This window comes from Procambarus clarkii, chromosome 1, assembly GCF_040958095.1.
Source record: "Procambarus clarkii isolate CNS0578487 chromosome 1, FALCON_Pclarkii_2.0, whole genome shotgun sequence".
Lineage (NCBI taxonomy): Eukaryota > Metazoa > Arthropoda > Malacostraca > Decapoda > Cambaridae > Procambarus > Procambarus clarkii.
The window spans coordinates 34,955,395-35,099,573 of record NC_091150.1 but is presented as its reverse complement, the minus strand read 5'-3'; the positions used below and the strand labels follow the sequence as shown (position 1 = coordinate 35,099,573).

Below are 144,179 nucleotides of genomic sequence, written 5' to 3'. Positions count from 1 at the left end.
GACAAAATTAATTACAATTTTGCCTAATCTGAGGATTTCAATTAAGCCTTATTAAAATGAGGATAATGCTGGTATTCACTGTCACGCAGGACAGAGGGTCATACACAACACAATAGGTCTAAACTGTAGGCTGAAGCACATATATATCATGGTTACAATCAATGTTTTAATGTATGGATACGTGAAAACAACTTTCTATTGTGCACTGCCACACAAGGGCAGGGATGGGTTCATAAGTGATGCAGCTTAGAAGTAATATAAATAAAATTGTTCTTCATTCTTTAAAATGGACAAACAAATTTTGGATAAAGGATGTCGTCCAGAACACATGAGTTAATAAAATAGTTACACAGTTGGTGGTACAAGAGGCCAGGAGGTCTAAAGTCTTTTACGGTTTCACATTCAACAATATAGTGTTCTAGTGAATGCATTAAAGGTTTATCACAGAGTTTACAATCTGAGTATTCTGGTAGTGGCTCAGCTTCTTCCTTATCTGAGGCACTTCCTTAGTGCCTCAGCTTCTTGATTTTGTGAGAGACTAGACCATTGAGCTAGGAGCATGTCAGCATATTCTGCAGGAGTATGATGAAGCTGAACTGTGGCTGAAGGGTTGGAAATGTTTTTTAATTTGTTTCACATTTCCGATAATGTTGTAGTTCTATTGATACCTTGTAGGAATTGTTCCCCATATGTGTCCTTAACGTGACCCTTAAGCTCGCGAAAATCTCTGTTGGCATTGAGGAATGCTAGCAAATTGTCAGGTGTTTTGTCTCGTTTATAACAGTCGGCAGCTGAAGCACTTTAGCTCTGCAATAATAATAGATCCTCTGTCCATGAGGAAGAACGAGTGTTCTTTTTTTTCCTTGATTTAACCCAGGTATCATAATAACTGGTAATGATACTGACAAGATCATTGTAAAAATGATACACTGATACAGGCCGAGAATAATTTTGTTGACACAGTTTACATTTGGTCAGGTCTACATCAGCAGATAATGAGAATTCCCAGAGATACTTGTAACAGAGTCTACTAACCCGAGCAGTAGTAACATTTAGAAATCTGCTGATTTTATTGGATGATATAGACGTGTGACTCCTCTTGCATGATAGTATGATGATAGATGGAATTACTGGTGTCAATTTCACTTTCCCTCAGATCTACATGATTTTGTTGAACTCCTTGGTGTACTATTGCTCTCAGCTTATTGACACTCCAAGGTTATACTCAATTTCTCTTTTAAAGGCAGATGGCTTGAAAAATTGCAGAACGAAGCCTTGAGGATAGTCCATGGGTTCCCTCGTACCACAAAGATACTTAACATGAGAAAGGAACTTAATATTCCGAGCGGTGTTGATCGTGATACTGAAATTAACTGTTAAAATGGTATAAAAATGCTTAGGCTAGATCACCCTTGATGGGTTTATGGTACGTGCATCGTGATCCTAATTTTCCTCAGAATACGACCCGCCAAATTCTTTAATTAACAACCAGGTAACCATTCACTGCACCCCTGGGTGATTGGCGACAAGTAAATCCTCCCTGGCTAGGATACGAACCTAGGCCAAAGCGGTCACGAAACGCCAGGAGATTTTATTCACCTAGTAGTGCTTGCGGGGGTTGAGCTTTGGCTCCTTGGTCCCGCCTCTCAACTGTCAATCAACTGGTGTACAGATTCCTGAGCCTACTGGGCTCTATCATATCTATATTTGAAACTGTGTATGGAGTCACATCAGCACTACTGCACATCAGCACTACTGCACATCAACACTACTGCACATTAGCACTACTGCACATTAACACTACTGCACATTAGCACTACTGCACATTAGCACTACTGCACATTAGCACTACTGCACATTAACACTACTGCACATCAACACTACTGCACATTAGCACTACTGCACATTAGCACTACTGCACATTAGCACTACTGCACATTAGCACTACTGCACATTAGCACTACTGCACATTAGCACTACTGCACATTAGCACTACTGCACATTAGCACTACTGCACATTAGCACTACTGCACATTAGCACTACTGCACATCAGCACTACTGCACATCAGCACTACTGCACATCAACACTACTACACATCAGCACTACTGCACATTAGCACTACTGCACATTAACACTACTGCACATCAACACTACTACACATCAGCACTACTGCACATTAGCACTACTGCACATTAACACTACTGCACATCAACACTACTGCACATCAGCACTACTGCACATCAGCACTACTGCACATCAGCAGTACTACATCACATACACAATGATTACACAAGCCTAAACTCACACTTTATCTTTTTTATATTGTACTCCATATACCTGAACAGTACTATTTATAATCCATGTACACATTACAGCACCCTCTACTCATTACACTGCCTTACAGTCAGTGTACCCACAGTATTCATTACATGACAGCTCACATTCGGAAACATGCTAACTCAGGGATTCCTCTCTTGATTGCCTTTGATCAAAACATTTGGCTATTTCAGTGATGCATACTGTATCTGAAACCATGCAGTCCCTAGATTAGGCTGTATCTATCATGCATACAATGCCAGGTCTGTAGTTTAAGGCTTTTTAGGTGCCCCCTCAATACAGTACTTCAAATGTGTAACTAATAATTGTAGCTTGGAATACAGTATTCTCCGTACATTGTTGAGGTCAGTAGTTTTCACCTTGAAATGTAGCTGTTAATGCAGTATATATAATCTATGACAGTAGATGATTTCTGTTAGGAGGTTAGTGATTCCTGGGGAGCAGCAGATTTAGAGGTTAATTGTGTTGCATTAATGCACTGAGTACTGTATATAGTACTGTACAGTACACTATATAGAAATCTTGGGATGACCTCTCTTACATTGAACATGAATTAAAATTACATAGATGTCTTTATATTCTGAAATCCAACTATAATTTATTTGTATTTTTGTATTAATACAAAATACTCTTTCACTCATTTTTTTCTTTCTATATTTTAACAGGTGGGGGATTGTTTGTTCTGGGTGGTGGCAGGCTTGGCGCTCTGGTGTTGCCTCATCTCCATTACCGGGGACTTGGCTCTTCCTGGTGGCAACTTCTTCAGCCTCCTTGTGCTTTATGTGACAGCAATGTTGGCTGGCAAGTTTACCGGCTTTATGGGCTTGCCACCTTTACTCGGTAGCCTTGTGGTGGGCATATTGTTTAGCAGTGTACCAGGGCTAAATGCTGTCGGACGTAATATTGATGTCTATTGGTCGGCAGCATTGAGGTAAGATTTTTATTTGACTAATATGTGAAACATTAAATATGTTACAATATAAACATTATATAAATAATATTCATCTGACACATTTATAGCATTAGTTATGTTTCTTAAAAATGGTGTGTATTTTTTCCCCATTCTAAATGTGCAGTGTTAGTGTTATATTTCCAGATAGGGCAATGTTGTACATTACAGGAATACTCTACTATTCATTAAATTAGTGTGTATGTGTTTTGAGTGGGTAAGGTAACGGCGAAGAGTCGCAACCGGACATAATACATGATGATGTCCGGTTGCGGACATCATCAACCCCCTACAACCTGGGGTTTTAGGGGGAAGCTGCGCGGACGAGCGACGTGATGGCATGGTGTGATGTTTGCCTGTTGCCTGTTTGCTTGTTTCCTTGGTAATTGAGGGAGTTCTACCTCTCTGTTTAGCTTTCGTTTGCATTTTTCTTACCATGTGGGGTCTGTTTTGTTATGCCTACCTTTCTGGGTGCCTGACCCCAGTCATTGGCAGATAAGGTAAACCCCACAACCACAGGGTTTTTTTCCAGGGTCATTGCTCCCTGTGCCTCTCTGAAGGGGGCCAGGTTCTGGCTCATGGTCCCCAGTTGGCAGAACTCCATTGACTAAAGCCCTGGTCTAATGTATCACATATTAGTCTGATAACTCCAGGGAGCCTCCAGGCTTATCCAGAAAATGGCATTTCATTACATTCAACACTGGTTTTTTAGATCCAGATATATAATCAACCTAACTTTCTTATTCCTGTAAAATTTCTGTGGCTCTATCATAAAATCTAAGTAGATTTTGAACATAGGATCTTCGTGTTTGAAAGCTATAATATAGGGTATCTGTCTGTTCTATCATTTCTCTCCAGGTAGTCTACTCATTAAGTTTTAAAATTTTGTTATAATGTTTTGACTAAAATGCTTGTCAGTGATATGGGTCTGTAATTTAAAGGGTCTTCTTATCTACCATATTTGTAGATTTGGGACTATGTTTGCCTTTATCCTTTTGTCTGCTAAGATGTCTGAAATATTAATAGATGCGGAATGACTAGCTCAGGTGTACATTCTTTCAGAACCTAAGGTGAAACTTCATCTGGGCCAACTGCTTTGTTTCTTCCTAGCTCCTTGAGTATCTTTTCTTCCTCAAATTGAGACACCTTCATATACTTCATGGTGTTCTGAAGTTGACACTGTGTGGTTCTCTGAGAACCTCATTTCCTTTGGTCCCATTCACTATCTTGCTGTAACTTGGTCTCTTCTTCCTGCTCTGGCCTCACATATTGTTACTGCCTTGATGCATTTCCTCTCTGCCTTTCACAGTGTCCTTGTGCTTTTCCTCCCTGATACTTATAAATGTCCTGTCATCTTTACTCATGTGCTGGTCAATTTACTCCCAGCTGTATCTTCTTCCAGCCTCTCAGCCTTTGTTTATATGTCAGTACAGTGCAGTACACCATATACTTCACCAAATGGTTTCTTCTTTTTATGCCAGTCTCTTGGTTGCTTCTATTTCCTACATTTTTGTTCCATCTTCCTTGGACATGCCTGGGTGGCCTGGGAAACCAGTGAGGGATTACAAGTGTTTCTGCTGGCACTTGTAGAGGTGGGGTCTACCATTGGTAGCGGGAGGGATTGTAGCCGTTTGCTCAGCCATGTTGTTAGCAGAGTGGGAATTAATGTTATTTTATTCAAATTCTCACCTGGAGAGGAGAGGGAAAGCAGGAGGGTTATTGTATCTGATGTTCATTCTTTTGTATAATGTTGAGTTGATGCTTAGTTGGTGGCTCAAGATAAGATGGCTTACTCTCCTGCTTCCGTAACAACATGACCAGACTATTCTAAAAGTTACTGGTCATGGTGTGTGAAGAAGATATTAGAGCCTGGTGGACAGAATATGTGTGTGTGTGTGTGTGTATTCACTTAGTTGTATTCACCTAGTTGTGCTTGCAGGGGTTGAGCTCTGCTCTTTCGGCCCGCCTCTCAACTGTCAATCAACTGTTTCTAATTACTGCTACTTTTTTTTTTTCTCTCCCACACCACACACACACACACGCACACACGTGCACACACACACACACCAGGAAGCAGCCCGTGACAACTGACTAACTCCCAGGTACCTATTTACTGCTAGGTAACAGGGGCATAGGGTTAAAGAAACTGCCCATTGTTTCTCGCCGGCACCTGGGATCGAACCCGAGACCACAGGATTACATGTCCAGTGTACTGTCCGCTTGGCCACCGGCCCCATGTGTGTAATTACCTAAATGTAGTTACAGGATGAGAGCTACGCTCGTGGTGTCCCGTCTTCCCAGCACTCTTTGTCACATGCGAAAGTGAATTTTCTTATATTTCTTCAGCATCTGTGTTTAGCTAGTTTAAATCTATGATATCTTGTTCTTGAAGTTCTAAGTCTCAGGAAATCATCCCTTTCGATTTTATCAATTCCTATTACTATTTTGTATGTAGTGATCCAATCACCTCTTTTTCTTCTGTCTTCTAGTTTTGGCATATTTAATGCCTCTAACCTCTCCTCGTAGCTCTTGCCCTTCAGTTCTGGGAGCCACTTAGTAGCATGTCTTTGTACCTTTTCCAGTTTGTTGATGTGCTTCTTAAGATATGGGCACCACACAACCGTTGCATATTCTAGCTTTGGCCTAGAATGGTGACGTTCGGGCACAAGGGTTTTGGAGGTTGAACAGGGTCCTAGCTGCCCATTACCTCGTTAATGTTCCTGGCCCTAGTCGGGCGTGTGTCACTTGGGTCGCAGGTCACAGCCAGCCAATCGAATTGACTGATGCCATGGTATATCATCCCGATAAGCTCCGGGGAGCCTCCGGGACTCACCCAGAAAATGGTGTTTCATTACTTTCAACGTTGCTTTTTTCATATTATAAAATATATCTTTCAAAACCGTTTTACTTAGTTGCAGAAAGTTTCATTCATCTAAGAATTTCAACTTAAGTATTAAAATGTCATTATCTTTTTGCAGGAACTTTGCCCTTATTGTTATTTTAATACGTGCTGGATTAGGACTAGATCCTGTTGCCTTAAAGAAACTAAGCTGTACTGTGCTGCGATTGGCTTTCCTTCCTTGTTTAGTAGAAGCAACATCTACGGGCATTGCATCCAAGTTCTTACTCGGTCTTCCATGGAGTTGGAGTATTATGCTTGGGTAAGTTGGTAAGTTTTAGCATTTACACATTTCAATGTTCATACAGTGTTTAGTATTTCTAATGAATTTTAGCTTCCTATTTCTGCAGTGCAGGATGAGGATTTAAAGGACATTTTCGAGAAAAATAAATGTCTGGACACACTTCACGATTTTTTATAATTTTTCTTGATACCTATATCTTAAAACTACTTGATGTGTTTTTCCATTGATAGATGTTATTAGTTACTTTTTTAAATATAATTTGTCGGTGAAGCATCTCTATACTTAATCAAAACATTATTTTTTTATATTTACTTTGTCTATTGCCATTATGATTTCTCAATTGTAATTGATGACTGGCCTGGTTGGATTCACTTGAATGTGATTTTGTACAGCAAACCCTTGCTGTTCACAGGGATATCCCAGTGAAGTAAGTGAATTATCAGGGGAAAGTGCCAAACTATTACGACTATATAGCACTATATATAACACGGATAAGGATTTGGGATGGGACGGGGAAAAGGAATGGTGCCCAACCACTTGGGCTGGACAGTAGAGCGACAGTCTCGCTTCATGCAGGTCGGCATGAAGCGAGACCCCGACTCTCCCAATCTTTAATCCCCGACTGTCAAAGTGGTTGGGCACCATTCCTTTCCCCCGTCCCATCCCAAATCTTTATCCTGATCCATCCCAAGTTCTATATAATCATAATGGCTTGGCTCTTTTCCCTGATAAATGCCTCCCCTTCACTGGGATATGTTTGTAAAATGCCCACCAATAAGCCCACCTTAGGCTCGGCTACAAGTACCTCTAGGAGTTTGTAACATCTGCTGATGTAGATTTGACTAAATGTAAACTTTGTCAAGAGAACTATTCACATACTTTGCGTCATTATACAATGGATTGTGGAAAAATTGCGGTATTCAAGAAATAACATCATCAATGGTGTCCAAGAAATGTGTAAGTACTTTATTCATAATAATGTACTGCCAGGAATCTTAGCGAAGTATTCAAAATTTGCATACTATAGGTAATGCATGCATGACTGTAAAGTTGCCACCCAGTTGGGTGGGTGTAGAGCAAGACTAGTAACTGTGTGAATCACCATATAGGTTAAAGCCTTGTATAGAGACAGTTGTGAGCCTCTTGTTGAATCACAAGATTATTGATTTATATATGTATTTGTGAACCTGGATATATATATATATATATATATATATATATATATAATATATATATATAAAACATATATATATATATATATAAAACATATATATATCATTTATCTAGTTTTTATCTTTCGGTTCCATCAAAAGTCGTTTCTTTTATTTCTGTACTTGACATAATTTTCCCTGTTGTAGCTCCTATTCTTTTCAGTGGGTCTGTACAAACCCAAGGTCTTAAGAGCATTTGTATGTAGCTGTAGTACCAGAGCCTTAAGCACCATAGAGTTAATTAGCACCACACAGGAAGGGCATTTCATTTCATTATGTCTTGAAATAATTAACCAATTTGTCTTATTATTATACCAATAATATCTGTATTCCAGGTTTATTGTTTCAGCAGTTTCACCAGCAGTGGTGGTTCCGAGCTTATTAAAGTTAAGTGATCGAGGTTATGGGGTGGAGCAAGGAATCCCAACTTTGATCATTGCAGCCGCTAGCATTGATGATGTTTTGGCAATTACTGGCTTCAGTGTCATGTTAGGACTGACATTTGCTGAGGGTTAGTTTGAATTATTTTGCACAATGTTATAATACTTTTCAATTTACAAAGCAATTGTTTGAAATAAATTTGTACTGTTGATGACCAGACCACACACTAGAAGTTGAAGAGACGACGACGTTTCGGTCCGTCCTGGACCATTCTCAAGTCGATTGTGAGACCATTCACAATCGACTTGAGAATGGTCCAGGACGGACCGAAACGTCGTCGTCTCTTCAATTTCTAGTGTGTGGTCTGGTCATCATACTTCAGCCACGTTATTGTGACTCATCGCCTGCAAATTTGTACTGTATTTTGTTAAAAAATGGCTGGATCATTATTACATACTGTACTCAAAAATAAACAAATATCTATTTTAGGCTGTACATATTAGGCTGTTACATGTTGGCCAGAATTGCCACAACCTGTTCATTTATTTGTCCTTTCCACAAAGTTTTCTGGTGTATGCTTAATTGCATCATGAGTATTTTGTGCATATAAGAAATGAACTGTGTTTGCACATAAATAAATTTGTGTATATGGTATGTGAATTAACGAGCTACTATTTGTGTGCCAGTTACATGCCTGAATATAAAAAGAAATAAAACATTTATTAGCCATGAGAGTAATATGCTAAAATCTGGTAGATTACATTCGTTACTTTAATATATTTACTATTTCATTGCAGGTTCATTAGTTTGGACAATACTTAAAGGTCCAGTTGAGATACTTGCTGGTATTGTATATGGTATTGTCTTTGGGTTATTATGTTGGATCGTGCCTTCCAGTGACAAGAAGAGTCGAGCATTTTACAAGTTCATCATCGTTTTTATTCTTGGCTCTTTGGGCATGTTTGGGAGTCAAAAGGTAAGGCTTGTGTATGTTTTACTCTTTGTATATTAATATATATTACAAATTATCTATGAAATGCTGTGTACAATGGAGTTCTGATTGAACACTTCTTTTCCCTGCACAGATTGTCTTCAGTCTCGGATCGTGTTGTGTTGACTTTTCTTTCTTGGCTCATTCAGGACAGGCATCTTATGCCGAATACTGTCGCCTCGTATCGTGTGGTGCTGGTGGAGCTGCTCCAGCTTAGGTTCGGGGTCACTTCGGCTCTGTTTCGCAAGCTTTCTCGTGCCTTTTTCCACCTCTGGCCTGCTCATGCACCGCCTGAGCCGTCCTGGTCTTTAGACCAGTTGCTCTCCTTTCTTTCTTCCACTCAGTTTGTGGTGGCCCGTTCAGTCCAAGGCTGTTTTCAGAAACCTTTGTTCTTGTTGGCTTTGGCTTCTGGGGGTCCGGTCAGAGAGCTTCATGCTCTCCTCCGAAGTAGAGACTTTTGTTCTTTTAGTCTAGGTGGATGTTTTATTTGTTTGCAGCCGTCTTCTTCTTTTCTGACGAAGAACGAGACGGCAGGCTTCCGGAGGGGTCTGTGGGTCATTGATGCTTGATTTGTCAGGCCGGGGGTGTATCATGTTTTGTGTCCAGTTACGGCTTTACACCTTTACCTGTGCACCTCGGCTTCTGTGTCCGGGGACGCACTTTGGGTTGACCCGATTTCTCTTGTTCCCTGTTCCAGGGCTCGGGTTTCTCAGATCGCCCGCAAGGTTATCAAGTCTAGCCAGCCTGCAGTCTACCCTCGCACCCATGATGTTCGTAGGTTCGCAGCTATGGCTGCTTTGTTTGTCAATATGTCTTGGGTGGGTATTCGGGCATGAGGGTTTTGGAGATCGAACAGGGCCCTGGTTGCCCAGTATCTTTTCAGTGTACTGGGCCCTCAGAGGTCTTGTGTCGTCTTGGGCCGGCGGTTGCAGCCAGTTGTCTCATCTTCGGTATGAATTGTGTGGTGCAGCCGCCTCCCGGGTAAGTGCCTTTATTATTTCTGTTTGGGTAGTTAGCTTCAGGGAGCCGAGAAGGCTTCCCCCCACAGAAAACCAGCGTTGAATGTAATGAAACGCCATTTTCTGGGTGAGCCCCAGAGGCTCCCTGACACCCTTCCTTCCTCCCTCCCTCCGGTCGGTGGTTTTGTTTTCGTTAGCTCTGTCTCTAAACTAAGGGGAAACCCCGGGGCTCCCCCCCCTCCCCCCTCCTGGGGTATGGGGAACTGCGCGGACAAGCGGCATGCCGGGTTGATGATGTTTGCTTATTAACCTTGTTTCTTTTGGGGGAGTTCTGGCCCTCTGTTCGGTCTTGGGCTTGCAATTTTCTACCAGGTGGGGTTAGTTTTGGGATGCCTATCTTTCTGGGTGCCTAACCTAAGAGGATGGGAAGCATGGAATACTCTCAAAAACAGTGGGGTTTTCTTGGGCCATTGCTTCCTGCACCTCTCTGAGGGGGGACCAGGTTCTGGCTCATGGTCCCCAGTAGGCAGAACTCCAATTGACAAGCCCCAGACTAATAAAGCTAATGTCAGTCCAGTAGCTCCAGGGAGCCTCTGGGGCTTACCCAGAAAACGGCATTTCATTATATTCAATGCTGTTTTTTTCTGTGCAGTTATCTATAAGGCTTCAGTAGCAAGATTAATATTGCAGAACACGTGAAAAATCAGTATGCACAAAAATATTCATGTCCCTTATGTGAATCACATACTGTATTACATTCTTAGAACAATAAAACATACTGTACTATTTTTTTCTGTTATCACACACAATACACATAACTACATATTTATGCACCGTATTTGACATCACTTAGAATGTATAATACTTGTAAACTGACCAAAAAACACTTTATTATTTTGAACTGAGTAAAATGTTTCAAGTGCTCCCAAGTTCTTATTGTATGATATTTAAAGGAATTTGATGGCACCCATGGTACAGATACTTGCCTGATTGCAATACCAAATCCTTTCAGTACTTACAAAAGATATTCCTGTGGGAGTATCAATATGAACATGCTCAGATTATCCACACTTCCCCAATGAGTTTTTCACCCATGCTTCCTTCCACCACTTCATCCTCCAGTGTGTTCTTCACCCAGGGGCTCAGGAAGTAGAACTACTCCCGAAACCCTCTCCAGGTATACCCATGCTAAGTTCCACTACTTCCTCCTACAGTGTGTTCTTCACCTATACTACCTTTCACTACTTCCGCTTCCCCTTGTGTTCTTCAATACTACCTTCCACTACAACTGCAAAGTAATCTTTTTTTTTCCCTTGAGAATGCTTAATTTTTACGGATAGCTTGTGTGTTTTTTCAGGTGGGATTGGGGAGTTCTGGACCAATAGCAGTACTAGCATTTGCCTTCATTGCTGGGTTAGGTTGGCGCAGACCTGGCAACGAGGTAAGCTTATACAGTATATACTGTATTATACTTATATATACTGGTACTGTATATACTGTATTTTGTAATTTAACCTTTTATATCCTGTGTGTTAATTCTGGTATACAGCATGGCTATTCATTCTATTCATCTCATTTAAAAACACTCATATGATGCTCATAACATGTCAGTAATACACATCATCGCTGAAATTATCAGTTGTTACGGCTGCTTCCTTGGGGGGGGGGGGAAAGGGGTGTGAAAAAAAAATAGTTAGTTAGTAACATTTGATTGATTGACAGTTGAAAGGCGGGCCAAAAGAGCAGAGCTCAACCCCCACAAGCACAACTAGGTAAATACTGCCATGATGCATTGTTTATTAATACTGTCTAGCACCATTCAAGACAGTACTTCTTAAATTACATTATAGTCCTTAATTTCAATAAGTGTTTTGCCATTCATAATATCTTGTTACTCTTTCAGTGAATTCCCAACATATAATATAAATTAATGAGATTTTTTACTTTGTCTCACATGCTATACAGGACCCTAAAGTGAGTGACTACTACCGTAATGTGTGGCAGATTTTCCAGCCGATGCTCTTTGCTTTGATTGGAACTGAGATTGATGTAAGATATTGTATTGTTCAAATTATATGAATTTTACAAATACAATTGTTTGCATGTACAGTATGGTATATCTTTATAATTAATCATTACCTTATATGTATTAATGTATTTTATTGCAAATATTTTATGGTATTTACCTAAGTAGCATACTGGCTTGGCCTCTCAACCAGTCTGCTTGTCTGCAAGCCACAGATCTGGTTCTTTTCCAACTTACTGGGTTCAGGTTTCTGATAGAACTGGGGAAAGCTCTAGACTTGGTTGGGCCTGGTTCGGGATTCCTGGTTGGCTTCTTTTTCCCCACCACTTGCTACTCTGCTCCTCCAGCAGTACCGTCTCCAACTGGTTTTGGACTGGCCCCAGATTACTTGGCAGTTGGTTGAGCAGTTGTGCAGGAGCCTGAACTTTGCATGTGTGGTTTTCACCCTGGGCAGAGTTTGACTCCAAATATTGTTCTGGTTCCTCTGGCTCCACCTGTTCCTCCGCTGCCAAGACCATTAGGTTTGCGCTTCGTTTGCCCTCCACTGGCTTTTGCTTTGCCAGTTTCCTCTTTAGGTTTTTCAGGGTTCAGTTCTATGGTGCCTTCCTCCCTATTACTTAATTGTTCATCAGACCTCCTAGAGTACTTGGGTGGGTTGGGTCCTCTTCATCGGGCACACAGTACAGTACAGTGTGTAAGTTTCCTGCTGTATGGCAAGCCCTTCAGAGGGTTTGTCTTCCTCCGGTCTCCATTCTCTGGCTCCATTCCAACTGCTCCTTTGTAATCATTGTCTGAATTGTTGGGGCTGCTTCAGTTCTTTATCCTTTGAAGCTGGACTTTGTGAGTAGCTCGGCTTCTGGATTCTCAGGGTTTGGTGTGTCCAACATTCTTGTGAATGGGCTCTTATTTCTGTCCCATTTCCACAGAGGGGACCATTAACAACTCATCCTTTCAGTACTTCTCCAAAACGTTTGGTCATTCTGTGGTGAACCATGTTGTGTCAGCTTGGAGCCAGCCACTTCTATCTTACATGGCTGCATTCCCCAATCGCAAGGCTTTTGTAATGGATGTCTTTCAGCTGAACTTGGCAAGATAGGTGTTCCTTTACCTCTTCTCTCTGTTTCAGCTGCTGCTCCAGATGGCTGGTTCTGACTTGGTTTCGAGCTGTTTTAGCCTGTTGTCTGCACCCGGACATTTTTCCACAGCTCTGCCTCCTCTCACTGATCAGTCCATAAACATTCCTTGCTGGTTCGACATTCTCTGTTAATTGCATCTGTAGTTTTTGATCTGGGTCCCTTGCAATTTGTATTGTGCAAAGGTGGCCAAGTTGATGGTTTTCCACTGGCATCCTTGTCACAGCAATAGTATGAAGTTTTTTCTCTCCTCCTATTTCTACTTAGCTTGTTTTTTCCAAACTGGTCCTGGTGGTTTTGACATCAAAACCTTTGATTGACATCTTATGACTAACACTATAGTCTCTTTTTGCCTGACCCTGATATACCTGCTATTGTTGGCATTCAGCATCAGTATTTCTCTGGTGCTCTAGTTGTTCTCTAGTTGTTTCATGCATTCTTCCACCTCTGGCTTGCTTATTCTCTTCCTGAGCTATTTTGGTCTCTGGATCAGATTCTAGTCTTCCTTTCATCTCGTTTCTTGGTTCCTCTTTTGGTCAGTTGTCCATTTTTCAATGCTTTGTTTTGTTGGCTTACACTTCCAGTTATAGAGTTGTAGAACATCATGCTTTCCTCCAAAAGCCTTAGTTTTGTTTCTTTGGCCCTGGCAGGCAGGTTCTTTATTTGCAGCCTTCTATTTTTCTAACGATGAATCAGGTGGTTGACTTCTGATGTGGATTCTTTAGATATTGATTCATGATTTGTTTCACCGAGATGCATCACTTGTACTCCATTGTAGCTGTTCGTCGCTCCCTACTCACCACCCAGACTGCTTTGGGAGGTGCATTGTTTATTGATTCTGTTTCCCTTTTCCTTGTTTGAAAGTTTCTGTCTCGGGCTATTTTGAGGTTATCTTGAGATGATTTCGGGGCCTAGCATCCCCGCGGCCTGTTCCTCGACCAGGCCTCCATTTTTGTTACACACCCCCCAGGAAGCAGCCCGTAGCAGCTGTCTAATTCCCCAGGTAATTCCTAAATATTTACTGCTAGGTAACAGGAGCATCAGAGTGAAAGAAACATTTTGCCCATTTGTCTCTGCCTCCGTCGGGGATCGAACCCGGAACTTCAGAACTCCATATCCAAAGTGCTGTCCACTCAGCTGTCAGGCCCTTACACAACTGGTGTGAATTTCACTTTGAATTTCATATCCACAGTGTCAGTAAATTTAGCCAGCCTGTGGTTTGCCCTCTGGTCCATGATCTTCAGATGTTTGTGCCACTGACCGCAGTATTTTCTAATATGTCTTGTGTCAGTATCCAGATTTGGATGTTTTGGAGGTCTAACAGGGTTCTGGCAGCTTTTTACCTGGTCAGTGTTCCTGGTCTCTGTCAGGCCTGTATTGCTTTTGGTCAGGTTTGCTTTCCTGGGTTCACTTTATCGAGAGTTTAGGCCTCGTCCTCCTTCTCCCATATAGGTCTCAGTTTCCTTCTTCTATGTGGTTACTTAGCTATGGGAAGCCGCTGTTCAGCTCCTCCAGAAAACCAGCATTGAATGTAATGTCTCTTTCTGGTTGGGTCTCAGTGGCTCCCTGGTTCCTCTCTTCCTCTTCAAGGTACATAATTATCTAGTTTTCAGCTGCTGACCGAGAAGTTGTTGAGAGCTGGCAGCTCCCTGGGTGCTGCCACTTGGCAGTAGTCAGCTGTAACTAAGGGGTTTTAAATTGACCACTGAGTGGATCATTTGTGGAGTTATTTCTTGTTTCTCCATGAATCATGCAGTTGTCTGTTTTGCTTTGCTTACTTTCTGGATGTTTCCATGGTGAGGGTGACCATAACAGTTCCTTGCTCCCTGCACCTTTTTGAGTGGATCAGGTTCTGGCTTTGGTCTCCAGTAGGCTATTAAGGACTAATTTTAGTCATCTTATGACTAAACACTAATTTTTCTAATGTATATGGTGTGAACTTATTATTAAATGACTCCATTGATTATTAAGTAAGGTGTAGATAAAACAATATGAATATTGCCTGCTTCTAACCTTGCTGATATGGTGGAAATGGATGGATTATATTATTTTGTTTATAATTGCTGGATTTTTAATGTAAACAAGTGTTTTCTCAAAGATTTCAGCAATAGATCCTGATACTATTGGCTGGGGGCTGCTGACATTGTTCATATGCCTCACCTTAAGAGTAGCAACATCATTTGTTGTGGTGATGGGAGCTGCCTTTACCATTTGGGAGCGTTTGTTCATTGCGATTGCATGGCTTCCAAAAGCTACTGTTCAGGTAAGCATATTTATAAGAATATAAAAATATAAGACCTAAATGCAGATTTACTTCCAGAGCTCTTGAGCTCTTGTTGATGTTACAATATGTTGATGATCTTCAAATATTTTGTTCACGTGGGAATTTCAATTAACATTCCAAAAATATGCCACAAATGTTGCCGGGTGCTTCGGTGCATGTGGGTCTTAAGACGTCCCATGAAGTCAGCTATTGATCAATATAGCAGTTTCCCTGCATTTTCCTTTAAATTTTTCTGGGACCACATTTTCTCTTTTGGGTCATAATAAAATAAAATATTATTATTGTTTACATTTACATTGAGTATTTGTGCTGCCTATTTAAAGATATATTAATCAGGCCTCTTTGTTTTCAGGCTGCCATTGGCTCTCAAGCTCTAGATTATGTGCGACTGCATGATGGTGAAGATGTTGATATTATACGAGGGGAACAGGTAAATATATAACTTATACATAGTGTACACACACACACACACACACACACACACACACACACACACACTAACTATATATACTGTATATAACTGAAAAACTCTTCCTTGTGAAGAATTCGAATCTTAGATAGCCTGGCGCTCCAAACACACTAGCATATCCAGTACTATGACCAATACACCATGACTGACTACAAAAGTCATTGGAGACTGTTTACCCAACAACCCAACAGCACTCGTCATGGAAAGAGATCACAGATAAGTTTCATCAGATCAATTCACTATTGAGTGAATTACATATGGCTTGTGGTTTATGCAAGTTTATCATACATTTGAGGCTCGCGTTTTCCTCACCACCATCTAAACCCTGCCAAGACTTCGAAACCCTCAGACATTTGGGAGCCGGCAACTGTAAATTTGGTAGAGTTAGCAAGTGTAGCAGCAGCCTAAAACTCGCATGCAACGCTGAAGTTCCCTGCACCCGAAAATCAATTGCAGTAGACTGGGTAAATTTGGAGTACAAGCGAGGAACACCACTCACAGGACTCCTGATCAAAGGTGTTATTGACCCAACAGGCAGCATGATGGAGGCAAAAACAGTGAGTATCACTCTGTAACTAGGGGACAGAGCAACCTTCAGACTCGCACGAAGCGAGATGGGACTCGGAGGATGTATCCACTGGACCAGTGAGCCCCAGTAGGGTTTTCCAGGGCTCTTAGGTTGACTGCTAAGGAAAGCCCAGGCATGGTATTACTAACAGGTTATCCCAGAACTACTAAACAAACAAAAGCTAAACCCCTGCGACGTGAAAACAAGAGAAACAAAAGAAAGGAAAAGAAAACCCCCGCAAAAGTACAACGTCTGCAGGAAGAACAGAACCTGCCATTTATGTGTATTATAGGACAGTTGCACAGTACCTTGTGCCCCTGCCAGCGACGATACCACCTCCTACCCATGGACAAACAATGGCAAGAAAGCCCCAGCTGAACCCAAGGGTGGGCAATCACCGAGCAACAAAAGAACTCTGCAGAGGTAGTTCCCGAACAGTTTGTGTAAGGTAACCCCAAACCACAAGGTCAGTACTTACAGGGCACCTAGGGAAGGTGACCCTGGGTGCATGCAGCCTCAGTACTGCCTGGCTCGCACACTACCACACTGCAACACAACACAACACAACACCACAAGGCACAGCACTGCACAAGGATCGGAGCCCGAGTTAAACGACTGCCACTTAACATATCAGTCTCAGAACTGAGGGTGGATAGCTGGCATGGGATCTGGGGCTTCCCCTTCCCCCTCCAGGGGAGGGTGGAGCTGTGTAGACAGGTGGCGCGGCGGTGGGTGTAATGTCATGCTTGTTTGCTTGTTTTCAGATTGGGGAGTTCTGCTTAGCAGTTCGGTTTTAGGTAATACTGTTTCAACAGTTGGGGTCTGTTTTGCGACACCTACCTTTCTGGCGCCTAACTCGGTAGATAGCAGACATAGAATGCTTCCAACCACATGGGGGTTTCTATAGGCCATTGCTCCTCGTGCCTCTCTGAAGGGGCAAGGTTCTGCCTCATGGTCCCTTGTAGGCTTAGAAATCCATTTGAATTGACTGATGCCATGGTCTGATACATACATGTCAGCCCGGTATAGCTCCGGGGAGCCTCTGGGCTGACATGTTTCACCCAGAAAATGGCGTTTCATTACATTGAACACTGATTTTTGAACAAAGTATTGTATGTTAAAGATTATTAATGTTTTATAAATACAGAAGAAGCACTTTTAAGCTTATATAGATTACAATAGGTGCACAAGGAGCAATACTCGGTAATCCTTCTAACTACCCTATATTTTCCAGATTGTAACCATAGCTGTGATGGTGATACTGGTGACTGCTCCCATAGGAGCTATAGCGATCAGACTCACCGGCCCAAAGTTCCTTGCGAAAAAGTTGCCAACTAGAACCTTAAACGATCCAGAAACTACTGTGTAGGGTAATTTTTATTTTTGTAAAGCTAATTTTCATAGTTTGACATTTTCTACTCAAACACTGTTGGTGCCAAGAGGTTACAGTGAGAATTACATTTCTCTTTGGTGGGGTATTCCTACTCTGTATTGAATATCTATATACATACAGCACCAGCAAAATGTGTTCATAGTACAGTAATTTTATATTGATATTGCTTCACAAAATTTATACAAGGAATAAGATCTTTGAGGTTACTGTACTGAATATTTTTTAATAACGTTTCTTCTTGTGAAATTTTTTCTTTTTTTTAATATGACACATTGGCTTAAAGCAATAGAAGAAGAGAAAAGATGGTTGTCCTGTGATAAGTTGTGCTTATATCATGACAGGAGTTGTTTGTCCCTTAACAAGAGACACTTGTCCCTTGACGAGAGACACTTGTCCCTTAACGAGAGACACTTGTCCCATGACGAGAGACACTTGTCCCTTGACGAGAGACACATGTCCCTTGACGAGAGACACTTGTCCCTTGACGAGAGACACTTGTCCCATGACCAGAGACACTTGTCCCTTGACGAGAGACACTTGTCCCTTGACGAGAGACACTTGTCCCTTGGCGAGAGACACTTGTCCCATGACGAGAGACACTTGTCCCATGACGAGAGACACTTGTCCCATGACGAGAGACACTTGTCCCTTGACGAGAGACACTTGTCCCTTGACGAGAGACACTTGTCCCATGACGAGAGACACTTGTCCCTTGACAAGAGACACTTGTCCCTTGACGAGAGACACTTGTCCCTTGACGAGAGACACTTGTTCCTTGACGAGAGACACTTGTCCCATGACTAGATGTGCCTGTAACAAAAGATGATACAGTAAAGAATTTTAACAATGTTTTTATAAATGTTGTAGACTCTAAGAGAAGTAATGAAATAATTGCTTCCATTAAGACATTATGACAAATGGCAGCTCTTGTGGTGGTGTTGTGTATACATGAAAGTTTTCTGTGGTCTGCCATTATCCTGATAAATATGGTACAGTTATTCAGATTTATCCAGGAGTGATCCAGTTATAATGGCATTAATCTCTGCCATAGTGTGTGAATGTTAAGTTGCATTAATGTCTTTTCAAATCTCATTCTGGTCCTCAGAAAGACCACTTCAGTAATTCACACAATGTGTTTTATAGAAACCTACTTTATTGACTAAATGACAAGCTGGAAATATACTGTAGTTACATTCCCAGACATGACAAAATTGTACAGGAAAATAATGAGGAAGTGTGCGAGTGGATGTGTTATTTTCTCATTATTACTTAAATGTAGTTACAGGATGAGAGCTACTCTCTCAGTGTCCTGTCTTCCCTATAATCTTCATCAAATGACATTTTAAAGAATCTACAGATTTTGGCATGTACCAACTTCATTTAAATTATTTCAATCTTCTACAACCATTCATGTATGAGTGGATGTGTGCTTGAGTGTTGATGTTTGCGAGTATGAGTGAGTGGATGTGCAAGTGGGGTGGGGTTGGTCGGGGTATTTACTTAAATTTACCTGAGTCACCATCTCTAGTGGGGGACAGGAAGCCAGTTTCTAGTCAAAGGTTCCCCTCAATATTTTGGGGGATTTTTTACAGCTGAATTTTTGAACTGGAAATGCCTTGGCATTTCTGGTTTTGGCTGGTTGGTGATTCTATTTATTTTTCTATTTTCTAACAACGCATTTTCTGTTTTCTGTCCTACATTGTGGCTTATTGGGCTTAAAGTTATAACTCTTGCATTAGTAGTATTGTCGGGTATGTCTGAGAGTCACAATCAGGAATTCCAGGCTTGAATCCCGGGTGGGATGTTTGTGTGCGTTTCCTGTCATCTATCACGTAATGCTCTGTTCATTTACCTTTACTTTCACCATAACCTTTTTTCATGATGCAATTTTCCCATAACTCCATGATTGCTCAAATGAAAGAATTTAGTAGCTGATCACTTCCATAGTATCCAATATTATATTCACATTCTGTAGCATATGTTTCATGCAATTATTGCCTGGTTCATATATGGAGGTGTGGGAATTATCAAATAAAACTGAGGGGACAATACTTATAAGTAACAATTTGCTTTTGGCTTGAAGAATATGCCACCAGTATAGATACCTATTGTTGGAGACAAAGCCTGTTAGGCGTATTGAGGTCCCCTTAAGGCTACTGATCCTACTCTGAATTTGACTCCAAACAGTTGTTTAACTCCCAGGGACAATGTGAACAGAGCCATCAGGTATAACAAAACTTGCCCAAACATCTAGCCATGACTAGGAATTGAATCCAGGATAACTCGGCAATATTCTTTTGCCAAATGTATTATACAGTATCTACTGTTTTGAATGCAAGTTGAATGTGTGCATATTAATTTTTTCATATATTTAATTTCATTCACCTGTGCACTAGGAGGCTCGAACACCCAGCCTCCCGCTCCTGTTGTCAGCACTGAAACATTAATCAGAAAATAAGTGCCTATTTTTATTAACAGATGTGCGAGTTGCTGCCGAACATGGCACAGGGATAGTATGTTGACATGAGACATTCATCTTCCTAAAACTTGATTACAATAATACAGTAAATATTGACTTTGTGAATCCACAACAACTAGTGAATGGCAAGAGCAGTGAGCTAGGGCCCATGATTGTTAACTGTTCAGTTGTATATAGTAAACAGTATACGGATTAGGGCTCTGTATGTATATCATTACTAACATTATACAATTAGTAGTACGGTTAAATTATTGTTGAATTCAAATTTTAAAATAGCTAGCAAGCGGTAAAAATTATTAGCATTATATGTAATGCTAATACATAACAAAAAACAATTTGTTAATATAATAATAAAGAGAATATTAGATGATATAATATTAGAAGAAATAATATTAGATGAGAATTCAATGCAAGGTATCATTAAAATTAGTTAATTCTAATGCTATGAACTATAGTACAGTAATATGTATCTAAAACAAATAATTAGGATAATCTATTTAAATAATAAAATAGAAAATTTAGCTTGATTAGTGAATCAAAGGTACAAGTAATTATCATATTGTAAAACTATATACCATATAGTATTCTAAGATATAAATATTCATATTTTAAACGTTTTATTATTATTTTTTTCTCACAAAATCATAATTATGCATCACAAGCATGACAAATTTTATTGTTTCACACTCTAATATTTCTTAATTCTCATTATATTACCTATTAATCTTTTTGAAGTATATTGCAGCAATATCAGTTAATGCAGGGTCTTTTGATATACAGTACTGTATCATTATATTATCCTTTACAGGTCTTTTATGTTATTTTGTGTGGTTCATAAATGTTTCATAACGTTGCCTACATTGTGTGAACGTCCGTTGGTGTTTATTAAGATGAGCCTCGTCCATGACAGGATCCTGCTGATAGGAGATGCATTAAGCTATTGTCATAGTTACAAACTTTCTTCAGCATTTGCCTCAAGTATATCGGGATGAATTTGATCTTGCCAGTCTCTTAGATGAGGATAGTTAAATTATATTTGCGTTCTGAGCCTAACTACAGTACCTGTACATTGCTTTTTCTCCTCCGTCAATGTTGCTCGTTCAGCAGACACATGTAGGTAAACAGGTGCTCTGTTAGCACACACATAGGTGAGCAGGTGCTCCATCAATGTTGCTCTTTTGATTTGTTGATTTAGAGGCGACGACGATCGTGGGTTTGGATGCGCCCTCTGTCAGCAGACACATGTAGGTAAACAGGTGCTCTGTCAGCACACACATAGGTGAACATCTGCTCCATCAATGTTGCTCTGTCAGCAGACACACACCAGAGGTGAGCAGTTGTTGTACTGAGCCTCTGAAGATTCTTGTTCTGCACAGTGATCATTAGCAACCACTTTCGGCTCTCTTCTTGTGTTCCTGTATAGTGTCATCACTGCTTCTTTAATAACATGTGTAAAACATTAGGTTGTGCTTGCAGCTCAGGAATCCACCACAGTATTTTATTTTTAGCATAGTTAATATTATTATCTAATGCTTTGTACTTAACTACTAACTAAAGACTGGAGATGTGTTTCATGCTAACAGTATTGAAGAAGCAGTTAAACAGCAGCAGAATACTTTTTCATTATTTTTTGGACTTAGAATATTGCATTTTAATCTACTCCACATTCTCTATGTAATTTATTTATAACATAATTTCACATTCGCAGTCAACATTTATCATATAAAGTTCCATAGACACTTTCAGTCAAATTACTAGTTAAAATATTTCACCTCAAGACAATAACACTTTGCTAACCATTAAAGGATATATTCCTTAAAGATTTGCTATTATTTGAAACAAATACTATTAATTTTTGTTCTTAATTTCAAAGTTAAGAATAACATTTTTATAATTATTTCTTAGTAGACATGTAGCAGTTAATTTATCTGTACTTATTTCACAATTATGAGGTATTTTGCACAATTATAATATTTACAGCTAACAAGTTATTGAAAGTGTTGAGATGGAACTCTTGATCATCTTAATTTAGTGTAACACATTAATATATCCTGTATTGTGATAAAAACCCACAGATCTGAAAAACATGGAAATGAAACTAAATATTTTAATCTCCATACTGAGACTCGTCAGCAGAAGAGGGTTTGGAAACCAGAATATTCAAATGTTTTGTTTTCAATGTTTTTCAAATATGTGGGTTTTTATAGTATTGACTTTTGTGGTATACTTTTGTTCTCATATTAATATATTGAATATATGTTACTTACAAAGCTTCCTGTTTTTATTATGTAAAAGCTGTGTAACTTTTATGAGGAAATATCCTCTCAAAAGTGCAATAGTACTTAGTGTGTGTTATAGAGGTGATCTATCTCTACTGTGTCGAGTGCCCCTCTTAGTTCAGTAGTCGTGTTCATATGTTCATATGTTCTCTAATAAAGGCCATCCAGTACTGTACTCAGAACCTTCAACTCTTCTCCACACAAAATGTAGTAAAGTGTATTGTTTCACTCGCTTGCCAAAATGTTTGTAATAATATATTTAGAATTATTTATAAAGTTTTATTACATGCTGGAACTCAAGGGTGTCTGCAGGTGTAATGGACTAATAATTTATTATATAAAACTGTATGTAAGCTTATAATATTGGGTGTAACAATAAAATATTTACATGCTTTGATGGCTAATTCCTATTATTTAAATTTTGTTATTGTTGAAAACTATTGGCACTTCAGGTGTATTGTATTTTTTTACTATATCATAATTATGGTACTGTCTGCCTTGAACTTATCATAGATATGTAAATTTAATTAGCTGTCATCAAGCTCGGCATGCAAATATCGGTGGAGTAACATTGATACCTTATTGTATCAAATTTACTCCGTTCTCATTTTGGTGCGTATACATTCTTATAGAATATAATATGCTTGTATAGCTGGTACATAGCCCACACTGGTGTGACACTCTTCACCAACTAACACAAGCATAGCCCATTAACCTGTAACAAATAGAGTGTTAACATCTTGACTTCACAGAAACTATTTCAGCAAATTTCCATGTGGTGCACATTTTATATTTATCTACCAAGGCTTTGCAAATCCTACCCAAAAATCTAACCCCCCTTACCATAGGTAACAAGTTGCAAGCTTTGTTCCTTTTTTCTACTTGTTTATCTTAATTTATTTGGTCTCTTAGATCGGTCTTAAGAGTTTGATTGATTAATATTTTCTACCAGCAGTGATGGGAGAGTTTACACAGCTCTAAATAAGAACATCCTTGGTTATACTGGAAGTAAATCATTCTTACACTTGTAGGCCAGATGCTTACTGGGAATTTTTTTTTATAAATAGAGCTAGAGAAAATGAACTACTATCCATCATCTGTAACTGCCCTGTCAAGAATAGGAAGCCTATGGCTCTTGAAAGTTCTTCCTATTTTGGTCATCAGTTTTTCACATAGATTTGAGAGTTAATCTTAATTCTTGCTTCAATGATTTTAGCATGTATAAATTGTTCTGTAAATGTATTGCTCTGGGATAAGGAGGATTTCCTATTTTTTACTCTGGCTGTGCAAGCTTAATTTGTGGCTTCTCGTATGTGAAAAAGTGGTCATGTTTCATCACACTATTATGTTGAATGTCTCATGAAAGCAGCCTTGAAATGCCTTGTCTGAAGAGAGATCAGTCTTAGTATTCAAGATGGCTTTCTTCACTTTTCGTTTTTCCAGTGGTACTAATGCATGTACATGCATGAACGAATTAGTCAAAGCCAAATGTATGGATGTGAGAAGCTTGTAATGGCATTAGCATTAAAACCGAAGAGTTTGAACAGTAGCAATAAAGAGTTTGAGGAATATGAGCAGTGTTAGCAGGATGGCTAGAATAATGAAATGTAAATAATAAGTTAGTGTGAAAGTTTGTGTCTAATTAGGTGAAGATGTGTGTGTGTGTGTGTGTGTGCTATGATGGTAGGTTGAAAAGATGGTAGATAAGAGTGGCAAAGAATGTACATTCAAGTAAATTTGGAAGTTTGAGCAGTAGAGGCAGCCAAGAAGATGGGGACTGAGAGAAGGCATCACTAACATATAAAAAAAAAATCACAGGAAGTTGTAATATACAGAATTTAATAGTTAGGATTTAATGAATGATTTTTACCGTTTGTATATCACAGATGACATGAAATACTTTACATCTAGTAAAATGAAATGACAGCACAAATTTTTGTTTTATTGTTTTGCTTGTATGGTGAAAATGGTTTCTCTGTTGTTAGTAATAAACATGGAAATTATTATGAAAGAATTGGTTCTCTAATAACTGAATGATTTCCCTTTTATTATGATTTTTTGCATGCATTTTCCAATCACATTTTTCCATCCTTTCCAGCATGTGCCTGCCCAGTGAAAGTTGAAATGTTGTTGTTGACAAGACAGCATGATTATTAGCTTTCCAGTAATGATGACCCACTTAATGCAGTATTGGTAGTTTGCGTGTCTGGGATGTGCTATTACAGTGCATCATTGTGTTCGTGCAATTTGGAAAGTTTACAACATTATCTACACTAAAATAAAATCACTTGTCGAAGATACAGGAGAGTTGAATTATTTTGGGGGGATTTTGTAATATGTGATTTATTTAATGTATGGTTTTTGCTTAGATTGGTTCAGTTTGGAGTTTTATTAAAAACCTATCTTTTTCCTAGCCACTTTTTCTTTTGAAAATGGTCTATTAAAGCCTTATAACAGTCAGTCAGGTAACATAATGTACATCCAGTCCCAACATTTAGAGATAGCATCCATTTCCCTACTGGTATAATGTATGGTATATGTATGGTATTTCCCTACTGGTATAATAAGTATTCGTGTCAGTAAGCTATCTTTTGTATCCTTAACTTCAACTGTTACAGAGAATGCATATTTACTTAAATTTAATGCTATAAATGACAATTATTCATTAAATAATGCATATAATTTTGCTCATGTCAGACATGAGATTTATTTCTTAAAATTGTGTAAAAGTTTCAAATGATATCAAATGAGTTTGGCTGTTTTTTTAAGATTATCTTTGATTATTAGTTAATTTTAAGCAAACTGATTTACCCGAGATTTTGGATAGATCCAACACTGGTTCCTACACTCATTATCTATAGAAGTATAAGTCATACAATATTTATTCATAACATATAAAAGACAAAAATAACAGTAATGTTTTGTCCTGTGCATATATTTGTCAAAAGATACAGTGACCATATTAAGTAACCTAAGTATTCCAGGAATATGTATAAGGCAAGACTTATTTTACACGAGTCTCATGTTGTACAGTCTGGTTCATTCTTGACTCACAATTGGGAATTCTGGGTTCGAATCCCAGGCAGGACAGAAATAGTTGGGCATGTTTCCTATCACCTAATGCATCTGCTCACTTAGCAGTAAATAGGTACCCAGCTCAGCTTGTTGTGAGGTTGCATCCTGGTAAGGGTCGGTAGTTCAACCTTGCAGGGTGACCTTGATATCAGCATAACATACACACACAAATCACAGTAGCATGATATATCAAATGAACAAATCCACAAGGGCCATGATGAGAATTCGAACTTATATCCAGGATGATCCCAGACGCACCTTAGTCGATTGTGCCACGACATGGAAAAGAATTGCAACCGGGAGTGCTATTGCTCTCACATGGATCCTGCAGCCAGTTTGGACACAAACCCCGGTTTGTGTCTTGGAGAGGCTGCGGGATCCGTGTGAGAGCAGTAGCACTCCCGGTTGCAATTCTTTTCGATGTCGTGGCACAATCGACTAAGGTGCGTCTGGGATCATCCTGGACGTAACTTTGAACTCTCATCACGGTCCTTGTGGATTTGTTCAGCCTAACATGTATATATACATTGACTACCTTTCCCCCGACACAATGAATTCAATTATATTAGCAAAGGCATTACCCATACCTGTCTGTCTCACATAGTCCTTATCATATAGAATAAAAAAGCATGTAACTTGTAACTTATGAGAAAGGGCAGAGTTCACTTAGTTTTAAATTTACAGGTTGCTGGTACATGGTGCTATTAAGGGCACCCAATTTAAAGCACTTACTTTTTCTAATAAGACCAGTGTGTGACTCAAAATGCCAGCACCTCAGTTACCTCTCTGGTTCAGTGAGTGTGCCGTTACCATCTTTTGTAAATGACATTACATGGATTACATATTAATTTCTGCCTCACCACAAAGTAAGATTTAACAGACTTGATCCATATGCATTATTTATTATTGTGTTCTGTGGTAGATGTTGCAAATGCATATGTAAATCAGTCACCAACTTGTTACTATGAGTATGAATTGTAATATTTGAGATGTGCTTAAGTAAATATATTTACTATGATCTCCATATGTGATAATTGTTTAGAAACTGTGTGGTAATTGTATATGAATACTCTCAACATGCATATATGACAATGGTCTTTATATTTATTTATAGTACCATACTCTACTTTATTAAAGTTATTAAGATATATTTACTGTGATCCCTAAAACAAGATCTAACACCATAGACCCCTGAGCTATGATTTTTTTGTCTATATCTGTATAGTACTTATTATCTTATAACAGTTGTTTTTAATATTCTAATTTTTTATGTTTAATATAAATTTTCATATATGGGAGTATTGAACATGCAAAGAAAATATAAAAGAAATCAGTTTGCTCTTAGAGCAACAAACTACTGCCTGTGGTTCTGGTATGAAATTTCCTAGACAAAGATCAGGATAGAAAAGTAGATTCTCAATATTTGTTTTGCCAATATTTGATGTTTTGTAATAAAGTTTACTGTTCTATTATGCAATGATGTTTACATTAAGGATGCCTAAGGTAAAGTTGCATATCCTCGATTTGCAAATACAGCTGGGTGTCCAACACAAAGAGAACCCCAGTTGTGCAGACCTGGGGTGTCCAGCACAAAGAGAACCTCAGTTGTGCAGACCTGACAACAGTCACAAACACCCAGGTGGAGTCACCCTGCAGACATGGAGTGATGGTAAACAGGTCATGTGGGACTACACATGTGCGTTCACATTGGCTGATACCTATCTACCTCACAGTACAGCTGAGCGAGGCGGGATGGCCACCTGAGAGACCCAGAAAACTAATAAGTACAGGGATCTAGAACGTTGTTACAGGGTCATGCCAATAGGCTCTTGAGACCCTGGGGGTAAATGTACACTTAAGTTCCTAAAGGAAGTGGGCAAGGAACTCATTAGGCAAACTAGAGACTCAAAAGCAGCCAGTTTCCTGTTTCAGTGCCTAGGTGTTGTGATCCAGAGAGGAAATGCTTGCTGTAATTTGGGCATGCACCCCACCTCCAAAGAGATGGATGGCAGGATCCTGCACATCCTGCAATGCAGGATGTGCAGAATACCCCCATTGAAAAGCACAGGTGTAATAGGTACACTGAGAGAGAATTCTTATCAACATCAGAGGCCCGATACTTTTCAACACGCTTCCACTACACATTATGGGCAACTGGCCGACCCTTCAGTGTTCAAGAGAACTCGATAAACACCTCCAAAGGGTACCTGATCAACCAGGCTGTAGGTCATATGTCAGGCTGCGAGCCGAGTCCATCAGCCTGGTTGACCAGTCTAGTAACAGGAGGCCTGATCGAGGACCAGGCCACAGAGACACTAAGCCCCAGAATCATTGCAAGGTAACCGCAAGGAGCTCACCCCCAGCCCTGCCTTGGTGCCTTTTTGATAATTACTTGCTTACCGCCAGCATCTGGCCTACAACCTCTGTGACATAACCGATATGTACTTTTAAATTATTATATAGATTATTCTGGTCTACAGCTAAAATGCTTCTGAAACAAATGCTGTATTGTATTTGTTACTTTTGACTAATTCTGGGCCACTGAGAATGGAAGTTATGTTTAAAGCTGTTGATTAGCTCTAGTCTTAATCCAAGACTAATCTTTTAAATCATTTTGCTGCAGAATGGTAGTGTTTTGCCATCAATTCCATTGGGTTATGCAACCCACTTGAAGGAAACTTATGACAACATGAAGCAGCTTTTGAGGTCCATAAATGATAACTAACATCAGTTGTAGCTCTGTGACGACTTGAAGGTTGCTTTTGTGATGACTGTAGGGGTGGATACACAGAGTACTGTCTTATTTCTTTTATTTTTGAGTGGGATAGTCTTGCGAGAGATTCCCACTATGTCATGAGAGACTGGCCACTCCGTCGAACTACTGCCCCTTCCCATGATGCAACCCCACAGCTGTTACCTAATTCCCGGTTATTTATTCATTACTAGGTGGACGTTATTAGTTAAAGGAGCATCTCAAATCATTTCTGTCCCATCTGGGAATTGAATTCGAAACCCTGATTGTGAGTTGGGAATGAAGCCAACGATTCTGAGAACCTTAGTGGAACAAAGAACTACACCTTATTGTCCAAACTGGTTGTCCCGCTTAGAGGTATGCACCTCCTTGAAAACTGTCTTGACTTTCAGGTTGATGGGAAATCTTTCTTTCCCAATGTCTCATCCTATACTTTTGACGTCAGTCGTCCTATCTTCTGTTTCTTTCGTGTATATATATACAGTATTGGCATCTTGAATGCCAATACTGTGTATATATGTCGAGGAATGTCGAGGGCATTCTGACTGCTCTGTGCCACAGCCGGTTCTAAAGGGTTCCAAGTTTGGTGCCTTTTGATAATTACTGACCGTCGAATCCAAAGTTCTAATACATATGTAGGTTATAAGAAAAGCAGCCGGTCTCATAAACAAAGGCCAGTCTTATCCATGCACCTGCCAAACTTCTTGTTTATGAATGAAAAACTGTTTACTCACGACTCACAATTGATGACGTCCGGAACAAGTAGCTGACGAGTTTGTTCGAACCACAACGCCGTAAGTGCTTCACCCACATACTACAAATACAAATAATCGCCAACAGAACCTAAACACATAACCTAACCTAACCAATGCAAAAATATGCACAGTATGCTTATATATAACAATATTAATTTTGAGAAAATTCCTATTTTGAATGAACAGCATGTTAAAATTGATGAATGCGTCTATGGGGTCGACCGACGGATGGAATGGACTTGGTCTGAGGACGATTTAAAGAAAACAATTGACTCATGTACGGGTTTATATTTATTCAATGCCCAAAATTTGACCTGAGAAGTTCAGTAAGGTGTTTTATTTGGTTTCTGGTGACAATGACATGCAAAATGAAAGGGTAATGAAGGTAAATGATAAGTGGAAATTATGATAACATTGGGACCAAGATTAACACAGGAGGAAGTACTCAATCAGCGCAGTTATTTATCACAATGTTGTATATGAAGCTCCTGTTTTGGAATCTTATTAAGAAGAAATCATTTTATTGTTAGTTAATTACTACACATACAAACTTTTAGTGTAAGCTTTATTGGTGACTCATCTGTGAGAAAGAGCATGAGACAGCTGTCATATGTGAAGGTGGATGACTGCCAACTGTATGTCAAGGTGTAACAGAGTATGAGACACCTATCATGGATGAAGGTGGATGACGTGAAGACTAAAGTGTTGAGAAGAATGCACACATCCCTTGTTCCATTCCCCTTGATTATATAGTTTGTGGATTTACATCCTAATATATCTTTTCTCGTTATTGTATCCAAGTCCTTGTCACTTTAAAGCCCCCTGATTATTTTTCTGTATTTATTTTTTTTAGGGAGAAAGAAGCGGCAATCGATTAATGACTGAGCACTATATAGGTTCACTATATACCACTAAATTTCATTATCCGTAGTTTTTCCATTTCTTGTACGCGGTTCTAACAAGTTTGTCGGCAGGGTTTAGGTTTCCGGAATATTTATCTAGAGCGAGGTTAATTAGCATTGGCAGGAGCGGCTTATTCTTTACCTTCTCATGTGACCATTGCAAGACTTCATTGATGAGCTCACCCAAGGAGGCGTTAGTAACTCTGGTTTCCTGCTCCGAAGCTGCTATAACGTTTGAATTAACACCAGGCGTCAATACAGAACCATTGTGGATGTGGAAATAGTCAGTGCCGGGTGGAGATGTCATGATTGTCTTATAGGTGTATCCAGAGAAAAGTGGCTGCATCTTGGAGTCTTCTGGTGATGGAGTGTAATACGAATATGAGCTGATATCTGGGTCGTCGGATTCTTGGTAAGGTCCGACTTGTCTCTTCTTCCTGAGGCCATCGTTGACATCAAATTCATTGCCCAGGAGGATTGGGATGGTGGACAACATGGTGGCCGCGAAGGCAAACGCCAGCATCTCGTTCTGCAAGTTACCATCTGAGTCGAGAAGGTTGGAAATGTAGTTCATTCTTCGTTTCCTATTAAGGTGTTGACTGGCAGGATCATGGAGCTCAGGAAGCACAGCAGCTGGAGAAGGGACTCCTGCACCCAGGCTCACAGGGCCCGGTGCAGCTATGCTGTCCAGGGACATTTTGCACTCTCGTCTCTACCTGAAACTGTAGACTATGGTTAATGATGCGTGTTTAGGAAGTTGCGTGATGCAAGTAATGAACACGCACAAACAAGCAAACACACACGACGTGCCTAACACATCATTTAGAACAGCTGAATTTCGACTTCAAATAGTAATTGAAATGGATTCAGGAAAAGAAAATACTGGAAGGAGGCAAGGGTCACAGTGCAAGGGTCATAGTGGAAATAGATCGATATATAGTAGGAAAGAAATTACGAGTAGAATATCATAAGGTTCATAAATAGAGCTCATAATTCTCTTCCTAATATATGCTAACCATCAAACAGAAATTGTGCTATTGATATTATACAACAACAAAAACTGCGATTACAATCAGAATAGAGGAGAACTGTTGTATATTGAGAATGATCTAGACATCCCAGAGGTGGTTTGAAAAATGGTTACTAGATTTTAACCCAGACAAATGCAAAGTTATTTAGATAGGAATAGGAGTGAAGATATCCCAGAAGCAGTATAGAATGAAAAGGAAGCTACTTAATTTTGCGTTATAAAAAAAAAGACCTTGGAATAGACCTAACTTCAATCCAAACTTCAGAGTTGCAAATAACGTTGGCTCAACCCCCGCAAGCACAGCTAGGTGAGTACAGTATGAGGTTTACGGGTAGCGCTGGGTCGTGCCGTTATAACGCGGGGGTTGGCGGCTGTCAACGGTGCACCTGTGCTAGTGGAAGACAGACACAGGTAGCGGGACTGGGGGAAGAGGAGGGAAGTGGGGTTACACGATTTTGACCGAGTGTCAACCCTTGGACGAGGGCTTTCGTCATTTGACATATAGGGATAAGGGTCATAATATTTCATTACGCTGCTGATCTGTTGGTGTCCCACACGGTCAACAGATGGCTCGCCCACAGGAAAACCAAATTCCATTCTTGATAGGAATACAGTCGTAATGTAGTAAGGAAAAACTGATGTGTTTATTATAAAGAATTGTGATTTATTTGAATGAGGCTGACTAGGATAGGGTCGTCCGGATGTGGGCACCTGTCCTCTCGTATAACACATCGTATTTTGACGAGAAAAAAATCCCAACGTCAATGGAAAATGTATTAAAATCATAGCGGCTCGCAAAATTGACGCGATGTCCCGTTTTCTATTCCTGGGCCCGCGGGGTATGTTAGATTCGGCCAATTTAATACATCAGTTTAGTGACGTTGTGAACTCTGGAGAGGACGGACTGATTATCGCTCCCTCACCACCTTTGCCTCACTCCCTCATCACAAGTACAATCACTCGACTGCAATAATCAAGTAATGTGAAACCTTTATATACATTTCTATTATTATGAATTATAATTATTTCACCAACATAGTGTTAAATTAAAAAATAAACGTGTTTATATATCTTGATTTAGAAAATGAGTTATCTGCAGTTACCGTATATAAATATTGAAAACTAAGAAAAAATATAAAGTGTGTGTAGTGCTTAGCGAGGCCACTGGTGCTGACGGCTGATTTACCTGACTAGTCAGCTAATTATATACACTGAAAGGTGTACGCTAGTTCTCTGCGTGCACACACACACACTTGAGAGTTTACACTAATTCTAGATCTAAAGCATACCTGTTGGTTGGTCAGTAAGCCAGTGTCATGGACTTAATAATTAACCTTCGTGCCCTTGGCAGGCCTTAATAAGCCCATCACCAACTACAGCTCTTTACAACCCTGTCAAGAAACGGTAGGAACACACATTCACCACTTTTGTGAGTATTTACATTTTAACCCCTTTTTAATGATATTATCTATATATTATGTTATATTATTACCATCTTGGCAATTTTTATATTATTTGAATAATAATAGTAATTTTGTCGGGAGGACTGACAGCCTGTATATATATATATATATATATATATATTTATATGTGAGGCTGACATCGGGGTCCTCCCCCCCCCCCCTCCTCCAGGAAAAACTACTGAGCAGAATTTTTTGTTTTGTTTTGTTTTTAGTTTTGAGGGCTCGGGGGAAGGGGGCAAATCCCTCTTCATCTCTCAAAGCCCAAAATATGGCAAGTGATTTTTTTGTCTCCATATTATCTACTATAACTACATTTTTTTTTCATTTTCAATTTTTCGGGGTGTGAAGGCGGGAGAATGTGCTGTTGGTAACTCGCCACATCAACAATTTGGCTACCAATTTCTGTAATTACTTCCCCACATTTATTGTATGGTTTTTATAGCTTTGCAAGATTGTTTTTTAATTTACTACTTTAAATTTTGGGGAGTTATGGGGAGGAGGAGGAATTGCCCCCTTTTTTTTTTATCTCCGCGTGTAAACTTTGGTAACTAGAATTCTGAACGAAATTTTCCTGTATATGACAATATATATATCATGTAGTACCGGTTGTGCAGTCGGGTTCGTTCTCGACTCGCAATTTAGAATTTTGGGTTCGAATCCTGGGCGCTTTTTTTTCAGGGATATTCCTGCGCGGGCCCTAAGCCTCTGGCTGGCCCACTAAGTGTTGCTTGTTTCTGTTTTACTTGGGCGGAGTATGAGTATTTATGACTCGTATGGTCGCTTCAGTAAGATTATGCCCCATGTGTTTAACAACTTCTTCTGCTCTGTTGAATCTAAGTTGAAATCTTAATGGATTTGTAACTGTGCACTATGTTAGATAATGTTCCAGTGGTTTGTCGGGCACTGATCAACCAGGCTGTGATTCATACGTCAGACTGCAAGTAGCCGCGTCCAACAGCCTGGTCGGCCTGACCATCCAGGAGGCCTGGTCGAGAACCGGGCCGTGGGGACATTGAGCCCCCGAAATCATATCAAGGTAACCTCAAGAGATATAAATAGTTGGGCGCATTTCCTATCACCTAATGCGTCTGTTCACCTAGCAGCAACTAGGTACCCCAAGAGTTAGGCCGCTTGTTGTGGGGTTGCATGCATTAATTCGACCTTGGGGGGTGGGCGGTGTAAAAATATATTTATAGGTGCTCATCACCTATATATATATTTTTTCGCGCATTTGCTATTTTTTCTATACATTTTTAACGACATATATATTTTTTTATTCCCAAAGAATTACGCATAGCATAGTGACGGACCGGGGATAGTTGTGTTCTTTAAGCGTTATTTTTGGCCGTTTTTACACTTTAAAATTATTCTTTATTGGTAAGAGTAGAATGAAGACTTAAGAGTTAATTGCATACGATTGCTCATTTGTTTTCATGAAAGTTAGATTTGTTATAAAGCTTTCGTGTACATTTCTGTATACATATATGTGTGAGAAAGCCTGCAGGATGTTTATTGAGACAAGAAAAAATACATCTCAAAGGGATAGAGTAGCTTAGGCTATTTCTAAGCTACTCTATCCCTTTGAGATGTATTTTTTCTTGTCTCAATAAACATCCTGCAGGCTTTCTCACACATGCCTGCAGGAACGCGTAAGCCATTGATCACTAACAACTCTAAATAACCCGTCCAGGATTCGAACTCATGACGTCCAGGATCACCCCCAAACGTGCACAGTACCATAAACATTTCCATAGTTCTCGTTTATATCAAGATGCTGAAAATGCCACATAGAAGTAATAGCACAAGACGAGTCGCAGAGGAAGTGTCCAGGCAGTTCACTTGCTCGGGGCCATGTTGATGGTCCCACTTCACTAAGTGATACAGGGGTCAAAGCATATTGATTATCAAGTTAATTACCCTAACTGCAAATTGCTTTAATCACACGCGCGAGTGAGTGCTGTTTAACCTGCATGTTACTGGACATATTTCAAATAATAACAATTCATAATAACAATTCATTGTCGGGGTACAGGCAACCAGTATATATAATATATATATACACGTTAGGCTTATGTCCAGTCTCTCTTCAAGGTCGAATTACTGACCCCTCCCTAGGATGCAGCCCAATAACAAGCCAAGTCCTGGGTACATGCTTACCGTTAGGCGATAGGAAACGCACCCAACCATTCCTGTCCCGACCGGGATTCGAACCCAAAATTATTGACTGGGAGTCGAGATCGAACCCAACTGTACAAGTTGGGTTCGATACTGTAGGGACCCTACAAGTATAGTGTCTGGACATATATGGAGTCATGTTGTCAGGGTGCCCTTGACATCGAAAAGCTTTCGTAGGACCTCGTAAAGGATGTTAGAATTTCTAGGTCTCACTAAGCCAGCGACCTTATCCTGGTCGCAACCCACAACATTTGCCTAACTCCCAGGTATCTATTTATTGCTAGGTGAACAGAGGCATCGGATGAAAGGAAGGGAAGGGAACTATCAGGGGGGAAAGCGCCAAGTCATTACGACTATATAGCACTTGGAAGGGGTCAGGATAAGGATTTGGGATGGGAAGGGGGGAAGGAATGGTGCCCAACCACTTGGACGGTCGAGGATTGAACGCCGACCTGCATGAAGCGAGACCGTCGCTCTACCGTCCAGCCCAAGTGAAAGAAAACGATGCCTAAACTTTTATGTTCTTTTCTGGAATCGAACTCGACTTTGGTGAATACTGTGCCACAGGACCCCAATTCACATCTCCGCCGGAACAACGGAAATATATATATATATTCGTAAAATCATAATGATTTTTTGACTGAGAAAATTAACAAAACACAACACGTAAATGTTGTTTTTTTTTTGTTTTTTTTGAGATATATACAAGAGTTGTTACATTCTTGTACAGCCACTAGCACGCGTAGCGTTTCGGGCAGGTCCCTGGAATACGATCCCCTGCCGCGAAGAATCGTTTTTTCATCCAAGTACACATTTTACTGTTGCGTTAAACAGAGGCTACAGTTAAGGAATTGCGCCCAGTAAATCCTCCCCGGCCAGGATACGAACCCATGACATAGCGCTCGCGGAACGCCAGGCGAGTGTCTTACCACTACACCACGGAGACTGATAAAAGAGACTAATGTTGTTTATGAAAAAAATTATACAGCAAAAGTTCCGTTGACAGATGTTGACCAGACCACACACTAGAAGGTGAAGGGACGACGACGTTTCGGTCCGTCCTGGACCATTCTCAAGTCGATTGTGCGGAGTCGATACTCCGTTGTCAGATATTCAAACAGCAATAGGCCTTGACCGCGAGGAGCGCCAGCCCCGCCTGCTGGTCTCCCTAAACGAATGTTACTGAGGGCGAGAGAGAACGTGATGATTACTAATAGCGAGAAGACAACACGGTGTCTGGTGTGCCCCCAACTACAGGGTACTGTAATAGGGTTTGACCCTACTGTTGGGTACTATAATACGTCTTGATCCAGCTACTAGGTACTATAATGAAACTTGTCCCAACTGCTGGGTATTGTAATAGGGCTTCATCCAGCTGCTGCATACTATAATAGGACTTGATCCAACTTCTGGATATAATAATAGGGCTCGACCCAGCTGCTTGGTACTATAATGTGGCCAACCCTCCTTTGAGATGCATTTTGATTTAGATTAATTATATTGCAATTTAAATTGATCAAAAAAGGAATTTAATCTGACCACAAATGCAAGTTTAAGTAAATGTAATTAGATAATATGTAAAAACTATAGTGTCTATATTTAGTAGGCGTATCAGTAATATTAATAACAATGTTGTTTCACTCAAATTACTATGTAATAATTATCGAGCAGCTGTACAGTTCTGTGGAAGGAGAGCACTGCACAATAAGTATAGTGTCTTTCGAACGATAATGCGTGAGCAACGCACGAAACCAAGTGGGATAAGTGAGCCCAAACGAAACTGCAACTGTGGTAAGTTACCTGAGCTTGTCTGGTAACGGCACACACGTGAGCAAGGCGTCGTGGACCGCCCGGTCATTCACTCCTCGTGGGAACCCCATGTCCTGTTCAGAGCCCTCAGCATGGCAAGGGTATTCGAATTTTCGTTAGCAGGTTTGGAACTTTTCCTTCCCGTGGTTTCTTTTGAGCCTATCCTACTAAGTATTTTTTTTCCTGGATATCACCTAATTCCTATCACCTGATCAGTTCCTGGTGTGTTACGAGGGAAGATAACGGTTATGGCGGTCAACCATTCGACCCTATCAAGGGGTAAGGATCCGGTCGAAATAGCTGGCGAGGCGGCTAAAGCTGCATTTAACAAACCCGTAAGCAACATTATAGTTCAAATCATTTATGACAAACCATCTGCGAGTAAGGATATTAGATAAACATACGCGTAACTTTTGTCTAAACTTTATAGGCCTAGCCATAGCAATAAAGGAAGACAAATTATGCAGGTATCACTACATTGATTTATAATTTGTCGGTACCTTTTTACCAATAATAGTAATGTTTTGCAGTTTACTGTTAAAGCAACCATTTAATACCGTATTTCCATATGTGCTCAAGACACGGCTCAAGCCTTTCCATTAAAACTTTATTCAACTTGTTATATCGTTAATAATATACAATACAAATTTAATATTTGTCATATGCAAACCTTACTTACAAATTATGTTTTATACATCATTAGGTTTCATTATTCATCAAACATCAAATCAATGATTAGTTCTTAACCCACGAGATTATTGAGCCAGTTATAGTTGTACCAAAGTTATTGTATGAACAACTATAATTCCCCAACGAAATAGTATCGTTAACTATACTTAGACGAAGTTTAATGTACTGTATCATCAACTAACTGTAACTGCCACGAGGCTACAAACCCGACTACAATATATTTGACCTCTTAATACTTAACTAAAAAAATCCAATCACTTGTCATATCAGTTTAATGTCAATCGGTAACAAATCCAGTTTAGAAAAGCGTGTATTATTTTCTTATAAAAGATAAAACACTGCACATTGCGAACGAGATTGGAACATTTACCTCAGTCAGAGATGTAAGGCAGAGGATGCACCTTACGTGTACCTCACTCAGCAACCTCAGTAGCACTGACGGAGACCTGGGAGAAACCAAGAAATATCTTCCGTTCAACTCCAGAGGTATCCCCCAAGTACCAGTTCGTTAATATAAGATATATTATTATTCTAAATTCTTATTTACAACTACAGTATAAACCATTTGCTTTAGCTGGCACATCATCGACAAAGTACATACATATTTATTGAATATAAAACACAACATACATGGAGATAGAGGATCACAAACTGTCTAAATAAAGGCCTGGCATCGTGTTCTGGAAGTGACCGAGCAGCGGTACTTGTAACCTCCCACAGAGTTGCTCACTGCATAAAGTGCACTAAGACGTCATGGTTTGGTGGGGAATTGAGATTATTCTGACCTATATGATAAACCGTCATCTTCGTTACCTGAAACAAAAGGCCACCAGTGTAACATGGCAGCTTCGCTATTTATAATATTATTATATTTCATGAATTTCTTCTTGAAATGGATGTTGAGGTTAGTGGCAGCTGGGCCTTTACATGAGCTGGGACCATTGACCTCTGGTCACACTGGCATTCGTTTGTGTAAACAAAAGTATGGTAAAGACGTGTCTCTTTCTCAATTCATTAGTTATGACTGTGGGTACCATCTCTAGTGCAATTGTAGGGATCTTCGGAGAAGGGAATACAGAGGAGTCAGAGAAAAACCCGCTGTTTGACTCTAAATACATAAGTCAATATTGACTTATTAAATATGTGCATAGGTGACATACTTAACATAATAGATACCCTTAAAAAGATTCATAGAAAACACCGACCTTACCTAACCTTGTTAGTATCTTAAGATAAGCATCTTATAGCTTCGTAATTACAATTATTACCTAACCTATAATAGGTATAGGTTAAGTAATAATTGTAATTACGAAGCAATAAGATGCATATCTTAAGATACTAACAAGGTTAGGTAAGGTCGGTGTTTTCTATGAATCTTTTTAAGGGTATCTATTATGTTAAGTATATCACCTATGCACGTAGTTAATAAGTCAATATTGACTTTACGAATTTGCGAGAACGGGTTGCAATACATACGACTATTCGCTTCTCCTACCACCTCTTTTTTTATTATTTATGTTATACACTTTATTATACAAGTATACGCAGTTATATAGCTTATTAATTACAAAATGTAAACATTAAGAAGAAGAAAAGGGAAGTTTATCTCCTTGAGGCTGTAGATTTCTTCGAACGTACGACAGGAACCGAGGATGCAGTAGGCATTTCACCTATGGATCGCCACATTGAGGCGCTGGTAAATGAAACTCGAAGCTCTAGGGGTCTCTTAAGTATTTCGATGAACCTAGAACAGATCCTCGAGGAAGATCTTTGCACTCTTTCTCCATGGACCAAGGGGTCTCGGATCCTATAGGAACAAAATTGTACTGGTGGTCAGTTTCCCTGTACTTGTTTGATTTGTCTCTGGGTGTGGTAGCGGCTCCTGCTTGACCAACAGGAAGGGTAATGTATGTGGATACAGAAGTATAGTCCCACGCCATTCCTCATTGAGATTAGTGTGATTCCATCCAGTCAATCAACAAAAGCAATAAAATTACGAGACATTGGAAGACGAGGCTATCTGTTGGACACTGGGCAGAGGCAAGGCTCTTCTTAATAATGTCGTTGGTTTCGTCATGCCTTGTGTGCCATCCCTTTGATGTTCTACTATGCAGGCCATGCATTCCGTATTCATCTGCATCTACCTCACTACAAATACACTTATATCCAGCATGGATTGGGGCACCATGGCAGAGGGCAATTGCAATGCGGTTCAAGATATAACCCTGTTACAGACATAGGGACTGCCAAAAGGAAAGGGAAGCAGGCACGGCTGTGAGGTGAGTATGGCCATTCGGTATTGTTGTGTTTAGTAAAGCAGTAGCTTTTTGTCCACTAAGGGGCCGTCCTAATTGGATTGATGTTGACATTTGGTATGGTTGGTCCGAGTACCGAGGCTGCCAAGGTATCCTATTTTGTGATGCATTCTACTTAGTAAGGGTCATGTATCCCCACAGTCACCTAAATTGTATGGTAGAATTTTCTTGACTTGGTCTTCTGATGGCTAGAAGGAAGAATTAAGGCTGTAACATCATCTTGGGTGGCAGTGCGGATACCAAGGCAGCAGAGTCTGACTGGAACAGTGGCTTGTTTTTATTAATAGTCATTGAGGGAAAGGTTGACAATTTTTTCTAATATGGTCTTCAGAAGGATGAAGCTTTCAGAAGGTCTTCGCTCTTCAAGCTTTGAGCTGTTTCAAGATGGGGCGCGCCTCAAAAAGTAGGTTAGCTTTCGAAAAAAATTATATATATGAACTCATTTTATCTCTTACTTCATTGGGTTTGGTTAGGGTGCTTTGGATTTGGTTAGGTTAGGTTTGTTTGATATAAGTTTGTTTATAGCGTAGCGATGATGCAGGGAGTTATATACTTTCCTTAGGTCATATACCCTGCTCCCGGGGGGTACCTTATGCTTAAAGACATTCAATCATTTTGGACTTGTTGGTGAAAATAAAAGGATAAAAACACTTTTATTTGTATGGCTTTTGAATATTTTGAAGCAGCATTGCTTTGTAGCATGGCCGTTGTTTATTCGCAGTTATACGTCAGAGATGGGTTATACCCTTCTCTGACAAGCGTCAAATTTTAGGCTGTTTGTCTAACCATAAGAGTACCAACCCAGTCAACCCTCCTAACTAATCAGGTTCAATAAAGCGTCAATAATACGGTGCTATTAAATTCACATGAGCACTATAGAATCTTGTGTAAGGAATAATTCAGAATCTTGTATATCTCATTTGTCAGACCAATACTGGAGTGTGAGGCTCCAGCGTGGAGTCCTCATCTAGTAAAACACAAAAGGAAGTTAGAAAAGGTTAAGAGGTATGCCACCAGGCTAGTCCCCAAGCTGAGAGATATGAGCTACGAGGAAAGACTACTGGAACTAAACCTCACGACACTGGAAGACAGAAGAGTTAGGGGAGACATGATCACCACCTATAACATTCTCAGAGGAATTGACAGGGTAGATAAATATAAACTAATTAGCACGGGTGGTACGCGAATAAGGGGACATAGGTGCATACTTAGTACCCAAATGATCAGCAGAGATATTACAAAGAACTTTTCAGTGTCAGATTATTTAATAAATGGAATGCATTAGGCAGTGATGTGGTGGAGGCTGACTCCATACACAGTTTCAAAAGTAGATATGATAGAGCCCAATAGACTCAGGAACCTGTACACCAGTTGATTGACAATTGAGAGGTGGGACCAAGGAGCTGAAGCTCAACCCCCCACCACAGGCATAACTAGGCTAGTACTGGAATTTTGACGCTGTGATCGACGTTAAGATTTTTGACGTTATGCTTGAAGGAAAGCTGTAGCCAGAAGAAATGAACACACAGCCAAAGGAACCAGTTAACAATAATTTCCATATCCAAAGATGTACTCAACTAGTTGTACTCACCTAGTTGTGCTTGCGGGGGGTTGAGGTCTGGCTTTTTGGTCCCGCCTCTCTTCTGTCAATCACTGGCGAAAAATGTGAGTCACCAGTGATGCAACCCAAGTGGTAGTGACATCAATTGTAAGTGACAATATACTTAACATCGCATTTAAGCGTGCAGTGTATGTGTGAAATCTTTCTTAATACTTATGCCAACCCACAGAAATATACTGCATAGTACCGAAAGGTTTATACACTGAGAAGTGTACTTATCTTTTCGGTGTATATATACATAGTTTACTGTAGTCCTGGAGTATGTTACTAAGCTTTAGTAAGCAGTTATGGTGGCCGGAGGTTGATAGGCATTAAGCTCAACACCAAAAGCCAACACACACACGAAATAAACAGAAAGTTAAGACGTTTCATTATATTTCATGTGTATGATAGGCTGTTCGTCCGCTGCACGTTACTGTGACATATTCTCTGTATATGTCACAGTATACGTATATGTACATGTGTATATATGTATAAGAGTATATACATACTCTTAAATACGGTGCGGAAAGCCAGATGAAGTCTATTGTTGCTGCCATCGTCTGGACTCTTTATATCTCAGTCCCACACATTCCTAGAGACAGAAAGTGAAATTATAAAATTTGAAGTGAGGATAAAATTTGCATGTGAATTTTAAATAAATACTATTTTATTCGACCCATCCTCCTGCTAAGATGGTAGGTTTTGTAACTTTGTGCACTGTAGTACAAAGATTGACGTACTAAGTAATTAGGTAGCATTTATTAGATAGCATTGTGAGCCCATATCTCACAATGAGCTCTATTTGGTGTTATTCACATTATAGCCCGAAAAAATTAAGCTAAAAAACCAACTTAAATATTCCTAGGCTTAGTATTCCTAGGCTCTTCTCAGATATCGTGTATTAGGCTCAGGAAGGTTAGGTTAGTTTAGTTTATCTTTGCACCATAAATAGAAAATCTTTTCCGGTTTGTCCAAATTCAGTATTATCGATTTATATTTTCTAATTGTGTTGTACGTCGGTATATGGACTATGGTCCTCATCGTTACTACAAGTAATACTAAAACAGGAAGATTGGTTGTTTTATTACTGTGTGGATATAGGTCATAGAGAACAGACTTTCGTTGGTTTTAATACCATATATAAAACTACTTTTTATATTTCATCTATGTATAACGATAAATGTAGATAACAATGTCACTATTGTGCTGTAGGCTACGCGAGCCGCTTGTATAACAGTTATATTTGGAGTTGTTGTTGTGTTGTGTTGGAGGCATTGATGTGTAAATACAGAATCACATAACTGGTGATGTTACAAGAGAGGACTGGAAATAACAGTCATCACAGAAATTAATTTACGGATGGTGAGCCGTGCAGGTTGACCTTGAGCTGTAGCAGTTCAGCTGGTGGGTTGAGACCACCACTGGTATCATTCTTCTTTTCTTTTCCTTCTTCTCTTTTTCATTCTCTCTTTCTCCTCCTCCTGCTCCAGTTGTGTTGCTAGGACATCAACAAGAGAGGTTATCAGTACTACTGATGTACGGAGCCTCATCTGGTTATTATGTACAGTTACACGGATGCCAGGTGAACGTCCTCAGGCCCAGCTCTGGTGGCAGATGTGAGACTAACACATTACACCGAGTGTCTGTGTGTATTTCCTATTTGTACCTGCAGAATCGAGCTATGAGCTCTTGGACCCCGCCTTTCTAACCAATTTACTTTCCCTCTATTATGTTTACAACATATGCATCTCTCTAACACACACACACATCATCATCCCAAGGAAGCAGCTGTCTAACTCCTAGGTACCTATTTACTGCTAGGTGAACAGAGGCATCAGGGGTGAAAGAAACCCTGCCCATTTTTTCCTGCCTCGACCGGCAATCGAACCCGAGCCCTTAGGACTACGACCATTTACTGCTGTCCACTCAGCCGCGAGGCCCCACACACGTATGTAATTACCTTGTTGTGTTTGCGGGGATTGAGCTTCAGCTCTTTGGTCCTGCCTCTCAACCGTCAATCTACTGGTGCATAGATTCCTGAGCTTCTCGAGCTCTATCATATCTACATTTGAATACACACTCGCAAGTGTATGTGTATGTGTGTGTATATATGTGTACCAGGTGTACTCATCTAGTTCTGCTTACGGGGGGGGGGGGGGGAGGAGGAGGGGGGAAATGAACTTCGACTCTTTGGTCTTGCCTCTCAACTCTCAATCTACTGCATTGTGTACAAATTCCTGAGCTTACTGGGCTCTTTCATATCTGCATTTGAAACTGTGTATGGAATCAGCATCCACCACGTCACTGCCTAATGCATTCCATTTATTAACTACTCTGACACTGAAGAAATTCTTTCCAATGTCTCTGTGGCTCATTCTCATAAGGGGGGACACAGCTTCCACCTGTATCCTCTTGTGCGTGTACCACTCGTGCTAAATAGTCTGTAATTATGATCTATTCTGTTAATTCCTCTGCAATATTTTGAAAGTGGTTATCATATCGAGCTTTAGCCCTCGGACTCAGATTTTCCAGACTCAGAATATCTAATGCAATGACTACCTATATTCTTCAGTTCTCTAGTCATACTTTGTTTTGAAATTATGACTGGAGTTCGTATCCACAACTGTTTAGTTCATTCCATTTCTCTGCCATATTTAAAACAGAATCCAACACCTCTATGGCTGTTTTTCAAGCTGCCATCCATGTCCTCTTGAATCTTTTGGTGTTCATTGTGAACATTTCCTCCTTTTCCACTCTGTCAATACTCTTTATTTTGTGTGTGCTTGTTGGGGTGGGGTGGGGGTGTGTGGGGGGGGTCGTGTGAGTGTATAGCGGTGCTGGGAAGGCGGAAATGTTGTCTGTTTGGCTGATAGAACCTGGAGAGTTGGTATGTTTGTTACACACATTTTCTCTCTTCCTCTTTCTCATTCTCTCTAATTCTCTCTCAAAAGAACGTCGCTTTTGGCCGTTTGCCCGTATGGCCGAATATGGACGTAATTTGAAAATGAAAAAAAAAATGAAAATAAATTTTGGAATTTTTTTTTAAACAACAGTAAGTTAAGGGTCCTGTGATAGGTTAGGTGGGCAGGAAATTCTCATAAAGTTTCAAAACGGTATGAAAAACGTTAATGGAAAGTTGACTCCTCTAAGCTTGCCGAGTAAGCCGGACGACTCAAAAAGAAAACGGAACAGTACGTCACTTTTGTGAATCGATTTCATTTCAAATTACGTCCTAATTTGGCCATAGTGCGCATACGAGCGAAAAATGACGTTATTTTTAAGAGGACGGGTTGCTCTGGCACCCCCCAGTCTCTCTCTCTCTCTCTCTCTCTCTCTCTCTCTCTCTCTCTCTCTCTCTCTCTCTCTCTCTCTCTCTCTCTCTCTCTCTCTCTCTCTCTCTCTCTCTCTCTCATTGTGTAGTTGTATATAGTGAGTTATGACAAGGATGGGTTGGAGTGGATGATAACTGGAGGGTGAAGGATGAGCGGGTGGATGACGAGGCTTCCTCCACCCTCACCCAGCCCAGACTTCCTGCACCTGCAAGTCGCTCCTCCAGCCGAGCAGTGACCATACACCTGCTATTTTCCTATTTCGGTTTGTAGTTTATATATAAGAAGATTAGAATGAAGGTAACTGCAAAAGGGCTATTGGCCCATACATGGCAGCTCCTATTCATAAATGCTGGTAAGTGGGTAAATACTGGTCCGGTAACAGGGTTGTTGATTTGTGGAACCAATTACCGCATAACATAATAGAAGTAGGATCATTTGATTGTTTCAAGCGCAGGTTAGACATATATATGAATGGGATTGGATGGGTATAAATAGGAGCCGAGTCGTATGGACCAATAGGCCTTCTGCAGGTACCTTCATTCTTATGTACCAGTCCCCAAGCTTCAACACGAGCCACACCCTGTGTGTACCACTACCCAAGCTTCAACACGAGCCACACCCTGTGTGTACCACTACCCAAGCTTCAACACGAGCCACACCCTGTGTGTTCCAGTCCCCAAGCTTCAACACGAGCCACACCCTGTGTGTACCACTACCCAAGCTTCAACATGAGCCACACCCTGTGTGTACCACTACCCAAGCTTCAACACGAGCCACACCCTGTGTGTACCAGTCCCCAAGCTTCAACATGAGCCACACCCTGTGTGTACCAGTCCCCAAGCTTCAACACGAGCCACACCCTGTGTGTACCAGTCCCCAAGCTTCAACATGAGCCACACCCTGTGTGTACCACTACCCAAGCTTCAACATGAGCCACACCCTGCGTACACCACCACCTAAACTTGGAGAGGATTGATGTATTGTGGGAATGAGGAACATTTTCAAGTGTACCTCCTTCAGAGGCGTTGAACCTGCCTGAGTATCTTGTCTGTGAACTGGTATCTCTGGCCACAGGAGGAGGGACCTAACATTAACGGAAAGGTCCATATATAGACAGTGTCAGGGGGGGTTTAGTTATGGGTAAAGGGGCTGCTGTGGGGACTAAATTGTAAAGAATCAATACAGTGTGGTCCTTGTGTCCAGTGTGGAGGGGGCAGATGTGCCCTGCTGTAGACTATTACTTGTAATTAACCTGTGGGACTAACCACAAGTAATCCCCCACAGGTCAAATAGTGGGGGGTACTTTCCCTGGGGGCCGGGCCTTGACCCACCTCGCCTGGAGGGCGTGCTATATCGGATGGTTGGAAGTAACCGGGCCCGCCCTGGAGCACACCATGGTACCAGGTTTACTTGGAGTAAACCTCAACACGTATCACAGTATCTCCCCCTCCACTCGTAACACATACGTTACTTACCTTTACTGTTCCAGGTCTCGCTTTATTCTCTCACTCCAGCGGCCTCCTGCCCTGCTAACCTGCACTCCGGCAATTAAACTAACGCAAGTCCATCCACGTTGGTCATCTGTGAAGCGGGAGTTTGCGGAATGTTCCGGCGTCCCTGTGTACTCGCTCCTGAGGGTGCTCTGTCTGTGCGTGTACTCACCTATTTGTACTCACCTATTTGTGTCTGCAGGATCGAGCATTAACTCTTGGATCCCGCCTTTCGAGCATCGGATGTTTACAGCAATGACTCCGGTCCTATTTCTATATCATACCAAGTTTTAAAATTATGAATAGTATTTGCTTCCACAACCTATTCCTTAAGTGCATTCCATTTTCCACTACTCTCACGCTAAAAGAAAACTTCCGAACTTTTCTGTGACTCATCTGAGTTTCCAGCATCCACCCATGTCCTCTCGTTCAGTTACTATTCCGTGTGAACATTTCGTCTATGTCCACTCTGTCAATCCCCCTGAGTATTCTATACGTTCCTATCATGTCCCCACTCTCCCTTCTTCTTTCTAGTGTCGTAAGGCACAGTTCTCTCAGACGCTCCTCATACCCCATCCCTCGTAACTCTGGGACGAGTCTCGTTGTAAACATCTGAACCTTTTCTAGTTTCCTTATATGCTTCTTCAGATGGAGACTCCATGATGAGGCGGCATACTCTAAGACTGGCCTCACGTAGGCAGTGGAAAGCACCCTAAATGCCTCCTTACTTAGGTTTATGAATGACGTTCTAACTTTTGCCAGTGTAGAGTACGCTGCTGTCGTTATTCTATTTATATGTGCTTCAGGAGATAGATTAGGTGTTACGTCCACGCCCAGGTCTCTTTCTCACATCGTCACAGGTAGGCAGTTCCCCTTCATTGTGTACTGTCCGTTTGGTCTCCTATCACCTAGTCCCATTTCCATAACTTTACATTTGCTCGTGTTGAGCTGCAGTAGCCATTTCTCTGACCATCTCTGCAACCTGTTCAGGTCCTCTTGGAGGATCCTGCAATCCTCATCTGTCACAATTCTTCTCATCAACTTTGCGTCATCCGCGAACATCGACATGTAGGACTCTATTCCTGTAAACATGTCGTTAACATATATTAGAAATAGAATTGGTCCCAACACCGATCCTTGAGGTACTCCACTCGTTACTGTTCGCCAGTCCGACTTCTCGCCCCCGACCATAACTCTTTGGCTCCTTCCTGTTAGGTAGTTCCTTGTCCATGCTAGGGCCTTTCCTCCCATCCCCGCCTGCCTCTCGAGTTTGAACAGCAGTCTCATGTGCGGTACTGTATCAAAGGGTTTTTGGCAGTCCAGAAATATGCAGTCTGCCCAACCATCTCTGTCCTGTCTTATCCTCGTTATTTTATCATAGAATTCCAAATGGTTAGTTAGGCACGATTTCCCTTTCCAGAACCCATGTTGATGTTTGTTCACAAACCTAACGTTCTCCAGGTGTGCAACCAGTCGTAGCCTAATTATTCTTTCAAGTATTTTACAGGGGATGCTTGTCAATGATACAGGTCTATAGTTAAGTGTCTCCTCCCTATCACCTTTCTTGAAAATCGGTACGACATTTGCCTTCTTCCAGTAACTGGGCAATTCTCCCGACATAAGTGACTCATTAAGGATCATTGCCAGAGGCACGCTGAGGGCCTGCGCTGCTTCTTTTAGTATCCATGGTGATACTTTGTCTGGTCCAACTGCTTTAGTTGCATCCAGTGTTGTCAACTGTTTCATTACCTCCTCTACTGTCACCTCTATATCTGACAGTCTTTCATCTAGGGTAATCTCTTCTAACAACGGGAGCTGCTCAGGTTCGGTTGTGAACACTCCACAACCGAACCTGTGGAGTGTTCGGTTGTGCTTTCCAACCGAACGGAAAACACAACCGAATTGTATTGTGGGAATGAGGGACATTTTCAAGTGTACCTCCTTCAGAGGCGTTGGACCTGCCTGAGTATCTTGTCTGTGAACTGGTATCTCTGGCCACAGGAGGAGGGACCTAACATTAACGGAAAGGTCCATATATAGTCAGTGTCAAGGGGTTTAGTTATGTGTAAAGGGACTGCTGTGGGAATTAAATTGTAAAGAATCAGTCTTTACATTCAGATTGAATGTAAAGCCCCACAACAGGTGCCTAACTACCAGGTACTTATTTACTTCTAGATGAACAGAGACATTAAGTGAAGGAAATGTGCCCAACCATTTCTCTCCCGCTCAGGAATCAAACCCTGCAAGAACCCCGATTGTGAGCCGAGAACAAAGCCTACTTTACTATGAGACCCTATCTGAACAGGCTCTATGTTGGCGTCCTGGAAGATAAATAAATGGTTTCGATTCAACCCAACAAATCAGAATCCTTTGTCAATATTGGTACTTAGAAGTGAAGGAGTGTCTTCCGACACGGTATACTGACTAAATTACGCGAGTTTATCCGCATTTTATGGGCAACGCGTCCAAAAATACTTTCTTTTATAGAAAATGGAATATATTTGAGGCCTTACCATTGACTTAAATATTTAAGGTTAATCGCTTTAAATAATTACTTTCTCAATTGTAATTTTATAGACTTTTGTACGAAAATGACGCATTAACGCCGTATTGGTTGATATGCATGAATAATTTGCTATGTAAACTACTACTACTATTATCGATTTAAGTGTAGTTTAGAATGAATTCCCAATTGCTTGTTTGGATTCTAATCCTTGCAAGAAATGCTAGAAATTTCCTTGCAAGAAGTGCTAGAAAAGGACAACTCACCTAGTTGTACTTGTGGGGGTTGAGCTTTGGCTTTTTGGTCCAGCCTCTCAACTGTCAATCTACTAGTGTACAGAGTCTTGAGCCAACTGGGCTCAATCCAATCTACATTTAAAACTCTGTATGGAGTCAGCCTCCACCACATCACTTCTTAATGCATTCCATTTGTTAACTACTCTGACGCTGAAAAAAAATCTTTCTAATGTTTCTGGCTCCTTTGGGTACTAAGTTTCTACCTGTGTCCCCTTGTTCGTATTCCACCCGTGCTAAAAGTTTGTCTTTGACCACCCTGTCCATTCCCCTGAGAATTTGGTAGATGGTTATCATGTCTCCCCTTACTCTTCTGTTTTCCAGGAACGTGAGGTTCAGCTCATTTAGCTTTCCTCGTAGCTCATACCTCTCAGTTCCGGAACGAGTCTGGTGGCATACCGTTGAATCTTCTCTAACTTTGTCTTGTGTTTAACTAGGTATGGACTCCAGGCTGGAGCTGCATACTCCAGGATTGGTCTTACATAAGTGGTATATCCTGCTTCAGGAGGCTGGGGCAGTTCATACCCTTGATGGGGTGGTTCTTCTCCGACCCTGACTACGGCGGTCTCCGGGTTTGGAATCCCTGTGCCTTTTTACACCTACTTCGAGGTCATCCCCGGAACTCAGTTCCTGCGACGGCGCTGGAACCAATCGTATTGGTGTTTGTCTTTCCATTGGAGACTTTCAGCGCCGTGGAGAGGGGCGACCTGCTGCCTGGGTAACAGCTTCTCCTCCGTATCAACCTACCCTGGCTTTGCACCTTGGTGAAGCCACTCCAGACCAACAACCAGAGCGCAACACCATAGTCTCCTGAGACTGATGGATGCCTACTATACAGGGTCCTGAACGATTTATTACACAAATATCTAAAGAAAGTTCTTATGTTTGCCAGTCTAGCATATGCCACTGATGATATCCATTTGATGTGGGCCTCTGGGGACAGGTTCGGTGTGACATCAACCCCCAGATCTTTCTCTCTATTTGACTCTTGCAGGATTTCACCTCCCATATGGTACCTTGTGTTCAGCCTTCTGCTCCCTTCGCCTAATTTATTACTTTACACTTTCCTGAGTTGAACTTTAGTGACCATTCTAGACCATTTCTCCAGTTTGTCCAGGTCGTCCTGTAGTCTCTGTCAATCTTCCTCTGTTTTGATTCTTCTCATAATTTTTGCATCATAAGCAAACATTGAAAGGAATGCGTCTATACCCTCTGGAAGATAATTTACATATATTAATAACAGGATTGGTCCAAGTACAGAACCCTGTGGGACTCCGCTGGTGACATCTCGCCACTCTGATGTATCCGCCCCCCCCCCCCCACAGTTACTCGCTGTTTCCTGTTGCTTAGATACACTCCCTTATTCACTGGAGCACCTTACCTTTTTCTCCTGCCTGTTGTTCCAACTATTGTAACAGCGTTTTATGGGGTACTGTGTCAAAGGCTTTCTGACAGTCCAAGAAAATGCAGTCTGTCCCCTCTTCTCTTTCTTGCCTAATTTTTATTGCTTGGTCATAGAATTCTGTTAAACCTGTGAGGCACGATTTACCATCTCTGAACCCATGTTGGTGGTGTGTCACAAAACGATTTCCCTCTAGATGTTTTACGAGCCTTTTCCTCACGTCCTTCTCCATCACCTTGCATGGTATACAAGTTAGGGAAACTGGCCTGTAGTTCAGTGCCTCTTGCCTGTCACCATTTTCGTATATTGGGACTTCATTAGCTGTCTTCCAGCTTTCCGGTAGGTTTCCTGTTTCCAGTTACCTGTTATACACCATAGAGAGTGGCACACTTAATGCTTCTGCACCTTCTTTTAGTATCCATGGTGAGATTCTGGCCGGCCCAACAGCCTTTGTCACATTCAGCTGCAACAAATTCATTTTGACTTCATCATTGGTGAGGTCAAATTCCCCCAAGATTGCTTGGTTTGCCGCCCTCCTCATTTAGTGCAGGAACTTCTCCTTGTTCTATTGTGAAGACCTCCTGGAATCTCTTGTTGAGTTCTTCACACACATCCTTGCGTTAGGGGAGACATGATCACCACATTCAAGATTCTCAAGGGAATCTACAGGGTTGATAAAGACAGGCTATTTAACACAAGGGGCACACGCCGTAGGGGACACAGGTGGAAACTAAGTGTCCAAATGAGCCACAGAGATATTAGAAAGAACTTTTTTAGTGTCAGAGAGGTTGACAAATGGAATGCATTAGGAAGTGATGTGGTGGAGGCTGACTCCATACACAGTTTCAAGTGTAGATATGATAGAGCCCAATAGGCTCAGGAACCTGTACACCTGTTGACTGACGGTTGAGAGGCGGGACCAAAGAGCCAGAGCTCAACCCCCGCAAGCACAACTAGGTGAGAACTAGGTGATTACATCCACAGGAAACAGCCCGTAGCAGCTGTCTAACTCCTAGGTACCTATTTAGTGCTATGTGAACAGACGCATCAGAGTGAAAGAAATTGTGTTCATTTGTTTCTCAAATGAGAAACCTTTATATATATATATATATATATATATATATATATATATATATATATATATATATATATATATATATATATATATATATATGTGGGACTGTGTAACCTTGCCAGTAACACCCGCAAGGTGTTACTGTTAACACCTGTTAACAGTAACAGTATATGGGGGCGTAATACACGCAAAACAAAACTTAGAAAGTGTTCACTGATGACCTTTCCAGATAAAACGAGGCTCATATAAGTTGAGACACGGGGTGTCTTAAATTTGTTTTCTTATGTGGTGTGTCCTTGTGTCATTTAGCAGCTCCTGCGTGGCCAATAAACGCCAAAAATGGATGACTTGGAACATGTTAAAGTTCAGTCATTGTGCCACTTGGAAAATTGATGAGGATTTCATTTATTTTCTAGTTATTTTTTTATTTTAACTTCTTACACATGTTTATTTCAATATGTATTATAATCATGGGTTCAATTATACTGTTCAAAGTGTCTCTGAAATGGTGCCACTCAATATGTTGTGTTATGCCAGACCAATGGCACAGTGCCACTCGGCGTTGTCTAGTCTTGTAACTTTAAAAAATTCCAAGTTTGTGTTAGCCTTCAGACTTGCCCGAAACGCTAAGCTAGCTATTATCTTTGTAAGAATGTGCACTTCATCGCCAAAATAAGTACTTTCACAACTTATTGTGATCTTTGTATGCATATGAATTGATAAATAAATACAAATAAGTGATGGAGCGTGATTCATAAACTTGAGCGGAAGTCAGACAAGATACTAGACCATATTAGGCTCCTGAGAGATAGAGAGAGCGCCCCAGATCAGCAGTTGTGTATATAGACTGTGAAAGGCAACACAAGCTGCAGCCTTCCTGCCCCCGACGCCGCCAGTGCGTCGGGAGGCGTCAGGGTCTCCATAAGGCCCGACGACTCGCCTCATGAAGACGTGCAGACTAGATCCCTTCTTTTTGTATAGTTTTAGGTATTGATTTATTTTCTCAACATGTTAGATTGAAATTTGTATATGAGCTAAGAAATTGATAGTTTTATAATCATATTTATTTGAAAAGAAATTGATATTTAAGCGTTATTGTTTGGGAATATAATGATCCAGTTTTATATCCAACTCGTGATATACCGCACGGCATCTTGTGCGTGCTTGTTGACATATTTATTAACTATATTTAGTAAATTTCTTTATTTTTCATGATACTTATAACGACTCTGTTAACCATTGGATGCACTAAGGTTTGCTGCTTATTAGGCTTGTCAAATCCATCTGAAAAAAAAAATATTTGCCGTAATACTGTTATTTATTAATCTTTCATTAGGCTGCTAGTTCAGTATCCAATATTTGTTGTAGTTATTTATTAAATACTAACAACAATAAAAGGGCTTCAACTTGAAAAAATGCTAAATTTGATATAAACATTTAGTACACATTTTTTGTTAGTAGACCCGAGACAAAATGAAATTCACACTAGTTATTCCATCTACCATCATATTATTATGCCTGAAGAGCCACATGTCTATGGGTTGTCATGTAAGGTCAGCTGACTTCTAGACATTGATGTAATATACACAGATTTTGCAAAAGCTTTCGATAAATGACCATGGTGGTCTCCATAAGGCCCGACGACTGGCCTCACGAAGACGTGCAGACTAGATACTTGCCAAAATATGCCCATGACAATTATGTTAACAAATATACAGTCATCAGTTAATTAATATTAACAGTTATTCTGTTAAATTTGGTCCTTAATTCTTTGACATTAATGTGTCGAATAAGTTTTATACGAAATGTTCCTTTAATTTAATCAGAGATCAACTAGAAATCGGTCTTATGACGCAGGGGTCATTTTTCTGCAGACAGTATAACCGTCCATCTTGTATCAACTGAATTAGCATATTCATTATCCACAGCCATAGTAAAGCTGAACTGAGTAACACTAACTAGGCCAGCTTGAGGCTTAGGGTCCGCGCAGAAATATACCTGGAGACAAATATGTATATATTCATTGTTGTGAGAGCGATTGAAGGCTGCTACTGTGGATTTGTTTGTGTTCAGGCAAAAGTGATGTGATCCAAAGACTCAGAATGTAATAATCCTTCAAAAGCAAGACTTAAAGTTCAGCCCATCCTCCTGTTTTGATAGTACTTATAAGAAGGGTGAGGACCATAGTACATATACCGACGTACAACACAATTAGAAAGTAGAAATCGGCACTATTGAATTGGGACAAACCGGAACACCATGACGTAAAGGAACATCGTGGCAACTGTTCAAGTCAGCTCTGCGAGCATGTCTTTAAAATAAACTGTTTATGAAGGTATGGAGTATGAAGATATACACGGACATAATTAATATAAGCAACTACCAGACCTTGGTTATGTATTATCGGGAACGGTAGGCTTATCGACATTACCCTGAAGTCCGGCTCCAGTACCAGGTAAGTCCACTACGGGCTCACCATAGCCCGTGCTACTCGGAGCTTTTTGTTGCCCAGTAGCTGAATCTAAAACAACAACAACAATGACTTTCCCCTTGGCCAACAGCTGATCTTTCTTAGGATGCAATCCACAACAGTTATGGTGAACAAAGTCATTGTATTTAATGAAACGTGTCCAAACGTCCCTTCCTGCATTGGAGTCGAACCAGGGCCCCTTGAAGTTGTGGACCAACTTCGCTGACTGTTGCACTATAGGTCACCTATGTGTTGGCAGAAGTGCATAAGGGATGGTTTGGCACTGAGCTTGTGAGTAGTAGTTGTGCACCCCATACTCATCCTGTGAGCGGTAGTTTGTTGTGCACCCATACTCATCCTGTGAGCGGTAGTTTGTTGTGCACCCCATACTCGTCCTGTGAGCGGTAGTTTGTTGTGCACCCCATACTCATCCTGTGAGTGGTAGTTTGTTGTGCACCCCATACTCATCCTGTGAGTGGTAGTTTGTTGTGCACCCCATACTCATCCTGTGAGTGGTAGTGTGTTGTGCACCCCATACTCATCCTGTGAGCAATAGTGTGTTGTGCACCCCATACTCATCCTGTGAATGGTAGTGTGTTGTGCACACCATACTCATCCTGTGAGCGGAAGTGTGTTGTTCACCCCATACTCATCCTGTGAGCGGTAGCACAAAAGGACTTCAGAGGGCACACAAGATCTAAATGAGAACTGATCAACTTATTTATAATGCCAGCAGGAAGCAGAGGTCCTAGCCTATCCACCTCTATGAACTACAGCACATTACTGTATGTTGGAGACACGTCAGCTTGTTAATACGTGTCATGACTGTCGGTATTAGATATTTCCGGATAACAGACCTGCTGTTGAGGGGTCTAGTCTACCCACTCTATACCTTCGTCACATTAATGACCTTTATCTAGTAGAAGAGAAATGTTGAACCAGTTCATTACCACGCTTGTTTCCCCTGGAACACGACTTGCTCGCAGGTTTACAATCAGGTCCCTAATTACTTCTGGGTGAAGCAGGGGTCGAACAGTTACATATAGACTGGTGCTCAAAACAAGCCTCTCTGGCCAGAGCTCGAACCCCAGGCAAAATCGTTAGCAACGTTATAGGCGAGTGTGCTACCATTGCGCCACAGGATGGCATGAGGAGTAACCTTGGAGGTATAGAGTAGTGTGAGGTATTCACGTGAGGTGTGAGGGAGGTGGGGACGACGCCGGAACAGGAACAGGAGAAAGGGAACAACAAGAAAGTAGTTTCATTTGTTTTATTTTTTTCCGATCAATTGAACAATCTCCAATTACATGGCACTTTATTTACTAACACAGGACCGATTAGAAGAAAGCTGTCTGACTTTCACCGTCTGACACGTGACACACCACGTGACATAATGCACAGCAAGGTGACATCAGACGTGACACGTGACATCACCTAGCTCCCAACAAATGTGCAACATCACATATGACACGTGACATCACATATGACGTGCTAGAAATCTTGTTTAATTCACATCATGCATGATACCTGACATCATATATAATGCCTACCTGACATCTTAAGACACTCGGCACATCAGTGACATGACACACCGGTCTAACTCACACTAGCCATTAACACCAATATTATTACATTAAAGCATTGACAGATAATTTAACTCCAATTACTGAGTTCAATATATATAAAAGTCTACTTTGAAATAGCACCAAGTGAAATAATTTATTAGATAAATCTGATATATATTCTTTCATAAACTTATGATTTTTCAAATTACTTGACGAATCAATACTTTTACCCCAATGATATTTTTGTTTACATTAATTTGCAAGTTGTTATTGGGCAGCATTGAAACAGCGACAGGAACCATTGTTATATTGTTGAAGTAGAAACACAGAGAGAGAGAGAGAGAGAGAGAGAGAGAGAGAGAGAGAGAGAGAGAGAGAGAGAGAGAGAGAGAGAGAGAGAGAGAGAGATTCCAAGGAGAAACGTAGAAGGTTCACTGTGATAGTACAAGTAATTTTAGACAAGAAAGACAAGGGCAGTAAAGATAAGGGCAAGAAAGACAAGGGCAGTAAAAATAAGGGCAAGAAAGACAAGGGCTGTCCAAAGACGTAACTTCCATTTCAACAAGTGAATGACAGCGTACAAACGAACAACCTTGCAAGATATGTTTTCGTTGATATTGCATCATGATTGGACGAGGACCAAGAAGAGCACCATTAAGGAATTATATATTCAAAAGACTGTGGCAGGACTTTTGCAGATATCAAACAACTTCTCGAGCAGGCTTTAAAATCTCAGACTGATCTCAAACTTTATAAAGACATTACCAGTGTTTAAAAAAAATCCAGTTGCCTACAATCTTTTGAATTATTTTTTGACCTTTAAAAACACATTAAGTGATCTTTAAATATCCCACACTGTCCAAATTTATTTGGAAATAATTTTTTTGGGAGTCTGTTGATACCTAAAGACCACCAGAGAGCTTTTAAGATTTTCCTGTGGCTTCCATAGGTGCTAAGCAACCATTTAGTCCGTTTCTTCCTGAGCGTCCTCTTCTTCGAAGTCCTCTTCGTCGTCGATGGTTGCCTCCTGATACTGCTGGTACTCGGACACTAAATCGTTCATGTTGGACTCGGCTTCTGTGAATTCCATTTCGTCCATGCCCTCGCCGGTGTACCAATGGAGGAAAGCTTTGCGCCTGAACATAGCCGTGAACTGCTCGGAGATGCGTTTGAAGATCTCCTGGATAGCGGTCGAGTTACCGATGAAAGTGGAAGCCATCTTGAGACCTCGAGGAGGTATGTCGCACACGGCTGTCTTGACGTTGTTGGGAATCCATTCGACAAAGTACGGGGTATTCTTGTTCTGGATGTTGAGCATCTGTTCGTCTACTTCCTTCATGGACATCTTGCCTCTGAAGATGGCAGCGACGGTGAGATATCGTCCATGGCGAGGGTCGCAGGCAGCCATCATGTTCTTGGCGTCGAACATCTGTTGGGTGAGCTCCGGTACGTTCAGGGTCCTGTAGCTGACTGCCTTGCGGGCGGTGAGAGGCGCGAATCCTGGCATGAAGAAGTGGAGGCGAGGGAAGGGTACCATGTTGACAGCCAGCTTTCTAAGATCGGCATTCAGCTGGCCGGGGAATCTGAGGCAGGTGGTGACGCCGGACATGGTGAGAGAGACAAGATGGTTCAAGTCGCCATAGGTTGGGTTTTGGAGCTTGAGAGTTCTGAAGCAGATGTCGTAGAGAGCTTCGTTGTCAATACAGTATGTTTCGTCGGTGTTCTCAACCAGTTGGTGGACGGAGAGTGTGGCATTGTAGGGCTCTACTACAGTGTCGGAAACCTGGCAACAAGAAACATGAATTATTCACACAATAAACAAACAAAAATAAAGATAAAGAGAAGAAGAGGAGAGGCAAACAGTATGAAAAAGGAAAAGAGAAAGAGGAAGTGAAGAGATACAGAAAAGGAGGAAGAGGTGGGAGAGAGATAAAAAAATATGAAAGGAAGGGAGGGAGGGGTCTTCATTCCTCATCGCCAAATCCTCACCTTAGGGGATGGTACGACGGAGTAAGTGTTCATGATTCTGTCTGGGTACTCCTCGCGGATCTTGGAGATGAGAAGGGTGCCCATGCCCGAGCCGGTGCCGCCGCCCAGGGAGTGTGCCAACTGGAATCCTTGTAGACAGTCGCAGTTCTCCGCCTCCTTCCTCACAACATCCATAACAGAGTCTACCAGCTCGGCTCCTTCTGTGTAGTGACCCTTGGCCCAGTTGTTCCCCGCGCCGCTCTGACCTGTAGTAACGTAAACATAATTAACAACGAAATATCGTAAAATGATTTATTATAATCCTCAAAGTTCGCCTTGAGGTACTTAAAGCCCATTTTGCTTCATTGTCTTAATTGTGTACACAAGGATAAAAACATATATAAAACTACAGAGCGCCTATTGGTCCATACGAGGCAGCCCCATTTATATCCAGCCAAACTCAAGCATACATGTCAAGCCTGCGCTTGAAACAATCCAGCGATCTCACATCTATTGTATTACCCGGGGCCAGAACGGATGTGTGGGGTTGGGTGTCCAAAACCATTGTGCTTTGGTGTCTTGAGTATGTTCACATGGACTGTCGCATGAACTTATGTAAGCAATAGCTTTTCTTATTAAAAAGCTTAGGTAACACATCAGTGTACTGCTACCCAATTCTGTATTAAGGATTACAGAATATAGATCATGCTAGATATAAGTTAATTTAATATTCATATCTCACAGGACGATTAACTACACATAGAATTAAGAAAAAACATGAGATGACACACAGAAATCCTAATAACGTGATGCATCAAATAAACAAGGATAATCTCAGTCGATTAAGGCAGCGTCTGGGATGCTCTCGGACGCAGGTTCGAATCCTCGTCACGACCCTTGTGGATTTGTTCACGAGATGACGAGTTGATAATTGAGCCCTCATCCGGTAGAACTTACCGAAGACAAAGTTATCAGGTTTGAAGAGCTGTCCGTAGGGTCCGGCCTTGACGGAGTCCATGGTGCCGGGTTCGAGGTCGACAAGGATGGCGCGGGGGACATAGTGATGGTAGCCAGAACCTTCGTTAAAGTAAACATTGATTCTCTCCAGCTGGAGCTCCTCGATGTCCCGGCTCACGCCCTGGTATACGCCGTTGGGGTCGATGCCGTGCTCGTCACTGATGATCTCCCAGAACTGTGGACAGAGAAGCCCGAGTTAGTCACACGGTGTCACATGTAATAGACATTTCAACGTGTATCATTAATATTTGTAGTAGCGGTCTTAAAGTCCCATTCATGCGAAACGTTATCACTCAACTTACTTATTCATTTACGAAATGTTTATTATTCAACACAAATCAGCTATCATAACAATAACACATCAAGCCCCAGGTAGCATTCGGCCCCTTTACTTAAATCTTTGAATATGTTAGATATACATTTTGTGATGCATGTTAGCTCGGGGGACCATTCAAGCTTGACGCACAAATGATACTCGCGTGTCCCCAGCATGATGAAGTGATTTGATGATATATCTGGGGCCCAAATGGCCACCGAGAGCTGTCAGGAATTGGGTTAAGGGTCAGACGACTTTCAATTCTGTTGTACGGAATTGAACAGTCAATGTGGTCTGGCGGTATAGTACTGGACATGCTAAGGGGCATGGAGCCCTGACTGGGTTCGGGAAACCGGGAAAGAGTTTTCTGATACATGTTAGATATCAAGTTACTGCACATCTTCTCAAGTGTATTATCTATATATATATAAAACTCTGAACTGTAATGCTGTAACGTCTACTCCTTAATGATGGTGAGAAGGGAATACAGAGTAAGAAGAGTAAGAGGAGGTGATGAGGGAAAGGTGGAATGGATAGAAAACGGGGAAGCGGAGGGGAGAGAATAGAAAACGGGGAATCGGGAGGGAGTAAAGGGGACGAGAGGAGGAGTGGGAGTAGGAATGGAAAGGGAAAGAGATAGAGATACTTAGTAATAGTAATCTAAATGAAGCCACCATTCCGTCAAAGATCGCACACTAAGCAATGCGACAGGAAAACCCTGCTTAATAAACCCTGCGTTTACTAAGTTGACACCCCATACACGTACCATACTTGCTTACTGGTTCAGACTACACACTATATTTACTAAAACACTCTGTCAACACACAGAGTGCCTACCAAAACACCGGTCAAGACAATGCATTACTGACAATCTCACCTCACATTACTGAATTCTTCACCCACGGTGGGTTCACCCTAAAGTGGGAGACTGGCACCCACCAGGGTGGAGAGACGTAGAGACGTGGAGAGACTGGCACCCACCAGGGTGGAGAGACGTACAGAGACGTGGAGAGACTGGCACCCACCAGGGTGGAGAGACGTACAGAGACGTGGAGAGACTGGCACCCACCAGGGTGGAGAGACGTACAGAGACGTGGAGAGACTGGCACCCACCAGGGTGGAGAGACGTACAGAGACGTGGAGAGACTGGCACCCACCAGGGTGGAGAGACGTACAGAGACGTGGAGAGACTGGCACCCACCAGGGTGGAGAGACGTACAGAGACGTGGAGAGACTGGCACCCACCAGGGTGGAGAGACGTACAGAGACGTAGAGAGACTGGCACCCACCAGGGTGGAGAGACGTACAGAGACGTAGAGAGACTGGCACCCACCAGGGTGGAGTGACTGGGGGAGGAACTCTTTGGGTGTGCTCTCTCGGAGGGGCTAGTTCTGAGTGACTCCTGGTGTCCACGCCCTTGCCCAAGGTGTCGTGGACAATTGGTTCCTTGTTTGAATCCACTGATGGCAGGGGTTTGTCCCGCACCTTGCCCAAGCAACTCCTCCCTCTCCTACTGAACACGCTCAAACGCACATCTAACACTCAACTCACAACTACAACCATAGAACAGTGAAATACACTTGCACTGTTACAATGCTAATCCTGATCTTAAACGCTTCGTAGTGTTGAAACAGGACCCATGGGCACCACACTACAAACAAATATTTATTTAATATTCCAAGAGTGCGATTTAACCAAACTAGAAATGTTCTGCAAATCAAGGGACCCAGAATGTGGAATGACCTTCCCAATCACTTCAAAGACTGTTCCTCTCTCAACCAGTTTAAGAGTAAAACTAAGTACTACCTTATCAACTCGGAAACCTACCTTACCTCGTAAATGTCCATCAATGTGTTGCTATTATCAAACATTAATGATTAATAACTAACTTGTAAAACTGCTGATGTATAAACTTAACTGTATCTGCCATGTATAAACTTTACGAAAATTTTAGTCCGTCTGTTTTAGTTAAAATTACTATCTGTTGTTCTGTTGCAATTTCTGCTGTTCTATTCAACATGCAATTATTGTCATCTTTTTTCTTCTTCATTTCAATTCATTGTTTTGATCTCAATTAGTTTTAAGTCTTAGTGTTTTTATTTTTTTCCAGATCTTACAGAAACGCTGTGCGTATTAGTGACTTTAGGCTTAGTCTAAACCAGCTCTGTCTAGTAATCCAACATTGTGTTTATAACTTATTTTGTATGAATGTACTTTTCTCTAAATAAACATAATTAATATAAACAGACGAGGAGTCACAATAACGCGACTAAAACATGTTGACCAAACCACACACTAGAAAGTGAAGGGACGACGACGTTTCGGCCCGTCGACGACGAATGGTCCAGGACAGACCGAAACGTCGTAGTCCCTTCACTTTCTAGTGTGTAGTTTGGTCAACATTTTTAACAAATATATTCTTTACTTCCATGTTTTTCCACATTAGTAATGTTTTATATTTTGAAATATTTATTAATAATGTTATAAGATCGGTTTCTTGCATGTGTTAGGAGAGGGTTAGGTGGGGGAAGGGAGGAAGGGGGGGGGGGGTAAGAGGGGTTAAGGGGAGGTGCCTGGTGGTCTGACGTTGATAAACCTCACACAGCTTGTTTCTTTTTACTAGTATGACTTTCTCTCGTTAAGTCGAGCGGGTTCTCCCTACTCCCCCCCTTCCAGTGCCATGTACGGTGCCTCCCAGGGCCACCACTACACCAGTTTTTGTTATATTCCACCAGCTACGTCCCTCTGAGGGCGTTCTCTTACGATTTCCTCTCTCAGACGTCGTAGCAAGAGACTATACTTACCTCTCAGTGCTTACGAGGGAGTTCTAGCTCTATATGCCCCTCCGCCTGCTCGCTTTGTTCGACCTGTTAACTATTCTGACGTTCGAATTCTTCGGGAAATCTGGGTTTAGTGTTAGATTCAGATTCAGATTCAGATGTTTATTCAGGTAAGGTATATACATACAAGTGATGTTACATTAATGGATTGATATATAGATAGAGCTAGTACATACAATGCCTAAAGCCACTATTACGCAATGCGTTTCGGGCAAATAGATGTTGTAGATAGAGGTGGCTTCCACGACGTCTGACACACTTGTGATGACCACAACCACGGCCGGTGGGGAGCACGGAGGATGAATGAAGCTGGTATTGTCCTTTTAGTGTCGGATCCCATCTCGATTCTTGCCGTTAAGCGTGGTTATTATGTTGACTTTATGGCCAAACAGCTGTTGGGCAACGAACAGCTGTTTATGATGTATTTTGTGGTCAGAACAGCTGTTCTTAATGTATTTTTGGTAAATACATACCTAAATGTTTTACGACTATGCTGCTACTTTGTTCTCAGTTTGGGCTCTATATTGGGTAGGGTGAGGGTGACTGGGCAGGGGTGACGGGTGACGGGTGAAGTGAGAGGTGGGAGAAATCCTGCACACAGAGTGTTTAACCACTAATGGATCACTCCCACCATCTGTGAGGTGAGTCCATGTTAGGTGAGTCAGGTCTGGTTGTACTGTACCCGCCCCCCGCCTGGGGTCCCCGCCTGGGGTCCACCACGCCTGGGGTCCACGCCGCCACACGCATAAGTCCGTGGGCGTGTGGCGACTTGGAGAGCTCACAGGGCCTATTAGGGTGTGAGCTTCGGGGTGTAAAGGTGTGAGTGTGGGTGTAGTGTGGGCGTACCCTGGTTAGAAGAGGATTTATGTCTGAAGGTCGTATACCTAGATACATCAGGTGAGGTAATGATGGACAGAGTACTGTACACAGGTGTGGGGGGGTTAGTGTGTACAGGGGTGTACACAGGTGTGCGTGTGAGAAGCAGTGGAAGGAGGGGGGTATACTTTCTCCCTTTCGCACCTGTCGTAGGCGCCAAGTCACACGGGCGCTACTGTTTTGTTTATATATTAAACAATCCATCCCCTATCCTGTGGGCGGTGGTGGACCCCATCCCTATCCTGTGGGCGGTGGTGGACCCCATCCCTATCCTGTGGGCGGTGGTGGACCCCATATCTATCCTGTGGGCGGTGATGGAGCCAATAACCATTCTAAACGCGGTGGTGGAAGGCTCATTCTGGATGATTTCTTGCTCAGGAAATGAATTCCTAAATTCATTTAACTAAGCAAGTTACAGTCTTGATAAGCTGCTTACATATTTTTACATATATGAACAGTATTATATAGCATGGGCTTAGTAAGTGAACCCTGTAGGTAGCTCAGCGCAGCAAGTTACAGCCTTGATGACCAAGTGTGGGAGAACGCTTACAGTCTGAGTACAGGATGCCAGGGGGAGAGAGAGGGAGTGTGACGCTAAAGAATAAGAATTGCTTTGAGAATCTCTTTACCAAATATATTATTAGCTGATGTAATCGGGTATAAAGTAAATATTATATATAAATAAGGAATAGAATATTAGATTCAGTTACTAGAATACAAATTAATCTAGAAATAAAAGAGGAATTAGTACATGGTAAGATCGACTTTGATCAGGAAACGCATGTGCCTTTGGCCCCTGTGCGTTCTCCGTGACCCCTCGCCGGCTAGTCCTGTATGGTTAGCAAAGGACCTGACCAGCAAGTACGAGGGAACACACCACAGCTGGCGAACAGGTGACCAACAGGTGGTAGTGAACATGTGGAGGGAGCGACCACGGGGTCACCAGCCTGACTAGTCAGTGGAAACAAACCCGTCTTTGTTATTGCTCGCTTGTGACTCAACCTCTTATACCCCCCTCCTGAGCGCCTGCCCACATCTGTACCCTTCTCTCTCACCCACCTGCTCGCATCTCTACCCCTTCTCTCTCATCCACCTGTCCTCCTCTCTCATCCACCTGCCCTTCTCTCTCATGCATCTGCCCGCATGTCTACCCTTGTCATCCACCTGTCAGCATTTCTACCATTACCATTGTCAGTTCATTGCCCAACATAGGTTTCAAACCTGATTCGAAGCAAAACACAGAACGGTAGAAATCAGTTGTGTATCCTGAACTGATATTTTAAAACTAAATCAGACGCAAACCAACTTACAAGGACATCTTAACATTTTCAGTGAAAGCGAATGAAAATGATGAAAACAATTTCCTCTTTAACAAAGTTCAATATTACATGATCTCGAAGTGGAAGTAAACTTTCCTTGTAGTACCACGTTCGAGTACCGGTGGCTGGCAGCGACCTACATCAGGTGTGAGCAGTGTGAGTGAGGCAGCAGTAGCACTATATATGGCGCGGGTGCTGCTGGAGGCGGCTCAGTACCTGCTCACCTCGTGTGCCTTTGTACCGGGGTGAAGGAGACTCTACAAAGCCTCTTCATTCATGAGACAACAATGAGTCTGGTTTAACGTTCGTTATTATCGCTTTCATATAGTAACGATTACTATGAACAAATCCACAAGGGCCGTAACGAGGATTTGTGGATTTGTTCATTTGATGCATCACGTTAGTGTGAGCTCTGTGTGTGAACGATTACTATATTTTGTATTTGTTTAATTATATATAATCAGGAGGAGCGTCACCACAGCTGGATGCCCAGTTGAGAGAGAGCCCCGTTACCTAACGCCCCGTAACTCTGCGGTTCCTATTGGTCGCCCAGATGGTATCACAGTGAACCCCTGGAAAAATGGCAAGCAGTTGGTGTAGGACTACGCCAACTGCTACTCACAGGGAATCAGCCAAGTCCCGTAAGTACAGAGAACTGGATCACCACTACAATTTTGTCTCCATTGGTTCTGAAACACTCGGCGCCTGGGGTAGGAGTGCCACCAGTTTTTCAAGGAACTGAGTTCTAGGCTAATTGAAACAACAAGATACCCTAGAGCTATCAGCTTCCGTTTTCCAGCGCCTCAGCGTGACGATACAGAGGGGAAATGTACACTGCATACAGGGTTCCTGCCCGCCATCTGGAGGAACTCGACAACTTATGATAATCATCTTTGTACCCTATATGTAACTTCTTTTTTGTAACAAAGTTTAAATAAAACAAATATATATATATATATATATATATATATATATATATATATATATATATATATATATATATAGGCCAATTTTTCCGGTAACCCAATAAATCATTGTGAGTTTTCGTCTTTTGGTAGTTTGTTTCTATGTAATGGTTTACTTGTGATAAGTTTCAATACTTCAATACAATTTACAGCAGCAAAATAAGGAAATCATTGAGAGAGTGGTGAATACAAGACAGATCACAGGAAGGTAGCCTAGCCGTCTCCCCGGGCCTATCATGCCGGCAGAAACAAATAACGTAGATTGTTATCCAAATTAAGAAAATTACCTGTTTTAGAAATCGACAGGAAGTTTGCCGTCTGTTACCTATCATTAAAACTAAAGTTCGTTTATCGCAAGAATTAAAAAGATGAATCGACTGCAATTCAAAGGTGGAAAGTCATTCTTGGTGTACCGCTGAGCTTGTCGCATACTAATGGTTTCATTTGTCTAGCACGAGATGGTAAGGATGGACAAATGTTTCCGAACGGTTATTCGAACGTTAACTTTCAATAAATAAAGTAAATGACTTAAAACGTGTTTTTTTTCTTTTCAATTTGACGACGTTCTCTCAGCGCTGAAAATTATAGCTAACATTATTTACCGGCAAGAGAACTACTTTTTGTAGTGGAGCGATGCGGTGAGGAGATTGTCAGTCATCCTCCCCCCCCCCCTTCTCTCTCCTCTCTCTCCTCTCTCTCTCTCACACACACACACACACTTCTAGCGGGAAGTTTGCTAATATTGAATATTCAATTGTTTGTGGTCTCCCACACGTGAAGACAAGATCCCAACCTGGGAGGTGTCGAACTCTACAAATAACATAATTTTAATTGGATTTTGGCTTCACACAATACTCTGTAGCCTAAAAAAAAACACATCTAATCCTAATAATAAAGCGGCAAGAACAGTTGCCCCGAGTGCAGGGTAGATATGACGTTCGGTAGGTACTTAGTGTAAACTTTATTTAGTGCATAGGTTCGTTCCCAAGTTGTGAGCCAACAATGTTAGTCTCATTAAAAGTTATTTATTTTTTTTCATCCTTGTTTGATAGGAAAAAACTGATCTCAGGTTTTGCGGAAATATATCAAAGCATTTGGATAATTTATCGATAAAATTATAGTCAAATGAGTAAACTTACAGAGACAGAGAAACCTTACCAACAGATTATCATGCTTGGCAAATTTACAGCAAGATAAAACAAAAACAAAAAATAAAAATAGCAAGAAGGAAGTGGAGACAAGGACACCGGTGACAACAAAGAAAATTATTCTTACCAGCTGGTTACTGGCTTGAGCTTAACAATTATAACTTCTCTGTAACTCATTCTTAGATTATTACAACTAGTCTGCAATTTATGATCATGGGTGTGGCGGTTATATATATACATACATACGTACATATATAACAAGGTTTTGTATGTTCACACGTACATACATAACAAGGTTATATATGTACACACGTACATATATAACAAGGTTCTTTACATATATAACAAGGTCATTTCGTTCTGAGTAGCTAAATCTAAAATAACAACAGCATCAGTTGTGGCTGACGGCAAGTTGACATGGTCTCTGTCTCTCGGAAATAATCGACACTATATACCTAGAATTGTTGGCCGTAAAGCGAGACAGGTATGACAAGCTGGCTGTCCTAGAGCGAGGCATATATGACAAGCAGATTATCTATATACACAAAAATACAAACATACAAGCAGGCTTAAAAAGATATGAGCTATACAAATGACAGCCAGCCATAGAGGCTCCTACACCATCAGTAGATACCTGCAAGAGTCTCCCGGCTCTGGCCTGACAGCCATAGAAGCTTCTACACCGTCGGTAAACACCTGCAAGAGTCTCCCTCTGGTGCTGGTGTTGTCAGGCAGGTGTCAGGAGCGACTCGACTACTTAACAGCGCCCATTACCCGACACATGTTATATCGTATATACAGGAGGGACGCAATGAAACATTCATCCAGCAAAAGAGAACCAAGCAAATGAAATAGGCCAGATGAGGAAGCCGAGGCCATTCCGTTTCATCAGTAGATACAGTACAGCACAATAGTTAAGCTCCTTACCTACGAACAGAAATAGATAATAACATTTAGATAACAGCAAATAATCGCAGATCATTCATCAGTAGGCTAAACATGCAGCTAGTCCTCTCGAGTTGCCACAACGGACAGAAAATGGTGTACTAAAACATCCGAACCTAACCTAACCGAGCAACGGACGCATAGAAAACGCGAATATTTGCGATCCACTAAGATTTATAGTACATCATATTTTGTCCGTTGGGGGAGTTTGACAACAAAATGTGATGTATTATTCGCGAGGACAGGTTGAATCATGAACAAGTAGACCTGAGAAAGAATGCATACCTCCGTACACGCAAGGCAGAGAAGAGGTCAGACGCAGAGACAGCAACATAAATTTACTGTCACTTGAGGTAATGCGCTCATCCGGCTGGAGCTGCTGGGCCGAGTATAGTGCACACGCAGGCGTACCGGCTCCCACCACCACAACGGCAAGCCAACAGAAAATGATGGAAAATCATGACTAAAGACGTGGGTGTACCCTTGTACGATTGGACTCTCAGCACCACTCCTGTGCCAGGTAAGTCCACTACAGGCTCACCATAGCCCGTGCTACTTAGAACTTGTTCAGAGTAGCTGAATCTATAACAACAACTTGTACGGTGGGCATGACGGGAGTCGTGGCACAAGTAACAGCCCCACTCCTGTGCCAGGTAAGTCCACTACGGGCTCACCATAGCTCGTGCTACTTTGGAACTTTTGTTCTAAGTAGCTGAATCTAAAACAACAACAGGGAGTCGTCATAAGAGTCGAGGGCTCACTAGGAGAGGCCACTACCACTTACTTCCTAACTCTTCGCTGCAAGTAGTAGTAGTCTACCTTCTCAACTCCCAAAGCTCGAATCCTGGATTCGATTCCAGACGGGATAGAAATGGCTGGGCACGTTTCCCTTCACCTGAAGCGTCTGTTCGCCTAGCGAACAGGCGCACACAACACATTATAAGGTATAGATATATACAGAGACAAATGGTAGGGGGGGGGGGGAACCTTTGACAAGCCGCGGGCTTCTTATCCTCGTCGAGGCCACTAGAGAGATAGTGACCCTCAGCAAATCAGATAAATTCAGATAATGTTAATTGAAATATCGATTATTTTCTTAACTATGATGTAGAAATGTAAGAAAAAAATGTAAATTGAAAAAAAATCGTGGGGATAATAAAACAAATATTACCACTTATGCAAATGAGGGTGTGGCCTGACACCACCAAAATGTGCAGAGGTACTAAGAGAGAGGTGGTGGGCGGAGGGGAGCTGCGAGCCATGGGCGTCCACCTGCGGACGGAGCGCAGTGCATGATGTTGCAGGTGCAGCCAGGGCGCTCCAGGGCCTGTAGGCGGAGAGGGCGTGGACGGTTGTTCAGGTGCACAAATATGGCGGCCACTATAAGATACCTTCTGGGTCTTAACTCACGCAGCTTCCACTATCGCTGAATGTTTCCAGACACTAAAGGCATTTATTTAACGCCTGTACCCTCTACAGGTTGACCAAGCCATCATCATGCAGAGTAACATTAAAGGGAGTTCGAGGTCAAAGAAAGGGAGGCGTCACCTGCCATGATGGGCGTCGTCTCGTGCGCCGCACAGCTCACTACACCTACACACCCCTTGTGGGCGTCTTATTATTATTATTCACAAGCTCAGGTTACACAACAGTGTGCTGCTATCCTATTCTATATTAGGAATTACAGAGTGCAGATCCAGACTTAGCAATACATAAGTTCTGCTAATATTCTCCTCTCAGGATGGTTGGTTATACACCTAAAAAGCACGGATTTGGAGGATGGCGTGCACTCGCAAACATTGGCTAGGCCGCCAAAATGTCCTCCAAGCCCCTTATGAGTGTGTCTAATGCCACACACACATCACCTACACTTCGCTTCACCTACACCTTGCATCACCTACACCTCCACCTTGCCTCACATACACCATCCAAACCATCAACCTAAAAAATAACGTCATCGAAAACAGAACCATTAAAGCAGGACTTCTTTAATTTAATTTTATTCACTGTACATTTAGCTTTAAAAATACAGTATAGTTATTGTCATTAAAAATGCCTAAACAGTGAGTTTGCTCCCCTGGGCAGGGAGACATGAGCAGTGCTCCCTCTGGGCAGGGAGACATGAGCAGTGCTCCCTCTGGGCAGGGAGACATGAGCAGCATAACTGGCAACACATGCAGGTGATAATAAGAGCAAAAAACAACAACATTAAGAATCAAACAGGAAATATGACGAGGTAGCGTGCCCCCGGGGGGAAGGGGGGGGAGGCGAATAATACAACTCCAGAGGCAAATTTAGGAACAAATGTTTCGTCTACCGTTGTATTATTTACATAGCTGACCTAACTAAATATAATCTGGCCAACCTACCTTACCTAACAAAAATGTTCTATCCTTATCTAATATAGTGCTGTCCTGAAAATTAAACGAAAAGCCGTATATTTAGTATTGTGCCCGGAAGCCTGATCAAGGCTTAATACGTCAATTTCAGTTGTCGTTTCGATTGTACTGTATTTGTATTTGACAATCGTTTTACCATAAAAACGACTGTACCGCAGGGCAGTGTGCTTGGCCCTTTGTTACGGAATGTCTACTTGACTGATCTACCACACCTCATCCCAAAGTTCAGGCCTGTGCTGATGACTGTACTCTAACCTTTTACGTGAAGAAAAGAAGAAATGCCAACTGTTACGAGGTTCATTAATCACAAACTTGGAGCAATATCTACCTGAAGAGGAAGATGGCAAATTTCATTTGCAGCAGAACAAACACAGGCGATGGTGATAACTAGATAGCATGATATTGCAAATGGGAGAAGTATACAAATGAGTGGCAAAAACCTAGTATTCAGTGACTAAGTTGACATCTTGGAAATGAAGTTTGATTCAACAGTGACCATGAAAAGTCACAAGTTTAACCTACCAAGCTAGGCTGCCAAGAAACTAACTGCCTTACGGCGACTCTCATATCTTCTTGACAGCAAAAGGTGAAAAACCTTACAGACAGCTCATGTTTGCTCCCAGCTTGAGTACGCACCACTTTCCTGAATAGCCTGCTCCACCCCCCTATCCCCCAGTCATTTATCATAATTTTGGACAAGGTGAAGATTGGGCACCATTCCTTCCTCCCCCGTCCTATCCCAAATCCTTATCCTGACCCCTTCCAAGTGCTATATAGTCGTAATGGATTGGCGCTTTCCCCTGAAAATTCCTTCCTTCCTTGCAAAGTAATCTGCAACTAATAATTTACGCTTACCCTTTCAATGTACTGGGAAAGCGTAAGTAATTAGTTGTTTCAGACTTTCTTCTTCTTCTTGATAGTAGGTGCAGTTTGCATGAAGGGTTTGTCCTCCCGATGACTGCACCAGTACAGATGTTGGTAGAGGCGTTTATGTTGAAGATGATAAGAGTTTCAAAAGTGCTTGTTGCGTTGTGCTGTAGACAGAGGAGCGGCGACTAAAACAGAGGTGGATGTTAGAGGGAGACTTGCCGCACCGTAGGACGTGTGTTGTGTTTATGGCGTCAGCTGATCCTTGGTGTTGCGACGAGGCAGTTGTTTTCTGTGTTTAGCTGTTGGTGGCGCCAGGTATAAATGTGGCGCGGGTCAGATGTGACCCAATTTGTTGGTCGATTGGAGATATTTAGCCAGTGCTTTGACTATTTGGTATTTTTCTTGTAACGAGTGGTCACCGCCTCCTAATATATGCTCGATGGTAAAGGGTATTTTAAGTGAGATAAGTTCTTGTTTGAAATTTACTCTGGCACTATAGTGTCGGAAGCAATGTAGGAGATAGTGTTCGATTGTTTCAGGCACCTGACAGTGGATGCAGAGTTCGTTGATGTCTGTTCTGTACTTAGAGCTGTGTGCTGCTAGTTTGGTGTGTCCCAGCCTTAATCTGGTCATCGCTATATCAATTTCTCTGCTTTTATATCTGACATGTTTCCAAGTTTCCCACTTCTTTTTAATGGACCCGTAGTACAAAGGTGAGCATGACGTTTTCCATTTCGTCGCAAAATCTTGGGTGATGGTATTTTTGAAGGCTCCTTTACGTGCAACATGGGGAATTGGATGACGGGTAATGTGAGGTGTGTTGTGCATTGCTTTGGCTAGTTGATCTACTAGTTCATTATGGAGAATACCACAATGCGCTGGGACCCATTGGATAGAGGTATCATAACCGTTCAATCGATGTTCATGAAGAAGTTGAAGACATGGGTAAACAAACTCCTTGCACGTTTTTGAAGAGTACGTAATTGCTTGAATCGCACTCTTGGAGTCACTGCAGATTGTATATGTCCCGACTGGTAATGTTGTGATTATTTGGAGAGCTTGATATAAGGCATATAATTCAGCTGTGAAAACAGATAGTTGGTTTGGTAACCGCCATCCCTGCTTGAGATGGTATTCCGGTATCCATACAGCGCTAGTGACCGAGGGTACGTTGTTCTTGATGATGCGAGATCCATCTGTATAAATCGCTGTGGTATTTGGGTAGCAATTTTTCATTGTTGAGAGAAAGACTGAGGCTATGGCTGAGTTTGGTGCAGACTTTGGAATGTTGTCTTCGAGTTGTATTGTTGTATTAGGAGTTGTATAAAGCCAGGGTGGAATAGGGGGAACAGTAAGTTGGGTTTCCGAGTTTTGGAGTAGAGAGAGGTCTATATTGAGGTTATTTGTAGCCCGTGTGAGGAAAGGTTGTGAGTGATTGGTTGGGAAGCGGGGGTTATGTGGGTTAACTGTTGGGTTAATTTTTGATCTGTATGGGTGTGTCTGGTGAGCAGTGGTACAGAGTGACAGATAGTTGGCACACATTATGTCTCGTCTGGTGGCTAGGCTTGTGAGGCCCGTTTCCCCGTAAAGTCCGAGGATAGGAGTGGAACGCATTGCGCCACATATAAGTCGCATGGCATTGTTTTGGATGACCTCTAGGCTCTGTAGGTTAGTAGGCGCAGCCGATGCATATGCTTGGCAACAATAGTCTATTTGGCTGCGAATGTAGGTTGTATAGAAACGGAGCAGGATTTTATGGTGTGCTCCCCAGGTGGTGCCAGTGAGGGCTTTCAGTATGGCGAGTCGGGGTTGTGTCGTCTGTTTAAGGTGTTGAATGTGTGCTGTCCAGGTAAGTGAGGGCGAGTCTAAGTGCATGCCAAGGTATTTATGTTCTCGTACGTGTTGGATGGGAGTGTTGTGTATTGTGAGGGTGGGTAGATGAACGAGTCTTTTTTTAGTGAAAATTTGATAATAGGTTTTGGTAGTACTAACTTGAAGGCCCCATTGTTGTGTCCAATCTATGAGGTGATCAAGTGCTGTTTGCATGGTTGAGACTGTATTAGGTAAGGCGTTGTCTGAGTAATACAGTGTTAAGTCGTCGGCGTACGCCGAGAGGTTAACAGGATGGGTGTTAGGCAAATCTGCTAAGAATGCAGCAAAAAGGGTTGGGCTTAGTATGGAGCCTTGTGGGACACCCGTTTGTATTGGGATGTCATCGGAAAACTCGCCTTGTATATAGACTTTAGAGGTCCTGTTCGTAAGATAAGATTTTAACCATAAAAGTAATCTTCCCTGTACGCCTAAACGCGCAAGCTTTGCGAGGAGGCAAGTATGAGGAATGCTATCAAAAGCTCCTTTGAGGTCTAAGTAGACAACAAGGCAATATTTACTGCTTCTGAGAGAGGTGCGGATTTCATGTTCAAGGCAAAGTATTTGATCGAGTGTGGAGCATTGCGGTCGAAATCCAGCTTGGAGTGACGGTATAATATTATTATATTCTAGATACCATTGGAGGCGAGTATGTACTAGTCTTTCCATGACTTTACTGAGGCATGATAGTAGGGAAATAGGTCTATATGACGCAGGTTGGGATGGGTCTTTTCCTGGTTTAAGGAACGGAAGAATAATACTGGTCTGCCATTGTGAGGGAATATTTCCGTGAGTCCAGCATAGGTTGTAATAGTTTAGGAGAGTACTATGTGCAGTTGATGGGAGATGTTTTATGAGTTCATATGGAATTCCATCCTCTCCAGGTGCCTTGCCAAGAGGTAGGCGGGTTAAGGCTAATTGTAGCTCGCTTAAGGTGTATATGTTGTCGACGCCAGGCATGGGTAGCAGTATGGCACGGTCAATTTCTTGTCTGAGGGGGAGTTCTTGGGCATGAAAGAAGGGTGTTGAGAGGGTAACTTTAAGACATTCAGCAAGAACATTTGCACGCTCCTGAGGTGTTTGACATAGTGAACCGTTGATCGTCAGGGGGAACGAAGGGAATGTTGGGCGACCTTTAATGCTGTTAAATGTAGCCCAGACTTTTGAATGTGGCGTAGTGGGTGTGAGGCTATCACAAAATTTTGCCCATGATGCTCGCTTTGCTGACAGTATGGTTTTTTTGGCTTCTGCTGTAGCCCGCCGGAGATTAACCCAGTTCTGTAGGGAGGGTTGACGTCTTTGTTTTTGTATGGCTCGTCGGCGTAAAGCGACTGTTCGTGCACATTCCGCGTTCCACCACGGTTTAAGTGGTTTGTTTGACCTATGTACCTATTCAGACTTTTATCTGAGAGGAAGCGACGGAGGAGCCGTGCATAGCTTTTTCAACTATTGAAAAAGCTATATATATGTAAGAGGCAACATTACTATCCTAACGCCGAGGAGAGAAAGCTACAATGAAAGGAAGCCTCATCTTCAGGCAGACTCATCGGAAAAAATTTGTAAGCATTTTTTTTCCAAGGAAAGTTTAGACAATGATGTAACCATGAGCATCAGTGTGTGTGGGTGTGTTGCTGGAGGCACACAGCCTTGGAGCAAGCGACGCCCTCACTATATAAGGCTTAAAGCTAGACCAACTACACCTGCTGATCGGTATACTCCCTGTCAACCCACGCCCCTTGTCTCATTCTCGCTCACCCACGCCCCCCAGGACCTTGCTCGCTCACCCACGCTCCCCAGCACCTTGCTCACTTGATCATGCCCTTAGTCGTATCAGCTTGTTAGCCTCGTCTAACAAGTGACATTTCTTACCAGCATTCCCCACTACTTTAACCACCATACCGTCCGACTTCACTGTGAATACTATTTATACGTGTTGAACAGCCCGGTCCCACCCCCACATTATATGCTTCTCTCAGCCAGTGCCCGTGTTGTTAGAACGACCGAATTATCGGTAATTAATACCTTAAATATTCGCTCGCTCTTGGGAAATATGCAGTCAGTAGACGGAGGAATCCACACGTGTTTATCAAAGAGGTGGAGGTGACTGTGTTGATACATTGACGTCCGGCCTTCGACCCTCCAGGGCAACACCTACACCCTTGTGACAACACCTGAACCCTTGTGACACATCACCTGCACTCGTGCGAGATAACAACTGCACCCTTGGATACACAACATCAGTCTCTTTACAAGAGCCCTTACAGACCTGATATGGAATTCATATAGCTTCCACCTTACAAATCCTTCACTCTCACTTTGTTATGAAAAGCACATATAATATATATGAGAAAAAGGCAGTTGACGGTTCAATAGAACCAGAGATAAAGTGATCTTTGTGGATGGTTGTTAGTGCTGAACCATCGTCAGGTTCGACAGAGCCTAGTTTTATGATTGTCAAAACATTATATACATCATTACGTTAGGATGAATTAGCTTAGGCTGCGGTAGGTTCAGCTGGGTTGGGTTTAGTGAAGTTGGGTAAGGCTTAAAATCCGTTGGCGAACTGTCTTGTGTACGATGTGTCTTGTATCCTGGCAGTCCGGGTTACAGACTTTGGCCGGTACAGCAACGGTAGGGAAATGTTAACCCGAAGCGTCATTAACAGCGATCGGCCTACGTGGTTCCCGACCAGCGGTCCCGTATATGGAGGTCGGCAGTCGGGTCTTTAAACTCAACAGTTTTGACGCATGAGTCACGCGGTACATCTTCGCGCGCTGATGCACGCATTTATACTGATTTTTTCAGTTGCTTGAAATCTATTTTAGTTGTTTTCAGTACTTGTTATGTCTGTTCCGTATAAGGGTCTTGCTTCTAGTAGCAGCTAGAGCCTTAGATTTAACAGGTGGGTAGAGAGTAATCGGGGCTAAACATGGCAGAACATTCCTTAAAGCTGCTTGCTATTTAATACGTCACTTAGCCCCATAACTGATGTGGCACAGAATCAAACAACTGAGATATATTACAGAAGACCTGTGCATGCTGCACGCACTCAACAGATTACAGTAAAACATTCTTGTCTATGTTGTATACGCTGTACAGGGCTAAAATTGGATGCGATATATAGAATACAACAAAAAATACTGTATGCTATGGCCCATCCTCTCAAGCGTACCCTGTATGGCTGAGTGGCTGGCAGTCGTGGAGGCATTACAAGGACCTGTCGCCCAGATCGAACCCTGACCCCCTGATACAGGGTGCTCAAGTCGGTGGCCACTCCCTTTGCTAGTCTTAATGGCTTGGTGCTTTCCCCTGATAATTCCTTCCCCCCACCCGGGGTCACTCCTGACATGTCCCACGACTCAACCCGCCCACCCTACGTGGACATTTATGACTATTGCTAAACCATTCTATCGGTGTCGTAAAGCTTTGTGTGTGTTTCTTTGTCTCTGTTATCTCTGTGTCTTGCATGGAACTTCTCGATGGGGGTACCCGGCTGTGCTTGGGTCTCGCTCCCACTCCCTGTTGTTTCAGATTTAGCTACTCAGGACGAAGTGCCCATGTAGCACGGGCTATGGTGAGCCCGTGTCCCACTCCCCCTGTTCCTTTCTCATATCTGATTCCCTCTTTCCCCATGCACCTCTTCCCCCCCCCCCCCCCCACATACACACACACACTTTTTCCCAATCTTCCCCTCTCCCCTCTCCCACCCTCTCCACCTTTCTCTCTCTCTCTCTCTCTCTCTCTCTCTCTCTCTCTCTCTCTCTCTCTCTCTCTCTCTCTCTCTCTCTCTCTCTCTCTCAGAAAATATAATATTAATAAGCATTGTAAATTGCTAGAAACTACACAAAGCACATTCCCAATTTTAGATCATGAAAATCACAGGGGGTCGCTGTAAATGCCAATATTTCTTAAATGGTGGCAGAGGGGCCGACCCCGACTGACCTGTGGCTCTTACTAACACCCTTATATGGCATTGTGGAAAGTTCGATGAAGCCGTCTAACCTCCTACTTTGCACAGACAGACAAACATTGTATGTTATAAATATAGATTTTTTATCTCTTATCTGCCTTGTTTATCTGTTTCTCTTTCCGTGTGCCTCCCTTCCTCCCTGCACCCCACCATCATAGAAGCAAAACTATTATTATAATCTTGACCATAAGACTAAGCATTACCCGCCTGAGATATTGCTGAGGCAATAGTCTCAATTATGCTCAGGGGACGAGGCGGCCAGGGAGCGACGTCAATACTGACGTGGGCTAGCCAGGGGGGTCTCTGCCCCCCCACACACACACTTCTTGTGCTCTTGTTACCATAGAGTGACAGACAGACCGACCAAGAAGCAACCAGACTGATCAAAAAGCGACCAAATATAGTTACATCTTGGCCAGAATTACGAGAGCCTCCGACACTGAGCATGCGGTGTTGTGTACTGCGTAAGTCCTTCCCCCTGACCCCCTTCGTCCCCCCCCCCCTCCCCTGTAACAAAACACAACTGTCTATCCCACAACACAGTCGTCACAATTTGTCTACTTTGCCTCATTCCTGTGCGCCTCAGTGTTCCATAATCCCCCCCCCCACCCCGACACTATCCATCCTTGACCTGTCGCATACCAAAAGTGCACCAGCACCGTCTGGTGGCACTGGCAGGACTGAGTGCCAGACATGGCACTCAATCACGTAGACATTGTCTGATACAACCACCTGTTAACACTGGGAGATTTGTGGCTCAATAACCCTCTCACGCTACACTGTAGAGGAACATCTCTTAACACTCTCTGTATGGTCCAGACGGGGAAAAATATGCATGCTGGTTAGTACTGTGAAAGTATTTCAATCACAGGCGTGCTCAGCAACTCGCTACACTATAGACGTCTTAACAGATGTTTAGCCTTGTTCGCGGAGGACACAAGAAAATGTAAATAAGCTGGTTTGTATTTGAAACGAGTCTGTGGAAGACGAAAACACAAAAAAACTAACTGAATTAAACAAAGGAAGTGAGAGGCTTCGGTTATGCTTAATACTTTCTCTTCAGATCATTGTCTCATTTTGTACGCAAGTGGGTCTTTGCAACAGTATATCTTTGCAACAGTGTGTCTTTGCAACAGTATGCCTTTGCAACAGCGTGTCTTTGCAACAGCATGTTTTTGGTCGTCTTTGATATTTATGTACAAGCTTGATTTGAAGCTTCGTGAGTTTAGGCCGTTGTGTGGTCTGCAGTGATCGCTAGACCATTTTGCGTGACCTTTCGTCTGTAGTGACAACAGTACCAATTTAGCGTGATATATCCTCCCTCAATGTGCCCTTGCGCGTCTGTTTTGTTAATGTCCAAGAACTCTCTAATTTCCTTCATTAAACTAATTAATTTCAATGACTATTTTTGTCCAGGAGTGCATCACAACACACTCGTATCATGTATCCAGACTGTCCGTCAGTGGGTATAATGCTTAACTTATTACACGCCTTGAAGCCTTTAGGAACCTGCCTTCAGGTATTACAGTTAAACCCAAGAGTGGAGTGGTGAAGGCTACACCGCCGCCAGACACGCTGTAGCCTACTCTACCATCCCACCTGGTAAACTACACTCTTTATTCTTACCAGGTACACTATTCTAAACCTTTTTCCATAAGTGCACTTTTCTGTAGCGAAGTGATTATCAGAATCTGCTCACAGCCGCTTGGGCCCGAGTTTGACTCACAGGCAGGGCGAGACTTTCGAGCACGTGTCCTTTACTCCTCTGTTCACCTAGCAGTAATAAGTATTTGGGTAATATCTATAGTAATAGGTCTATTGTTGTAGGTTGTATCCCCCGGCACTAGGTGAACCTCAATAAGCTTAAACGGCTTCCTATAGTCCCCGACAATGGGAAACGTTTCTTCCCTTTTGGTGAACAAACTATTTCCTATCCTCACTAATGTACTATCCTTCTCTATACTTATTCAGCGTTGTTTATTATCCCTGTGGCATTGTGCTGTATAAACAGAGCTTCTCAACCCGCTAGTGTGTACACTCTCCGGCTCAACACTGTGTTGCCATGCCGTCCCTCCTGTCTGATACCTTGCGTCCCGGCGCTCGCTACACCCCACCTGCGTCTCTCTTGACTCTTACACCCCACCTGCGTCTCTCTTGAGTCTTACACCCCACTTGCGTCTCTCTTGACTCTTACACCCCACCTGCGTCTCTCTTGACTCTTACACCCCACCTGCGTCTCTCTTGACTCTTACACCCCACCTGCGTCTCTCTTGACTCTTACACCCCACCTGCGTCTCTCTTGACTCTTACACCCCACCTGCGTCTCTCTTGACTCTTACACCCCACTTGCGTCTCTCTTGACTCTTATACCCCACCTGCGTCTCTCTTGACTCTTACACCCCACCTGCGTCTCTCTTGACTCTTACACCCCACCTGTAGCGGCCAAGACAGATGTATTTATCACTACACTAGACCTGAGTCTGTGTCTGATGTTTATCTTGACTGCTACACCAGGCTAACCGACCAACACTGCTGCAGGTGTGGCCGGCTTTTGACCGACCAGCACTGCACTCCAGCTGCATATCACACAGCGCTGCCTTAATATACAAATATCAGCAGACATCATTAGTCGAGTCGAGCAGCGTCTGCAAACATTTGCTTATTTCTATCCACATGACAAAGAAAATTGTTGCTGAAATGAGAATGCAACTTAATATACCGTTTCATTGCCAATTATAAACAGAGGAAAACGTTTGCATGATAAGCGGTGTTTGTCCTGTGCGGCTGCGCTTTGCGACTCAAAGTGCTTGTTTTGTTTTTGGAATCTCGCAGATATAAACAAGAAATTGAAAATTATTTATGAGTTTGTAAATTATTTTGTTGTAGAGCATATATAAATATCCCTCAGAGACATTAGCCTGTCTGTGTCCAACAGACACACGGCGTTAAAACGCAATTTTTCAGGGGGCATTCAGGGTGAAAGAAACTTTGCCCATTTGTTTCTGCCTGGTGCGGGAATCGAACCCGCGCCACAGAATTACGAGTCCTGCGCGCTATCCACTAGGCTACCAGGTCCCCTGGTAGCCGTGTGTGTGTGTGTGTACTCACCTAGTTGTATTCACCTAGTCGTGCTGCGGGGGTTAAGCTTTGGCTCTTTGGTCCCACCTCTCGACTGTCAATCAACTGGTATACAGATTCCCAAGCCTATTGGGCTGTAGCAAATCTACATTTGTAAATGTATATGGAGTTTGCCTCCACCACATCGCTGCTTAATGCATTCCATTTAACTACTCTGACACAGAAAAAAATCTTTATAATGTCTCTGTGGCTCATTCGGGTACTAAGTTTCCACCTGTGTCCCCTTGTTCCTGTTCCACCCATGCTAAATAGTTTGTCCAACCTGTCAATTCCTTTGAGAATTTGATTTTTTTTAATTGTGTGCGTGCGAGCTGGCAGTGAGTCAAGTGTGAGCATCACACACGACGCGCCTGCACCTATAGTCTGGCGCACCACTGGACAGCGTTTACCATGCACACGATTAAGGCCGCCTCCACGAATAACACACATTTATCAGCCATAAAGTTTTGCCTGCTTATAGTCACACGGCCGTCACGCCCCCCTGACGTTACCATGCACGGGCATTAATGCACACACTGCAGTCCCGTAGCCCCACCACACCAGCGGCGCCACCACCCTTGTCACTTTTTTTTTTATCTTTATTTAAAAAAAAATACAATATAAATTACATATACATAAGTTTTACAAGGCAATTATACATTACAATTCTTAGTGAACAAGTGTTTCAGTAGTACAGAACAAGATCTTTAGAAAACCCTGAATGTTATACTTATTTACCTATAAACGATTTACAAAAATTGGAGAATAAATTTACATTAAAATACAGGGGAAATTATTACATTGTCACTGGCCCGGCTGCCTGCCAGCACAACATCACACCCCCGCAGGAAATTGATGTTACTTACTAAAAATCATTCTGAAGGGACTTCTGGAAACAATAATCAGAGGTTTATCTCCTGTCTTTGCACGGGTTCACCAGAGAAGGTAGCCATAGTGATAAACATTCATAAAAATACAAGAATAAAGGATACCATAAAACCCTATTGGTCCATACGAGGCAGTTCCTATTGGTCTATATGAGGACCAATAGGAATTGGGTTGATATAAGTTCCTACTTATTCAACCCAAACTCATTCATATATATGTCTAACCTATGGATGACACAATCAAGTGATCCTACATCTATTATGTTCTCAGGTAATTTGTTCCATAGTCAACAATCGTTTTCAATCCAATATTTACCAGGTCTTTCCTGAATAGAAACTTATTAAATTTACATCCATTGTTTCGTGCTCTACTTTGTGTTGATGTATTTAAAACCTTGTAGAGCCTTTCATACATTTATTTACATGAATTATGTCATCTCTTACTCTGCCTCTCGCAGGCCCCTAGTAGCCTCGCGCGCTCATTTGCTCCGCTAAGAACGTAAAGTTTTGAACATTGTTGTGTTGTTGGTGCGAGACGCGGTAGAGAGATTTGGTAATAAAAACCCACATTTACCCAGATTTTCCCGCCTGGCGGTTAGTTCGTCACTTACGCTCTTTGTAAGTCTTCCGGTGGTTGTTCCGGGGTGGTGGGAGCTTCCCGCGTCACGCCCTCGCCTCCTCTCACAGATGACCTTGCCACCAATTCCGTGTATTTGCTCCGAAGAGCGTGACTGACTCGGAGCTTGTGTGCTATCTGTGCCGGGCAATTACATTACAAGAGATCCTAATGTCTTCAGTAACGTACGTAACTCTTGACTAATTTTGTGATTAATTTGTATTCCTCCGCCTTCCCTCCATGTCTGTTTGTGTAGGCTGTATGGTATAAGAAAAGATGACTTCCGGCAATGACTACAGCACCGTTCCTGTGCCAGGTAAGTCCCCTACGGGCTCACCATAGCCCGTGCTTCTTGCCCCGTTCCTGTGCCAGGTAAGTCCACTACGGGCTCACCATAGCCCGCTCTACTTGGAACTTGTTCGGAGTAGCTGAATCTATAACAACAACAACAACGGCAATGACTGCTGAGTGAACGGACAGTTTAGGATTGGTGCTCAAGCATCTTCTCCCTGTCCAGGGCTCGAACCTGAGTTGATATCGCTAGCCTGCCGTTGGCTGAGCGCGCTACCACAGTCCCACGTTGTTGGTTATTTCTCAGTCGTACGTCCTGGCACCTCTCCTTACACTGTTTTATATAAATTATATAATTTTGAACAGCCCCGAGGGTTGTCGCAGCAGTGACGCGCCGCGCCTATGTTACCATGAGGCTTCTCAGGAATGCCATTAAGGCAAACTCGTAATTAATTATACTCTGCATTATCCAAAATGTAGTTGAATAGAATACTGATTACCCAGGTGTCTATGATGGTAATTTGAATAACAATTTCCCCACGCTCAGCTAAACCACTGTGGTAATACGCGGTTTAGTCAAATTACCTTGAACGCTGGAGTGGCTGCCGTGGTTCGCTGCCCTGGCAGGTGACGCTAAGGCTGAGAACGTCGGGGCACAACACAGAATTCCGTCTTTACCACGCCGGGTAAATGCAGCGGCGGGAAGAAGATGCGAGACCGGGCAAGCGTAGCCTTGTAATTTTTGTAATACGTATGACGAGGCTGTGCTCGTGCATGTGGACCAGGCTTCATGTAAAATGTCGGACACCGCTGAGCATGTATGGATTCTTGACCTACAGTTATGTGCGCTATATTTTGAAAGAGGATCCAGCAGGAATATGTAATAAGGTGCTATTAATTCTTGCGAAATATGTGTGTATATATATACATATATAAATATGCGTCAAGCTTGAATGGTCCCCCAAGCTAACAAGCATCAGAAAACTCTTTACACCTGAAGGATTCGAACCGGAACAGCCAGGGCTCCATGCCCCTTGGCGTGTCCAGTACTATTACCACTAGGCCACACTAACTGTACAAAAGGATCGGAGTGTTTTGACCCTTAACCTAATTCCCGACAGCTCTCTGTGTCCTTATTGGGCACAGATATTTCGTCAAATCGCCATGCAACCTCTGAAGAGTCAACTAACACAACACATGTACCCCCTATTAGACTATTTTACATGAACTTCTCTTCGACGGCTCATAAAACGGAGGAAAGTGTCCTGAAATATATTGTTGATAGGAACGTTATCTCTACAGACAAAAATCAGAAAATACAATTGACGATTTATTATAAAACCAAGAAAACAGCCAACCTACTCTTGAAGAACTCTCCAGACACCAAGCATAATGCCTTAAAGGAAACCAACGTCGTCTATGCCTTCAAATGCCCACTTAGGGATTGTAAGCCCCCAAAGAACTCAGTATATAGGCAAGACAACAACGTCTCTTTCCAGGCGATTAACAATGCATAAACAACAGGGCTCCATCAAGGAACATGTAATCTCTTCTCACAACCAGACCATCACCAGAGAAATCTTAACAAACAACACAGAAATCATCGATAGATACAGCGATAGCAGGAGGCTCGACATCTGCGAGGCACTGCACATCAAAAAGTCAACACCAGCTAATTAATGCACAACTATATTCTACCCAACTTCAAGACTCCGAACCAATATAGAAGCATCAAGAGGAAGTGGTGATGCTATGGGCCAATAGGCCTTCTGCAGTTACTTTCATTCTTATGTTTTTATACCCATTGATTCGTGTTCTGTCTATGTAAATATCAATCACCTCACCCAAAACTTATTATATATATATATATATATATATATATATATATATATATATATATATATATATATATATATTAATATCGCGAGTTCATTCGATATTATTTATTGTGACCTGTAGATCGGTCCGCTCACAAGTGAATGGCCCCGGGATCGATTCCCAAGCAAGACGAGACTTCTGAGCACGTTTCCGTACACCTGATTCCTCTGTTCACCCAGCCGTACACAGGTACCCGAGAGTTAGGTAACTGTTGCGGACTGCATTCTGAGAAAGGTCGGTAGTTGCCCCTAGCATGGGTTAACTTTGGTGATGATGGTGCTTGTATAGGGGTGCACGCAGCACTTCCGTCCAAAAATAAACGCTGTAGATATCAGTGTGATAATTCGTACTTACTTTTGAGCCAATCTGGTTGCCGCACTGGCCGGTCTGCAGGTGGAGAATTTCCCTCATGGTGTGTGTTGGTCGGTGTGGACTAGACTAGTGATACTACAGGACCCGACCAGCTCGTTCGTGGCTTGACGCGACGGTGTCTGGCGGTGAAGTGCAGGAGAGCTGCTCGGCCAGGCTGAGGTCACCCTCGCTCCTGCTCTCCCTAACCCCCCACGTCCCGCCCACCCTCATCACACTCATGCCCACCCCTGACCCCCCCAGGACCCGCCCACCCTCATCACACCCCTGACCACCCAGGCCCCGCCCACACTCATCACATTCATGCCCACCCAAATCTCCTTCCCGCCCACCCTCATCACATCCATGTCCATCCTCACCTCCTAGGCTTCCAAGCCCACCTAAACCCCCCCTCCCCGCCCACCCTTTAACCACAGTGCAAACAGAAATTCAGATCCCATTTTTCTTGACAACCAGCCAATCCAACATGCGATGTAGGCTCAATATTGGGACTCAAGATTAATAGAACCGGAAACAAAATTGACTTAAATGACAGAATAAACAAAGCAGAAACAGCTCCGGAAAACTGAGGCTATTCCATAACCTTGGCACGCCTTGATGTAGTCCACCCACACCTTATACCTGTCCTCCCTCCTTCCCTATCCGCCTTGATGTAGCCCACCCACACACCCTATCCACCCTCCCATACCCCTGTCCTCCCTGACACAGCCCACCCACTACAAACCGAGAATGAACTCCCAAGCAGTCATCAATTTAACCTTGCCAAGCAAGGCCAACTCCACTTCAACAGAGCAAATCCATCCATTAGTAATAACAGTGATAATATTATCAGTATTAGTATTATCATTAGTAGTATTATCAGTATTAATATTATCAATAATAATATTAGCAATATTAAGATTATCAACAATAATATTATCAATATTAATATTATCAATATTAATATTATCAATAATATTGATAATATTTATTTATTAGTATCAATAATAATAATAATAATGTTCGGACCTCTATTATCAATAATAATAATAATAATAATAATAATAAATTTTCAAAAATAAGTACCGCATACTTCTATGTATTGGTCGAAACCTCTACTAAACTAAATTTTTCTGCATTTGTAATTAATCAACATTTGTGACAAGATGGTCTAGTTCAGGTATTTTTAACAACCTGATGAGCATGACATTTTTAAACGCTAATAAAGTAGTATTGGTGTTTTAGAATGCATCGATATTTAAATGCCAAGGGAGGTGTTTAAGCAGGTGTTTGAAACATCTGAGAGGGGGAGAGTGGGAGAGGTCTCCAGTGCCCCGTGGAGTCACGTCTCACAAGAATATCCATGGCGGCGTCCGTACCCACAAGCGGTTGTCTGCAGTGACCTGTAATTAATATTTATAACTAACGGCAGTCGAGTTAGGCTCTGGAACAAATATATTCCAGAAATCTATTCTTTATTCCGCCCGGCGAGGAATTCTTGAGAGCGAGCAGGAAAGACACGATCTCATAGCCTCGTGCATGGCTGATGCCACCTGGCGGCCAGGAGCAAGTGTGGTGGTGGGGGTTTGGACGCGTTTGTGTACATACATGATGTGCATTATTCCCCCACCACTACGGGGTCGTCTGTCACGGCAGAGGTGTTGTGAGTTGCAGAGAGGCACGGTAGCAGTGGGTACAGAGTGGGTACCCACGGTGGGAGAGTGGGTACATCGAGGGGTCACCGCCCACCACCACCACGGCACACAGTCAACACCGGGACTGGACTGGCGAAAGTGAGGCTAGGAAAAGTACTCGCAAAAAATGTTTAAGCTGCACCAACAGAATGTGTGTGTGCGTGTGTATGTGTGTGTGCGCGCGTGTGTGTATATGTGTATATGTGTGTGTGTGTGTGTGTGTGTGTGTGTGTGTGTGTGTGTGTGTGTGTGTGTGTGTGTGTGTGCATGCGCGTGTGTGTATTCATCTAGTTGTGCTTGCGGAGGTTGAGCTCTGCTCTTTCGGCCCGCCTCTCTGTCAATCTGTCAATCAATCAACTGTTACTAACTACTAACTATATGCTCCCCCCCCCCACACACACACACCAGGAAGCAACCCGTAAGAGATATCTAACTCCCAGGTACCTATTTGCTGCTATGTAACAGTAGCTAACGGTGAAAGAAACTCTGCCGATTTGTCTTTGCCGGCGCCGGGAATCGAACCCGGGCCACAGGATTACGAGCCCCGCGCGCTGTCCACTCAGCTACCAGACCCCTGTGTGTGTGTGTGTGTACTCACCTAGTTGTACTTGAGGGGGCTGGGCTCCGGCTCTATGGTCCCGCCATTCAACTGGTGTATAACTAGTGTACAGATTCCTGAGCCTATTGGACTCAATCACTACATTTTAAACTGTGTATGGAGTCAGCCTCCACCACATCACTGCCTAATGCATTCCACCTGCATTCCATTCCAACTACTCTGACACTGAAAAAGTTATTTCTAATGTCTCTGTGGCTCATTTAGGTACTCTGTTTCTTCCTGTGTCCCCTTGTGCGTGTGCCACTCATGCTAAATAATCCATCCTTATTTACCCTGTCAATTCCCCTGAGAATTTTGTATGTAGTTATCATGTCTCCACGAACTGTTTTGTCTTCCAGCAACGTGAGGTGCAAGTTGCGCAATCTTTCCTCGTAACTCATACCTCTTAGTTCCAAGCAAAAAAAAAAAAAAAAAAAAAAAAGTTCCAGGCCAAGCCTAGTGGCATACCTTTGAACCTCTAATGATTTACTGAATATGCTTGAAAAAGGTTTAAGCAAACTCAACTGGGCACTTCACATTTGTATCTAAATGTACTACGTTCTTTATTAGTAATTAATTAATTAATTAACTCCACCCTCACCTTCTCTTCGACCATACGGGGATATAGACCATTTCTTCTCTAGTAAAGATCAATATAAAACTATTTTTCAGTACAAGAGTCAACCTGTTAGTCATGATATGTTGTGGACCCACAATGAGTGTTTATGGCGTCTCTTGTGACTCACTCTACCTCACTCCTCCACCCTCACCCGTGCCTCACACTACCTCACTCCTCCACCCTCACCCGTGCCTCACACTACCTCACTCCTCCACCCTCACCTGTGCCTCACACTACCTCACTCCTCCACCCTCACCTGTGCCTCACACTACCTCACTCCTCCACCCTCACCCGTGCCTCACACTACCTCACTCCTCCACCCTCACCTGTGCCTCACACTACCTCACTCCTCCACCCTCACCCGTGCCTCACACTACCTCACTCCTCCACCCTCACCCGTGCCTCACACTACCTCACTCCTCCACCCTCACCCGTGCCTCACACTACCTCACTCCTCCACCCTCACCTGTGCCTCACACTACCTCACTCCTCCACCCTCACCCGTGCCTCACACTACCTCACTCCTCCACCCTCACCCGTGCCTCACACTACCTCACTCCTCCACCCTCACCCGTCCCTCACACTACCTCACTCCTCCACCCTCACCCGTGCCTCACACTACCTCACTCCTCCACCCACTCAGATCCATCATGTTTGTCTGTCTTTGTATTGAATGTGTATTTCGTGCGCGGAGTCCAGAGTGGACCAAGGCGGACCAGGGTGTACCAAGGTGGACCAGAAGGGACCAGGGCGGACCAGGGCGGAGGGGGACCAGGACGGACCAGAGCAGACCATAGCGGACCGGGGTGAATCAGGGCAAACCAGGACGGACCAGGGGGTACCAGGACGGACCAGGGTGGACCAGGGCGGACCAGAGGGGACCAGGGCGGACCAGAGGGGACCAGGACAGACCAGGACGGACCAGGGCAGACCAGGACGGACCAGAGCAGACCATGGCGGACCGGGGTGAATCAGGGCGAACCAGGACGGACCAGGGTGGACCAAGGCGGACAGAGACCAGGACGGACCAGAGCAGACCATAGCGGACCGGGGTGAATCAGGGCGAACCAGGACGGACCAGGGTGGACCAGGGCGGACAGAGACCAGGACGGACCAGAGCAGACCATAGCGGACCGGGGTGAATCAGGGCGAACCATGACGGACCAGGGTGGACCAGGGTGAACCAGGACGGACCAGGGTGAACCAGGACGGACCAGGGTGAACCAGGACGGACCAGGGTGGACCAGGGCGGACCAGAACGGACCAGTGACAACGGCACGAACCACCACCACCTTCTTGACGCTGAAGCAAAGTGGTCCACAACTGGAGACTCACAACATTCCCCCTTATCTATATATAACTGCACGCAAAAGTAGTCTACGTCCTCGGCTCGCAATCGAGAAACCCCGGGGAATCATTTCACAGGCAGGACAGAAACGATTGGGCACGTTTCCCTTCATATGGCGCCTCTGTTCCCCCCCCCTAGCAATAGGTAGTTACCCCAGGAGTTAAAGAACTGTTGTGGGTTGCATCTTTGGAGGAGGGCCAGTGATTGGCTTAGGTGGAGGGGAACCTCGATAAATATATGTGCAGGCTTTATGTCCCCCGACAGCGGGGTTGCCTGGTGCCTTGTACTTGGTGCCCTGTACCCGGAGCCTTGTACCTGGTACCTTAGGTACATTGTTCCACCCCATTACTTGGTACCAGTAATGGCTTGGCGCTTTCTCCTGATAGTTCCCTCCCCTCTGTTACTCAATCAATTCTCACCAATATTTTTCATATCCAATTCAATTTCTTTCTTTATTATGCACCCCATACCCATCCCGTGGGTGGTGGTGTAAAGGATTACAGAGGCACATAATCGGTTCAGGAACTGAACCTTCTAGTTCGATTAGTTAAGCAAATAACAATCTTTTGACGCTAGTTACAAAATTATTAAAATGTTATATATACATGTACACATACTCATGCATACATGTACATATACATACGTATACATATTTAATCACCCACACAAATACACACATCAATAATCTTTTGTGTCACAAGGGATTCAACAAGAGGCTCACAACAGTCACTATACAAGGCACTTTACATCTATGGTGAGTCACACAGTTACTAGTCTTGCTGCACACCCACCCAACTGGGCGGCAGCTTTACTGTCATGTGCAGGCTGCACCTACAATAAGCAAATTTTGGATACTTCGCTAAGATTTCGGGCAGCACATCATTATGAATGAAGTGCTTACACATTTCTTGGACACTATTGATGGTGTTATCTCTAAATTCCGCGATTTTTTCACATTCCATTATATAATGACGCAAAGCATGCGAGTAGTTCTGCTGAGAGTTTACATTTAGTCAAATCTACATCATCAGATGTTACAGACTCCCAGAGGTACTTGTAGCCGAGCCTAAGCCTAGTAGTGGTAACATCTAGAAGTCTGCTAACCTTATTGGTCAGATCCAGATTTCTAAAATGTCAATAATTGTATATTAATATATTAAATTATATATTTAATATACAATATATAGTTGTATATTTAATATATCAGTGCCCCCCTGTCTATCCCTCCCCCCCCTTCCCCTCCAGGTCAGTGAGAATCGTCATACCAGAAGAATCATACAGCAGTCGCCTGTATTGTATGCTCGCTGTATCATACAGCAGTCGCCTGTATTGTATGCTCGCTGTATCATACAACAGTTGCCTGTATTGCACGCTCGCAGTATTCTGGGCTGCAATTAGCTGTTTTCACTGATAAGGCTTTTATTTACCTCTTGATAAAAATGTGGTCGTAGCCTCGCTGTGCTGCCGCGACGCTCGGGGGGGGGGGGGGGCTTTGGGGACGTTTTTGGTCTGGCAACATTTTTTTGACAATCATGTGCATGCGTGCGCGCATACAGATGCACACACGCACGCAAGCACACACACACACACACACACACACACACACACACACACACACACACACACACACACACACACACACACACACATACACACACACACACACACACACACACACACACACACACACACACACACACACACACACACACACGTCCCCCCTTACTCTTCTGTCTTCTAGTGTCGTAAGATGCATTTCCCGCAGCCTTTCCTCGTAACTCATGCCTCTTAGTTCTGGGACTAGTCTAGTGGCATACCTTTGAACTTTTTTCAGCTTCGTCTTGTGCTTGACAAGGTACGGGCTCCATGCTGGGGCCGCATACTCCAGGATTGGTCTTACATATGTGGTGTACAAGATTCTGAATGATTCCTTACACAGGTTCCTGAAGGCTGTTCTGATGTTAGCCAGCCTCGCATATGCCGCAGACGTTATTCTTTTTATGTGGACTTCAGGAAACAGGTTTGGTGTAATATCAACTCCTAGATCTTTCTCTCTGTCCGTTTCATTAAGTAGTTCATCTCCTATTCTGTATCTTGTGTCTGGCCTCCTCCTGATTTTTGTTGCCTGGTCGTAGAATTAAAGTAACCCTGTGAGGCAGGACTTGCCATCCTTGTGTGTGTGTATGTGTGTGTGTGTGTGTGTGTGTGTGTGTGTGTGTGTGTGTGTGTGTGTGTGTGTGTGTGTGTGCGTGTGTTAGAGAGAAATATATGTAGTAGACATAATAGAGGAAACATAGATTGGATAAAAAGGCGGGGTCCAAGAACTAATAGCTCAATTCTACAGGCACAAATAGTAAATACAAATAATAAATACACATATACAGAATTAGAATAGCTCAATTTTGCCACTAAACACCAGCTTGACAAACTCATTAGAGTTGTATATCACGATGACAAAAAAAATAAGAGAGAGGGGTGGGCAGACTGCACATTCCTCGACTTTCCGAAAGCCTTTAGTACTGTCCCGCAAAAGATATTCCTCAAACTAGAGAAGCAGACTAGTGTATGTGAACCAGTGCTCAGGTGGGAGAAGAGGGTGCTCCCCAGGAAGGGAACAAAGGAATATAATGAGAGGATAGATAGTGAAGAGGTAAAACAAGGGGGAATACGACAAGGGTCGGTACTAGAGCTCATTGTGTTCCCAGTGAGCTTGATACACTTCAGACGGGGTCTGAAAAAAAATAGCTGCATGACTTTAACCCAAACAAACAACCCCAGATTGGTGAAGGGGGACCTTCAACAATCCGCCGGCTTCCTGTCCTCGTCGAGGCCACTATAGGATTAGTAGCCTCTCAGGCCTACACACTGAAGAGCAATCCTATACCCCGACTCATCAACTGGTCACACCCTGCACAGTCACATACGGTGGAAAGTGTTCAACCGTGGCCGCAGCAGAACAGTGTCACACACACAGGCATCGTAACAATGGCTACTCAGTCAGTCCTTATTAGTGTACAGAAAACATCAGCCAGCAGAGAGCAGGACTCGCCTACGCTAGGTTTGCTGCCCCCCTTTATTGGCAGCCGGGAACACTAGCCTCCCCCCACACCCTCGCCCCCTCACACTCCCTCCTTCAGAGGTGTGTCGTGAGGCCACACCATGCCTATAGATTACAGGTGTGTCGTGAGGCCACACCATGCCTATAGATTACAGGTGTGTCATGAGGCCACACCAGGCCTATAGATTACAGGTGTGTCATGAGGCCACACCAGGCCTATAGATCACAGGTGTGTCGTGAGGCCACACCATGCCTATAGATCACAGGTGTGTCGTGAGGCCACACCATGCCCACATGGTGTCATTTGTATCAACAAATCCAATTCAGCTTCAGATAGATAATGTAAACATTAGCAACAAAAATGATGGAATATTTGGCCTATACTTAGACAAGAGACTCAACTTCAGCATCCATATACAACACATAACTAAAAAGGTTTCTAAAACAGTTGGTATACTCTCTAAGATCAGATATTATGTATCCTACTCTGCTCTCCTCTTACTCTATTATGCACTTATCTATCCCTATCTTACTTATGGTATCTGTGCATGGGGTTTAACCTCTGCAAACTACCTCAAGTCCATCATCATCCAGCAAAAATCTGTTATCAGGACAATAACTAACTCTGCCTTCAGACAACACACAGCTCCCTTGTTCAAATCCCTAAACATGCTAAACATAAAACCACTCCATACATTCTCTTGTGTAAATTACGTTTATAAAACCCTTTTTTAAATGCAAACCCTGTTCTGAAACTCTTCCTGGACAGATGTAATAGAACCCATACCCATCACACCAGACATAAATATCTCTTTGATATCCCCAGAGTCAAACTTAATCTATATAAACACTCTATGCAAATAAAAGGACCTAGTCTACGGAACTCACTCCCTAATGATTTGAAAAGCTATCCAACTTTTGCCTTATTCAAAAATAAAACCAAAAAGACCCTAATTTCATCTTCATAGTTTTCAACCAAGTGCTTTATCTTCACACTGTGTCTAGTGCTACTCAATCCCCAATATTTGTACCTAAGCCATATTACTTTACCATTGTAATCTTAGATATCATCTGATATCATGGTTATTGTATTGAGTGCATATTCTACTGCATTATTCCTTGAAACTTTTCATTGAAATGATCCTCATATTGTGCTTCAGTGAACCAATGTATAACCCTGAAATGTTATTCTCATGTACCTAGTTTCTAATCCTTGTTTCTTTATTGTGTATTGTTATTATTATTCTAATCTACTTTTGTGTTAAAATTTCTTCAATGCACCTGTAATTTTTTTTTGTCAATTTTACTGTAATTATTTTACTTAAAATTTCTGTACCTGTAAAGAAAAGCTGTAAAGTACCTGTAAACATTTTTTATCAATTTTACTGTTAATTTATCTAAAATTTTCTGTTAGTTTAAGGACTTGCCCGAAACGCTATGAGTGCTAGTGGCTTTACAAGAATGTAAATTCAACTTAATTTCTATATTCTCTGTTAATCCCCAATGTACCTTCTTGTATATAAATAAATGAATAAATAAATAAATAAATAAATAAATAAATAAATAAATAAATAAATAAATAAATAAATGTCCCAAACGTGAAGTGAATTAGTTAAGTGAATGAGCTTTGAGAGCAGAGACATAATACAAGTTATTGACAGGATATGACAGTTATTGACTTGGCTCAAGATGCACTCTATTCACTGTTTGGGAGTTTAAGATGCTTTGACGTCTTGATGTTCTAAAGGTTTGCTTTCTGGAGGCTCAAAAGCGTTTGGATGACGTTTAAGGAGGTCACGAAGCACTCCATAAATGGATTGGGACTCAAACTGCTCGTTTGACAAGGTGGGACTTGAGAAGCACTCTCATGACGACGTTTTAAAGCACCTCAGTGACGGATTGGGAGCTCTCTAAGTGCTTCATTGGCAAAAGGAGCTCTAAAAGCTCTGTTAAGAACGGAGGCTCACGAACCACTCTGTTGACGAATCCTACTAGAGAAAAACCTTGCAAGAATAACATTGCAGGACACATGAGTAAGTTATGTCCAGTGGCCATTATTGTCCTAATGTGTACTCTTTGCCACCTCCGTCAACCCAGGTCAAGTTGAACCTCCTCCCGCCCCGTCAAGCTAAACCCCCCCCCCCGCCCCGTCAAGCTGAACCCCCCACCCCACCCCGTCAAGCTGAACCTTCACCCCCCAACACAGCTCTGACTGAGCTGATCTCTTCAACCAGAAACATTAACTGTTAGTCCTGGTAGTTGGGCATCACGGAGCAAAAGGACGTTTCTGATGATGGTGGTGAACCCAAGTTAGCTATAATGGCTGTTATCACCAGGGCCACTGTGGCCCACGCTCTCGCCAGGGCCAGTGTGGCCCACGCTCTCGCCAGGGCCAGTGTATCCCACGCTCTCTGGTCTTGAGGAAATATTATGGAGTGCCGGAGTAACTTTCTCTCCTTATTGGTTTATTATTGATCAATATGTTTACTGCTGTGTCCTGGGTGATACACTTGCTGGCTGGGCGGGTATTACTCCTTGACGATACAACTCTGGCCGTAAGCTTGGAGTGGCAACTCAGCTGTAAGCTTAGCGCCCAAACATGACCGTGTTTGCAAATCTAAAAAATCAAGTTAATAAACAAGAATAAAGGAGAGCTTCAGATAGGTGGGTTTATTCGTGTTATTTATCGTTATTTCAAACAATCAGCTGTGTTATCTGGTAGTTTTTTTTAGTGTTAGTATTTAACGTAATTCACAAATTTTGAGACATTTGCATAGAAGTACTTATAAATCTACACGGTATTTGAAAATATATATATTATTACACTGGTTTTTCTATTAAAAGCAATATATTTTAGCACTCCAATACATTTTGTTTATAAAACTAATATTTTTGACCCCCCATGAGAGCAAGAATGAGTGACAATATTGTTTGCTTGTTATGGGGTTGAGAGGAGTGGATTCACTCGCCAGGAGCGGGGCGTGTGTGGCTGGGGCTGACCTTATGGTCACAGGTGATCCCAGCTCTTCCCTCCTACACCTGCTGTCACAACTACCCTCCTTTCCACCACCGACGAGCGCCGTACCTCCTCCACCAGGTCCCAGGCTACTACAAGTCTCTATAAACTATACAGTAAACTACTCTGTATACTGTGTGAGTTTACAGTAGCGATTATTTGTTTTTCACTCGAGATGTGAGCGTCGCTGCTGCCTTTTAAGGTAAGAGTGACTCACTGATGTCCTTCGGCCGCCTGGTGCTTTAATGGGATTTAACTATGCTATTTCCCTCTCGCCCTTGTTGTTTTGTTGTAGTTAGTACTACTCGCACGCTAGTAATTAGTTTTAGTATTAGTTTGTTAGATTATAGTTAGTTTTGGTTCTGTATTGGGCTTTAAGCCTATCAACCACGGAAGATTTATTGAGGCCATTACACTGGCCTACTGATCTACTACCATGATACTTTATATATATATATATATATATATATATATATATATATATATATATATATATATATATATATATATATATATGTCGTACCTAGTAGCCAGAACTCACTTTTTGGCCTACTATTCAAGGCCCGATTTGCCTAATAAGCCAAGTTTTCCTGAATTAATATATTTTTTTCTAATTTTTTCTTATGAAATGATAAAGCTACCCATTTCATTATGTATGAGGTCAATTTTTTTTTATTGAAGTTAAAATTAACGTAGATATATGACCGAACCTAACCAACCCTACCTAACCTAACCTAACCTATCTTTATAGGTTAGGTTTGGTTAGGTAGCCGAAAAAGTTAGGTTAGGTTAGGTTAGGTAGTCGAAAAACAATTAATTCATGAAAACTTGGCTTATTAGGCAAATCGGGCCTTGCATAGTAGGCTGAGAAGTGCGTTCTGGCTACTAGGTACGACATATATATATATATATATATATATATATATATATATATATATATATATATATATATATATATATATATATATATATATATATATAATGTGTGTGTGTGTGAATGTTATTAGATTCGTGTTAGAATCATTAATCTTACCCTTTCGGTCATATTCAACAACATATGTTTACAAGAAACACTGCTACCAAAATATACTAATATATTTTGTGCCCTATCACCTCACCCAAAAAACAAATATAAGCATGAAACAATGTAAAAATTGTCTTTGAAAATGTAAGAAGTGTAATGGTCCCCCAAGCCAACATGCATCAGAAAACTCTTTACCCCTGTAAGATTCGAACCCGGTCAGCCAGGGCCTCCATGCTCCTTGGCAGTACCAACTGTACAAAAATGTTGCGAAGTCGTAAGGCCTAGCTATTACCCCAACACCCGACAGCACTCGTGGCATTATTGGGCGCAGCTGTTTCATCACGGAAATATGGGGCCTACTGAGTGGGCAGCACTTATGGATCGTAGTCCGAATGGCCCTGGTTCGATTCCCGGCGGGGGCGGACACAAATGGGCAGTTTCCCTCACCCTGATGCTACTGTTCACTTAACAATAAATAGGTACCTGGGAGTTAGACAGCTGATACGGGCTACTTCCTGTGTGTGTGTGTTAAAGAGAAATATATTTAGTAGATATAATAGAGGAAAATAGATTGATTAGAAAGGCGGGGTCCAAGAGCTAATGGCTCGATTCTGTAGACACAAATAGTAAACACAGCCAGCACAGCACCGCTCCCGTGCCAGGTAAGTCCACTACGGGCTCACCATAGCCGGTGCTACTTGCCCCGCTCCTGTGCCAGGTAAGTTACGGGCTCACCATAGCCCGTGCTACTTGGAACTTGTTGTTGATGTTATAGATTCAGCTACTCGGAACAAGTTAACACATATGAACTCATTTTCTAACATATTGTGAGCTGAAAACCTGCACTGTGTTGGGCCCGACCTCCCGCCTTGCCACACCGGACTTTAAACTATGCACAAAACCGGTGATCCTCAGCCCTTCTCGCCAACGTTCCCAATGTCAAGACACTGTGGTACTAAAGTGCCCTATTCTAACCTGCCAGAGGACCCACCAGTAGAAAATGGGACATTATGTCACTTTCGCGAGCCGCCACCAGTAGAACAATTTTTGGCCTTAGGTAAAGTATACGTCAAAATACGATGTGCTATTAGGAGGCCGGGGTGCCCTAACCCACCTTACCCTAGCGACTCACTCATAGAAAACGTGATTGTTGCTGAGCCGCTGTGATTTATAGTACCACGTTATTTGTCCGTTGGGACAAATAGTACCTACTTACTGCAAGGTGAACAGATACATTAGGTGATAGGAAATGTGCACAACCATTTCTGTCAAGTCTGGGATTCTAATCCGGAACTCTCGATTATGCGTCGAGACCGAACCCGACTGTACTTCCGGGACCTAAGTATTATCAACTAAGTACACACGGAAATCACAATTGCGTGATGCATCAAATGAACAAATCCACTAGGGCCGTGACGAGGATTCGAACCTGCGTCCGAGAGCATCCCGGACCTCAGTCGATTAAGGCAGCGTCTGGGATGCTCTCGGACGCAGGTTCGAATCCACGTCACGGCCCTTCTGGATTTGTTCATCATCAACTAAGTACTATCAATTCAGACTATCGACTTAGACTACTGGTACTGTTGGATTTGGTTAGCTTTTCTGACTGTTGTATCCACCTGTTGCGCAACGTTTAATGAGTGGTGGATTTTGGCTCCCAGGTCCTTTTCTTCATCAATCTGTTGTAATGCTATTAATTTGGTAGTTGTGGCGAGGGTTGTTATGCCCCACATTCATGGCCTTGCATTTGTAGATATTAAACAGCAGGTGGCTGCAGGTAATGAATCCCCCCAATGGTGAACATTCCAATTGTAAACTATGTGAACAAGAGCTGGGACATACTGTCCAGCACTATATCTGTGATTGCCCTGTTATATATGACTTCAGACCTAATGGTATGAGGCACTTTGAGCTCTGTAATTACTTCATACACTCAGGAATATTGGAAGATATTCTTGTGCTGTACCCAGATTTTGCTAGTGGAGGGGAACAGATCAGCCTTACATTTTATGTTCTCACCTGATTTTTAGTCATAGTTGATTTGTTTTTGTATTAAGGCAGGCATTATCTCCCCTAATTCCATGTATGGCTAACCATCCTGTGAGATGGGAAAAAGAGTTGAACCTATAGCTAGTTCTTGATCTACAAGTGCCTTTACAATTCGTTATTGAAGAAGCTGTCTCCCAATCAATTTGGTGACAATTTTCTGGCAAATGAACAAAGCATTAGACAATTGGCCAACATTCATGTTGGTCTCCGAATGTTGGCCTCCGAATGTTGGTCTCCGAATGTTGGTCTCCGAATGTTGGTCTCCGAATGCATGATAGAGCTGATAAGTTAGCTAAAGAATCTGCCTTTAAAGGAGCCGTTGAGTGTAACCTTGGATTGTCAATGAGCAATCTGAGAGCAGCAGTACACCGAGAACTTCAACAAGATCTTGTAGATCTGAGGCAAAGTGATATCGACACCAGTAATTTCATCTATCATCATACTATCATGCAAGAGGAGCCACACATCTATGGTTCATCCAATAAAATCAGCAGACTTCTAGATGTTACTACTGCTCGGCTTAGACTCGAGACAAGTATCTCTGGGAATTCTCATTATCTGCTGATGTAAACCTGACCAAATGTAAACTGTGTCAACAAAATTATTCGCAGACCCTCCGTCACTATGTGATGGAGTGCGAAAAGATACGTGAGTTTAGAGACAATTCTATAACCCATGTTCCAGAGATGTGTAAATATTTCATTCAAAATGATCTGCTACCAGAAATTTTAGCCAAATATCCCCAGTTTGCTAACTGTAGGTAGTAACTAAGTGATTGTAACCTATCCACCGCTGCCCACTGGATGGGGGGGCGGTGTGCAGGACAAACATATCAATTGTGACACTAGCTCTCCACATATGTCAGTTGCTTAATTTAGAAACTGTACTTGTGGTCGATCTCGAACCCATTGTTGATGTGATGACTTATACTGAATTTTGAAACTAGCTCATCAAGATTGTAACTTGTTTATCTAAATGAATTATAGGGTTCAGTCCCTGAGCCCATTATGTGCCTCTGTAACCCTTTTCACTACTGACCACAATATGGGTATGGGGTGCATAATAAATGAACTAAACTAAAAAAAACTTACTCTGGTTATGTGCCTGATTGATCGACTAATATTAAGCTAGTTCTAGTGATATATATACATGAGTTACCTGATTCACCTGAGGGCCACTAACTCTAGTGGCCTCGACGAGGACAGGAAGCCGGCGACGTGTTGAAGGTCCTCCCATCCTTTGCCTTAATGATATTTTCCAGTTAGATTATAAAAGTTAACACAGTTTTGGCAAAATATTATAAGCATATATGTTACCACTTAGTTACTAGTGTGGACAATTGGGGGACTTTTGACAAACCGGCGGCTTCCTGTATTCGTCGAGGCCACTAGAGTGTTAGTGGCCCTCAGGTAAATTCAAGTAACGCTATGCGTGTTATTGGCTTTACAAGAATGTAAAAACATTAAAGCTATGTACTCTCATAAACCTAATGTACTTTCTTAAATAAATAAATATTCAAGCATAAAAGAGAACCCCCTTTCATTCAAGCACGTTTTCTCTAATCTTTTCAAAGAAAACGTGTAAGTTTATACACAGACCACACGGGTGAGACTGAATTACTGGCTCAGCTCCGCGCACTCACACACAGAATCAGCTGCTGATACTGTTAGTGACAACTTGTCACTAACGCATTGAAGAATAGCGGAGGAGTAATTTTCTGATTCAATTTCAGCTCTTCAAGCACTTAAAACCCAACATTCAAAATAGATACCGGCTTAGTGGACAGCGCTCGGGGTTCGTAGTCCTGAGGGGTCTGGGTTCGATCCCCGGCGGAGGCGGAAACAAATGGGCAGAATTTCCTTCATTCTGATGCGCCTGTTCACCTAGCAAATAGGTATCTGGGAGTTAGAAAGCTGCTATAGGGCTGCTTCCTGAGGGGTGTGTAAGTGTGAAAATTAGGATTAAGGACTTGCCCGAAACGCGATGCGTGCTAGTGGCTATACAAGAATGTAAGAATTCTTGTATATATATATATATATATATATATATATATATATATATATATATATATATATATATATATATATATATATATATATATATATATATATATATATATATATATTATTAAATATGACCGAAAAAGTAAGATTAATAATTCTAACACGAATTTTCTCAATCTTTCGTACATTACGCTTCACTGTTGGAGGTAAATCAAAAATCACTTCTCCAAAATTCATTTTTATTTCTAGTCTGACGCGACACGGGCGCGTTTCGTAAAACTTATTACATTTTCAAAGACTTCACAAATACACAACTGATTAGAACTTGCGTTTCCCTGATTTTATATCTACATTTGAGTGAGGTGGGAAGGGTGATGTGGCATTACATTTGAGTGAGGTGGGAAGGGTGATGTGGCATTACATTTGAGTGAGGTGGGAAGGGTGATGTGGCATTAACACAAGACAGAACACTAGGGGATATTAATAGGGTATTAAAAGTATCAACACAAGACAGAACAGAAACAATGGGTATTGAATAGAAGTGTTTGTAGAAAGCCTATTGGTCCATATTTCTTGATGCTTCTATATTGGAGCGGAGTCTTGAGGTGGGTAGAATATAGTTGTGCAATAATTGGCTGTTGATTGCTGGTGTTGACTTCTTGACATCAAGATTCTACCCACCTCAAGACTCCGCTCCAATATAGAAGCATCAAGAAATATGGACCAATAGGCTTTCTACAAACACTTCTATTCAATACCCATTGTTTCTGTTCTGTCTTGTGTTGATACTTTTAATACCCTATTAATATCCCCTAGTGTTCTGTCTTGTGTTAATGCCACATCACCCTTCCCACCTCACTCAAATGTAATGCCACATCACCCTTCCCACCTCACTCAAATGTAGATATAAAATCAGGGAAACGCAAGTTCTAATCAGTTGTGTATTTGTGAAGTCTTTGAAAATGTAATAAGTTTTACGAAACGCGCCCGTGTCGCGTCAGACTAGAAATAAAAATGAATTTTGGAGAAGTGATTTTTGATTTACCTCCAACAGTGAAGCGTAATGTACGAAAGATTGAGAAAATTCGTGTTAGAATTATTAATCTTACTTTTTCGGTCATATTTAATAATATATGTCTACAGGAAAGACTGCTACCAAAATATACTAATATATATATATATATATATATACTGCTAAACCACAAGTAAGAGATAAACACACATCAGGGACCAACCCCTGCAAGTGACTCGAACCCAGAAAGCACAGGTGTTCGCGCACATGAGCATAACTGGTACTCTGACTACTACACCACGCAGACCCTACAAAAGGAACCCTGCATTGATAGCGCTTTCCCCTTTCGAGCGCTGCTCGAAACGCTTTGCGTCATAGTGGCTTTAGGCATTGTATGTACTAGCTCAATCTATAAATCCATCAATGTTTGTTTCACACCTTGTATGTATGTACTTTACCTGAATAAACATTTGAATTTGAATTTGATAATTCCCTTCCCCCTACATAGGTGTTGTCCAGCGTGATGCGACAGACAAGGCAGCTAAAGCTGCATGTGATAAGCCTGAAATTGAGTTCGATTCCAATCTCTTGTAAAAGCCACAGTATTTCAAGAAATTAGAAGATCAGTTACCTGAGTTTATCTGAGAGCCTCTAACACTAGTAGTCTCGACGAGGACAGGGAGTTGGCGGCTTGTCGAAGGTCCCCCCCATTTGCCTTGATCTTTTCCAGCTGTACTTTAAAAGTTAACAGAGTTTAGGCATTTACGGCATAGAAAGGGGGGGGGGAAGCTATAATTAAGCAAAAATCGGAAGGGAAATAAGCACGGAAAGGGACTCACTGTCACTTCAAGACGATCTAAATAAGGTTTTGAAATGGTTAAGAGATTGGCAGATGCAGTTTAATGCTGATAAATGTAAGATTTTGAGGCTGGGTAGTGATGATAGAGTTACAAGATACGAACTAGATGGTGTTGAGATTGCGAAGTCGGCTTGCGAGAGGGATCTGGGAGTTATGATTAGTAAAAATTAAAAAAAATCAATGCCTAAATGTTCGTAATATGGCAAATAGGACACTGGGATTTATTAATCGAATCGTTAATAACAGAACACCTGGTATTGTTCATCAGCTATATATCTTGAATTTGAATTTTGAATCTTGTTCTGGTTAGGCCCCATTTAGATCATGCAGTTCAGTTTTGGTCGCCGTACTATGGAATGGATATAAATTCACTTGAATGTGTCAAGGGGATATTAATAGAGAATACCCTATTAATATCCCCTTGGTTATGTCCATTCATCCACTTGTAAACCTCTATCATGTCACCTGTAACTCTCGCCTTTCCGGTGAATGCAATTTAAGTTTTGTTAATCACTCTTCCTATGACAGGTTTCTAATCTGGGGAATTAACTTTGTCATCCTACTCTGGATACGTTCAATTTTACAATCAAATGTTTATCAGGTATACATACTGTGCTGTACCCAGATTTTTCTAGTGCAGGCTAATAGATTAGCTTCGCATTTCATGTTCCCTCTTGATTCCATATATGTGGACTCCATGTATATGGATTCCATGTATACATACACTCCATGTTCAAGTTCACTCCATGTATGTATGACTAACCATCCCGTGAGATGGGGATATTAGATGAACTTATAGCTAGGTTTCGATCTACACTTTGGAATCTTTCATATAGAATAGGGTAGCAGCACATTGCTGTGTATACCTAAGCTTGTTAACAAAAAAAGAAGAATAACAGTATATATATATAGCTACGAACTTAAGATTACCAATAAGCAGAAAAATAGGGTTATTTAATTAACCCAAAAATATATAAAGTATTTCAAGACATACAGTTCCTCATAATTATTTCTTTAATATTAAAGTTATGTTTAATTTATGAAAGTGACATAAATTTATATATTAGTTTCTTGTATATAAAATAATTTCCAAATTTGTTAAAAATAAGAATATTTTTACAAGACTGTGGCATGCAGGGGTCGGCGAAGAGGAACGTGAAGCAGTTTGTAAACATGGCAGACGAGGTGGTGAGGCGGCGTGAGCTGCGTAGGAGAAAGATATTAGAGAATGCTGAGGAGAGGAAGAGGAAAATATTTGGTAGCAGTGCCACGGCTAATGATGCCACGCTTACCAACCAAGTGCAAAGTAAGGCAATCTCCCCTCCTGTCAATAGTCTGTAGTCGACAATATATAGCCCAAGAAACTATTCGTTTTAACCATTTTCTTTTTTAGTTACTGACATACTTAGTTATTCTTGTCGCGGATCTTTAGCCAGATGCCTTTATATTTAGTTCTTGGTAAGGTTGCCAAAGTATTCATAGCCATAATTTGCAACCCTTTGCTATAAGAAGTTTTATTTGCTCATTTATCCATATCTCGCCTATGTTATCTGCGTGGGGGATCTACACCCTTAATTACCTCCTACTGCTATTTCTCAACATAAATCATAATTAGAACAATAACAAACATCCCTCTCAAGTTTATATCTTTAAAATTGAACTGTACTGCCAATCCTGATCTTAAGCAAATCAAATCAAATGTTTATTCAGGTAGAAGTACACACAGTACAAACAAGATGAGTCAGAAACATAATGTTGGATTTCTAGATAGAGCTAGTACATACAAAGCCTAAAGCCACTAATACGCATAGCGTTTTGGGCAACCTAGAGGGTCTTTTTAGAGGGAAAGCCTCTTCCTAGACCTTCCACTAGGAAGGTCTTCCTAGAGGGCTGTAATAGAACCCACGGTCGGCCGAGCGGACAGCATGCTGGACTTGTGATCCTGTGGTCCTGGGTTCGATCCCAGGCGCCGGCGAGAAACAATGGGCAGAGTTTCTTTCACCCTATGCCCCTGTTACCTAGCAGTAAATATGTACCTGGGTGTTAGTCAGCTGTCACGGGCTGCTTCTTGGGGGTGGAGGCCTGGTTGAGGACCGGGCCGCGGGGACACTAAAGCCCCGAAATCATCTCCAGATAACGGTCACCACACGAGAAATAATACCTTTTTTTTTTTCTAGAGTGAGGCTCAACCAAGGAAGAAATGCTGTGCAAATAAAGGGTCCCAAATTGTGAAATGATCTTCTAAATGTAATTAAAAGCTGTTCATCTCTCAACTAGTTTAAAAGAGAGACTATGAAATATTTATTTAATATTATATAACTAATTTCACTCACATTACCTCACCGAAAGAAGATTTTTTGTCTTACTGTTATCTTAAATTCTATTTACTAAAATTATATGCTTTTCTTCATTGTCATCTAATTAGTAATTGTACCTATTTTTGTAAAATTGCTTACTCAAGCCATATATGTTATCTTACATCGTGTTTATTTTTAAGTGTTTACCCAATTAAACCTTTCAATTTTACTAGTTTACACTGTATTATATAGTAGCTTTACAAGAACACACCTTTCTATTTACTTGCTGTAATTAATGTTAAAAATACTTCTGTACTGTTGCCAGAACTACAGATTCCATAATGTAATAGTCTACAGCTGTCATCATCAAGTATCACTTTTATATTGTATCACTTGTTGTATTTCATGAAAATTCTCACATATGTTAGCTTACTTCTCTTTTAGTATTGTTTACCCCATTACACCTATAAATAATTTTTAATTTAAATTCTGAATTTCACCCAAAATGCTCTATACTGTACTGTAGTAGTGGCTTCATTTTTGTGTAGCCCCAGTACCTACACTTGTCCCTCCAGCTGATGTTTTTCTTTTGCACATTCTTAGGAATAAAAGTATTATTATAATTATTTATGCACAAAGAAATCACATTAACGTGATGTATCGATGAGAAAATCAATAGGAGCCGTGAGGATGATTCGAACCTATGTGCTGGGTACCCCAAGCAAATGCCTTAGGCCACTACACCACGACATGGTCAAAAGCAAGCAACCTGGGATTCAACTGAATCATCTAGGGGTCCTGAGGCCCAAAGTCAAATGTAATTTGGAAGAAGTTTATTTTGAGAGGCCAGATATTTTTCTTTGCAGTCTATGTTTTCATATGATGCACTGTAGATCATTTACTGTAGACAAAGATTTATGGAAAAGTGGGAAATGATAATGATGTTGAAGCCTTGCAAAGCGATCTACATGAATGCCACAAATGGTCAGATGACTGGCAAATGCTTTTTAATATTGACAAATACAAGACCCTTCATGTGGGATATAACAACCTACACCACAACTACTAAATTAATAACATTACATTACAGCAGATTGATGAGGAAAAGGACCTAGGAGTCAAAATCCACCACAATGAAAGTTGCACAGCAGGTAGGGACAGCAGTCAAAAAACCTAAACAAACACTTGGAATAATCAAGCGTATCTTTGACCTTAAGGAAAAGAAGGTAGTGATTCAATTATATAAATTTCTGGTGCTTTGGATTACGTGGATTACTGTATCCAAGCACGGAGATCTCATCTTTAGGAGGACATAGTTGCTCCAGTGAAAGTGCAACATCGCGCAACAAAAATTATTCCAGAGATATCAGAAACGGTTGAGGGCCACAGGGCTATCATCACTGCAAACCAGGCATGACAGGCGGATCTCATTGAAACTTAAAATACCGAACAATTTTGAGGATATTGATCTGAAAAATTTCTTCATAAAGGTCAGATGTAACACAAGCAAGGAGCAACGGTTTCAAGCTCAACGAGCTACAATGTAGGACTGAGAATAGGAGATACTTTTTAACCCACAGGGTTATAAACTAATGGAACTGCCTATCTGCCATAGCCATAAATACCAAAACTCTGTTACTTTTAAAGTACAGCTAGAAATGATTATAAAGGCAAATGGGGGGGGGGGGGGGGACCTTTAGCAAGCCGCCAGCTTCCTGATCTCATTGAGACCACTAGTGTTAGTGGCTCAACTCTGGTATTTAAATACAGATTTGTCTAACGTGGCATGCATAGCAAGCTTTAATGTTTTTGCATTACCTACTGCTGCCCTCTGACTTTGAACAATGAACTTCCCAATATTTTTCTGCCTCATTATATCAGATATATCAGACTGTAAGTTCACTGATGTTGAGTTTTTGAGTGAGTCTGGTGACAGAGTAGCTATTTTCGGCCTTCTTTATCAGGTAAATTTTATGTTAAAAAAATCAATAAATTCTTTGATTAGAATGTGAGCCAGTTACGAATTCTTTAGAGCTTGGTTCATTCTGCCAAGTCCCACGGTTTTTTGCCCTTTTGACTGAATACCAACAAATGAGCCAATTGTAGTGCGAGCCTCTAGACACCTCGTGTTTACACCTAGGTCATTTTACAGTTAAGGATCATACCGCCGGATCACTTTAATTTATCTGTCTACTAGAAAGCTGTAGTTCAGTAGATATACATAATTTGTAATGTTGCACCTCATGTATGAACTGAATCTGCTTGCTATTGCCTTACATTCAAGTAAAGGTTTTAAAGTTTAACCTTAACAGATGCCTAAATTCTCTATTTGCCTACATACCTACATTCGCTATTTTCATTTGCCTACATACCTAAAATTTTCATTTTAGCACACTACCCTTCAAAGGAAGTTTTGAAGAGGAACAAAGCACTGCAGATATACAGTAAATGGTTTTCCATTGGCAGAGACACAAAGCCTGTAAGGCTTATCTTAACCCCTAGACCAACTACTGACCTTCCCCTGAATACAACCCACAGTATTTGCTTAACTTCCAGGGACTGTACCTACTGGTATATCATGCTAGGTGAACAGAAGCATCAGTTTAGAGTAAACATTCCCTAACATCTTTGTCCTGCTATGGAAATTGAACTAGGAACCTTCTGGTTGTGAGAAACTGTGCTGACCACTGAGTTACAAGTACAGGAGGGTTCATGTTAAAACTGTAAACAACCTGTTTAATTATACAGTATAAGGTAAAGTTACTGAACCTTGTCCAATTGATAAAGTACTGCACAGTAATGTATTATGGTATGTATTAGCCTCCATTCTTTAAACACTGCTGCACAACATTACTATTCAGTACTGTACAGTATTTCATTGCGTCAACAACATGTATTACTTGGTACCCAAGGTGCCAAAGAGTACCATTTTATTACCTCTTTTGAATCTTTTTGAGAGTATGTAACATATCTTCAACAAGCAGTGATTTGGTTGTTTATACACATCTTTAGATTTTGAAACATTGTGGTTCTTCTTTTGACAAAAAGTTTCTTAGATGACTAACGGTACAGTACTATACGTTGTTTTAATACTTGTGTAGTGTTTGGTTTTCAATGTTATTTTCATAATTTACACTGATTCTGGTAAAATTAAGGGACAAGGGTTTAAGCATATGAAAATGTTTTTGTGAGTACATTTGTGTACCGCTCTAGGCTATCTAAATCGTGTTTCATTACAGAGCCAGATGGTCTTGGGTTATCAGCACCACACACACTCCTAGCACCTGATCCTCTGAGTGAAGAAGAGTTGGATAGCAGTCCAACATTTAATGTCAGCAGTTCTACAATCAACACTGATCTATACAGTGATGCAAGCAATATTGGTATCAGGAAAGAGTGCATTAATGTTACCCAGTCAAGCCTTGCTAATTCTAGTAGAATTCAAAATGGTTCTGTACCTGACTTAAATGAACAACTAATAAATTTCAATAGGTTAATGACAGCTAATGGTGGCATCAGTTCCAATACTGCACATAGCAGGGTAATTCAGGAAGACGTCCAGCTTATTGCCTCCGTTGAGACACACAAGTCCTCTGTCATACTTGTTGGAATTGCCTTATTAGTGTGCTCTCTGTTTTACTTCAATTATGGCTACATTATGTTCAATAGCATTTCAGCTCCATTTATACTATTGGAAGCTCTACTCCTATGGCGTCAAAGGAATGCTATTGAAGCCAGCTCTAGAGGTGGAGCTGGTTTCTTGGGGATTGCTCTTATGTTGTGTGGAGTCCAGCAGACTACAATTACTGTATATGCTCATTTAATTACTATTGTTAAGTGTTTCTTTGAAGATTTTGCTATGTATATATTGACTGTTGTGCTATGGTGCACTGTGATTGGGATACCAGGATTAGTGCAGTCAGATTCTTTGGGATTTTCCCATCGAATCCAACCAGAGGATAACATTCCTAATGCAGATATGTATAATTATGAGGAACATTTTTAGCACTAAGTCAGCGACTATCCACTGTGCCAATTTCAGTACTGTATATATTCTTTCTGCTTTTTTCAGTTAATACTTACTTTCTGATTATTCAAATTATATAGATTATTACCAACTTACCTTCAAAGTGTCATATAAATTAATTTCAAATTGAAAAATTGAAGGAATCATTTTTTTTTAATAAATGAATATTCCTACTTTCTCTTTTGTTTAATATTTACATGATTGCTCAACTGAAGATTTAGTTTTTACATAATGGCAAATTAAATGATTGTACAATCTAATAAGTTATTATTTTTTTTTTAACTAAGAACAGAAAACAATTTGAACAGCTTTGTCATGGGAGTTGCTGACATTCCTTCCCTCCACCTTATTATCTTATAGAATTAGTGAATACTACCGCTAATTCAGATTTACTTTCTTGTTTACTTCACCAGTGAGGTTACCATGTGGTGGTTCCAAGGATCAATGTCCCTGCAGCCTTTGTTATTCTTTTATATAAATTAACCCAGTGTGGAATCATTGGTCAACATTGACTTGAATGGAAAATTGTGACGCAAATCGAATTTCAAGATTTCGAGCCATAAGCATATATCAGGGAGCCATGGTGATGCCACCAAGACCTTGAACATTTATAAGCATTTTGAATATTAAAATTTATTTTGTTTAATGGTTGTGTGTGTAGTGTGTGTAATTGCTGTACTTAAGTTATGCTTAGTGTGATTCTTGAGAACATAATTAGGTGAGCATGACATTTGCATGCAACATTGCGAGCTGTGTATGTATGCATGGGTAAACATTTTTAACGCGCAGAAAGGAATTTCCTGAGTTAGAGCTTACTTAGCAGTTTGATCAAGCATTATTCTCAATATTATGAGTCAAATTGCAGTGCTCGGCAATAAAACTGTACATTAGGATGATAATGTATCATTATTTAAATTTCCTCACAGCTTGGATGTCAATGGTTTTTCCTCTCCACTCAATATGGGCCACTCAACATCACTTTCAACATAAATAAGTTCATTGATCAATGTTAAGTTAAACTACTGGAACTAGTTTACTGCTTTATGTCTTTTTAAACTATCACCCACTTATGTTCCTTTATTTTATTTTGTAAAATGGAAATAACAGTGATAGTAACAAATCAAATTGCTGGATATTAGAACTCCAGCTGAAGCTATAAGAGCCTTAGACCAAAACCTTGTTATATAAAAGGTGTTAATATTGAGCTTAATTAAGAAAGGGAATATTGATTAGTAAAATGCTAAGTGGTAATGGCATGGTATTTCTAATATGTCAAGTCATAATTGTTTGGAAATTTGCTTCCTTTCCTTTTCTTTCCATTTTAAAGGAAATGCTTTTTAAAATGCAGCAGAATAGTTATGATTCAGTTACAAAAATAAGGATTAATTTTAAAGTTACAGCTGGATTTTTAATTTTGAAAATAATTGCATATTTGTGGCTAAGTTCTGAATATTGAGCATAAGTATTTTGGCTCAGTTGTCAAGATTAGTTGGTATTAATTAACCTGTTAATCATGGCTCATTTTATAATGCTGGCACCAAGCCTTAAAACTTGAACCGAGATGAGGTTTTCTTCGTGGCATCAGTTACTTGATATGCAATGCTTGTACCCAACTTTCAAGACATTCTTCACAAAGTATTTTAAATAAAGGACTGCAAATTTTGTTTTCTAGAGGTTTTGTATTTAAGATTGTTTCTCTTAACCCTTGCACTGCTCTGTCCGTTATTTGTAATTACCTCATGTGTACAAATAGCCCCAAGTGATATTTTCCCATTTGATTTGTTAACTTTTTTTTTTTTTTATGCGCATATGATGTATTACATTTAAATAGCTGAACAGTCCAGGGGTTAAATTTTAAGGATAAATATGCTTCTGTCTTACTTTTTCCACAATATATTTAATTTTTGTGTAAGTACAATATACTGCTCATGTCACTGCTGTGCTGTAATATCTGCTCGTGTCACTAATATGCTACAATATAAACTGCTCGTGTCACTAATGTTCTAGCACAGGCAGCTTGAAAATAAACATATTCCACAAGATTACTTAATGCAGTATAGGGGTTTTATAACCCAATTCACTCAGGAAGGTCTCGTCCAGTAGTGGATTGGTAAAGGCTGGAATATTATTGCGTATTTGTATAAATAACATTGTACAGTAAACCCCTAAATGTTTGGTAATTTACCATTGGCCAATTTTAATTTTTTTTTAGCAAAGCACGGTACATAAAACTGTTATCAGTGAGATAAATGGGACCTTCTCACAGTTTTGCTATTTGTCCAAATGTTATGCATAAAAAATGCAATAAAAATAAATACAAAATAATAATTTTTTAAGATGCCTTCCTTCTGACACCAAAATATGCATTGGGAAACAGCTCTGGCTAGGCTGCATATCGGCGATATGTGCTTAACTCGTAGGCACATAATGGACCAACACCCTGCTTCTTTGTCTCTGAAATGCAATGTCCCACTTACCATTGTGGGCCTCATCTCATAAAATGTCCTGATTTTCTAGGTGATCGTAGGTCCTGCTTTCCCAGCATCCCTTTTGAGTCGTATATCTGTAGATAAGATCCTTGGTGAATCAATATCTTTGACATTGCGTATCTTGTCTTTTTGCTCTAGTATTGGCATCCCGAATAATATTTAGGACCTTTAGAATATCCCATGACATGGACGGTGATAAATAATCTTCCAGCTTGGTGTCTTATTTTGATAATTACTTTTGCAAACATTGTTCCTAGGGAACTACCAACAGTGCAGTGGCCAAGTGTAAATAAGATTGTTTCAGACATTCATGTTTAAATGCTTGTCTCTGTAAGTAATTACTGTATCAAAGAAGGCACCAAACCGGGAAGGCTATGTAGCACTACTTGTCTGTTAGATCAGTTTATTTAAATCCTGTATCACTTGTATATATATACAGTATATATTTTTTTTTTTTTTTTTACATTTTTCTGAAGTTTATAAAAGACCAGTATCAACATTTTTTCCCCCATCATAATCATTCCTCCATTTCACACTTTCATTTGGTGGAACATTTGCTTGGAGAAGTTCAAAGAACAATATTTGAACCCTTTACTAGTTGGTTAATCTTAACCAATTTTACTGTTATTTGCTTATACTGCACTAAAGACGTACTCAGTTGTGCTTGGGACTCTTCACCCCCATCCCTCTCCACGTCTCCCTTATCTGTCATACATCCTTTCCTATCCCCTCTCTCTCTTCCCTTTTCTGACCCCTACCCCTCTCCCCCAACATCCAATATATAATAATACATAACAGTATACTATACAACACAAAAAAATTTTTTGTATGGTATGTTTTAACACAATGTAGAAGTGGCAATATTTACCCAAGTGCCACTATCTCTAGTGGTCTCAATGAGGATAGAGGGGTGTCAAAGATACCCCCTCCCCATTTGTCCTGATGATTTTCATCAAACTAGATTTTGAAATTCAGCAGTGTTTAGGCATGTATGGCTTCAGGTTGGAATTTCCAAGGGAGTATAATCCTATGGGTGAAAAAGCAGCTGTTTTCTGTCCTGCATTGTGGCTTGTTAAGCTTGAAACCATTGCTCCTTGTTTGTGTTACATCTGACCCTTTGAAGAAGTGGTCTGGATCAATATCCTCCAAACTGTTCAGTATTTTAAAAGTTTCAATGAGATCAGCCGTCTTGTCTGGTTTGCAGTGGAAGTTCGCTGTGGCCCTCAACTGTTTCTGGTATGAGAGTCGACTTAGTTCAGGAATGATTTTTGTTGCCCGGTGCTGAACTCTCCAAAGCAGGTATGTCCTTTTGAAGATGTCTCCATGCTTGGAATCAATAATCCAAGTTGGGGGTGCACCAGAGATTTGTGCAACTGTATAAATACCTTCTTTTCCTTGAAAAAATTTGTCTATTCAAATGTCCTTGAATAGACAAAGTTTTGTCTGTCTATTCCTATGGTTTAATTTGCTTTTTTACTGCCACTTTCAGTGATTGGTGGATTCTGAATTCAAGATCCTTTTCTTCATCAATTTGCTGCAAGGTAATGTTATTGGTTTGGTAGGTGTGATGCAGTTGTTATGCCTCACATCCAAGGACTTGCATTTTTCAATATTGAAGAGCATTTGCCAGTACAAACTTATGATCATTCCTTCCAGCGGTCGACACCGAAGACATATTCATAAATTTTAATTAACATGCTGTTCATTCATAAGAATTACTGAAATATAAATTATTGTTAGTAGGCATCATCAGTCTTAGGAGACTATCGGTTGTTGGTCTGGAGTGGCGTCTCCAGAGCGCAAAGCCAGGGTAGGTTGATACAGAGAAGCTGTTACCCAAGCAGCAGGTCCTTCCCCTCTCCACGGCGCCGAAAGTCTCCAATGGAAAGGCAAACGCCAATACGATTGGTTTCAGTGCCGTCGCAGGAACTGTCAGCTTGGGGCTCCAGCTCCGGAGTTTACCTCGAAGTTGTTGAAAGAGGCACAGGGACTCCAAACTCAGAGACCGCCATGGTCAGGGCCGGTGAAGAACCACCCCATCAAGGGCAAGAACGACCTCAGCCTAATGAAGCAGAGCCTGGGCCGCATGAGACCCAGGAGGTGGACATCCCAGTCCTGCACCTATGGGTTCCAGACAGATTGTCACAGCCCCCTCTCACTTGAGGCCGGCTTCCTTCAAGACCAAGCAGAATGAAGTGATAATTATTAATTAATGATATAATAATAATCGTCGTATTTAATAATTGGCACTCTTCCTTTTGCTTGGTCTTGAAGGAAGCCGGCCTCGGGTGAAAGAGGGCTGTGACAATCTCTGTCTGGAACCTGTAGGTGTTCTTACGTATACTGCGAGTCGTGTGTAAACCATTTTTCATTCATAAACGGGGTTTGGCAGGTGCATGAAATCACTTTTGTCCTTTGTTTATGAGGACAGGCTGGCAAGTTTTCCGACCATTTGTGGAATTCATGTAGAGCTCTTTGTAAGGCCTCAATATCATTGTCACTTCATAACTTAACCAAAAATCTTAGTGCCATCTATTTTAGGCTCTCTGACAAGGTAAGCAAGACATTTAGAGAAAAATGTCATCCAACAGCAAATGACTAAAATTAGACCAATGGCATACAGTGTGGTATGTGAAATAAAAGGGTTCACTTATCTTGAATATTTATTCACAATGTGTGTATTTTCTGTGTATGACTTGTCCTGGTCAAGTGCTTTATCCACCTATTATTGTGTACAAGGACTTTTTTTTTTTCCCCTCTCTCTCTCGCTCTCTGATTTATATCCATTTTTCTTTAGTTACTGTATTTTATTTGTGAGTTGGCTAAGATGTTTACTAGTCAGCCCATCATCAAAATAAAGGACTGTGAGGGTCACAATGTGCAAGTTAAATACAGACTACAAAAACTACACAAGTCGGTACTGTATTTGGACAAAGTCCACCTAGCCATGTTTGAGGCTACGACTCAAAATTCAGCCCCTCTTCATTAATTTCTTCAAGAGGAAACTGGATTGTTTCCTTCAAGGAGTGCCAGACCAACAGGGCTGTGGTGGGTATGTGGGCCTGCAGGCTGGTCCAAGCAACAGCCTGGTGGACCAAACTCTCAAGTCAAGTCTGGCCTCGAGCCGGGCTTGGGGAGTAGAACTCCCAGAACCCCATTAACCAGGTATCAACCAGGTTAACAAAGGGCAAAGTCCATTCCATGCACCTGCCAAACACCCTTTTTATGAATGAAACAGTTAACTCATGACTCACAACTGATGACGTTAGAACACTTCTCAAACAAGTGCTTCGCTGATGACTTTTTTGAACCCCACCGTGGTAAATGCTTCACCCACGTACTACAAATACAAATACTGTAGTTGCCAACAGAACCTAAATCCCTAACCAATGCCTAAATTTGCACGGTATGCTAATATAACTTAATTTTTATGAGGACATTCCTATTTTGAATGCACAGCATGTTAAAATTTAAAAATGTATCTTTGGGGATGGAATGGACTTGGTCTGAGGATGGGTTGCAAAATTTGCTGCTTTCACTTTCAGCCTGTATTGTAAACACACTCCAAATTAATGTAACCAAAACAGCTTACCTTACCTAACCTAGACCTAACTGCATATACCCACAATATATAATATTGTTACATTTCAGATTTTTTTATAGTACAGTATTGGAAAATATAGGTTTCTAGCTTAGGTATTAATAAGTTATTAGATACCAGTTGGACAATATTGAAATTGCAAGGTCTGAATGTGAGAAATATCTAGGAGATATGATCAGTAAGGATCATAAGCCAAAAAATCAGTGCATAAATATACAGAATAAAGCAAATAGGATACTTGCCTTTATTTATAAAAGCATTAACAATAAGACATCTAATATTATTGACAGCTTTATCTTGTCCTTGTCATGCCCTACTTTGATCCTGCAGTTCATTTTTGGTCTCTACCACAGGGTGGCTATTAATTAAATTGAATGCAAAGAGAAGAGAATGACAACATTAAATTATAAGTGCAACCTCTCAGAATTTTAAGTACAGTACACTATGCATTTTTTTTTAATAAAGCACTTTAGTAACAAGATTGAATAATGCATTAAATGTTGTTCTATCTGGCTGCAGTTTCATTTTCAACACCAGACAAATCAATCATTGCCTTTGTGGAATTTAAGAAATTTGTGCACCCATTTTAATGTAACGGATATAAAAAGTACGAGACATAAGATCACGAGTTACCATGCTAAATGTGAAAAATCCCTTTCCATAATTGTCATCAACAAGAATGAAACTTTTAAACAATAATGCACTAACCTGTTGAGGCTTTGGTAAAACCAGGGAATTATAGAACAGTAGTGAGATTGTTTTATTTATATGCATAAGTCAGTATTAATACTGAACAGTATAATATAACTATTCTTTAAAATAATGAAAACTATACGTGTATTTAATCGTATAAATAACAAATTATCGGAAGAATCACCCTCGTTGAACTTGGATTTGGAACTTGCATGCTGGAAGCTGTGTAACTTCTGCTGTGACCACACAGGTGACACCCAAGTTGGCTAGACATCCACGCACTAGTCCACAAGTGAAGGCCAGGTACTTTAAAGATACAAAATAATGAAACTTGCTTCGATTCAGTATATAGTATAAATGTTTCTGTAAAAACAAAAAAAAATTAGAGATCGGGTAATTTTTATCTGCATTAAATTATGTTCAGAAACCTAATGAATGTACAGTAATATGTTGATTACCGCAGTACAAAATGGTACGGTATTAAACTTAACTGATCAAGTGATGCATTCAGTACCAGGATGTCACAATTTGCTAGATAGTATATCTTCCCCTCCTGTTTGAATATCTAGGAAGCTGTTTAAATTTGATGATGAGCTGATGAGCTAGATGGGGTGTAAAAGTATACTAGTGAAATTAGCTCTAGTTTTATTCAATGCAATACTGCCCTTTCCACAAAAAATTCAACTCGGATCAGCAACCTAAATATGCTTACTACTCTGGCACTATATCCATTAAAGAAATACTGTACAGTATAGCTATAATAGGAGAACAAATGTTCAGTAGCGTAAGAATAACATGTATTTGGAGGAGAAAAAATAAAAAAATAGTACAAGGCATGTGATTTCTTTTTAGAATCCTAGGTGTACTTCCTCATTAAAAGTGAACTACAACAGCACAACATTTAAAAATATCAAATACATTTCTGAGGTTATTGAGAAAATATACTATAACTACCATAACTCTTAGATGCCAGGAGAAAACTGTCAAGTCTCAAATACAGTGATATATAGATAAAGAGATAGATATAGATATAGTTAGATATAATTAACCTATGCTGAATTAGGACATTCATGTATCACAATGCTCGAAATGCTCTGCGTGTTAGTGTCTTTAAGCATTGTAAAGACAATGCCTTACCTCGGAATCCTCCACTGTTCTTGTATCCGATGTATGTACATACTTTTGTCTTAATTTATTATTATTTATTATAATATAATACTGGAAACCACACAATGGATAATTTATCTCACAAATATTAAATCTGGCTATTATAAACTGTATTTAGTGTTACATTCCTGACAAAACAATGCAAGTACTATACTTTTACTTACCCTTGGAGCATACTGAAGATATTGCTTTCCTGCTGCCATGTGAGAAAGAAAGCGAAACCGGTTGTCATGGAGGACATAAACCCCCTGGTGATTAGTTCGTAAATTATCAATCTGTTTCTTGTAAACGGTTACCCACAGGTCCTTACAAATGTATTTCATGATGTCCAACTCATCCTTATACCTTCCAGATTCCCTTGTTAATCTGTCAAAAGAAATTTTTTTAAACCAAATTTAGAAAATATTTTTTTTATCAAATCTTACAAATTTATAGGGAGATTGTTATAGCCATTTTAATTATGATGATGTTAATGTTTAGCCTCAGAACCTATCAGGAAAAGCTGTCAGGAAAAACAACAGAGTAGCCTACACCATCTGCAGACTTAGACCCATCGTTGAAGATGGTAACGGAGTGGGAGTGTGAAGAAAAGTGCTCAAGGAAAAGGCATTTCAGAACCGTAGGAGGGGTAAAAGCTTTAGTGATGTGGGTTAAGGATGTACAAAACTTCGGAAGGGGTACTCTCCATGGGGGCAAGGAAGGAATAACACGAGGAGATACATGAGAAATAGTAGGCTACCATAGATGTAAGCAATACAATACACTTCCATATTTTATGTAATTGCCATTCCACATTTCCTACCTTTCAACAAGCCTGTAACCAGTGGCAAAACCCATGTGCTCCAATTTTGAGATGGCTTCATCCTAATGGGGATAAGAATGATAAATTAAGAGCTTGTTCCTTTTTATACAGTACAGTATATCATTTATCAAGAAATTTCACATAACAATCAAGTGTATGCTTATTTTAATCTCATTACAGAAGACAAAAATTTGAGTCACTTAGTAACTTTATTTAGTAAACTTATCATTTAATTAACTACACCTTCAAACTGCACATCTATTTGTTTTAGGTCCCTTTCCTAGTGCTTAAAAAAATTCTTTCCTTCTTATGTCATAAAACATTTATTTTTAATGTTGGGGAAAAATTATAATCCGTACTACCTGTACAGGTTGTACTGTACTATATATAGCTGTACTACCTGTACAGCAGGACTACCTATACAGGTAGTACAGCTACCTGTTTGACTGCTACCGGGGGCTCCTGGAAGTACAGTCGGGGTTGTTCTCAACTCACAATCGAGATTTCCTGGTTCTATTTCCCGGCAAGACAGAAATGGTTGGGGACGTTTCCTATCACCTAATGCTCCTGATCACCTAACAGTATATAGGTATCCAAGAGTTAATCAACTTGGTGCGGAGTTGCATCTTTGAGACCTCGATTTAAGCCTAACATGTACTGCATGCATAAGCAGGCTGCCTGTCCTTCCCCCCCCCCCACCCCAAACAGCAAATTAAAAATTATTAAACAGAACCTGCCTAGTATGGGTAAAAAAGCCTGCTCTTTAATTCTTATGTACACATCATTAGGTTGGTCTAGGTTAGCTTAGATTTGGCTCAGTTGGAGTGGATATTAAAATGTAGTTAATTGTTTTGGGTACCTCCATTACCTATGCAACTTTGATAAAGAACTTCTTGCGTGCTATTGTACATGACAACACACACTATTTGATAATGTACTTAGGAAAAAACTACAGTATATAATGACAGTTGCCAAGCCAATAAGCTTGTGTATCTGTTTATCTAATGGCCACCATATCTCTAGTGGCCTGGATGAGGACAGGAAGCCAGCAACTTGTCAAAGATCCTCTCCCATGTAAAATTCATACAATTATTATATTAGAGGTTACCTTGAGGTGGCCCAAAGGGTCCCAGTAGTGAGTCAGGTTCATTCTCAACTCACAATAGAGAACTCCGAGTTCAAATCCCGGGTGGGACAGAAATGGTTGGGCGCATTTCCTATCACCTCATGCCCCTGTCCACCTAGCAGTAAACAGGTACCCAGGAGTTAGTCAGCTTCTTGTGGGGTTGCACCGTGGGGAAGGGTCAATAATTAGACCCTGGGGGAACCTTGATAACTAGCACCTGTACTAATGAAAGGAAATTACGAGAAGAACATTTTAAACAAGTATAATGGATAGCACATTTTAGGGTTATGAGGACAGCATGGAAGCTGGGATAGAGGAACAATATGAAGAAATGATGCCCAGCCACTTGAAACTATTGGGGGATTGAACAACGGTACTGCAAGAAGAGAGGTCAAATTTTCCAACTTGACGGACTAGCACATAGCCTATACTGCCCCTTACAAGATAGCTCAGGGCTCCACAATAGTCCCCAGCTAAATTAACACTGGCAATTAACCTGCACCTCCCCATACATGATAGCTTAGAACTGGGGAGTCTATGGAAGAATATCATGGGGGGGGAGGGGGGGCATGGTAATTCTATTTAATTTTCTGTTTTTATTTTACTGCAATTAGGAGAAATGCATTTCAGCATAAATCTCTGGTGTGACCCATTTGGATTATTGCTAGCATGGGAAAACTCATCTTCAGAAAGACATATTGTAGCTGGTTTGAAGAAAGTTCAACACACAGGTAACAAAATTAATTCCAGAACCAAGTTGACTCTCATACCAGGAACAGTTGAAGGCCTCAGATCTAGAAACACTGCATACCATGCATGACAGGGCAGTTTGCATCAAAACTTAAAATACTGAACAATTTGGAGGATGTTGATTGACGTCGTCTTCAAAAGGTCACATGTAATGCAGACAAGGAGTAACGGTTCCAAGCTCAACAAGCCACAACGCAGGCTTGAAAACCATGAGAAGTTTCTTCACCTACAGGATTATAAACCCATGGAACTGCCTACCTGCCGAAGCCATGAAAGCCAAAACTTAAATTTTTAAATCCAGCTGGAAAAAATCATGGACGATAAATGACGGATCCTTTGACAAGCCACTGGCTTCCTGTCCTCGTCAAGGCTATTAGTGCATTAATGGCCCTCAGGTAAATTCAGGTAAATACTATACAATCCTTAAAACTAGATGTTCAAACTCTACAATATTTATCACTTTACGTTATCATGACATTCAACATATAAAAATGTGCATTAGGCTTCCACAGGTGTGCTAGTCGATGGAAATGTTGGTGAATGAGGCATAACATGTTGAGAAGCAGTGGTTTAAGGTCCCCATGACAGTCCTCAGCCTGACACTAGCACTAAGCCAGTAACCTACACCCTCCCTAAGGATAGCATTACAACTCCCGCCTCCCCATTAGAGTTTACAACTAAGCTACCACCAGCGAGTAGCCTTCCCCCACACTCACTTCTGACATCTTCTCTCCTCCTTGGAAGGCGTACCTGACGGCCTCCATGTGAATGAAGTCGAACATCACCTCCTCGGCCATGGTGGGCGTCTGTGGGCCGCCCTCCACCACCAACCTCACAACAACAACAACACACACTCAGGGTTGCCAGCTCCAAATTCCTGAAAGTAGCGAATTTGTAATAAAACTAGCACAATTTTTTTTAGTGATTGATACGGGTTTCAAAGTAATATATATTGATATATAGAGTACACTACACGATGTACATATACATATATATATATATATATATATATATATATATATATATATATATATATATATATATATATATATTTATTTATTTATTTATTTATTTATGCATATACAAGAATGTACATAAGGAATGTGAGGATACAAATATGGTAATTACAGTCTTGTAAAGCCACTAGCACGCGCAGCGTTTCGGGCAGGTCCTTAATCTAAGAAAATTTTAAGGAGGTAAATACTTGCAAAATTATAGACAAAAAATGATAACAGATTACATGAAATGAAAAAAAAGATGAGAGAAAATTGTAGGTACAGTATATTAAAGCACATAGGTAGCTAAGATTGATTGCAATGACAGCTTGAATGATAGTTGACAAAAAAATTGGTAGGCATAATACAGCAGAAACAATATAAGATTGGTTGCAATGACAGCTTGAATGGTAGTTGACAAAAATTGGTAGTCACAATACAGCATATGGCTAGCACATAAAAGAAGACAGCAATGAACACAATGATAAGGTTGTTTGAAATTACATAAAAATTGGGAGATTGGGTAACACTAGGTACAGAGCAAATTTAAAGCTCAGTGTAGGAAACTAAGAAGATGAAGTTAGGTACTTTTTGGTTTTGCTTTTAAATAAGGCAAAAGTTTTACAGTTTTTCAATTCACTAGGGAGTGAGTTCCATAAACTAGGTCCCTTAATTTGCATAGAGTGTTTACACAGATTAAGTTTGACCCTGGGGATATCAAAGAGATATTTATTTCTGGTGTGGTGATAATGGGTCCTATTACATCTGTCCAGGGAGAGTTTCAGAGCATGGTTTGCATTTAAGAACAGGGTTTTGTAAATGTAGTTGACACAAGAGAATGTGTGGAGGGAGTTAATATTTAGCAAGTTTAGGGATTTAAACAAGGGAGCTGAGTGTTGTCTGAAAGCTGAGTTAGTTATCATTCTGATAGCAGATTTTTGCTGTGTGATGATGGGCTTAAGGTGGTTTGCAGTGGTAGACCCCCATGCACAGATACCATAATTAAGATAGGGGTAAATTAGTGCATAATATAGTGAGAGGAGAGCAGAGTTAGGAACATAATATCTGATTTTGGAGAGTATACCAACTGTCTTAGAGACTTTCTTAGTTATGTGTTGAATGTGGGTGCTGAAGTTGAGTCTCTTGTCTAGGAATAGGCCAAGAAACTTGCCATCATCTTTATTACTGATGTTAATGTTGTCTATCTGTAGCTGAATTGCATTTGATGATTTGCTTCCAAATAAGATGTAGTAAGTCTTTTCGATGTTTAATGTTAGTTTGTTCGTTGACATCCATAAGTGGACTTTTTTTAATTCATTATTCACAACATTATTTAGTGTATGTGGGTTGAGGTTTGAATAGATAAGAGTAGTATCGTCAGCAAACAGTATAGGTTTGAGAATATTAGAGACATTAGGCAGATCGTTTATATATACAAGAAATAGAAGAGGTCCTAAGATGCTGCCCTGTGGCACTCCAACGGTAATTGGTAGAGTGGAAGAAGTTGTATCATTGATGGTTACATATTGGTGTCTGTCACTAAGATAGGATCGGATGTAGTCAAGGGCAAGGCCTCGGATTCCATAATGCTGGAGTTTAAGTAAGAGGTAGTTGTGATTAACAGTATCAAAGGCTTTTCTTAGGTCAATGAAGAGTCCAATCGGAAACTCATTTTTGTCAAGGGCTGAGTAGATAACATCAAGGAGACTAATGATTGCATCGTTGGTGCTCTTTTGGGACCGGAAGCCAAACTGGCAGGGGCTGAGTATGTCGAATTTTACGAGGTAGGAATAGAGCTGTTTGTAAATAATTTTTTCAAATATTTTTGATAGAATGGGTAGATTTGATATTGGTCTATAATTGTTTATGTCCGCCGGATTGCCTCCTTTATGGACTGGCGTTACTCTTGCTTTTTTGAGGATATCAGGGAAGGTGTGACACTCTATAGATTTGTTGAACAGTAGTGCTATGGGTGGGGCAAGGGCATGGGAGGCTCTCTTGTACACAATGGACGGAATTTCACTGGTGTTCCCTGCCTTGGTTTTTAGAGAGTGTATGATGGACACATCTGCCGGGCTGATTGGTGAAAGGAGAAGAGAGTTTGGATAGCTGCCTGAGAGATATGTGTTAATATGTGTCTGAGTCTGTGGGATTTTACTGGCAAGATTAGCACCAACCGATGAAAAGAAACTATTAAATTCTATATATATATATATATATATATATATATATATATATATATATATATATATATATATATATATATATATATATATATATATATATATATATAATATATATATATATAATGTCGTACCTAGTAGCCAGAACGCAATTCTCAGCCCACTATGCAAGGCCCGATTTGCCCGATTTACCAAGAACCCACCCGAAGCCGGACAGACACCCTCCTGGAGCCCGAACAGTCACCCACCCGGAGCCCGACCAGTCAAACACCCGGAGCCCGCCAGTTTAGTAAACCAGAGCCCGCCAGTTGAGTGAACCGGAGCCCGCCAGTTGTTTGAACTGGAACCCGTCAGTTGAGTACCTGGAGCCCGCCCCGAGCCCGACCGAGAACCCACCCAGAGCCCTACCGAGAACCCACCCTGATCCCTACAGAGAACCCACCCCGAGTCCTATCAAGAACCCACTCTGAGCCCTACAGAGAGCCCACCCTGAGCCTGACCAAGAACCTACCCCGAGCCCTACAGAGGTAACCCAAGCCCGAGAGTCCATCCCGAACCCGAAAGAGCCACACCCCGAGCCTGACCGAGAGCCAACCCTAAGCCCTACCAAGAACCCACCCCCAAGCCCTACCAAGAACCCACCCCCAAGCCCTACCAAGAACCCACCCCCAAGCCCTACCAAGAACCCACCCCCAAGCCCTACCAAGAACCCACCCGAAGCCGGACAGACACCCACCTGGAGCCCGAACAGTCACCCACCCGGAGCCCGACCAGTCAAACACCCGGAGCCCGCCAGTTTAGTAAACCGGAGCCCGCCAGTTGAGTGAACCGGAGCCCGCCAGTTGAGTGAACTGGAACCCGTCAGTTGAGTACCTGGAGCCCGCCCCGAGCCCCACCGAGAACCCATCCCGATCCCTACAGAGAACCTGCCCTGAGCCCTACCAACAACCCACCCCGAGCCCTACAGAGAACCCACCCTGAGCTCGACCAAGAACCTACCCCGAGCCGTACAGAGGTTCCCCAAGCCCGAGAGCCTATCCCGATCCCGAAAGAGCCCACCCCGAGCCTGACCGGGAGCCAACCCCAAACCCTACCAAGAACCCACCCCCAAGCCCTACCAAGAACCCACCCCCAAGCCCTACCAAGAACCCACCCCCAAGCCCTACCAAGAACCCAGCCCCAATACCTACCAAGAACCCACCCCAAGCCCTACCAAGAACCCACCCGAAGCCCTACCAAGAACCCACCCTGAGCCCGACCAAGAACATACCCCGAGCCCTACAGAGGTACCCCAAGCTCGAGAGCCTATCCCGATCCCGAAAGAGCCCACCCCGAGCCTGACCGGGAGCCAACCCCAAACCCTACCAAGAACCCACCCCCAAGCCCTACCAAGAACCCACCCCCAAGCCCTACCAAGAACCCACCCCAAGCCCTATCAAGAACCCACCCCCAAGCCCTACCAAGAACCCAGCCCCAATACCTACCAAGAACCCACCCCCAATACCTACCAAGAACCCACCCCAAGCCCTACCAAGAACCCACCCGAAGCCGGACAGACACCCACCTGGAGCCCGAACAGTCACCCACCCGGAGCCCGACCAGTCAAACACCCGGAGCACGCCAGTTTAGTAAACCGGAGCCCGCCAGTTGAGTGAACCGGAGCCCGCCAGTTGTGTGAACTGGAACCCGTCAGTTGAGTACCTGGAGCCTGCCCCGAGCCCGACCGAGAACCCACCCAGAGCCCTAACGAGAACCTACCCCAAGTCCTATCAAGAACCCACCCCGAGTCCTATCAAGAACCTACTCTGAGCCCTACAGAGAGCCCACCCTGACCCTGACCAAGAACCTACCCCGAGCCCTACAGAGGTAACCCAAGCCCGAGAGCCCATCCCGAACCCGAAAGAGCCCACCCCGAGCCTGACCGAGAGCCAACCCTAAGCCCTACGAAGAACCCACCCCCAAGCCCTACCAAGAACCCACCCCCAAGCCCTACCAAGAACCCACCCCCAAGCCGGACAGACACCCATCTGGAGCCCGAACAGTCACCCACCCGGAGCCCGACCAGTCAAACACCCGGAGCCCGCCAGTTTAGTAAACTGGAGCCCGCCAGTTGAGTGAACCGGAGCCCGCCAGTTGAGTGAACTGGAACCCGTCAGTTGAGTACCTGGAGCCCGCCCCGAGCCCTACCGAGAACCCACTCTGAGCCCGACCAAGAACCTACCCCGAGCCCTACAGAGGTTCCTTAAGCCCGAGAGCCTATCCAGATCCCGAAAGAGCCCACCCCGACCCCTACCGAGAACCCACCCCCCAAGCCCTACCGAGAACCCACCCCCAAGCCCTACCGAGAACCCACCCCCCCAAGCCCTACCGAGAACCCACCCCCCGAAGCCCTACCGAGAACCCACCCCCCCAAGCCCTACCGAGAACCCACCCCCCCAAGCCCTACCGAGAACCCACCCCCCCAAGCCCTACCGAGAACCCACCCCCCCAAGCCCTACCGAGAACCCACCCCCCCAAGCTCTACCGAGAACCCACCCCCCCCAAGCCCTACCGAGAACCCACCCCCCCAAGACCTACCGAGAACCCACCCCCCCCAAGCCCTACCGAGAACCCACCCCCAAGCCCTACCGAGAACCCACCCCCCAAGCCCTACCGAGAACCCACCCCCCAAGCCCTACCGAGAACCCAGCCCCAAGCCCTTACCGAGAACCCAGCCCCAAGCCCTTACCGAGAACCCAGCCCCAAGCCCTACCGAGAACCCAGCCCAAAGCCCTACCGAGAACCCAGCCCCAATACCTACCAAGATCCTACCCCAAGCCCTACCAAGAACCCACCCGAAGCCGGATAGACACCCACCTGGAGCCCGAACAGTCACCCACCCGGAGCCCGACCAGTCAAACACCCGGAGCCCGCCAGTTTAGTAAACCGGAGCCCGCCAGTTGAGTGAACCGGAGCCCGCCAGTTGAGTGAACTGGAACCCGTCAGTTGAGTACCTGGAGCCTGCCCCGAGCCCTACCGAGAACCCACCCTGAGCCCGACCAAGAACCTACCCCGAGCCCTACAGAGGTTCCCCAAGCCCGAGAGCCTATCCCGATCCCGAAAGAGCCCACCCCGAGCCTGACCGGGAGCCAACCCCAAACCCTACCAAGAACCCACCCCCAAGCCCAACCAAGAACCCACCCCCAAGCCCTACCAAGAACCCACCCCCAAGCCCTACCAAGAACCCACCCCCAAGCCCTACCAAGAACCCAGCCCCAATACCTACCAAGAACCCACCCCAAGCCCTACCAAGAACCCACCCGAAGCCCTACCAAGAACCCACCCTGAGCCCGACCAAGAACCTACCCCGAGCCCTACAGAGGTACCCCAAGCTCGAGAGCCTATCCCGATCCTGAAAGAGCCCACCCCGAGCCTGACCGGGAGCCAAACCCTACCAAGAACCCACCCCCAAGCCCTACCAAGAACCCACCCCCAAGCCCTACCAAGAACCCACCCCAAGCCCTATCAAGAACCCACCCCCAAGCCCTACCAAGAACCCAGCCCCAATACCTACCAAGAACCCACCCCAAGCCCTACCGAGAACCCACCCTGAGCCCGATCAAGAACCTACCCCGAGCCCTACAGAGGTTCCCCAAGCCCGATCGAGAGCCTATCCTGATCCCGAAAGAGCCCACCCCGAGCCCTACTGAGAACCCACCCCCCAAGCCCTACCGAGAACCCACCCCCCAAGCCCTACCGAGAACCCACCCCCCAAGCCCTACCGAGAACCCACCCCCCAAGCCCTACCAAAACCCACCCCCAAGCCCTACCAAGAACCCAGCCCTAATACCTACCAAGAACCCACCCCAAGCCCTACCAAGAACCCACCCGAAGCTGGACAGACACCCACCTGGAGCCCGAACAGTCACCCACCCGGAGCCCGACCAGTCAAACACCCGGAGCCCGCCAGTTTAGTAAACCGGAGCCCGCCAGTTGAGTGAACCGGAGCCCGCCAGTTGAGTGAACTGGAACCCGTCTGTTGAGTACCTGGAGCCCGCCCCGAGCCCTACCGAGAACCCACCTTGAGCCCGACCAAGAACCTACCCCGAGCCCTACAGAGGTTCCCCAAGCCCGAGAGCCTATCCCGATCCCGAAAGAGCCCACCCCGACCCCTACCGAGAACCCACCCCCCAAGCCCTACCGAGAACCCACCCCCCCCAAGCCCTACAGAGAACCCACCCCCCCCAAGCCCTACCGAGAACCCACCCCCCCCAAGCCCTACCGAGAACCCACCCCCCCAAGCCCTACCGAGAACCCACCCCCCCAAGCCCTACCGAGAACCCACCCCCCCAAGCCCTACCGAGAACCCCCCCCCCAAGCCCTTCCGAGAACCCCCCCCCCCAAGCTCTACCGAGAACCCCCCCCAAGCCCTACCGAGAACCCCCCCCAAGCCCTACCGAGAACCCACCCCCCCAAGCCCTACCGAGAACCCACCCCCCAAACCCTACCGAGAACCCACCCCCCCAAACCCTACTGAGAACCCACCCCCCCAAACCCTACCGAGAACCCACCCCCCAAGCCCTACCGAGAACCCAGCCCAAAGCCCTACCGAGAACCCAGCCCAAAGCCCTACCGAGAACCCAGCCCCAATACCTACCAAGAACCCACCCCAAGCCCTACCAAGGACCCACCCGAAGCTGGACAGACACCCACCTGGAGCCCGAACAGTCACCCACCCGGAGCCCGACCAGTCAAACACCCGGAGCCCGCCAGTTTAGTAAACCGGAGCCCGCCAGTTGAGTGAACCGGAGCCCGCCAGTTGAGTGAACTGGAACCCGTCAGTTGAGTACCTGGAGCCTGCCCCGAGCCCTACAGAGAGCCCACCCTGAGCCTGACCAAGAACGTACCCCGAGCCCTACAGAGGTAACCCAAGCCCGAGAGTCCATCCCGAACCCGAAAGAGCCCACCCCGAGCCTGACCGAGAGCCAACCCTAAGCCCTACCAAGAACCCACCCCCAAGCCCTACCAAGAACCCACCCCCAAGCCCAAGAACCCACCCCCAAGCCCTACCAAGAACCCACCCCCAAGCCCTACCAAGAACCCACCCCCAAGCCCTACCAAGAACCCACCCCCAAGCCCTACCAAGAACCCACCCCCAAGCCCTACCAAGAACCCACCCCCAAGCCCTACCAAGAACCCACCCCCAAGCCCTACCAAGAACCCACCCCCAAGCCCTACCAAGAACCCACCCCCAAGCCCTACCAAGAACCCACCCCCAAGCCCTACCAAGAACCCACCCAAAGCCGGACAGACACCCACCTGGAGCCCGAACAGTCACCCACCCGGAGCCCGACCAGTCAAACACCCGGAGCCCGCCAGTTTAGTAAACCGGAGCCCGCCAGTTGAGTGAACCGGAGCCCGCCAGTTGAGTGAACTGGAACCCGTCAGTTGAGTACCTGGAGCCCGCCCCAAGCCCTACCGAGAACCCATCCCGATCCCTACAGAGAACCTGCCCTGAGCCCTACCAAGAACCCACCCCGAGCCCTACAGAGAACCCACCCTGAGCTCAACCAAGAACCTACCCCGAGCCGTACAGAGGTTCCCCAAGCTCGAGAGCCTATCCCGATCCCGAAGGAGCCCACCCCGAGCCTGACCGGGAGCCAACCCCAAACCCTACCAAGAACCCACCCCCAAGCCTTACCAAGAACCCACCCCCAAGCCCTACCAAGAACCCACCCCCAAGCCCTACCAAGAATCCTGCCCTAATACCTACCAAGAACCCACCCCAAGCCCTACCAAGAACCCACCCGAAGCTGGACAGACACCCACCTGGAGCCCGAACAGTCACCCACCCGGAGCCCGACCAGTCAAACACCCGGAGCCCGCCAGTTTAGTAAACCGGAGCCCGCCAGTTGAGTGAACCGGAGCCCGCCAGTTGAGTGAACTGGAACCCGTCAGTTGAGTACCTGGAGCCCGCCCCGAGCCCTACCGAGAACCCACCCTGAGCCCGACCAAGAACCTACCCCGAGCCCTACAGAGGTTCCCCAAGCCCGAGAGCCTATCCCGATCCCGAAAGAACCCACCCCGAGCCCTACCGAGAACCCACCCCCCAAGCCCTACCGAGAACCCACCCCCCAAGCCCTACCGAGAACCCACCCCCCAAGCCCTACCGAGAACCCAGCCCCAAGCCCTACCGAGAACCCAGCCCCAAGCCCTACCGAGAACCCAGCCCCAAGCCCTACCGAGAACCCAGCCCCAAGCCCTACCGAGAACCCAGCCCCAAGCCCTACCGAGAACCCGCCCCCCCAAGCCCTACCGAGAACCCACCCTAAGCCCTACCGAGAACCCACCCCCCCAAGCCCTACCGAGAACCCACCCCCCAAACCCTACCGAGAACCCACCCCCCAAACCCTACCGAGAACCCACCCCCCCAAACCCTACCGAGAACCCACCCCCCAAGCCCTACCGAGAACCCAGCCCAAAGCCCTACCGAGAACCCAGCCCAAAGCCCTACCGAGAACCCAGCCCCAATACCTACCAAGAACCCACCCCAAGCCCTACCAAGGACCCACCCGAAGCCGGACAGACACCCACCTGGAGCCCGAACAGTCACCCACCCGGAGCCCGACCAGTCAAACACCCGGAGCCCGCCAGTTTAGTAAACCGGAGCCCGCCAGTTGAGTGAACCGGAGCCCGCCAGTTGAGTGAACTGGAACCCGTCAGTTGAGTACCTGGAGCCTGCCCCGAGCCCTACAGAGAGCCCACCCTGAGCCTGACCAAGAACGTACCCCGAGCCCTACAGAGGAAACCCAAGCCCGAGAGTCCATCCCGAACCCGAAAGAGCCCACCCCGAGCCTGACCGAGAGCCAACCCTAAGCCCTACCAAGAACCCACCCCCAAGCCCTACCAAGAACCCACCCCCAAGCCCTACCAAGAACCCACCCCCAAGCCCTACCAAGAACCCACCCCCAAGCCCTACCAAGAACCCACCCCCAAGCCCTACCAAGAACCCACCCCCAAGCCCTACCAAGAACCCACCCCCAAGCCCTACCAAGAACCCACCCGAAGCCGGACAGACACCCACCTGGAGCCCGAACAGTCACCCACCCGGAGCCCGACCAGTCAAACACCCGGAGCCCGCCAGTTTAGTAAACCGGAGCCCGCCAGTTGAGTGAACCGGAGCCCGCCAGTTGAGTGAACTGGAACCCGTCAGTTGAGTACCTGGAGCCCGCCCCGAGCCCTACCGAGAACCCATCCCGATCCCTACAGAGAACCTGCCCTGAGCCCTACCAAGAACCCACCCCGAGCCCTACAGAGAACCCACCCTGAGCTCGACCAAGAACCTACCCCGAGCCGTACAGAGGTTCCCCAAGCCCGAGAGCCTATCCCGATCCCGAAGGAGCCCACCCCAAGCCTAACCGGGAGCCAACCCCAAACCCTACCAAGAACCCACCCCCAAGCCTTACCAAGAACCCACCCCCAAGCCCTACCAAGAACCCACCCCCAAGCCCTACCAAGAATCCTGCCCTAATACCTACCAAGAACCCACCCCAAGCCCTACCAAGAACCCACCCGAAGCTGGACAGACACCCACCTGGAGCCCGAACAGTCACCCACCCGGAGCCCGACCAGTCAAACACCCGGAGCCCGCCAGTTTAGTAAACCGGAGCCCGCCAGTTGAGTGAACCGGAGCCCGCCAGTTGAGTGAACTGGAACCCGTCAGTTGAGTACCTGGAGCCCGCCCCGAGCCCTACCGAGAACCCACCCTGAGCCCGACCAAGAACCTACCCCGAGCCCTACAGAGGTTCCCCAAGCCCGAGAGCCTATCCCGATCCCGAAAGAACCCACCCTGAGCCCTACCGAGAACCCACCCCCCAAGCCCTACCGAGAACCCACCCCCAAAGCCCTACCGAGAACCCACCCCCCAAGCCCTACCGAGAACCCAGCCCCAAGCCCTACCGAGAACCCAGCCCCAAGCCCTACCGAGAACCCAGCCCCAAGCCCTACCGAGAACCCAGCCCCAAGCCTTACCGAGAACCCAGCCCCAAGCCCTACCGAGAACCCACCCCCAAGCCCTACCGAGAACCCACCCCAAGCCCTACCGAGAACCCACCCCCAAGCCCTATCGAGAACCCACCCGAAGCCGGACAGACACCCACCTGGAGCCCGAACAGTCACCCACCCGGAGCCCGACCAGTCAAACACCCGGAGCCCGCCAGTTTAGTAAACCGGAGCCCGCCAGTTGAGTGAACCGGAGCCCGCCAGTTGTGTGAACTGGAACCCGTCAGTTGAGTACCTGGAGCCCGCCCCGAGCCCTACCGAGAACCCACCCCGAGCCCTACAGAGAACCCAACCCCCCCGAGCCCTACCAAGAACCCACACCCCCCGAGCCCTACCAAGAACCCACACCCCCCGAGCCCTACCAAGAACCCACACCCCCCCAAGCCCTACCAAGAACCCACACCCCCCCAAGCCCTACCAAGAACCCACACCCCCCCAAGCCCTACCAAGAACCCACACCCCTCCCCCAAGCCCTACCAAGTACCCACACCCCCCCGAGCCCTACCAAGAACCCACACCCCCCCAAGCCCTACCAAGAACCCACACCCCCCCAAGCCCTACCAAGAACCCCCCCCCCAAGCCCTACCAAGAACCCACACCCCCCCAAGCCCTACCAAGAACCCACACTCCCCCCCCAAGCCCTACCAAGAACCCACACTCCCCCCCCAAGCCCTACCAAGAACCCACACCCCCCCAAGCCCTACCAAGTACCCACACCCCCCCAAGCCCTACCAAGAACCCACACCCCCCCAAGCCCTACCAAGTACCCACACCCCCCCAAGCCCTACCAAGAACCCACACCCCCCAAGCCCTACCAAGAACCCACCCGAAGCCGGACAGACACCCACCTGGAGCCCGAACAGTCACCCACCCAGAGCCCGCCAGTTGAGTACCTAAAGCCTGCCCGGAGCCCCGACCGACAACCCACCCCGGAGCCCCGACCGACAACCCACCCCGGAGCCCCGACCGACAACCCACCCCGGGGGCCCGACCGACAACCCACCCCGGGGGCCCGACCGACAACCCACCCCGGGGGCCCGACCGACAACCCACCCCGGGGGCCCGACCGACAACCCACCCCGGGGGCCCGACCGACAACCCACCCCGGGGGCCCGACCGACAACCCACCCCGGGGGCCCGACCGACAACCCACCCCGGGGGCCCGACCGACAACCCACCCCGGGGGCCCGACCGACAACCCACCCCGGGGGCCCGACCGACAACCCACCCCGGGGGCCCGACCGACAACCCACCCCGGGGGCCCGACCGACAACCCACCCACTTGGGGCCCGACCGACAACCCACCCACTTGGGGCCCGACCGACAACCCACCCACTTGGGGCCCGACCGACAACCCACCCACTTGGGGCCCGACCGACAACCCACCCACTTGGGGCCCGACCGACAACCCACCCACTTGGGGCCCGACCGACAACCCACCCACTTGGGGCCCGACCGACAACCCACCCACTTGGGGCCCGACCGACAACCCACCCACTTGGGGCCCGACCGACAACCCACCCACTTGGGGCCCGACCGACAACCCACCCACTTGGGGCCCGACCGACAACCCACCCACTTGGGGCCCGACCGACAACCCACCCACTTGGGGCCCGACCGACAACCCACCCACTTGGGGCCCGACCGACAACCCACCCACTTGGGGCCCGACCGACAACCCACCCACTTGGGGCCCGACCGACAACCCACCCACTTGGGGCCCGACCGACAACCCACCCACTTGGGGCCCGACCGACAACCCACCCACTTGGGGCCCGACCGACAACCCACCCACTTGGGGCCCGACCGACAACCCACTTGGGGCCCGACAGAGAACCCACTTGGGGCCCGACAGAGAACCCACTTGGGGCCCGACAGAGAACCCACTTGGGGCCCGACAGAGAACCCACTTGGGGCCCGACAGAGAACCCACTTGGGGCCCGACAGAGAACCCACTTGGGGCCCGACAGAGAACCCACTTGGGGCCCGACAGAGAACCCACTTGGGGCCCGACAGAGAACCCACTTGGGGCCCGACAGAGAACCCACTTGGGGCCCGACAGAGAACCCACTTGGGGCCCGACATAGAACCCACTTGGGGCCCGACAGAGAACCCACTTGGGGCCCGACAGAGAACCCACTTGGGGCCCGACAGAGAACCCACTTGGGGCCCGACAGAGAACCCACTTGGGGCCCGACAGAGAACCCACTTGGGGCCCGACAGAGAACCCACTTGGGGCCCGACAGAGAACCCACTTGGGGCCCGACAGAGAACCCACTTGGGGCCCGACAGAGAACCCACTTGGGGCCCGACAGAGAACCCACTTGGGGCCCGACAGAGAACCCACTTGGGGCCCGACAGAGAACCCACTTGGAGCCCGACAGAGAACCCACTTGGAGCCCGACAGAGAACCCACTTGGAGCCCGACAGAGAACCCACTTGGAGCCCGACAGAGAACCCACCCCGCGCCCAACCTTTCATGGAGAAAATTGAACACCAGGCGACAAAAATAATTGCAGAATGATGTCTAGTTTCATACCATGAACGGTTGAGGGTCACAGGGCTAACAACACTGCAAACTAGGCATGCCAGGATGGATCTCACCGAAACTATTAAAATATCGACTTGAATCGATTTGAGAATGGTCCAGGACGGACCGAAACTCGTCGTCCCTTCAACTTCTAGTGTGTGGTCTGGTCAACATACTTCAGCCACGTTATTGTGACTCATCGCCTGCCTATTAAAATATTGAACAGTTTCGAAGATATGGATCCAGAGAACAACTTCAAAAGGTCAGATGGAACACAAACAAGGAACAACGGTTTCAAGTCCAACAAGCCGCAGTGTAGGACTGAAAACATAAGCTATATTTTCACCCACAGGGTTATAAACCCATGGAACCACCTATCTGCTAAAGCAGTAAATAACATAACACTTGAATTGTAAAATCCAATTTGAAAAAAAATCGGAACAAATGGGGGACCTGATCTGCTACCAGAAATTTTAGCCAAATATCCCCAGTCTGCTAACTGTAGGTAGTAACCGAGTGATTGTAACCTGTCCACCGCTGCCCACTGGATGGGGGGCGGTGTGCAGGACAAACATAAATTGTGACACTAGCTCTCCACATATGTCAGGTGCTTAATTTAGAACCTGTACTTGAGGTCGATCTCGAACCCATTGTTGATGTGACGACTTATATTGAATTTTGTAACTAGCTCATCAAGATTGTAACTTGCTTAGCTAAATGAATTGTGGGGTTCAGTCCCTGAGCCCATTATGTGCCTCTGTAACCCTTTCCACTACCGCCCAGCAGAGGTACAACAGGTACTCAGAGAGAACTATCAACATCAGAGGCCCGAGACTGTTCAACACGCTTCCACTACACATAAAGGGCATAACTGGCCGACCCCTCACAGTGTTCAAGAGAGAACTGGATAAGCACCTCCAAAGGATACCTGATCAACCAGGCTGTGACGCATACGTCAGGCTGCGAGCAGCCGCGTCCAACAGCCTGGTTGATCAGTCCAGCAACCAGGAGGCCTGGTCGACGACCGGGCCGCGGGGACACTAAGCCCCGGACGCACCTCAAGGTAGCCCACAAGATGGGTATGGGGTGCATAATAAGCGAACTAAACTAACATTGATAGGCATTGTTCGAAGCAAACTCCATACGTGAAACCCCATTATATTATATAATTCTATATACTGTGTATATATAAGATATAAATATGTCAAAAAGAATTATCACTCTTACCTGGAGCAATGTTGTTGCTGTCGGAAATCAGCGGTACATGTTGTCGCATTGGCGGCAGCGACGATACTGACCAGCTGAGCCTTCAACGACCAACCGCTGTTTGAACGCCATTTTGAAATTCCAGGCGTACTACCCGAAAAGTGCGTAAACTAGTATTTGCGTGCATTATAGGCCATTCCAAGAAACCTTATTGCTATGAATATCTTGTTATCTAACAAACGAATTATTTATGTTAATATTTTTAGCACATATGTTAAATTAGGCCATTTTTCATTTAGAGGGGGTATATATATATATAGCTATTTACATTTTAAGTTTGAAAAATTACCGTACAAAATTGAATGTAAAGATAAGATAAGATTTATTTATACAACCCTGTTTGGAAATTAACTCCTTTTACAATGAAATAAGACGCAAATAAAATAAAATTTTTATTTAGGTAAGGTACATACATACAATAAATTTTTACAAAGAATGGTTGACTTATAGGTAGAGCTAGTACATGCAATGCCTAAAGCCACTATTACGCAAAGCGTTTCGGGCATGATAAACTTAAATGACAAGCTTAATACTAATTGAGCATAATGAGTAGAATGAAAACAAGAAATGAAAACATAGATGAAAAAGCCGCACAAATACAATTATGTCGACAAACAGCGCTCTTTAAAAAAAACAGACATTGGTTGACAATAGAAGGGTAAGGTAGGTTACAGGGAATTTATTAGGTATAGCTTCGTTTTTAACTTAAACTGGTTGAGAGAGGTACAGTCTTTAACATGGTTGGGAAGGTCATTCCACATTCTGGGCCCCTTGATTTGTAGAGCATTTCTAGTTTGATTAAGTCGTACTCTAGGAATATCAAAACTGTATTTATTTCTGGTGTGGTGCTCATGGGTTCTGTTACATCCTTCTATGAAGCTTTTGAGATCAGGATTGGCATTATAGTTTAGCGTTTTATATATGTATAATACACATGAGAGAATGTGCAGTAACTTAATGTCTAACATATTCAGAGATTTGAGTAGGGGTACCGAGGGGGTATCTTATGATAATGAGGTTTCAATGCTTGGAGTCAATAATCAAAGTGAGGCTTCACCACTGTAGCGAGTAAGCCTTATACTTGCTCCATTATCTCATCATCTTAATGGCATAACTAATTAGCACTAACTACACAAGCTATAATCCTATCCCTATTTACAGGTAACGGTTTCTGCCCTCCTATCTTATTGTGAGGTGTAGTCACCGTATATAAGCAAGCGATTTGAGAATAGCAAACCTCGGGAGACATCTCCCGTCCCGCAGGGTGCAGTCGCACCTCCACAGATCTCCAGTATCAGCTCTTAATACTGGTAATGGCTCAAAAGGGTCACCACTTACAGGCTATTCATACTCGTGCCACTTCTTGGGTGGCTTAATCTTTATCATCAATCAATCAATCGAATAGCAAAGCAGTACAATTTCAAGTAAACAATGTAGCACTCGACGTGTACAGTTCTAATCGACCCAAGATGCTACAGCCTCGACACAGCAGACAGCAGACTACGACCTCATCGAGCTACAACGCTCTCCCACATAGAGCTCCGCGACTCCAGCCACACTCAGCTCTCTGCTCTGCTCCAAGCCCCGTCTCAACGTCTACGACACTGCTGTATCTAGGACTACTAAATAAATATGAAACTAACTAAACACTGTATCTAATGTACCCAACAACGTAACATAACCGTACGTTACAGCGCTTTCCCCCCTGAGAGTTCTCTTCCCTTCCCTTCTCTGATACGAGAGCGCTTTGTTAACAAACAAAGTAATACAAACAGTGCGCTAAGCATTGTTAATGGAAGCGCTAATAATTATATGATGAAGTGTTATGTATTTATTCAGACGAGAACAGCAGCGAACACAAACCAGCGCATATACGAACAAATTGGTTTGGAAGTACAAATTTCTCAGTGAACGAAGTTGTTTTTAGCCCGGTATCCGAAATTACAGTAGCTCGGCGGCGGGGAGGTGTGGTTTCAAACTGCTTGATGTCTTTGAGATTCGTTGTATGGTGTCCGCGGTGTCTTGGCGATACAATTGGGTTTTATATTCGTTTGGGGGAAACTTTGTGGTATTGGTGTAGAAAGGACTTCCCCAAGGGAGCCACCATCTCTAGTAGTCTCGACAAGGCCCAGAAGCCGGCGGCTTGTCTGGAGTTACTCTTTCTCCAGACTTTGAAAATCTGTTCTCAAACATGGCCAAAGTATTGCCATCAAACTTTGCACCTCACACTGCCACAGCTTTCCCATATAATTTTCAGACTTCAAATAAAGTACAATGAGAAATTGAGTGAAGCGTTCAATTGTTAATTAAATCGTGATGTTCCTAATCGTTGACTACCTTTTAATCCACTTCTTGAATCTGTGCATCTATGGTCTAAACCTCGACTGGCCATTATTTATTAAGTTGTCTTATTCCTCCCCAGAAAATATTGATGCTGTGAACTATTGATTAAACTATTTCTCTACCAAAAAATCTTTAATGTCTCAAAATTGATGTGAATTTCGTAACTTTGACTAACAAATGGTCCTATGGTAAAGTATAAACCCTAGATTGTTGCTGTTGAAAATAACATTTTGTTTACTTTAATTTGAAAGCAAAATTACCTTTTTATAACCTGAAAGTGTAAAAGTTTGCTATACTACCTAGAAGTCCATAACTATTACTAGGTTAAAAAAAACTTAAAACTAATTGAACTTTTGCACTTAGTGTGTAAACAAAGGTCTTGAATATACACTAGTTAGGACAACTTGAATTTACTTAAATCTGGTATGTCGTCTACTTGAAAGTAAAGTCCTTGGCATGTGCTCGAACCTTAATAATGTGCTCCGGAGAGTGCGAGACATGTACTGTACTTAGTCATTTGCTATACTAAAGTTTATTTTGGTTGATTTTGTATACTGTGTAAGGTCTATAGACATACTAGTTTGTCCTTGACAAGCTAGTCCAGAAACTTCAATAGATGACTTTTACCTAGTTTTTTATCTTTGTCCTAGAATGTTCTGCTTAACGTTGGTCGTGACCATGACCATGGCTCAGAAGTCGAGAGATGTGGATACTCTAATAAACACTTGTATAGATTCTAAACATCACTAAAGTGCATCAGGACCAGAAGGCAGTCTGTTTACTACGGTATGGATAATTTCTTTTAACGTCTTGCTTTTTAATGTACAATATTGTCACTACAGTAGATTAAAAAAAAAATCTGAAGCCTTCAAAAATATGCTTTTAGCTGTAAAGAGCTTTTGACAGTAGTCAAACTTGATATCCTTTCTACCTAAATGATAAATTGCTTAACAGAAAGTACCTCTTTTTATATTTGATTTTTTTAGTGTCATCAGTGGAAGAATAGGTCCTGCTGTACAGAGAATACTACTAGACTTATTCACGAGTCTAGTCCTTACAACTTCAATTATGACCACTGTTCTCGAGTAGAGTCCATGTCCTCGGAATGTAAACGGCATTTCATGCTCGATCACTGCTTTTACGAATGTTCACCCAATGTTGGCCCATGGGTCGTGTCGGTAAGTATTGCAGAACGTCTAAATTCTATATTTTAAAGGACTTTTATTTAACTAGGGTTTCTGCATTGTTTTAATAATTATTTTTAATCATTAAAAATTTAACATTGTGCAAAACTTAAAAGGCTATTTTATAAAGTTTTTATTTTGGTATTCTGAAAGTGACTTCCCCTAAGCATTTAAATGGCATAGTGGCTTTTTTTTTTTTTTTTTTTTTTTTTACCAAAAAATAAATTTGTCTAGACATGTAAAAGATTTGGCTCGCTAGTTCCTTTTGCAACGTTAAATAAATTTTCCCTGCAGGAAAATCACTCGTGGCGGCAGGAAAGATACTGGGAGTCCCTCTGTGTGCCATTGATTGAGCTTTGGTTTACTGAGTGTGCCAACGATGTCACTTGCACAGACAATTGGACCAACAATTTCAGGTGGTTGAATATGACGGGTGATTGCCCAACAAAAGGAAGCTGCTTGACAAATTACTGCCCCGTAAATTCTACCTGTCAAACATTTAAAGAAATCTATAGGACAGCCCGGAACTTCTGTGAAAAGGTATGTTGAACACACTTTTTTTTTTTCTTCTTCCCTCCCCACCTTTCTTGATTCAAAGTTCAGTGTATTATTGTCCATGTGACTTGCCAATTTTATATTTTCCAAATGCCCTAAAATTGGCTATTCAATGTTGGTTTAAATTCATAGGCCTAGAGTAGACTGCCCTCTTAATATTTTTCCTACCAAGATGGGAAAGGGGTTACTGAACATCTACAAATATCACAAAGATTGATGTGGCTTGATTGTTTCCAAATTTCAGTTTGGCAACTTTAATTGTTAAAATATTTTGATGCTATTTTCTTAATAGTACCTGCTATAAGACTCTGCCTCCTGTGTACATGTCTACTGATACCCAGTAAAGGTGGTATCCCTTCCATATGACTTGCCAGACTGGCTTAATTATTACTAAAGTTGTTTACGCTTAACTATGCAACTTTTTTTCCAGCCTTCTCCTTAAACACTGACACACCCAGTACCTGGTACGGTTAAATGGTGTGCTTCAAAATTACCACTGTACAAGTGCATTTTTTCTCAATAAAGAAATGAGTTCATAAAAGTTCCTAAAGTCTTGCATAAACCATTCCCTTTAGTGAAGTTTAAAATATACCTGTACTTTAATACCTGCATTTTTATACAAAGTTGACTCTTCATTCTAGGTGTGGGACAATGCTTGGAAATATGCTGAACCGACAACACCATGTATGCACCTACAGTTCAACCAATCTGCCATCAATCCAAATGATGCTGTTGCTCTACATTATGCACAGATTATAGCTGGTTCCCAGATGCACAGCTGCAACCTAATGTGGTTTAGTATACAACTTGCTGTTTGGGCATTTATCAATAGAATATTAACAGTTGCATCCTAGACTTGGCTTGTTGCCATAGTTCATTAATTAACTCTTTACTTTTGACTATAAACTTGCCCTTGCTGAGGGGAAACGATTCTATTAAAATGTTTACAAAGAAAAAAAAAAAATTCTGAGTGTAATATCCTGATCACATGAGTAATAGTGTGCTGTATTCTGGTTCTGCCCTTGTGCCTTGTCTACCTCTATTAAATTATCTGAAATGTGCCAGAAATAAAATGCTTCTTTATTTCTATCAGACATCACCCAATGAAATTTTGGTAGATTCTCAACCACATTAGAGTTGTCAAACTTGCAGCCAAGGCCATTTTACTTGTTCTGTTTCACACGTCCCCTCTCCCCCTTAAAAAAAAGTTAGTTTGGAAATCTGCCCAGTCATGTTCTGTGAATGTTGGCAAGGTCGTGGGCTTTGTTAAAACTAACAAACTGCGCACCATCTCTTTTTTCTTGTATATTCTTTAATATAGTCTTCTTTATTCTTTAGTATTTTAGTATTCTTCTTTATTCTTCTTCTATTCTTTAGTATAGTCTTTAATATTTAGATTATTAAAGATAATGGACAGATGGTGCTAGTCTTCCCAGCTTGGTGCTACCTTTTGATGACTGCCACAGATTGGAGAGATTCTTTCTCTGGACTAAAAATCTCTCGCTTCCTCATTACATGTCCCATGCATTGTCCTGTCCCTGCCACCATCTCTCCCTCCTTACCAAACTAGGAAGACCCTCTAGGCAATTTTTTCTTTCTTAAATTCTGCCATCTACATCTTGGTAATTTTGTGGCCACAGCTGCTGTACACCCTTCTCCTTGCTGCCCAATATTTAACAATTGTAGAGTGGATACAGAATTTAAAGTGTGTACATCAATCATCCACCCAGAATTGGCCAATTCTCCTTGCATATAGGCCAGAAGACTACTCTTCTGGCATGTCCTTGTAAATTCCTCCTCCATATTCTCCTTGGACCAAATGCATCCACAAAGTGCACAATTTTTTGTTGTTAAATTCTGGTAGACTGACTTGCATTCACTTGCCATACTAAAAGGTGATCTTTCTGCACTTTAATATACCTGGGTTGGTGGGGAAAGGGTGACCTTTACCTCTAAAACTTCAAGAATTGCCTTATCGGGAAAAAAATGGGGCAAGTTTCATTTTAAGACCTTACTGGAAACTTGCTACTACCGTTGTCTCTCTTGCTTTCATGTTAAATTTGTCCTTTTACTGCTATAAACTTGCCCTGCTCAATGCCATTCTTCGCTCCATCTCGTACTATCCCACATGTGGCAGAGAATGCTTTTCTTTAGGTTCTGACTGTGCTTACTCCTAGTGCATAGCCTGGAAGTCCCAGCACACGTGTAGATTTTGACTGAATTAATTCGACAAAATTTTTTGCCCAAGTCTGAAATCTTGTATTGGGTCAGGTGAACACTGAAGGTGATCTATCCTTGGATACCTGGATAATAATTATTACAAATGGATAAAAATCTCCAAAGATGGTTACACACTTGCAACCGAATTCAATATCTGCTTTCTGTAAATTGGTGTCGACCTTGCCAGAAAATTACTAAAGACCCAGACAGATGTCACCAAGTCGCATCAGCAGCTATCCTATCACTACTCATCTTGCCAGTCAGCCCGACAGACATTCGTATTTCAATCACAATCATTCACAATAAATCACAATCACTAATTCAAACCACAGCTGGGAACATATTAGTGAAATAGTCTTTGGTATGAGTGTTGGGGGGGGGCCCCCTCCCCCTGCTCTACCCATAGCGCTGCTATTCAACAAATCTGTCTTATTTTTACTGATATCCTCAAAGCAAGAGTGAGGCCATTTCAAAAGGGGCAAGACAGCTGACCTAAATTACAGACCAATATCAAATCTACTGATGCTTTCAAAAATTTTCATTTGATGGTGCTACATAACCTTCCTGGTTTGGTGCCTTCTTTTTGATACTTATTTTCAAAAATATTTGAAAAATTGCTTACTGACTGCTCTATTTCTACTTTGAAAAACTTGACATTATTAAATCCCTACCAGTTTGGTACTCTTTTGGGAATGGATGCCAATGCCATTATTAGGCTGCTCAATATAATCCATAAAGCCCTTGTCAGAATAAAGTTCCCAATTGGCCTCTTTATTGACCTGTGAAAAGCCTTTGATATTGTAAATCATAACTACCTCTTAAACTTTACCATGGTATCAGAGGCCTAGCTCTGGATTATTAGTTCCTTTCTTGGTGATGCACCATTATGTAGCCATCAATAACTTGACCCTCCCCCCCCTATCTACCATTGACAGTAGGAATACCACAGGGCAGCATCTTGGGGCCCTTTATTTCTTATATCAATGATTTGCTAAATGTTTGTAACATTCTTAAACCTATACTATTTGCTGACAATACTACCTTTCCTCTATTCTGACCCAAACTTGCCAAATATTGTCGATAATGAATTAATCCACTCGTGGATGTCTACCAACAAACTCGCTGAACATAGATAAGGCCTAATGTACTATATTTTATTTGGTAGTAAATTGCCAAATGAAATCCAACTTCAGGTAGACAATGTTAACATTGTCAAAAAAAATAAGGGGGAAAAGTTATACATAGCCTATACATAGACACGACTCAACTTCAGCACCCACATAACGCAGCCAAAAGTCTTAAATGGTTGGTATATTTTCCAACATAGATTGTTCCCTCATTCTGCTCTTCGCATTGCACTGGGGTAATTTATACCTCTTGCATACGGTATCTGTGCATGGGATTCGACTACTGCAAATTATCTAGAGCCCATCATCACTCTACAAAAATCTATCGGAACTATAACTCTCTTCAGACAACACGCTTCACTATTGTTTAAGTCCCATAAGGGGACCAGGAAATGAAATTTTGCACCTTGCTCAAACGCTTTCAAATTATTTGTCCATAATCTACTAGGCACATGCTCCAACTTTATCTAAATAATCGCCAACGTAACGTGGAAAAACAAAAAATGAAAAATATTTGTAGAAGTATTAAAAATTTAAGATTTTTAAATGAGCATCAAATATTAAATATCACAAATTGTTCATTTGGTGTTATTAGGCTCTCAGAAGAGCATATAATTTTCATTCTTATTAGTTATTATTATAGGATTCAGTATAGTTTACTGTAAAAAAAGTCAAATATGGCATTTGATATATGCGCCAAATTGTATACCAAAAAATTTATAACTCGACATTTAAGGTTTATGAAAAAACAATGAAATAGGATTGTAGAACAGACGACTGTGCCCATTTTATGTAAAAATGGTGAGAATCGGTCAAACTGGATTTTTGATGCCGACTCAAAGTGGAAACTCTAGTTGTAAAGATAATTGAATTTGAAGTTAATGACAATGAATAAGGTAGTTCTAATTCATTAATTTACTTGTATGTTTTAATAAACATTGTTTTTTATTCGTACTTGAATATGTGAGTTGTAGATCAATGTGTTGAAATGAAGTAAAGAAAAAATGAAGAAAAACAGATATAGGGATAATTATAATGATTTAGGGGATGTATGTATACTTTATATAAGTGATAAAGCCCTAATCTGGTCCCTAATTATCAAAAAAACCCTAAAGAGACAAAGAAAATGGTTTGAAATCTGAAATATCACCTCTCCCCCCCCCCAAAAAAAAAAAAAGTCCAAGTACCAAGTTTTGCCAGTTGTGGCTGATGTATTTGTTGACCAATTAAATTCTAGTATCTTGACATAGTTAAGGACGGGTATGCACTCTACAGGATGTAAAAATTGCAACAAAATCAGATAATACACATAGGAAGACAAAAAAAAATAATAAAAAAAAATACATTTGTGGACACTGGTGAAAATAACAGATATTAACATTTGGGCATTGTATTTATATGATATATATAACAAAACAGAGCATAATAACATACTTATTATTATTTGTTTTATTATGTATTACTCAGCAATGCTATAAAGGCACCAACTGCATATCCACTTTGTGAACACTTCTTACTACTACAGTATCTTCTTCTTTGAGTGTCGGACAGGTGCATCTCTTTATTACTGCATTATCCATCAGTTCCAATTAATAGGAGCTGTTCTTTTTTAAAAACATGTCTAAAATCAATAAAATCAATATTGGGATGAAACTTTCATGATGCTGAAGCCAATAAGTTGGAATTTTGTTAAACATTTATTAGTAGTTTTCACAATTTTAATATTTTTTGATTACTGGGCCCCTTAACATGCTAAACATACTCACTCCACACATTCTCATGTGCTATTTACATGTACAAAACCTTGTTCCTAAATGCTAATCTTGATCTGAAACGTTTCCTTGGCAGGTGTAATAGAACCCATGAGCACAACACCAGAAATAAATATATCTTTGATATCCCAAAAGTCAAACTAAATCTGTGCAAACACTCCATGGAAATAAAAGGACCCAGTCTTTGGAACTCACCCCCTGATGAATTAAAAAATTGTCCAACCTATTCCCTATTCAAAAGTAAAACCAAAGAGTATCTAATTTCATCCTCATAGTTTCCTACCTCATGCTTCAAACTCAAACTTCATCTTGTACTACAGTACCCACTTCCCCAATATTAGTACTTAATACATATATCCTTACCAGTGTAATCATTGCTGTCAACTTATATTGTACTTATTTGTTGATATATATAACCATGCTACAATGTACCTTTTTTCATCTTGCCTAATAAGGACCTGGATCGAAAAGGACTGATTAAGGATCTGCCCGAAACACTATGCGTGTTAGTGGCTTTGCATGAATGTAAAAATACCAATCTTATGTAATCTCACCAACACATTGTACCTTCTTGCATTTAGATTATTATTATTATTATTATTATTATTACTGTATTATTATTATGTGCCTCTGTAACCCTTTCCACTACTGCCCACAGGATGGGTATGGGGCATATAATAAATTAACTAAACTCATGATTGTTCATCCTGTCAGTGAATGTGTGTTATGCACACAACACATTTAGATATATGTATATGTTATGTTGACTGTCAGCTTGACAGGTCATTACTGTGGTGATTGTGCATGCCATTATATTGACTCTCTAAGTATTCAGAAGGAACTCTTGTATTTCCCTTGAAACCAGCAGTGTTAGGAAAGCCGTTTGTCATTTACTGTCTAAGAAAGTGTTAATACAGGATTGGCCACAAGTGAACCATGTGATCAGTCAATTAAGGCATCCCGATGTCTCTCTAATGTGATATTAGCTTTTCTAACATCAATCATAGAATAATGTAAGCAACCTATATATTAGTAAGTAAGTTCTGTAAATAAACATTAGGTTTTATGACGGTGTTTGTGTAAAACCTTATTATATAATGCCACCCAACTAAAGTGCCCTCGGCACATACAGCCCCAAGCCCAAACGCCTTCAAACCTTCAGCCATACAAATTTTGGTGAGGACCCATTTCTTGCATTGGAGTGATTCTCACGACCAAAGTAATTTGGAATCAGGTGAAGCCTGTCAATAAGGATTACCCAACAGAAGGGTCAGTTTCTTGGCCTATTCCTAGACAAGAGACTCAACTTCAGCACCCACATACAACACATAACTAAGAAAGTCTCTAAAACAGTTGGTATACTCTCCAAAATCAGATATTATATACCTAACTCTGCTCTCATCTCACTATATTATGCACTAATCTATATCTATCTTAATTATGGTACCTGTGCATGGGGTTCAACCACTGCAAACCACCTCAAATCCATCATCACTCAGCAAAAATCTGCTGTCAGAATAATAACAAACTCTGCTTTCAGACAACACTCAGCCCCCTTGTTTAAATCCCTCAACATGCTAAACAAACTCACTCCACACATTCTCTTCTGTCACTTATATTTACAAAACCCTGTTCTTAAATGCAAACCCTGCTCTGAAACTCTCCCTGGACACATGTAATAGGACCCTTTATCACCACACCAGAAATAAATATCTCTTTGATATCCCCAGAGTCAATCCCCCAAAATAAAGGGACCTGGTCTATGGAACTCACTCCCTAATGAATTGAAAAGCTGTCCAACTTTTGCCTCATTCAAAAAAAAAAAAAAAACTAAAAATTACCTAATTTCATCTTCATAGTTTCCTACCTTGTGCCTTAAAATTGCACTGTATCTAGTGCTACCCAATCTTTATGTACCTAATCCAAACAACTTTACCATTATGATCATTGCTGTCTTCTTATATGTGCTATCAATATGCTGTTTTGTGCCTATTAATCTTTGTTAAATTACTATCAAGCTATCAATACAATCAATCAGAGCTACCGATGTGCTTTAATATACCTACTAATCTCTCTCATCTCATTTTTTTCTTGCAATGTATCTGTTATCATTTTATTAATTCCTCTAGAATTTACCTACTTAAAATTATCTGTTAGATTAAGGACCTGCCCAAAATGCTGCGCGTACTAGTGGCTTTACAAGAATGTAATTACCATGCTATGTATCCTCAAAAACCCAATGTACCTTCTTGTATATAAATATAAATAAAAGGACCCTTACTCGACCAAGTACTCTCTGGGCTTGCACACATTGTTCCTGTATTGCTAAACTCAAACTGATAATTATTAAGCCATCAGAATCAAAGTAGTGACATTGCACGTCACCACTTTGACGTGGTAACTTGCCATTGCACGTAATTAAAGTTAAAGTAAAGTAAAAGTCCACAACTGTACTATGTTTTGTATGTTTTTTTTAATATACGATCAATTATTATTAGTCAATACCCTTAATAGATTTGTTAATGGATATATAGCACTGACAACTGTATAGATAATTATTTAGCTAATGACAAACAAGTACATCAAAGGAGCTTTTAATACAACAAGCAATTGCAATTTTAGTGAAGCTTGCATGTATGGGATCTTGTATGAGATTACTCAGGATCTTGTGCCAACATCAGAAAAGGGCAACAGTAATCAAAGGATCTCTGTAGTACAGTTGGGTTCTTTCTCGACTCAGTCGGGAGTCCTGGGTTCGAATCTTGTACAGGGTAGAAATGACTCGGCATG

General features: G+C 42.6%; 6 protein-coding genes across 16 annotated transcripts in view; 3 read left to right on the top strand and 3 right to left on the bottom strand.

Annotated features, from left to right (window-relative positions):
- The window catches only part of LOC123766451 (sodium/hydrogen exchanger 9B2), a 97,324-nt gene extending 70,168 nt beyond the window's left edge, over positions 1-27,156 (top strand). For 7 of the 9 annotated variants that reach the window (XM_069330158.1, XM_069330110.1, XM_069330046.1 and 4 more), the window contains 10 exons: positions 3,005-3,270; positions 6,267-6,449; positions 7,978-8,153; positions 8,821-8,999; positions 11,331-11,414; positions 11,939-12,022; positions 15,231-15,395; positions 15,769-15,846; positions 17,688-17,818; positions 24,703-27,156. In XM_069330158.1, the coding sequence (XP_069186259.1) occupies positions 3,005-3,270; positions 6,267-6,449; positions 7,978-8,153; positions 8,821-8,999; positions 11,331-11,414; positions 11,939-12,022; positions 15,231-15,395; positions 15,769-15,846; positions 17,688-17,818; positions 24,703-24,727 (1,371 nt within the window). In that variant the 3' untranslated portion in view covers positions 24,728-27,156. Of the gene's footprint in view, positions 1-3,004; positions 3,271-6,266; positions 6,450-7,977; positions 8,154-8,820; positions 9,000-11,330; positions 11,415-11,938; positions 12,023-15,230; positions 15,396-15,768; positions 15,847-17,687; positions 17,824-24,702 lie in introns of all 9 variants that reach the window. The other 2 variants (XM_069330313.1, XM_069330258.1) reach the window with 1 other exon arrangement.
- A 2,303-nt stretch (positions 27,157-29,459) lies between these two features.
- Positions 29,460-37,686, bottom strand: LOC123768124 (uncharacterized). The gene is made up of 2 exons (XM_045762507.2): positions 37,626-37,686; positions 29,460-30,810 (listed from the first exon to the last, which is right to left on the bottom strand). Exon 2 carries the CDS (start codon positions 30,783-30,785, stop codon positions 30,108-30,110), a length of 678 nt encoding a protein of 225 aa, XP_045618463.1. The 5' UTR covers positions 30,786-30,810; positions 37,626-37,686; the 3' UTR covers positions 29,460-30,107.
- Positions 37,687-54,993: 17,307 nt separating this feature from the next.
- LOC123766312 (tubulin beta-1 chain) lies at positions 54,994-83,110 on the bottom strand. Its single transcript, XM_045755412.2, has 4 exons — positions 82,949-83,110; positions 58,229-58,463; positions 57,293-57,537; positions 54,994-57,086 (listed from the first exon to the last, which is right to left on the bottom strand). Exons 1-4 carry the CDS (start codon positions 83,003-83,005, stop codon positions 56,268-56,270), a joined length of 1,356 nt encoding a protein of 451 aa, XP_045611368.1. The 5' UTR covers positions 83,006-83,110; the 3' UTR covers positions 54,994-56,267.
- Positions 83,111-101,359: 18,249 nt separating this feature from the next.
- LOC123766182 (uncharacterized) lies at positions 101,360-108,874 on the top strand. The gene is made up of 2 exons (XM_045755165.2): positions 101,360-101,528; positions 105,759-108,874. Exons 1-2 carry the CDS (start codon positions 101,396-101,398, stop codon positions 106,523-106,525), a joined length of 900 nt encoding a protein of 299 aa, XP_045611121.1. The 5' UTR covers positions 101,360-101,395; the 3' UTR covers positions 106,526-108,874.
- Positions 108,875-112,866: 3,992 nt separating this feature from the next.
- Positions 112,867-144,179, bottom strand: part of Trs33 (trafficking protein particle complex subunit Trs33) — a 35,545-nt gene continuing 4,232 nt past the window's right edge. For 2 of the 3 annotated variants that reach the window (XM_069329813.1, XM_069329862.1), the window contains exons 2-5: positions 117,891-118,051; positions 115,299-115,360; positions 114,661-114,862; positions 112,867-113,635 (exon numbers count right to left, since the gene is read on the bottom strand). In XM_069329813.1, coding sequence (XP_069185914.1) covers positions 113,510-113,635; positions 114,661-114,862; positions 115,299-115,360; positions 117,891-117,971 — 471 coding nt within the window. In that variant the 5' untranslated portion in view covers positions 117,972-118,051 and the 3' untranslated portion in view covers positions 112,867-113,509. Of the gene's footprint in view, positions 113,636-114,660; positions 114,863-115,298; positions 115,361-117,890; positions 118,052-132,149; positions 132,303-144,179 lie in introns of those variants that run through there. The other variant, XM_045755302.2, reaches the window with a different exon arrangement.
- LOC123766120 (folate receptor beta-like) lies at positions 132,158-142,455 on the top strand. Its single transcript, XM_069321741.1, has 4 exons — positions 132,158-132,247; positions 135,518-135,709; positions 136,010-136,255; positions 136,912-142,455. The coding sequence occupies exons 1-4, from the start codon at positions 132,158-132,160 to the stop codon at positions 137,122-137,124; spliced, it is 741 nt and encodes a 246-aa protein (XP_069177842.1). The 3' UTR covers positions 137,125-142,455.

Excerpts from the sequence above, each read along its gene's own strand:
- LOC123768124 (XM_045762507.2), bottom strand. The coding sequence starts at position 30,785 with ATGTCCCTGGACAGCATAGCTGCACCGGGCCCTGTGAGCCTGGGTGCA.
- LOC123766312 (XM_045755412.2), bottom strand. The coding sequence starts at position 83,005 with ATGAGGGAAATTCTCCACCTGCAGACCGGCCAGTGCGGCAACCAGATT. Across the intron at positions 57,538-58,228 it reads ACCTGATAACTTTGTCTTCG|GTCAGAGCGGCGCGGGGAAC; the intron begins GTAAGTTCTACC and ends ACGTTACTACAG. Across the intron at positions 57,087-57,292 it reads CCGTCGTACCATCCCCTAAG|GTTTCCGACACTGTAGTAGA; the intron begins GTGAGGATTTGG and ends TCTTGTTGCCAG.
- LOC123766182 (XM_045755165.2), top strand. The coding sequence starts at position 101,396 with ATGGCAGACGAGGTGGTGAGGCGGCGTGAGCTGCGTAGGAGAAAGATA. Across the intron at positions 101,529-105,758 it reads GCTTACCAACCAAGTGCAAA|AGCCAGATGGTCTTGGGTTA; the intron begins GTAAGGCAATCT and ends GTTTCATTACAG.
- LOC123766120 (XM_069321741.1), top strand. The coding sequence starts at position 132,158 with ATGTTGTTGCTGTCGGAAATCAGCGGTACATGTTGTCGCATTGGCGGC. Across the intron at positions 132,248-135,517 it reads GCCTTCAACGACCAACCGCT|TGTCATCAGTGGAAGAATAG; the intron begins GTTTGAACGCCA and ends TGATTTTTTTAG. Across the intron at positions 135,710-136,009 it reads TTGGCCCATGGGTCGTGTCG|GAAAATCACTCGTGGCGGCA; the intron begins GTAAGTATTGCA and ends TTTTCCCTGCAG.